This window comes from Plasmodium malariae, assembly GCF_900090045.1.
Source record: "Plasmodium malariae genome assembly, chromosome: 13".
Classification (NCBI taxonomy): Eukaryota; Apicomplexa; class Aconoidasida; order Haemosporida; family Plasmodiidae; genus Plasmodium; species Plasmodium malariae.
This window is the reverse complement of record NC_041787.1, coordinates 1,974,392-2,100,000: the sequence shown is the minus strand read 5'-3', so window position 1 is coordinate 2,100,000 and position 125,609 is coordinate 1,974,392. Positions and strand designations below refer to the sequence as shown.

Here is a 125,609-nt window from a genome sequence, read left to right as displayed (position 1 = left end):
TAGTATTCATTTTTATAAATTATAAAATAGCATCATGAAAAAAAAAATTATTTCCTCTTGACGTTTATTTATTATTATTTTCATCGATGTAGGACATCAAATAAATTTACAACTCATGAAAACATGCTTATGGTTATTCGTATGTTATTTTTTATATGGCACAAGAGGGGCAAAATTGATGTGCTAACTTTTGTTTTAGCATGAGTATATGCATATATATATGAATGTAAATAAATAAATAAATAAATAAATAAATATATATATATATATATATATACATATTTTCATTACCCTCTCGATCGAATTAAATTAAAAAAAAAAAAAAAATTTGTGAAAAAAAGCTAAAAAAAAAAAAAAAAAATACTATATAAAAGCAAAATGTTATAAAAAAAAAGAGGGCAAAAATATTGATGTTAAAAAAGTATTTCCATACATGAGAGCAGTGTATTCTTAAAATTCTCATAAAGGCTGGTTATGTGTGCATGCATTTCTAAGCACATATATTAGTGTATGTTATGTATTACTACGAATATGTGCACATAAATATTTGTATATACGGACCGAAAAAGGGGTACTCGTTTTACTGGGTATACTCGAATTCACTCTACATAAGGAAAAAATTATACACTCATAATATTGAAGTTTTATAGTTTTCCTTTTCCACAGAATTATTATGAACGTAATTCAGACAGCGCGATTTTTTAATAAAAACAATCAAATGCAAGCGAAGTCTCACTAACGCACATATGCTTGCCCCTTGGCACGTTCGCTCTTTGCGTGTATAACATATATATTTACATTTATGTGTAAACTCAGATTTACATAAACTTTTACATTTACATGTTTCGTTAAGTACTCATTAATTTTATATGCACTTTCTCAAAGATGATGAAAGAGAGAAAATTTAACAAAAAATTGGCACAACGCTATATTTTAAAAAATAAAAGGAAAAATCATTTATAATATTAGTACACATTAATAGTATTTTTTATTTAATATTTATTATTATTTAAAATTTGTTTTGTTTTGTTTTTTTTATTAATTCAAAAAAAAAAAAAAAAAAAAAAAAAGTATTATTATATATGACAGCTAGAAACATACTACTATTTAATGTTTTAATGTGAAGATGTTAATGTTCATTTATATTCTGAAAATTAAACGTCTATTCAAAGCAAGTGACGTCTCTTGTGGACGACCATGAAACGGGGGAAACATAAATATGTAAGTATGTACATAAATATATACTTGAATAGGTGTACATATAAATATGAACATATATATATATATATATTTTTATTATGCGCATTTACTTTTATGTCGTTCTGGGTGTTCCCAACTTTTTAAAAAAGTAAACCGATCCAAGTTGATTGTTTTCGTAACAAACAATAAACTGTTTAAAACTTAAAAGTATATAAAATACTTGAGGGTCGCTAATAATTTTGCAATTCTTTTATTCTTATAAATGATAGATCATCAGCTTAAATGGTGACTGTTTGTATGTGTACGTGTACATGCATACATATATATATAAATATGTATATATATATATTTATATATATATATATATATAAAAAAAAAAAAAAAATTCTCTTTTTTCACGTATATATGCATATGTACATATGTATGTATACGTAACTCATATAGACAATAGGAAGTTAATCATTTCACCCTTCGCGTTTTACAAAAAATATAGAGCGCATTCTTGCACAGATGTAAATATATATATATATGTGTGTATACGTATATGCGTATATATGTTTATGCACATGCGCGTACATATATATAAGTTTCTATCCATTAATGGCAAGGTGCATGTACTAAAAATAGCTTTTTTTTTCTTTTTCTTTTTCTTTTTTTCTTTGACATACGTTCAGTTGTCTTAGTAGATATAATTTACGTCTTTTAAATTCTAAAATTACAGAGAGGGTATTTATACATTAAGCATTTAATATAAATATGGATCTTTTGCCTTTTATTAATTGCAATTATACATGAACATTCATTAAAAAAGGAAGTGTTTTCAAAAATAAAGTACATAGCACTTTTACTATTTGCTTTTTTATTACTACAAGAGAAAAAGCTCTTCTCATTGCATTAGGAAAGGTTTCTTTTTTTTTTTCCCGACTTATAAAAGATTATCACGTTTAACATTTCGTTTTCACACAATTTATTCGCTTCACTCTTGCGTTTTTTCGTTATTCGTTTATTTGCTTATTTATTTATATTTTCATATGTTCGTTTGCTTAAATGCTTGTTTATGTGCTGGTTTTTTTTTTTTTTTTTTTTTTTTTTGAGATAAATCACATTTTCTCATTATGTATATGCAAAATAGATTTTCGAAGAAAGATGTCCATTATGCCGTTACAATAATGCTATGTGAAGTTAAGTCAGAATAAAGGAAGACTTGCGTTTTTTTGACGTGATAAAAATTTCGAAATTTTAATAAAGAAAGGTAAGAAAGGATCTCTAATTATTATATATAATTCTTTCTTATTAAATAAGTTATGTAAAATTTGCACAAATCATTATGGTCATTTTATGCTCGTTGACTTCAGACATAATACAGCAATTTAAATGATGTGCGTATAAATACATGCAAAATGGAAGGTCTAGAAAAATAAAATAAAATAAAAACTACTAGAATACATGACAAAGCATCATTTTGATTGTAAGTATTTTGTTTATCATTTTTTTTTTTTTTTTTTTCCCAAAAAATTACTCCTCATTATTAAGGTATTAATATTTTAAACCAAACAAACATGGCAACATTTTTTCCTCTCATAAACTGATTTCACAGGAATGTTAACTGTATGTAGTTCTCTTAAAATATGCTATAATAAATAGTTAAACGAAATTGTAAGCCATTTCGAAAAAGCATAAAAAGATCGTAATAATTTACTCATAAATATATTTGCAGATATAAAGATACATACGCATACACATACAGACTTAAAAATAGGCAAATAAATTATAAATCTGAACAAAAAGGGTCCTTATTTCTCTTTTCTTTTACAGCTTATCATATTTTTATTGCAAAAATGATTAACCTCTTAAATTTTTCAAAAATCAGCTATATGATTGTCATCTCACTATTTCAAAACTATATTTCAAATTAAAAAAAAATAATGTATGTATAAAAATAACAAGTTGTGTGTACGTATTTTTTTATCCTAACATGATTTAATATTTTTTTTTTTTTTTTTTTTCTAGCGATTTTTTTTTTTTAACAACTCAGAAACGTTTTAATTTTATTTACATGAAAAGTCGTTCAATTCTTTTGATATGCATGCAGGGAAGAAAAGAAAAAATAAAACCGACAAATCAGATGGAAAAGACAAACCAAATAAAGCAAAAAAAAAAAAAAAAAAAAATAAAAAACATATTTTAAAAAATAAAGGGAAGCTAAAAATAAGAATCACTAGTACGTCAAAAAGTTCATATAAAAAATGCTAGTATTTGGTCACCACATATGTAATGTTTACTGGTAAATAATTTTTGTTTTTATTTTTTTTTATATATTTTCCACTTCTTTCCTTTTTTAATATAAGTAATGATATTATTTAAAACTTTGGTATATATATTGTACATGTGCTTTACCCTCATAAGACAAGCAGAAAATAACCCAGATGAACGAAGCGTTTAATACTGTTCTACTATGCACATATATATATATGTGGTAGGGTGTATACATGCAAACATAACATATAAGCGTTAAAATAAAGGGGCAGAGTTTGCCGTTATTATTTTGAGTTAATTTATGGAGTGACGGACGTCTCCTTTATACTTGGTCCTTTCGTCTGTTTGACTGTTTGTTCATATGTATATAAATATATATGTGTATTTTTTTTTTTTTTTTTTGGATAAGAATGTTTGATCATCTCTGCCTATTTTTGAATTGAAGAATGACCTTCTACTTAATTAAAAAAGTTTGCTCTTTCGCTTTTTTCTATTTCAATTTCTTCGTCTCCTTCACTTTTTCTGTCTTACTTGAATTGGTAAAAGTTTTTTTTTCGATTGAAGAAATATAAGGAGAGACAGAAAAACAAACAAATTTTTTAAGTAAAAAATCATGTAATTTAGCTTTAAATATATTTTTTTTATACTTTTAATTTTTTATTCTTTTCAATTATGAGTCTGCTGATGTGAACGGGTTATTATATGTATATGTATGTGCAGGTGTATATATATATGTATGTATGTACGTATGTATGAATTTATGTATGTACGTATGTATGAATTTATGTATGTACGTATGTATGAATTTATGTATGTACGTATGTATGCATGTATGTATGTACGTATGTATGTACGTATGTATGAATGTATATATGTATGTACATATGTACGTATGTACGTATATATGTGTGTATGTGTGTATGTGGCTACATATGCATATACGCGTTCGCACTTGCAGAACAACTTTTTTGAGAATATTAAAAAAAAAATATGTTAAATTCCACCATTTTTAATTTTTTTTTTTCTCTGTAACAAAAAAAAAAAAAAAAAAAAAATTAATGGCTTATGCAAAAGGAATAACATTGCATTCATTATCAGAAAATAATTTAAGTTTAGAAAATATTACAGAAAATACTTTACGAGAAAGACAAAAAAAAAAATTTCTACAAAAGTACGAGAGTAACAGAGAAGGTAATGATGGAAAGGGGAAAACATACTTTTTTTTGTATGCCATTTTATTTAATATATATATATATATATATATATATATATATATATAATAATCCATATATTATTATTTGCGTCGTTTTTGTGTACACATGCGTAAGTATACACATGCATATAAGGGCACTTAAATGTAACACTATACTTGTGCAGATGCCCCCACACGCTACACGCAGATGATAATAAATGAAGGGGAAGAAACGATATTGACTATTTTTTTTTTTTTTTTTTTTTTTTTTTTTTTGTTACTTCATACATCACATTTTCTTTCTTTTTTTAGATATTCTGAGAAAAATAAAAAATAGTTTAAGAGAAAAGGAACCAATTATACCAACTAGAGATAAACTTCATCAAGTGTTGGCGCAAGATAAACCTGGAGTCATTTCCGCGCATACAAATGATAATTCATTTTATGAACAAGTTAATGCGTTATTCGAAACATACAGGTAAAATGCGCAAATAAATATGACCAGTTATGTGTTATTATCTACAAGTCGACCATACCCCATAAGTTCAAATGAGTATATTAAGAATTAATTTTTTTTTCCACTTTTTTTTTTAGCCTTCTAAGTTTATTCCTTTTATCCTTTATTACCATCTTTCTGATTTGTCTTTTCATACTGTTAATAAGAGTTATGTATAGAAAATATATAAGAAAGAGAAAAAGACGGATGGTAATCATTTAAAAGACTAGGAAGAAACAGTTCATTTGTGGTTTTATCGAATGCGCACTTTTATAAAAAATTGATCATTTGTCTGCTCATTTGTCTGCTCATTTGTCTGCTCATTTGTCTGCTCATTTGTCTGCTCATTTGTCTGCTCATTTGTCTGCTCATTTGTCTGCTCATTTGTCTGCTCATTTGTCTGCTCATTTGTCTGCTCATTTGTCTGCTCATTTGTCTGCTCATTTGTCTGCTCATTTGTCTGCTCATTTGTCTGCTCATTTGTCTGCTCATTTGTCTGCTCATATGTCTACTCACTTGTCTACCCACTTGTCTCTTCATAATATATCTTCTCATTTGTCTTCTCACTCGTTTGTACATCCGCTCGTTTTGTTCTTTCTCTATGCAGCTGCGGAGTTACAGCGAAGTATCAAACATAAACGAGATAGTGTAATTTTTCACCTTCACCATGAAAGCGTTACCTCCCCTTTAGAAAATAGTACAAGACATATTTCATTTTCGAAAAAAAATAATTTATACAACAATGCACTGTTACGTTTATATAATATTATTAAATTATCTTTTCCAAAAGTGCTGTAGTATTTTATTAATTTTTTATGTATATTTTTTTAATAAATTTCATATATACACTTTTTTAAAAATATATATGTTATTTAAAAGTAGTCGAAAGTGTTGAAAATTATTATTTTTTTTTTATTTTTAATTTTACGTCTTTGAACACAATAACAGCAGTTGATATTTTTCACCTTTGGGTACCTTTAATAACCTGTTTAAATGCTAATTTTAATTTTAGCCTCAACATATTGGTTACATTTTTAGCTGACATTTTTTTTTTCTTTTTTATTTTGCATTAATATATGCTTATGTAATATGGAAATAGTAAAAGAAAAAAAGGGGAAAAATCTTACAATTTAAAATGTTGCGCTTGGGTAGATGAAAAAAAAAAAAAATTCCTGAAAATTGTGTTATAGGATATGCCATATTAATATATATATATTTGTTTTGGACACATACAAAAAAAAAAAATAATAAAATTAATAATACGATAAAATGATAAAAAAAATTGCTACTAAATTGATAATAAAATGTAAATTGGAAGCTAAAACGGTTAAAAAAAAAAAATTACACTTAAAACGCTTTATATTTTATTTGGTAAATTAAAAGATATGCTTGTACATATGGGGCTAATACAGTAACATGCACTTACGTACTTTTCCATAATTCGTAAAAAGGAAAGGTGTTTCAGAAAAAAAGCTTTAATTTTTTTATTTTTTTTTTTTAAAGCAAAAATGAACGTTAGTGGTGCCAATAAAAATTACCACAGTAGCAACAGTTCTCTTAAGCAAATCCTCCATCTACGTGGTATATAGAGGACCTCCAGCATGCATATACATATATACTCATACATGTACATATATGAATGCACATACACAAGGACGACATATATTTTTTCCAATTTTTGCACCTGTCAAGGGGCGGGTTTTGCACCGTGAACATTGCACCTACATATCACAGCTATATTGAAATTATTTTTAAAACCCTTCTTTAGATAATCTCAATTTTTTCTAGCCTGTAATTGTACACATAGTTCTCTAATTCATTAAAATTGTTTGCCCTTTCCTTAAATATCTTTTGAAGAATAAAAAAGCATTTTTCTTTTTCTTTTGCTGGGAAAAAGTTGTTAATCAGTCTAATTAGCATTTGCCATATATCTTTCAACTGTTGATCATTCATAATATCATTAAAAACTACGCGTGTCTTTTGTTTTTCATCCTTCCCTTGGAATGCGGCCCCATCTACAAGTACATCTACATCTTCATCCCCTGGCTGTTTTACTTTTTCCCCTTTTTTTACTTCAACAAAATTCTGAACGACCAACCCAAGTATGTTATTTATTAATATCTCATATTTATTTTCGTTACTTTTTTTCTTTGTATCTTTGATAAGCTCGAAAAATTTGTCGTATATCTCTTTCGATAAAATTTCCCTAAAGGATGAAATGAGCGACTTGGCGCTGTCTAACTTGGAGGTGTTTTCTTGTTCATGTGCTTTGAAAATATTTTGCTCCTTATCAATATGATTATCATTATGATTGTCATTATGATTGGCACCATGATTATTATTATCGTTGTCTATGTAAATACTTTTTTCCTGGTTTTTCCCCTTCGTTATATTTTGTATCATGCTAAGAATTTTAGGTTGATTTTTCATTTTTTTGGAAGGGTTAAAAACAAATTTACTTTGAGAAAAGTCATGTTTATTTTTATTCGTTTTTTCATTTTTAATATAACAATCTTGAAAATTTTTTCCTATTTTTCCCAGAGCACTATTTTTATCGTACTCTTCCCCCTTCTCCTTATTACTATTACTGTTACCAATATTATTATTGGCACAGTTCGTGTTGTTACTATTATTACCATTGTTACTACTATGCATGTCCTTATTATCCGTCGAGCTGTCGTTATTCTCCATCATTCGGTTGTTCATCCCTTTGAATAATTCAAAAAATTTATCAATATCACTTTGTATTTGTTCAATATCTCTATAAACACGAAAATGAGTCCTAACCCATTTTGAAATTTCTTTAATTCTTTGACTATTTGAAAATCTGGAATCCAAGAAAAATATTGAACCATAATCATTTTTATGCCTTATAACTCTGCCTATGGATTGGTTAATAGATCTCATAGCTTCTTCATTATACCACTTATTTCCTTTAGACGACACAGTATTGTATGAACTAATCGAATCAGTGGTAGAAGGAGTAGTAAGATCTTTATTTGTGGTCGAATCGTAATTAAAATTATCCAAAAATTCTTTTTTAAATATTATTTTACTATCATATATATTGCCATATGGGAGGCCACATATTATAACCCCCCTACAACAGTCATCTTTAAAATCAATGCCTTCTGATATTTTACCTCTACATACACCCATAAGAATAGCTCCCTTTTTTTTTTTTTTTATGATATGTTCATACTCAGTCAAAATATCTTTCAAATCGTTTGCTTTATTTGGTTCCACAAATATCTTTTTGTATGAATTTATTTTATCAAAAATTTTCATCCTCTTCCATACATTCACTGTTTCAGTCATTGAGCTGTAGGAAGAAAAAAATATTAACACCCCAAACGGTATGCATATAATAATATCAAATATACAATTACCTAATGCTCTTATATAATTTTCATTAGTCCTATTTTCATATGTTGACAGTAAAATTTGATTGTTATAATGAGTCATACATCCAACAAACAGCTGATGTGATTTAATAACATGATCATTTTCTAAAATATGTTTAAAAGAAAAGTAATTACCACTTAGCTGTTTGGAAAATGGTTCAATAGGTGATAAAGTACCTGAGGTTACAATAATAGAATTAACTTTTTCTTTAATTATTCCACATAAACTAGCTGTAGCAGAAAAACATAATAATGATATATTTTTACACATGGTAAAATTCTGTTGATCGTACATAATTTTTGTTTTATTTTTAGAGAATTTCTTCATATTGTCAAATACTTTATTTACATCACTACATTCGGTGTAAGGCACTTTTTCCTCATTAATATATAGTTGAAAATATTCTATACAATTACTTACAATATCACTAAACAGTATACCCAACGATTTTCTTATACTATCTATTGAGGATATATATCTATTAACATTTTTAATATCCATTTGGGATAATTTGAAATCGTTCATATATTTATTTAACAGTTCAACCATAGAAGTTAATAAAGTATTAAAATTTTCGAAATTTTCCTTGGTTATATTTATACTATTATTTTGAAATATTTCAAATATATGTTTTCCTTCATATGTTTTATGTTTTTCTTTAATTTTTTTTCTTTCATTTTTTTCTAATTTTTCATTGTTTAACCACGTAATTAAACCTATTATACTTCTATTCAATATGAACAATTCATCTACATTTATTTTCTCTTTCGCTTCTTTATCGACATCATTCACCTTGTCCAGTATTGTCAATGTAGCTTTTATTGCTTCTAAAAATATGTTCAAATCTGAATCTCTAATTTTAAACGACACAGCATCTTCTGCAACGTTTTCAATGTTGTGTCCTTCATCTATTATTATGATACAATTCTCCAAGTCCAATTTTAATATCTTCCTAGTACTTTCTTCAAAGAGATAATTATAAGGTAATAAAATTACATGACATTCATTTTGAATTTCTCGAGTTGCATAGAATGGACAAAAATGAATATTCTGTCCAACAGAATTTCCTTTTCCTATTTCATTTAAGGCCTCTACATCCATTGGAGTAGTAAATAAATGTTTTATTTTATATAAATGCTTCAATCCATTGTGATATGTACATTCCCCACTTTTCCTTGTTCTCTTACACATATTATTTAACAATGTTCCTTTATATGTATAATTAATATTATGAACACATAACTGATCTCTTGAACCTAATATAGTTGTTAATAATTTATACTTTTCATTATTTTTTATAAAATACACATTTTTTAATTCTTTTATTACTTGCTTTAACTGACTATGGGTTCTAGATGCATATATAATTTTTGGAAAATCAGTCTTTACTATTTTATTTGGACTTTCTTCATTATTATTATTTTCCTTAAATTCAAATGATACATTTTTATTATTTTCACTGATATTTATATTTTCCGAAAAATACCCTTTTTTTTCTAAAACATCAACTAAGTAACTTATACTTGCACAAAGCAAACATAACGTCTTTCCTGTCCCTGTAGGTGATTCTAAAATTGCATTTTCTTTTTTTTTTAAGGCATTTAATACACTTAGCATATAATTATATTGACAATCATACAATTCGTACGGAAAATACACTTCTATATCGTTAATGGTATATCGGTTATTCACTTCTTCCTTCTTTACTATTTTGTATCTCTTATGAATTTTTTGCTCTACCTTATTCATATTTACTCACACTGATATACATTTACAAATATTTTCCCAGTGTCATCCTTTATTCTGTAGAAGCAACCTATAACGCGTAAAATTATCTCTTCTTACTGTCCAAAAGTTGGAAGGCATATCCCCGTAGAGTTAAGTCAAGAGAGATGTGCACACACATATGCATATACATATACATATACATATATATATATATATATATATTTATGTGTTTGTCCTTATTTACATATCTATTTAGGTACGTATGACTGGAATTAGAAGTTTTTACTTAGGCGGCTTTTATAACTCTTGGACATGTACACGCATTGACGTTAACACTTACAGGCGTATACATACATACATACATACATACATACATATATGTATGCATATATGTAATACGCAGTATGTACATTATTATTCTCTCTGCGTCAGAGAGGGGAGGAAACTAATTTAAGATAATTTTAAAGCTGATTAATAATATATTAAAAATTAATTAAAATGTAGCCATAAAAATGTCGATAAATTTGCATATTGTCTTTTAAAAAAAAAAAAAAAAAGGATGGAAAGACGCATAGTTCATACGAAATGAAGAAAGAAAGACTTGAATCCGCGTCTCGCGCTTAAAAAATTATGCACGTCTTTTTCTCTGTTCGCATGTCTCTTTCCTCTTTTCCCTTTTCGCTTATTTTATATTTTTTTTTTTTTTTTTTTTTCTGCACAACGTGCATAACAAATTTTCATTCACTTATTTCCTTCAAAAAATTTAAGGATATTAAAATTAAATAAAAGGATGAAAACGTTAAATAGCAATATTTTTTAATACTATACATATAATCATGTTTTGAGTGATATTTTAAAACAAATAAGTGCATTATTTTGGTATTATTTTAAACGAATTTCATAGATAATTATGAATTAAAAAAAAAAAAAAAAAAAATCGGGCCTTCAAAAATTTTCAAAATATTCAAGCTTCCCTCTGTTATATAGCTGCCCTTTCCTTAAAAGAATAAAAAAATAAATAAAAAAAAATTTATAAACAAATATACTTCTTTGTATTTGTAGCAAAAACATGGTTGTTTTTTCATCAAATTGGAATACTCTATATAATAAGCAATAAGATGAACAGAAGTATTTTCCATTCTCCCATTGTGAATATAAACATACAATCATAAATATGATTAATTCACGTTGTTGCTAAAATGTAAAGCAATCTATCAGGTTAATACGCAGCTAACTAAATATTCACGTACGAAGGTCCTCACACCGTCATATCGTTGGCTCAAATAGAACTCGGAAAAACAAATCATAAAATATCATAACATATAATAGCATATCATAAAATGTCGTAACATATAATAGCATATTATAGCATATCATTACATATAATAGCAAATCATATAATAACATAACAAAACAAAACAAATTTGCGTAAAACAAAGCTGTCCTTCAAAAAAATTCATATTATCATAAGAGCGTAAATAAAGGACGATTCATTAAAACGAACAAAACTGTATTAACGGTAGCTACTTTATTATTCAGCTTATTATTTAGTACATAAATTATTATGCGAAAAATGGGAAAACAAATAAAATCCTTTTTTTTTTTTTTCTAATAAAAATTGTTGGCTTGAGCATGTATGCGCTGAATATAAAAAAAAAAATAATGAGAGGGGTAGCTTTATTTAAAAGCATTTGATATTACGTAAAAGATACAAATATATATATATGTATTGTGTTTGTACATATATATATATATATATATATATATATAATGAATTTATTTTTTGATTGTTAAGTACGTTCTTCCAACTTTTTAAGATATAACATATTTACGTAGGTCATATCACTTCTTTTTTCGTAATTTATTTTTGACCTGTTTATTCGAAAATATTACATTCATTTATTTTGTTTTATTTTAATTTATTATATCTTTTTACACCTGAGTTGTAATTTTATTTGTCATTTTATATGATCTTGAAACATTTAACAAAATAAAGAAAAGAAAATCGAATATGTACAAAATAACTTCACAAATTCAAAAGCGCTTGTTCAGGCAGAATTTTAATATAACCTCGAAAGGGATAACACAAATGGGCGGTAGTGAAAATATTGACAACAATAATAAAAATATTAACAGTGGTAGCAATAGCAGCAGTGGTAACAATGGCAACAGTAGGGATGGTAATGAGGAAAATGAAGCAGGAACAACAATTAAAGGGGCTAATAATGACGAAAAGGATAATATTTGTCATAATATAGATTTAAAATCAGATAATATAACTAGTGGGTTAAGCAATATTATTCTTCATTGTGATGATGAATTGGAGTTCGAAATAAATAAAATGATTGAAAGAAATGTTGTATATTTAAATTTAAAAAATCATGATGAAAAAGTTCGTAAAAATAATACTAATAATAGTAACAATAAAACAATAAAACGAATAAAAAAAGATAAAAATAAGAGTAAAAAAAATTTTAAAAACAGTGAATTAAAACAATTAACACAAGCAGGAAAAGACTTGGAAAAAAAAATGCTAGATGAAATTAGTGAAAGAAGAAAAAAAAATAAAATAAAAAAAGAACAGAAAAAGGCTAAAAAACTAGAAGGAGAATTAAAAGTGGGAAATATGACTGTCATTAAAGATATTACAAAAATTCGAAAAAAGGATAAAAAAGCCAAAAATAAAATTTATAAATTGTCATCTGACGTGATACATAAAATTTTAAAAAGGAAATAAGAGATTTTTCAGGAATTAAAATATTTTTTAACTGAATTTTTTTTTTTTTTTAATTTATATATTTTCCCCTTTAGACGCAAATTGTGCTCCATGTGTACACTATTTATGTAAATACATGTATACATTACACCATTTCCAAAATGCACAATGTATTTGTATATTTTATCAATATAAAGAATGATAGTGTCCACTTTGTTTTTTTTTTCCTATACAAACTTATAAGACCCTTAACATATTTTTATATATTTTTTTTTAATATACTTTAATTTGTTATTAAACATATCCTTATTCGTACCATCAGTTATATATACATATATATATATACATACCCACATACGTACATATAGTATTATCAGTATATATTATGTATGATCAAAAAAAATGAATTGCCAAAAAATTCGATAAAAAGCATATTTAATGGAACATTAGATACACCCATTTCCTTATTACATTTTTATGCTCATGTTGATGAAACTGCTGAATTAAAAGAAAAAAACCCCTCAGCACTTAGGCATATTATTCTCAATTTAAACATGCAAAATAAACATGTTAAAAAATATTATTATTCAAAATTGCTACATTTTGCAGCTACTTTTTGACATCAGAATATATATATGTATGTATATATGTATGTATGTATATATATGCAATACAATTTCTTTTAACTTTTCCAATGTTTTTTTATACCCCACAAATCTGCTATTTCTATAATATATATATATATTATATACTTTGTTGTATATCTAATGAACGATTTACAACAAAGTACAATGAAAATTAGTAAAAAATGTAATAAGGAAAAATCTCTGTGTGGATCTTATTACGTAAAAAATTTAACAAGTTCACTCCTACTTTATTTTTTGTAGCCCATTTTAAATGAGCCTGTTAAAAATTTTAAGTATTCTGCAATAACACTTATTATTTTTAAAAAAAAATATGAATTGGTAGGTATATATGATATAAGTATATTATATATTCCCATAATATATATATTTGTATGAACATAATATTCGTAATTGCTCCTTATAGGCTGTCATCAGTCTTTAACCCCCTCAGGTTACTACTGCTCTTATTATCACTTTTAGTAACGCACTGCTTGAAGAACTTGCAAAAATGCAAGCATAGTAGTCATAATATATTATATCAATTATTATAAGCAAAACGAAATAAGAACAACTTTGCCAAAAGAGTATAATAAATGTGAGTAAAATACTTAAATTAAAAAAGTGCATTACCCTCTTGTAATTTTATATAATAGCTCTATATTTAAAACATACGTATTATGTGTATACATATACATAATTTACGTTTGTAATTATTTCTTGAGTGTACAAAATTATATATTTTATACACCTTTTTTGTTTTTTGTTTTTTTTTTTTTACTTAAAAATAAATTTTATCACATATATGTATATATATATATATATATACATACATAAGTAGGATACAATAATTGTATAAACATAAATTATATTACATATGATTTTACATCATTTGAAAAAAAAAAAAAAGTATAATTTATTTGTTTTTTCTAAAATATTTAAAAAATTCAGTTCTTTTTTAAAATTATGAAATTATTTTATTTCACATTTTGAACGAATTTTAAAAAAGATTATTAATTTAAAATACAAAAATTTTAGTTACACCTTTTAACTTTTTATAAGGTAATAAGAAAAATATATGATTATAAAATATACGTAAAATTTATATATATAAAATGAGAGTATAATATAATAGAGAGTTAAATTTCAGTAAAATTTATTTATTGTTGTATATATGTATATATTCGAATAGTATATTCACATATATATATATATATATATATATATATATATATATATATATGCATACTCTCGTATATATATTCATACGTATGTATGCACATATGTATGAAGCATTATACGTGTTATTTAACATTTATTCAAGTTATTTCTTATATAATGTTTTGTTCTTTTCTACTTATCTGCAAATAGTTCTGTGACTGTTCGTTTATCTGTTGTTTACATACAATATATGATTGCAAAATTAATGCTTATTTTTTTTAACCGCCCTTATAATTCAAAAATAAAGCGTAAATTTTTGCATATACTTGTAAAAAACATACTTTGAATATAAATGTACCATAACATATATGCATTTGTACATGAACGAAAATGTGCCTAGTTATTTTATATATGTTTATACATACGTACGTACATATGAACAGAAATAGTAAATAAATAAATATATATATATATATATATATACTTTTAAGTGTAACAGAAAAACGGAAAAATCATGTTCGCTTGTCATTTTAAGAGAATTATGTGCATATGAATTTATATGACTTGTTCGCAATAAATGAAATATATATATTACATGTTAATGTAAAGTATATTAGCATTATGCATATATATATATATATATATATATATATATATATATATATATATATATATGTACACGTATCCACCCACATGCATACATATATGTATTTTTTTCCCCCTTCAGATGGGTATTAGCAGAGATGGTCGACATAAACTTCGCTTAACTGGTGGGAAAAAAAAAATTCACAAAAAAAAGAGAAAATATGAATTAGGTAGACCACCATCAAATACCAAGTTAGGCAGTAGACAAGTTCATGTTGTTAGAGGAAGAGGAAGGAATTACAAATTTCGTGCAATTAAGTTGGATTCTGGTAGTTTTTCTTGGTCTAGCTTCGGAATATCCAAAATAACTAGAATTATTGATGTTGTTTATAATGCATCAAATAATGAACTTGTCAGAACAAAAACATTAGTAAAAAATTGTATTGTTTTGATAGATTCTCATCCTTTTACGACTTGGTAATGAAAACATTTGCATAATTTAGGAAAAAAAAAGAAAAGAGGGAGAAATGTAAAGAGAGAGAGATATAGAAGAAATTAAAATATGGAATAGAATAACTGCACATTTGCGTTATAATCTTATGCATATTCATTTTTTTTTTTCTTCATAAATGATGATAAAAATATACACTGTTGAAATATCTTAAAAAAATGTTGACCAAATAAAATGTTTATTTGGTTGTTATTACCTCCACAATAAATAATAATAGAATAATGAAATGTGAAAGCATGCGATTTCAATATATTTCACTTATCTGAAAAAATGGGAACGATTGTATTAAATAATTTAAAATATTAACTTGATAACTGTTAATGAAAAAAGGTGTACGTAAAATATTGTTGTGCATGGAAGCGTATTTATATATATATATATGTATGTATGTATGTATGTACGTATGTATGTACGTATGTATGTACGTATGTATGCATTATATTTATGAACACTTATATTTGATGTAGGTACGAAAATACATTTGGTGTTACACTTGGAAAGAAGAAGAAGGTAAGATCTGACGAAGATATTAAAGAGGAGAATAAAGCTGATACTGAAGAGAATGAAGAAAATAATAACGAAAAAAAAGACGAAAAAACAAAATCATATTCAGTAATTAAAAAAATAGGAAAATCAAAGCAAATAGATCCAGCATTACTTGAACAATTTAAGCAAGGAAGAGTTTTAGCATGTATTAGTAGCAGACCAGGTCAGTGTGGTAAAGCTGATGGATATATAATTGAAGGAGATGAATTGTTATTTTATAAGCGTAAAATGGACAAGAAAAAAAGAAACTAACAAAAAATTATATATCTTAATAATAAATATTATTCCCCATCAGACACAGGCATATAGTGCGTGTATTTACATATATATATATATATATATATATTTTTTTTTTTTTCCTTTCTCCTTTTTAATAAATAACAAATGATATTATGCATTTACTTGCATAGTTGTTAACCCTTTTAATGGATACACAATTAAAACTTCTACAGTTCAAGAGAACATCCACGTCCAACTAGTTTTCAAAGTGAAAATTTTTTATACTGTATACGTGTATGTATTTATATATATATATATATATATATATATATATATATATATACAGGTATATGTTTATATATTTCTCAAAAAATGGTAAAGAAAAAGAGGGAGAAAAAAAAATGCACTATATGATACGTTTAATTTTTCTTCTTCCCCCTTTCTTACTAGCTAATGTAAATATAGAAGAGGAATGATTTTGAAAAATTTTAAAACGTCGTAGTTTATTTAAAAATATTATATAAACAAAAAAATATATGTAAATGTGATAACATAAATAACGAAAAAGTTATTACTGAACTGTATTAATCATAAATAACAGTTGCACACATCCTTCTTTTATGCTTAGACGAAACAAAAAAAAAAAAAAAAATTATGCATATGGAATGACAAAAAGGAGGTATAATAATATGTAAATATATAATGCATACACATATTTAAGTATGTACATATATATATATATATATATATATATATATATATATATATATATATATATTTTCCGTGAACAATGCATATTATTAATGATTTTATAATGAAGCAGAATTGAACAAAAAGAATTAATGCTCATCTGAATAACGAAGTTAGTGGTAGGTAAAATTTTAAAAGCTTCGAGGTATTACTTCCCACTCAGAAGATGGCTCATCCTCTTCACTAAAATCTTGTTTCTCGTCTCCCCATAAATTAAAGATATCTTCATTCACTGATTTTATTTTTTTCATTTTGACAACAATGTCTAAAGAGAAATTCCTAAATAGAAATTCTTCATAATTTTTGTTGTCCAATCCGTCTAAAAATGAGGTGTAGAAAAAAAAAAAAAAAAATGAGGACAACATGGAGAAACATTTTTGCAAAGAGATACAAAGCATACTTGTACGAAAAAAAATAAAATATAAGTAACAACAGCCACAACTGCTACTGCCACTAATACTACCGCAATAACAATAACAAAACAATAACGACTATCACAGAGATGGGTACAAGCTTCTTATTCTTAACATTTTTCAATCTTTCTTATTACTGAAAAAGTGAATGTTCAACGAACTGAACACCCCGGAGTTGTCAATCGAAAAACTATTGTCAGAATAGAAGGTAGCATATTTCTTGTTTTGAACATTTTTAACTAGAGATTTTGGAACTGCTCTAATTTTGTTTAAAGGGGGTTGTTGAGGCCCGACGGTTGTAATAAACCCTAGGAATACTGTACTTGAAAAATGAGCAGACGAGAGAACTGGTTTCCATATATGAAGGCACTCCTCTACATTTTTTATAGAATAATCTTCATGCCATAATAGTAGATATTTTTTTGGATGAGGGAAGAATAAATTTAAAACTTCTTTAGCAGATGCACTTGTATACATACTGTTTATAGATACATCTGTCATTTCAAGTATTGGAAAAGTATTATCCATTGCCTTATTTGATGCATAATGACCAAAAAGTATTTTGTGTTTATTTTTACTCATCATTCCTCTGTCCTTTGGATCCGTGTTTTCTGCCTCGTATATATAAAACTGTTCAGAATTATTTACAATATATTTCATGTTTCCATCTAACTCTTGCTGCTCATATTTACTATTACCTATATGGATACTGCTTCCATTGACATTGCTACCATTGATACTGCAACTATTGACGCTGTTAACATAAGCATTATTATTAATGCTGATAATATTGTTGTTATTATTGTGAATTTTGCTAAATCCAAATATATCGCTCAGCAAATCGTTCGTTGATGAGTTTTTATAAAAATCCTTTTCATGGGTACTGATACCATTATCATCGTATTTCTCTGTATAAGGAACCTTTTCATTACTCATTAAAATCGTCTCCTTTTTATTATCTAGAGCAATATCTTGTACAATTCTCTGATTGGAAATTTTACCTGACCATATCAGCTTAAAATAAGTATGATCTGTTAAGGAGAATTTAAAATTTTTTAAACACATATCCACTTCTTTTATGAAATCCTCATCATATCTTGCTTTTTCATCTACATATAGATCTTTCTGGAAATCCGATTTTTTCATATTTTCTGTTGGATTAAGTGAAAAACATAAATCTTGAAGAGATACATTTGATCCTAATATATCAAAGAGAACATTAACTGAATTATTATCATGTATATTTAAAAAGTCAAATAAAATTTTTATATCTTCCCTACTACATGTGTAATCTATATCTTTATCGAAAATTTCTTGCAACGTTAACTGTTTCTTTTTTAAGCTTTGTCTCACTTTTTGTTGCATAATTTTAAACGCATATATATCCCCATTTCCTTCGAATAATTTTTTTTCGGCAATTTCTAGTTCTACATTTTTAGGAATAAGCACATGTTTTTCTAAACTCTTGTAACTATAGCTTTTATTTAAATTTTCTTTCATCATTCTTCTTAATAAATATAACTCATTAAAATAATTAAATCGATGTTTTGGAGAATTAAAATTTAAATACTGTAATAGTAAGTTAACATGAGCATCTATAAATTTTCTATCCGAGTTAAAAAACTTACACACACTATAAACTATTTGTACCTGTCTTGATAAATATTTTCTCAAATTATTTTTGTCTGTAATTTCAATAGGCGTAAACCAAAAATGGTAATTGTATATATTTATATGTACATCTGAAAATAAATTTTTCTCTTCTGTTTTTCGCGTCCTCATTTTTTCCTTTTCATATATATCCAACAGTTCCAAATTGTGTGTTCTACCAATAACCTGTTTACTACTGCTATTCATTGCTACTATGTTAGAAGAGTTCTTCTTTTTATTTTGAATTTCCATATCTTCGAAGATTAAATTATCATTCGTACTGTTAGCATAATTAGCACTACTGATACTATTGCCTCCATTGTTACCACTAACACCATCCACATTATCCTTATCCTCCAACGATATGCTCGAAAGATTGTTGTTTAATCCCCATCCATCTGTTATAGATACATCATGTGATATGTAGTCCTTCATATTATTACAACTCTCTTCAATTTTCTCGCTGTTTAGGTTACCATCTGCCCCTATGTTGCTATCCCCCTTTTTGTCAAAAATGTCAAATAAGTTCATATCCACATTTGTTAAACCGATATTTGATGTATTATCATTAAAGGAGTTTAACACATTTGAACCCATGTTATTCTTTTCTCCTGTACAATTCTCATTTGTACGAGTTTGCTTCCATTCGTTATTCATTTGTATTCCACCATTTGTGTTACTTCCAGCTTCGTTAGTTGTGTAGCATTTATTTGAAGATAAACTTCTTTTGTGCTGGTTCATACATATAGCCCCTATATCATCGGCTAGGGCTTTATTTACCTTTTCCATGCTATACCTCTTATGAATGTAGTATCTCAATGTTTCTGCTTCTTGCAAACTTACAATTATATACTTTTTATTTTTACTACTAAAATACAATTCAAGTTGATTTAATATGAATGTAAAATTTACAAAACTTGCATTTTTATTTTTATTTTTTTCTAGATAATCAAGTATCAATTTTGTCAAATCGTAAGAATACTTAAAAGGGTTGATATCTAAAATGTTGAGAATTTCTTCCATATTATTTTCTTGTAATATATCCCATATACTTTTTAAAATTTCTTTTTCTGAGTATATATCATAATTATTATTTTCCGTAAAACGAATATTTTCAACTTCCTTGTGCGCACATTCGATTACAAGTAAAATGTTTTTTACCTTCTTCACCTTCTTTGTATTAATAGCATCCGAGTTTATAAAATTTTTAGATACATATACATACGACGGAAAATTTAAGAATATGTCGTTTACACACATTTTATTCAGTGGAATAAATAAAGGACTATCCCGAATTCTCATAAACGTTTCTGTAACTTTGTTATTTATTAAAGAAATAGTATTGTACGTTTCTTCCTTTTTATCATAATTTACTTGCTTCTTCCCCTTTTTTGCACCAAACAAATCAGTATTAATATCATCAATTGTCCATCTGTATAATTTATATTCATCTTTTTTATACTTGACATTTTTCTTTTTTTGATCTTCAGGTATTTTTTCCTCTTCTTTTTCCTTCTCCTTCTCTTTTTCCTTCTCTTTTTCCTTCTCCTTTTCCTTTTCCTTCTCTTTTTCTTTTTCTTTCTCCTGTTCATTTTCTAAACTGAACAGATGGTTATCTATAGAATTGTCATCCTCCCCATTGTAATCATTACAATTACTTCTGTAGCACTTTTTGAAAGACAAAACAGAGTTGTCCTTTTTTATCTTTTTTAGCTTTTCAAATAAATCTAGTATAATTTGGGGGAAATTACTTTTCATAAAATCCTTACGCGGAAAAAATGCATCAAAATACATAAAAATTGTTTTATTTGAAAAATCATAGTGTAAACAGAAATAGCGATATAATATATCTTGTAAAAATAGTTCATCTTCTTTACTAAAAATATTTTGAAATTTTTCTATTAACTGAACAATACATAATAAAGAACTACTTTTTGATGGCACCTGATTCTGAATATCAAAATCTATGCTCGTGTTAAATATATCTAAATAGTCCCTATAATTCAAAACACCAATATTTATATAATTGTCTATTAACATTTTTATGCTCTTCTTCTTTATAATATTCACTACTCCATGTACACATAAGAGTTCACTCTGTTTTATATTGTTATTTATATTATTTAAAATTAAGTAATGGGTCAACTCTTTTAAAACATCCCCTTTTGTATTTTCGTCCAAATAAATGCTATTATAACAATCAATCATCAACATGCACTCGTCATTCTCATTAATGAAATTGTAACTTCTTCTATCTCCATCCTCTCTTCTTCCTTTTCTTCTCATATTCATGCTAAAACTGTTTTTATCGTAACTATCTCTTTTCTCGTAACAACCATTGCTATAACCATCCTTGCTATCATCACCACTGCTCTCATAATCACTGCTTCCACTGCCCCCGCTGCTTCTATTGCTACTGCTAACTAAAATGGTATCGCTCATGTTGTGCTCCGATTCGGTCTGACTGTCCTCACTGTAATTTTTATTGCATGCTTGGAGCATTTTCTTCTTTTCTCTTTTAAATTTTTTAAAAACATTCTTGCTATAAATATCGTTAAGTGGCACTTCACTACTACGCGCATCGTCTGCATTACACTTCTTAGAGGAAAAAATCATATCCTTAAACAGATTAGTATTTATGTTCATCAGTTTAACTAAGCATAAGGGGATTAAGAAAAAAATTTTCTGATTGATACCTATAGACCTCAATCGAAAAACACCTTGACTAAATGACGAAATGTCATTTCCGATATTTACTGTAACTAGACTGTTTGCATTTACATACTGTTTTATATCTTGTCCAAAGGTATTTATATGATCAAAATAAATAAACCTCTTTTTAATCGGTACATAACAGTCCTGTAGAGGTATAATTTCCACGTTCATGTTGAAACTATTCTCCATGCCAGCACTTCCTCCGCTATTGTTATTACTGCCTCTGTTTTCCGTAATGTTATAATAGTTTCTGTTATTGTTGTTGCTACGTTTGTTGTACTTTTTCTTCATCCACATGTTTCTTTTTTTCTTTGCTTTTTGTTCCCTTATACATGCCCCTATTCTATTGTTTACACTTCTATCCGCCTTACTATTTTCTTCACCATTTTCAATAGATGTCTTGATAATTTCTCCTTGTGTAACCTCTTCCATTGCTGTAATCCCTTCCAAATGCTCCCGTTTTGGGTTTTCCTTGTGTAAGATGTGTTTGCTTCCATTTTTTTCCTCTCTTCTTCTACGCCTAGTTTTTCTTTTTTTCTTTTCCAATGGCAGCATGCACATATGCTTCCCATTGTCAATATAAATGCAACAATCGATGTAATCCAAAAATTGCAAAATATAGTATGCTACTTTTTTGGGGGAAATATTATTAATTAAATATCCTGTATCGATAAGGCTATTAAATTTAATTTTAGAATAACTCAAACTTTTTAATATTTGAATAGGGGAAATTTTGGATGGCAAAAAAATAAAATTCACAATATTTGTGTCATTCAAAATGTTGATAATCGATCCAATTGTTCTCTTTTCATATTTACATTTATGTATTTCTTCTGGTAGTATATCATTACTTGTTCCACTATATCCTATTACATATTTAAATAAGACATTATTTGTTAAATCCTGAGAATTTGAGGACAACTGCTTTTCTGTATGCTTTATATATTTTTCTAATATTATACCTAATAAAAAATAGCTAATTAACAAGGGGTTTTTACGTGTTAAATTGTATAAATCATACAGTGTTTCATTATCATTCAGATCTATTTTATCAATTGTGTCTACATAATTTCCTGACTTTCTTTTTATATTTTCTGTTCTCCTTTTTATGTTATTATCATAAAAAAAGAAATTATTATTATTTATATCCTTTTTCGTTTTTCTAATTTTAGCTCCACTCGTTTCTATTATTTCTTTGTATAGATAATACATGTTTTTTATATCCTTTTTTTCCCTTCTTTTGGTGTCTTTTCCTCTGACCTTCCTTCTACCATTTGCACTAATATCATTTCTGTCATTCTTCTTCCCCTCCTTAATGCTCTTATTTTTAGTACTATTAAAGTGGCCACCTTGTTTATTCTTTTTAGCACCATTTCTTTTACCTCTATCCTTATGTGATGCAGCATGTCCGCTTGCTTCTCTGTTAGAACAATTTCGTTTTTCATTTTCTCCATTGTTAGCCTTTCCCTCTTTGTGTATCAACCTGCTGCATTTAACCGATGTATTGGATGATTTATCGCTCTTAATTAGAATACTAGAATACGAGCTGTTTTCCTTAACATAACTTGTATTAGTATAACTACTGTCATCATCCATACTATTTTGACTATTTGTTTGTGCATTATTAGTATGTTTCTTATTTTTCTTTTTATGTATATCTTTGTTTTCCTTTTTCTTATGGTGACAGTAACTTCCTGCTACACTTTCCTCATCACTCAAATATTCAGAACAAATAGATGAATCATCTGATTCACTTTGAATATGTTCATAATCTTTTTCCAAAGAGTAATTATATAAAATGTTTTTGAGGGAGAGTATAAAATCAAAATATCTCATACCTTGATACCTATATGATAATATAGTAAAAGAAACAACAATATCTACATTTGTGTACTCAGACATATCGGAAGGGGTATCTTTACCTATATATGGCACAGCTAGAAAATACCTGCTTTTACTCATAATTATTTGGCACTTATTAATTTGTTCAGCGGATAAGATACCATAATGCACAGTATTAATTTTTGAAAACACGAAAGGTAATATGCCATTTATATATAAGCGACAGAGATTTAACATTTTACAGAATACATATTCTATGGCATTAATTTTTTCAAAAATTTTTAAGTGATAATCACTAGAGAGTATATGCATTTCACCCATGTTCATATTATCTAAATCAACTGCATAATTGTCGTTATTAGTGCTATACTTTGCATTTATCTTCTTAATATTCAACAGTCGTCTAATGGTGGAGTTACTTAAAACCGTTTGATTATTCGACTTATTGTTCACACATATATCATTATACCCAATACATAAAGGAATACATAAATAAGATTCAACCATTTTTTGGGATACTCCCGTAATTTTATAAGACAAAAGAAAATAATACACATAACGAGCAACTAACCAAATTATGTTATTATACCAATTAAAGTTAATAATATGAAAATGAGGTATTATAGAAATGTCATGATTATCTATACCTTTTTGTACTTCTTTATCAAAAATAAGTAGTAATTCTTCAATATAATCTGTATTAGTATTAAAACAAACATTCATAGGTATAGTTAATTTCTTACACACAGGATAAAAAAAAAAGTCAATTAATACCCAACTTAGTTTGTACCTGAACAGACTTAAGTCGATATGCGAGTAGCTATGATTCGTTTCTGCGCTGTTCACCATTTTCATAGATCCGTACTTACCCACAGTTTTTAAAGCACTATTGTTAACTACACTCAAATCATTGCTGTCTTCTTTCCTGTACGCATGTGTACCATATGAGATGTTCATACTTTCCATTACATTTTTACTCTTACCTTTTTCCCTAGAAAACGCGTTACCATCATACGCGTTGTAACTGCTGCTATTGTAATTGCTGATGTTGTAACTGCTGATGTTGTAACTGCTGCTATTGTAATTGCTGCTATTGTAATTGCTGCTATTGTAATTGATGTTGTTGAAATTACCACAGTTATTGTAGCTGTTCCCATCGTTTCCGCTATTATCGTGCGTGCAATTTACCCGGTTTGAAATATTTCTTTTTGTCTCCACCTCCTTTAACTGCTTAATATGGGCAGCCAAATTGCTCCTAACTTGATTTCGGTTTACAACTGATATTTTGATATTCTTTATATCGACGTCATCATTTTTCTTGTCATATAAAAATTTTAAATATGGGTTATTCATAAATACATCGGTAAAATTCCTAACAACGTTAACTAAATCTATATCTCTATTTATACCATATGGCCAATGTAGCTCGCTTTTTAAAGGATGTAACACATTGTCAATTTCGTCTATTAATAATATACTTTTATTTAATATATCGAATATTCTTACTGACAAATCAAGTTGTTTTTTCAACATATTATAATCCATTGATGATGAACCATATCCACTGCTCGCTCCTTGAGTAGATATATTTCTGTTTGTGTTTCTAAAGGACACTACATTAGCTACACTAGTCATATTAGTCATACTACCTACATTTCCTAAATTCGCCACATTTGTCAAATTTGCTACATTCGATACACTAATAGAATGATCTTCATTTTGGAAACCCAAAAATTTTGTCAATGCGTCCGTGATATGCGTTTTTGCTTTTTGCTTTATGATATCAAATGTTTTAATATTATTCAACTCCTGAATAGTATTAACCAATTTTAAAAATAAGGATTTTATGCATGTTGGACTAGTCACTAATATGTACTTATTTTCTAATGCACTACATAAACTTATGTACAAATCTGTTGTAATATTATTATAACGACTAAAATTAAAATAAAATATATTCTTTCTTATGATTGATGAAAATCTTGAGCGAAATGTATTTATTGTAAAGTGTATTAACGGCTGTGGACACATATTAAATATTAAAAAGTAGTTAGAAAAAATTAAAAAATATAGAGGAGATAATACAGTCGTCTTACCTCCTCCCATTATTATTTGATAACAGTATTGCTTTTTCTTTTTTAAAAAATCTCTTTTTAACTTTTTTATCATCTTTACTTGTTTTTTTCTAATAATTAAATTGTTCGTATATTCAAATATTAGTAATCTGGGGTCATAAGTATAGTAACAATTATCATCTCCTTCTTTTATCTCAATCAAGCATTCTCCTTTTTTACTCTTCTGCTCTTCTTCACCCATTCCAAGATTAGCCAATTTGCATTGTGAAGAAGTCATATTTTTTTGATCCTCTTCATTCGTCCAGCTAATACCCCAATTTTCTCCCAAATTACTTGCCCAATTACCCAATTCGTCAATTGTATTTCCATCCGCTTTATTTCTCTCCTTTCCTTCAAACTGTGCCACCTGATCCACTCGCTTGGACCGTTCCACTCCCTCTTCATACTGATCGCTGGAAAAATAGCACGTAGATACATCGGACGAATCCGAGTCGTGCATCAAATTTTTATAAACTATTTTTCGATTTTTGCATTTGCTTCTCATTGTGAAATAATGCCTCTCTGTTAAGGTCAATTGCGTCAAATTCTTTGTTCCCAACTGAATTGTATTAATAGCTTTATTTATTATTTTCTCTTGTTTATTCATCAATCTGTTCAACAGGACATCTGAATTAACATCACTACTTGTAGTTGATTTTATATATTTCTCTTTTTGCTTTAAAATTTTTAATTTCAAATTGTATACCTTAAATATATTTAGAATGTTTATTACACTACTAATACATTCATGTAGAAACATTTTCCTGTTCATTATTAACATATACAGCAAAACGATGTTAATAAATTTTTCCGAGTTTTCTTTTTTTAAATTTGGATTTATCATAATTAAATATTCGTACGCATATTTTGACATAAAACAACTTATTAATATTTTCAAGTTTATCTCCTTTTCCGCTTTTCCTAATACTCCGAATTTGTATAAAAAGTAATTGGTATATGCCTGCGCATCGTCCCTTAGATGACCCCCGTCTAGCGTATTAAAAATGTTATCATAGTTATTTTTACTAGGATCGATAATATCACTGCTACTTACATTGTTATTACTACTCCTACCAGTATGCACACTTCCCCCTCTCGTATCATATACACCAACAGTGTTACTTGTAGACAAATCTGTAACATTACCGGCATAACTTTTTCCACTCCTTGGGTTCATATGATTGCTCCTCATTTGTTCACTTTCTTGACTATTGTTTACATAAAACATATCAACGTTTTCAGCTCTTCCCAAATTTTGATGGTGAATTTTGCTGTTCTCCATGTTCAATATGTTTCTATTTGCGTTTTCCGCTTCCTCCATAAATTCATTTATACACTCAAGTAATTTATTATCGCCTACGAATATTTCTAATAATATATCCTTTATACTTACAAACATATTTACATACTCCTTCAACTTTTTAATATTGCTAAAAGTCATTTTTATTTCATTAGCACTGAAACCAATGAATTCATAGTCTACTTTTTTTTTTTCATATTCTAGGTGCCTGTTATAGTCAACTTTCATATTCTTTATGAAATTTTTCGAATACGTATTTTGACAAGATAAATTATTCTCTTCAAAATCAAAATTTAGAATATTCCTTCTGTTAATACTATTCTTATCACAATTTTCTACTTCATTTTCGAGCTTTATATTATCGAACTCGTCCCCCCATCCGTCATCTCTATTATGTAAAGCGCTCTCACCCTTGCCCTTAGTGTTGTGCTTTCCACCATGGCTCCTTCTTCCACTTCCACCTCCACGACTTCTACTACTAGTACTACTACTACTACTACCACCAATCCTACCAACACAATTTCGTTTAACCTTCCTCAAATACTTGTACAACTTCTTAAAAGGACAAAAACATAACTCATTGAGTAGTTCACTACCCACATGAACGTTATTCTTAATATGGAAGGGATAAATAATTCTCTTTTCACACAAATAATCATCTACATTTATATTAATTATCAGACGGTACATAGTTACATCGGAGGTTGAAATGGTAATGTTATTGTCTACTACTAACGGAATGATATTTTTATTTATTTTTTTTTTTTTTTCTTTTTGAAGGTTTTGGACAAATTTAAAAATATCATTGAAAAAGGTAAAAAGAGAATCATTGGTTTTAAAAAAATTCAAATAATTCTTTTTTAATTTTTGATCATCAATTTTTGGTAACATACTTATGACTTCCTGATGGTTAATAATAAAAATAAATATGTAAATTATTTTACTATACTGACTAATATTATAATTATAAAAATACAAATATCTTGCCAACAAATTGCCATATAAAAAGGTGTTTTCTCCCTTAACCATTCTTATATTCAAATTATTCATAAAATAGTTATAGATAATAAAAAAATTTTGTATCCCTAAGGAGTTTATTAACGAGTTTAAGTAGGTTAACGCTTCCACATTATTTTTATCTTCTACTTTTTTATAACACATATTGTTAATTATATTACCTATATTGTCGTACAGGTTTATGTTCATAAAAATGTTTTCATCTATGTTGTTAATATATTTTACTGTTTCAATTTTCGGAATATTAATAGATACAACCAAGTGATCTTCCTTTATATGCTTTTCTTCTTTACCATTAAATGAGTTCTTCAAGTGGGTTATGTTATTTTGTATACTCTCTAGATTTAGCACATTGTTGTAAAGCTTGTTTTTCCACGTGTCATCATTCTTTTTAATACCATATTCATCATTATAACCACCTCTCTTACTATTAGTAACTATTCCTGTATTACTGTAACTAGTATCATCTAGATGCATATGTATCTTTTGATTCGCATAGCTGCTTTCAATTCTACTCCTTTTCCTATATTCAATTTGATACTTTTTCATCTTGTTCTGATTTTCTATTTGCTTCTTTTTTAATATATTGTAAAAGAACAATGGATTGCAATTATCACTGGTGAACTTGGACTCTATTATACTATTTAATATTATATATCTATTGTATATTAATTTATATTTATGTATATTAATACTACAATTTTGATATAAAAATATTTCTTCATCAATGGTTAATTTGCACTTTGCTTTAATGTATATTAAATTGTTTATATAAAATAAAATGTCTTTAACTATATCCCAATATATATACACATTTTTACTATTATCTGAGTTTTCATAATAAGCTGTATCCCTTTCATTATACGATTTTTTTTTCCCACTTTGTTGATGATGATCTTTTTTCTTACCGCTTTCTGCATTTCTTTTCTTCTTATTCATTTTGTTTGTATTACTTTTATGACAACTAGTGTAACTACTTTGATTTCTACTATCATAATTATTATTACAATATTTATTTATTTTATTTATTTTTTTTCTATTTCTTCTGCTCATGTTTTCCTTACCCCCGTCCTCATCCCCTACAATAATTTTTTCCTGCGCATTAAGTTCCTTTTTTTTATTCTCCTTTTCTGATGACACATAATTGCTATCATAGGATGAGAAGCTATTTGACGACGAGTAGTAACCACCACCCTCACTACTCCAGCTGCTTCTGCTGGTATCACTATTATCATGTGCATCGCTAACATTTCTTCTTTTCGTACTTTTGGATGTTTTACCATGTGAGAGTAGTAAACCCTTCATATTAGTAGTATCATTATCATCCTCACTTATATTCATATCATTACCACTAGAGTCTTCATTTTCTCCTGTTTTTTCAAAATACCACAACGATTTTACATAATTAAAAATATTATAATAATCATCCATATTCCACGCATTTCTTTTTACACTAACTCTATGTCTTTTTTTTCGGAGAGTTACTTTCGTTTGTTTTGATAGGGTCAAAAAGATTTTCAATCTGCATGCACAAGAATCTACATCTGAATAAATAGTATTATCACAATAATTTAATATATTTAATAAATATTTTATTTCTTTAATATCTTCTTTACATATACTTAAATTGTTACAATATTCCATTACTTCCTCATGATCTTTGTTCAGGTATTTATTGACAATAAAAAAAAAGCAACTATATAAATTTCGAAAATTTAAAAACAGCTTAGAACTATGAACAGACAGAATAATATATTGCATTGAACAGTTATTCTTTTCTGTATTTTCATTAAATACATCCACATTTTTTTTAACAGTTGTGTTGATGTTAAAATTATGGTAATAAATAGTAACGTACATATAATTCTTCAACAGAACATTAATATGTTTTTCTAATAATGTGCACAGGTGAATATTTTTCTTGTTGAACTCTTTATACAAATTTGAAATATTCAAAAAAAAAGGTTTATTTAATAAGGATACCAAAAAAAAGAGATCATTTTTGCTATTTTGTAATAGTACTGTGTTGTTCATCTTTTTTATTACGTTATAAATATACGTGTACTTTTGCATGCTCCCGTTGTACAAAAACATGTTCAGTTCCTCGAAGTAGTATTTGCAGCCGTCCTTCTTCTTGCCACTAGGGTTGGCACTTCCCCCAATGTTACCATCAGTGGTTCCATCGATTGTTCCACCACTATTTCCATTTTTACTGATTTCCTTGATGCCGTCAGTACTTCGGTTCTTGTTACCCTCTCTTTCTTTATTGCTGCTGATCTTTATGTCTACGTTATTCCTCCGCAGTGTTAAATTTAACCTAGGAATTTCGATTAAATCGACCGTAATAGGAACATTTTTAACAATACCACTGCAATGTGGTCTCCTCTTATCAAAGCTAACATCCGAGGGGGAAGGACCCTTTCGATTATCAAATAAAGGTGGAACGTTTAACGTATATATTAATATGTACGTTATATGATCAAATTTCATAAGAATGTTATAAAAATCATCATAAACTTGATTGTTTTCATAACTTAAAATATTAATAAAAGTTAAGGCTTTATAATCTTCATTTATCCTTAGAGATGTTATTTTTTTCGAACTTTTTGGTCTATTGAATATTCGTAATTTTTGAATAATACCATAAGGAAAATTATATTTCGGCTTCTTATCATGTTTGAACAACCCATTTTTAAAAATATTTAAGCATTTAGTTCCTTTGGTGTTTTGTTCATTTGATACGTTATTATTATGTTCCTCTTCCCATGCATCATTACTAAGGTTATTAAAGAGCTTTATGTAGATAATACAATTTTTATTCTTTTTATTTTTCTTTGCATTTTTTATTTCTCCTATTAAACTATCATCATTATTATACCAAAAGTTGTAGTACTGAAGGAGAATATTAGGAACAAACGTAGACAGATAACATGGATTCAAATAAGTCTGTACTTGAATATTGTTATAAATATTTCTAGATATAGAAATAGTATATTTTTCATAACTCTCTTTACTGTTATAGTAGCAAAGACGTACATTATTATTTTCAAAATGGTAAAATAAATTCTTGCATCTGTTTATACTTGTTGAGAAATATATCTTTTTTACATCACTACAGTAGTACAACTTTTTTATAAATCCATTCATATTAAAATATATACTATAAATAAATATACAATCCATATCTTTTCGATAAATTATTTCTTTCAATCCGCATTCCTCCAAATCGACACTATTTTTTTTTCTATTTTTATTTTTTTTCTCTAATTCGTTTTTATCAATATTATTAATAGCACCTTTTACCTTACTATTCTGTATATTTTTATTATTATTTTTATAATATATTGCATCTGTTATTTTTACTCCCTTGACTGAACCACTTACCATATCATTCTTCTTTTTGTAATTAATATCATTCAAATCTTCATCTAAATGTGCAGAAATATCACTACATAAACTAGTCTCATAAGTAGCAGATGAGCTAGGACTGCTTCTAACCGATTTGGTTACTACCATTTTCTCATCTTTCTTATTATACTCAATGTTTTCATTTGATAGTACCCTAGTTTCGTCACTAAAGGAAGATTCCTCAGTAGTATTAATTAAACTGCTATCATACTGATTCTCTTCATATTTAAAATTAAATAAACCCTCAATATTCTGTGTTTCGTAATTTATATTGAATGATTTCAAATCGTAGTAATCTTTTTTGCAACTATTATCTTCATTTTTGTCCAACGCATTTTCCCTTGCTTTATATTCCTCTGCATTCATTTTAGCACCTTTCGTATCATGCCCATTAATTTTATTTAATTCATTCGTATTATATTTCCATATGATTCTTATATATATATCATTATTCTCCTGTTCGTATAGTACCCCGTTCTTTACCTCACCCGACAGGAAATTATAGAAGCTTGTCATATTCATACTTCTGTTGTTAAACTCATCTCCACCTTCCTCATCATTCCTATTCCTATTACTAACACTATTACCATTGTCATTACCGTTACTGTTACCAATATTGTTACTGATATTATTGCTGTTATTGTAACTGCTCATATTACTGTTATTGTAACTGTTAATATTACTGTTACCGATAATATTGCTATTTCCCAAACATTTCATGTTATTTAGAAGACTAGTACTTTTGATGTAAAATATTTTGGACTTGTCATATTCATAACTCATCAAATTTTTCATTGTCACTTTTTTCGAATTTCTCCATACTTCTAAGTTATGCTTTTTCCCTATAATATTAAATGTGCAGAAATTTTGGTAAGACTGAGTAATAAGCACTTTAATATTTTTTTTCATTTTATGTACTTTTTTTCTCCTGTCCGTGTTCATATAATTCTTGCTGTACATAAAAACATCTCTATAGCTTTTAAACTTCTTAATGTTTTCATTTAACGTGATAATATTATTATCTTTGTACGAAAAGGTAAATAGCTGTAAATTAATTAAAATATTCTTCTCCTTTAAAATTTTTTTAATATACGAAATGTACTTGTTATTACTTAAAATGCTATCCTTCTTCCTCCTTTCCTTTTTTTTTTTCCTCTTTTCATTGACCACAGAATTCTCATTATTTTTAAAAAACGAAGGAAAATTTAGTATATTGTTCTGCGTGTTGTTGTGCATAGATTCCGTATCGTGCAGCGGGTTCACCCCTGCATTCTTCCCATCACTCCCATTGTTGTTATCGCTACGTTTAGCGCTGCAGTTGTTACTATGATATATGTAACCATTGTTATTACTGATGCTATTGCCCTGATCTGCCCAGTCCATTAAATATTCGCTGTATCTTTTTTTTTTTCTACTCCCTTTAAATCTGATAGCCATCTCTTCCACCCCATTGTCCTTTTTGTTTTTCTCTTTCTTCATCTTATCATTTTCCTGCTTTTTAGAACATACTTCCTTACCTTTTTCCCCCACAACATGTTCATTATTACCCTCGAAAATAGTAATCATTTCACTATCTTTCATCTGTGTGCTTATAATGACATTATCATCATCCTTATTTGTTCCATCTCCCATCTTGTCAAGGGTGCCAGATAACCCTTCTCTTTTTTCAGCTTCATATTCTGGTCTAAGATCATTCCTAACTCTAGCATTATCGACAGAGAATGAAAATTTTTCATTCCCCTCTTCACCTACTACTTCCCTCTCCCCCTTCTCCACCCCTTTGGACATATAATCAGCATCATCATCATTGTTTCTATGAAACGATCTAAGGGACGAAGATGTATTGAACGTATCGACTGAATTCAACGAATCGAAGGAAGCAGACGAAACGGATGAGATGGTCGAGGATGGCGAAGTGGAGGACGTGAAATAGTAATTCGTGTTAGTCCCTCTGTTTTTATCCACCTCAATTTTATCTCTCTGTTTTTCCTTCACACGTGTAGCATTCATCTCATTATGAGCATTTTCTATGGTATAAATTCCAATGTGCTTAAATTTATGCGCAGGTAACCATTTTCTTATAACATTTTCATTTGAGTGAAAATTTAGGAAGATATTAGAATTGTATTTACTAATTGTACGATTATACACATTTTTATTATTTTCATGAACACATGCGCATATGTGAATAGTATGTTCAAATATAACATTTCGATCCATTTCATTTTTTTCCAAATATTTTAACAACATATTTCTTTGTTTATGTATTGAAATAAAGATATCACATTCACATAAGGAAAAGGTTTTAATCAAAAGAGAAAAAGTATTCTCCTCATTCTGTTTATTCGTATCATTAAGCATATCCTTAGGTGTCCTTTCATACTTCTTAACTATTTTTACAGTGTTCTCAACATGATCATTTGTATTAACAAAAAGGGAACCTAATCCATATATATTTTTTAAATCAGCAGAATTCGTTTCAGCAGTAAAATTATAGTATGTTAAGATAAAAAATATGGAGGATAATAAATTCTTTGCATTACTTTTATTTAGCTCTCTAAACTTTATGTCCTTATATATTAACAAAATACATCCATGATAAATACAACATGTGGTTATATCATTCTTCTGTACACATATTCTAATATATTTTAATAAAATTTCTATTATTTCATTTTCTAATTTTGTTTTTATTTTTTTATAATACGTATCTAGATGTAATAAAACCTCATCCGAACAGTATAATTCATTTTTTATGAGTTTTTTTCTAAGCTTATTCAGTGTACGAATTTTTCTTTTCATTTGTTTTTTCCTTTTTCTTCCCCCTCTTCCTGCTCTTTCGTTCTTACTTCTATTTCTACTTTTAGTTCTACTTCCACTTGGTTCCTTGTCTTTACCACAACGAGATAAAATCTTCTCTCTGTTGGCCAACCCAATCTTCACAAGTATATTTTTAATGTTTTCCAAATTAAATCTGATTTCCTTATTCGTTTCAACGATTAATTTTATGTACGAGTTGACATATGTACATATCATGATGATAAAAACAATATTAACTCTTCCGCTATTACTATTTTCCTTATCAAAACTGAAGAGTAATTCCAGATATGTGTAAATACTACATAAAATATTCTTTGGGCTTAGAATTAGTTCATTAATTAATAGACCGTATTTGGTTGCAAATATATTTCTATCCTTTGAAGGAATAAAATTATCCTCTTGAATAGTTTTATATTTATTTTTAAATATGTACGGTTCAAACAAAATACACAATAATAATTGTTGAATGTCAAAAGACTGAAAACTTTTTATTCTCTTTTTATCACAAAAAAATTCTAAAATTAATGGTATCCTAATATAAGGTACAGTCAAATATTGAAGCAAAATTTCTACATCCCTTAAATCTAAAGATGGATGAAAAAAAGGTAAATCGTTTACATACAAAACATCTAGTTCATTTTCAATATAAGTATTTGTGTACATATTCGGATTGGAATATGTTAATATGCAATTATTTTTTTTATTTTCATATGATTGCATAAATTGATAAATGAAGGAAAAGAAATTTAACTTGGTATCTTTATTCTGACACATATATCCACATATATCAATTTTCCTATTAAATACACTAATATATAATTTATTTTTATAAGTAAATTTCAAGTTAATATCATCATATTTATATACCCTTACAGGAGGTAATTTGTCAATATATGGACACATATAGGACTTAAATAAGAATAGCATATCTCTTAAATGATAAAACTCAGGTACTAATTGTTTAAATAATTGATTTTCTCCACAATAATATTCTATTATATTATTTTTTTTTCTATCTAATCCTAGATCTAAACTTATATTCTCTAATATTTCTATTTCACTAGTATTTATGTCCCCACTTTTTTCAAACAAAAACAACTGACTGTTCTTGTTAATTTTCTTTTCATTAATTTTGTAAAAATATTCAATAACATCTGATCTTATTATATTCAATTTAGGGTTTATTATTAAAATATAGTTACTAAAGCATTCTAATACCGATATGTCAATACAATAGCCTGACAGTTTCAGGGAGTCCTCAGTTTTATGCATGCATTCATCTAACGATGAGTAGCTATCATTATTGTTTGCATTACTTTGTGAATATTTGCCTGCTACGTTCAAACTTTTTACACGAGTTTGCACACCATGACCACTCTTAGAACTGCTACAAGGTATACTGATGTTTAACTTATTCAAATTGAAACCATTAACATTACCATTACTAGTACCATTGCTATTGCTAATGCTACAACTTGGACTCAATATACCAACATTGCAGTCGTTAGCGGATCTTCTTTCCTTTTCTCCATGGATAAAATGTTTTTTATCCCCCATTCCCTTTTCCCGATGATTCTGCTGCCTATCCTTTGATCTACAATGGCATATAGGTCTACTAGGTTTAGACGAAAATCCGTTATAATGAATTGAAAAAATTGAACAAATATCAACACAAGGAATCCTTAACAAAAAATCGTATAAAAATAGTAACATGGAACAGTTAATAATTTTATACATTACTATTTGCTTATTTTCATTTATGGAGCATGTTATAAAATATATGTTATTGTGCATGTGATATATTTCATTAAAAATGCTTGCCTGTAAAGCTTTATTCATTGTGTGAAATTTTGATAAAAAAATAAAATGTTTAGGAGATGGTAAAACATTATTTATTATGTGACTAATAAAAGAAAAGGCTAACAAGTAACAATGTCTTATATATCTTTTTTGATTTATTAAAATATTTGTAATTAAATTAGTTTGATATAATATAATATATAAATCATTAAATGTATTAACAGTCCTTTTGGAAATATAAAAAGATATAGGAATATTAATATCTTTTTTAATTTCAATTTTACGATAATTTTTATGTAATTCTTCTTCAAATTTTACATACATAGGAAACTTTATAGAATTGTTGTAGTTTCTATTTATTATAATATCAACATTTAATGTTAAGTCTGAATATAATTTTACTTCCATCTTGTTATACATATATTTCACAAATAACACCTTTTTCAATATATCATTCAAAATATCACTATTAATTATTTTCTTAATATCATATATACCTACTTTCATTTTGTAAAAATATATATGGAAAAGCACACACAACTTTCTTACACTCATATCCAGGAAAACAAAAAAGACACGATCTATCTTGCTGTTGCTACTCTTCCTTTCGTTGTTCCTACTGAAAAGGTTTTCTGCTGCGTGGGAATTGTACTCATTGGTATTATTATTATTTCCACCATTTCCATTGGGAAATCCTCCTCTGTTATTAACAGAATTGTAGCTCTGGTTGTTGCTGTAGTTATGGCTGTAGTTATGGCTGTAGTTCTGACTCTGATTGTAATTGTAAGTGTCGTTGTAGAAGTAATCGTTACTGTAATTACCTTTACCATTGAAACTGCCATAACTAATACTATCGTACACCTGATTGCTATCGTTATTGTTATTGCTGTTGTTATTAGTGTTAGTGCTGCTATATTTCCCATCACTACCCCTGCCTCTATTTTCCGCTTTTGCTTCTTTCCGTTCGGTTTGATCAAGCCTGAACAGGTCATCACATAACTTCAAAACAATACTATAATATATAAAAATTTTACATACCTCAATATCTTCCTCCTGAATGTTCAGAACTTTCAACATATATATTATAGAATAATATAAACTCATTGAAAAGGAAGTAAATTTATTTTTATATATATTAACATATATACCTCCATATTTATCATTTTCTTTTGTTGTCTTTCCTTTTTTCATTCTCTCATTTCTCGATCCGTAATAATTCATATGTTTATCCTCCCGCATGTTTCCATGTATGTTATCGTTAAAAATGTTATTAGTGAACATGTTTTTACCTTCCTCATTACTGTAAAATGTAGCATGCCCCAAATCAATTCCATTAAAATGGTTAGCAGTAGGATGCGTCTTACTATCACCGTTATGGTACACATTGCCAAAATTGTCCAAACCACTCATCTGATTAAAACCGTCCATTTTGTCAAACTTGTTCGTACTGTTTGCACTATTTATTGTTCTAAGCGCTACTAAATTATCTGTACTCTTCAGGCCACTAGATTTGTCATGTAGACCATTCAAATCGCTTAAGTTATATTGATTGCCATACAAAATGTTAGAATAATTAGCCTGGTTAGAAGTATTCCCTCCTCCTGGATTTACCGATTCATTGTAAATTTTAAAATTTGAAACTTTATTTGCCTCTATACTTGTGGTACTATCACTGGGGTAAATATCTTTGCTTAAGTCAGAAGATCCATCTTTACTACCTGTGTGATCAACTACTCGAACAGTTTTGTTGTTACTTAAATTCCAGTTATTTGTTAAAAACGAATTATTTAAATAGGGCAATAATATCTGATATAATATATCAACATTTTCTGTATTTGGAAATATATACAAACGATATAAACATAACCAAAATAATGAATTTGTTAAGTAATTTTTGTTAATATTTTTTATACATAATATGACATCTCTTAGTAGAACACCCAAGTTATCTATATCATCCACTTTGAACGAATGGTATTGAATACCATATATAGAATTGTTTAAAACAGCAAAACTATATAGATTATTTTTTTTATGTATAATATATAAAATTTTTACTAACAACTTTTCTTTTTGTAAATAAAATCCCCCTGGTAATATTAAGAAATTATTCTCATTTAAATTTTCAATTTTATTTATTATATCTAAAATGAATGAATACAAATTGTTCACATCTAGATAGCCATTTTTTCGATGATTGTAGGTATAATAAATAGAATATATTCTTAAAAACAAACTGTAATCACAATTATATAGCTGATTCTTAATAAAATTAAACACATCAAATAATTTCTTATAATTTAACGTATCGTTGATTGGACTATTGTTATAACTTATCTTACCTAACAGATTGTCTAATAACTGAACAAACATACATATGTGATTACTAATATTTATATTCAAATTCTCCACCTCGTTTCCGTCTTTCTTCCTTTTCACTATTTCATACACATTGTCCTTTGTACTTATATTTAAATCGTAGAAGTCTTCACTTAAAAACTCTAACGAATACGTGTTATTCCATATGTAGTTGCTCATATTTATTTGCAAAGTTGTTTTTTCAAAATAAAATTACGACATGTAAGCACACACACATACATGTACGTACATACAAATGCACGCTTACATGCTTACACTTAAGTACATATGCGCGCTTACATGCTTACACTTAAGTACATATGCGCGCTTACATGCTTACGCTTAAGTACAAATGCGCGCATACATACTTATACATACGTACAAATGCATACATACATACATACATACATACACTTACGTACATATGCACACATACATACTTATACATACGTACAAATATATACATACATACACTTACGTACATATGCATACATACATACATACATACATACACTTACGTACATACGAATAAGTACATACAAAAACATTCAAACAAATACACATATATATTAAATAAAGGAATAAACAGATGAAAGCGCTATGCTCAAAATACATGCACGAACTCCTCTCGCGCTTTTTACTATTAGCATTTTAATGCGCAAAATAGGGAAATTATTAAGGCATTCCGATACCTCATGTGCTTTCACGCATGAGCACATACTTATGCATATAGTCAAATAGGCATATACGAACATACGCATATACTCACGTAGGCATATACCCACATTGGAATATACTCACATAGGCATGTACTCACATACGGGCACCCCCACATATATATGTAATCATTTTTTAAAAAGCCAAATTGAAACAAACTACATAAGCAGAACATGCATATGTACATATTCAATTATCACATGTTATACATTCCTGTAACAATTTGTTCATGTATGTATACATAATAACGTAAACATATGTGTATTGCTGAATAAACTGTGATACAGTTTCGATAAAAAAAAAAAAAAAAAAAAGGCTTTCCTTAATAGGAAGGTTTCACTGAAAAAAAACATAAAAAAATAAAGCAATAAAAGAAATTAAATAATAATGAAAATTATGATTCATAAATTTCCACATGAAAATCATAATAAAAAAAATAAATTACAACAAATAAAAAAAAAAAAAAAATTATGAAATAATCTTTATTTCTAAGACGATGAGTTCAATAAAACAGTATAAATTAAACTTCATTTAGCTTTATTTTATTATTTATTTATTTTTTTTGTAACTCTATGTGCTTACTAGTATATTCTTATAATTACATTGATTTAAACGTGCATACCATATATACATACGTACATACATACATACAAGTGAAAACATGCATAATCACGGCACGTAAAGATTTACTTAAAATGCACATAAAATTTTATTTCCTAATAATAAAGGAATAACAAATTCTTACGAAAATTATAAAAAAAAAAAAATTGAATACTAATATATGTACACAATTACACTAAAACAAACTACAAATACGTGTATTAATGCTTTTACCAATGCGTGTAAAATTTTGTGTATACATGTGTATGTACCACCTTTTTATTCATTTTTGTTTTTATCCTATTTATTCGGTTCTCATTTTATGCGGTTATTATTTCTTTTTTTTTTTTGTACCATTTAATTAATTTATTAGTTTTAGTATGCTATTAAAGAAAGATGTTGCATATGATTTGATAAATCTCGTTATGATGGTTTTTCATAAAATATTTTCTCTTTATTTAGGTATTTATTTATTATTTTATTTTTTATTTTATTATTTTTTTAATTCTAGTGCAACTTAACAATGTACTACTATTAAAATATACATAATAAGAATTTCCGAAACCCGCGTATATTTTTATACCCCATCTTTTCTTTAAGAAGTTTTTACTTCTTTTCTTTTCTTAACTTTATAATTGTACACACGTATGTGCTTCTTAGAAAAACGCAATTTATAAAGAAGAGATAACATTTAGAAAAAGCGCGTTTCCTTTTTCATTTTTTTTTTTTTTTTTGTCATTACATTTGTATATTGTTACAATTATTTCTGTTAATGCTATATTAATTTAATTCTGCTTTTGTAATACAATTGAACATAATGCATTTTATTATTATTCCGTCTTCTTGCATATTCTACCTTTTGATATAAAAATGTAAGGCATATAACTACATTTAAACTTGACGAGAAAAAATGATACACTTCATTTATGTAAAATAGAAAATTCTGCTTACACTTTTTTTTTTTCGTAATTAGTTTTTTGTTTTAATAATAGAAAGCCTAATATTTTTTGAGCTCCTTCCTTAACTTGAACAGCAAAATAAAGAATAACAGAAAGGAATAAAATACAAAAATAAAGTAGTAGCAATAGTACCAGTAGGAGCAACAGGAGCAATGAAAGCAACAAAGAAAGTATAAGCAAACGAAAAGGAATTACGAATTTAAGACTGCAAGAAATTTAATTTATACTTGTTGGGTTGAAATGTCTTATTTGAAAAATGTACGTCTCTTCGCCTATATTTATAAATGAAAAAAGGAAATAACTTCCTTTTCTTTTTCTTTTTATTTCTCACGAGAAATTTTAAATAGAAGTAAAAATTAGCAATCCAATTTTATTATGCATAAACTAATTAAATTTCATTTCAAAGTATACATAAACAAGTTTAAGTTTTTTATGCATAAAAAGATAATTTTTAATTTATTAATAACAAAAATTGAAATTGTAAAAAAGTTCGGCCATAATTTGTTTTATATAACAAAATTTTAAGATAGTTTTCCTTTTTGCTTTTTAAATGTTCGCATTTGAGTTTTACGAAATTACAGATAAACATAAAGTAATATACGCACATATATATATATATATATATATATATATATATATATATATATATATGTAGAAGAGATGTACTATTATACGTTGATTAATTAAGAAAATTTCATCACAATGTATTTCTCTTTTAAAATTACATGTATCAACTTTACACACTTTCATCAAGCGCTTTCTTTTTTTTATTATTTTATTTTCTTATAATCCTATTTTCATATTATTTTATTTTCTTATTATTTTATTTTCTTATTATTTTATTTTTTATTAGTTTATTTCTTACTATTTTATATACCTAACATTTTATTCCTTACTATTTTTTTTTATTATTAATATTTTTTTTAACATATTCTGTGTCTAATATGCGATTTCACAAAGAAAGTATGAACCTTTTAATTTTACATAAACCTACATTTTTATTATCATTATAATTATTATTACCACCCATTATTATTATTTTTTCAGTATGTTCATAAAATTAAAATTATGCGCTTGAGAACCATAAAAAGTAATGTAGTGTTTTATGTACAAGTATTATATGTGCACATATATATATATACACATATACATACATAAATGAATAAATAAATTGACACTTATAGGCATATTGCTAACATTTTCAATAATATAAAATTTTTCAAATTTATTATTCTCCATATTTGCCTTCTTTACCTTTGTTTTGTATAAAATATATGCGAAGAAAGACTTTTGAGGTACTATCCGAAATAACTTCCATTAAAAAATTTGCTTCCTTTAAAATTATATCATTATTGTTATATTGATATCATGGGCAATTATAACTACGGATAGAAACACAAATTCAGTTCTTTCTCCTTTTTATATTATTTAGCACTTGTTTATTATTACAATTAACACAAATCAGTTTTTTTTTTTTTTTTTTCTTTTTTTTTTTTTATTAAATATGTAACACGAACATAATTATAAAAAAACACGTACAAAATGAATAAATACATGAGCTCAAGTAGTACCATTTTAAATAACAAAAAAAATGTAGAACAAGCTATTAAAAACAAGTTAGATACAGAGAAGAATGTTGAGGGAGGTAAAAACGAAAAAAATGGCGAAATGTATTGTGAGATAAAAAAGAATTTATTAAAACTAGAAAAAGTGTTTTTAGATAATGTGCTATTACAAGTTAAAAAGAAGACAGTTTCTAGTGCCAAAAATTCTGTCGAAAAGTCAGCTATAAATGAGTTAAATAAATATAAAAAAAATATTGAATTGTTGAAAAGTAAAGTAAACATAGAAGACAATACAGATAAAATAGTGAAGTTAGAAAACAAATTAAAAGAAAATGAAGAAATATTACTAAAATTAAATAATGACAAAGAAGGTTTAGAAAATATTTCAAAGCAACAATTGAAAGCAATAGATGAAATTTGTCTAAATGAAACTCAATTATCAATACAAGCAAAATATGAAGAAATTAGACAGTTAAAAGAAGACTTGATGAAATTAAAAAATACATATATGCAAAATGAAGACATTCTAAAGAAAAAACAAGAACAGTTAATTAATATAGATAACCAATTAAAGAAAAAAATATACTCAATTAAAAGCGTGAAAGGCACTAATAATAACAGTAACAACAGCAACAGCAGCAGCAACAACATCAATAATAACAATAGTAATAACAATAATAGTAATAGCAATAATAATAGCAATCTTTCAACGATGAATAATAACAAGATATTGTCAAATTATCAAATACAAAATCTTAAAGCCCAAATAGATATGATAAATGAGAATATAAATAGCGACACCCAACATTATGAAGAAAAAATAGCCGAGCTACAAAAAAGTATCACCTCCTCTGAAAATGACATAGAGTTTTTAAATTCACAAATAGAAGAAATAAAGAAGGTATCTAACAAAAAAAAAAAAAAAAAAAAAAAAGGTGTGCAATATTGCTTCAAAGAAAATGCCGTGCGAGTATTTCAAGCTGCGAAATTTTTTATACACATATGTACATACACATACAAATACACATAAACATACAAATACACATACACATAAACATACAAATACACATACACATACACATACACATAAACATAAACATACAAATACACATAAACATACAAATACACATACACATAAACATAAACATACAAATACAAATACACATACACATAAACATACAAATACACATACACATAAACATAAACATACAAATACACATAAACATACAAATACACATACACATAAACATACAAATACACATACACATATATATATGTATATGTTTTAATATAATGTTTCGTTTTTAGAATATTGAAAATATCTCTTTAGACATAAAAAAAATGAGAAGGCAGAAAAAGGAAAAGTAGTTTTTACCAGAAAACGGCATCCTCTTTTTTTTCCATTACCCAATAACAGTAATATATTTCACGAATACGTTTTAGATTCATTACGGAGAACAACAAGAAAGAAAAAAACAAAAAAAAAAAATATAAAATACAAATATAAAATATAAAATACAAATTATAAAATATAAAATATTGAATATTGAATATTCAATATTGAATGCAAAAAATGAAAAAGTACGAATTTTTATGACAGCGAAATAAATATCATATGATTTTACATGTACCGTTCAGAATTTTTTTTTTAATTTTCAATATTAACCATATAAGTAGCTGTAAAAGTTCTGAAATATGACAAATAAAAAAAAAAAAAAAGCAAATGACGGACTAGCCAAATGTTTATCCTTTTTTAAAAACAAAAAAATTGTTCATATGAACGAGTTAAATAAAGCTGACATTGAAAATATCTTATATTAAAAAATAGGAACAAAGTTAACAAAAAAAAAATATAGTCAAACTGAAATAAATTACGCAAAGCATGGACAAATAAAGAGCTAAAATGGAAATACATCAATTAAAGCACCAACAAGTAATTCGAAAACATATACATAGGTAAGACAAGGTTGTTTCAAATAAATAAAGTTTAATTAAAACGTCGTAATATATATATATATATATATATGTACATTTGCGTACAACTACGTACAGCTACGTACAGATGTGAACATAGCCACACAAACAAGCGCTACTCCCCATTGACGCTCTTCCTATATCTCCTGTACCAGCTGTGCGATGATTCGATTAAAGCACCTTCTTTCTTTTTTTCATTTAAAACTGCTTGAAAGTTTAAGTAATCATTTAAGTAGTGACAATTATTTAGTAAGTCTCGTAGATCGGTGTGTACTTGAAAATATTTATAAAGCATTTTGAATAGATGACCTTTTAAATATTTTGTATTTGATTCATATTTTAAAAATAAATCATAATATTCATTAACTATATCTACTGTGTCAACATTTAGATTTGAAAAAAAATATGGCTTTTCAAGTAAAATTTCAGCACACATAACTGCATCTGCTTTTGTATAATTTAAGCATTTCTCAATATCTTCAAAATGTTCAATAGATCCATTTGCTACTACAGGAATACTTAATCGTTCTTTAATTATTTTTATAATTTCATAATCGCAATGTTTTATATTTATTCCTTTCTCTTCTTTTGTTCTTCCATGAATTGTAATCATTTTAACATTACGACTTTGAAGATCATAACATAAATTTAAAGTCTTCTGATAGTCTTTATCAATTTTTCTAATCTTACAAGTAATAGGTATATCACAATTGTTAATTATATCTGAAACTAAATGGACAACTTCATCGTGTTTCTGTAATAAAAAGGCACCATAATTTCCTTTTTTTGCAATTTGTTGAGGGCACCCTAAATTTAAATCCACAGCATTTACATCATTTTTAATAAACTCAATTGCATTTAAAATAATATTCGAATTATTTCCACAAAATTGAGCTATTACAGGTTTATCTTTAACACAGCTTTGAAAGTAGCTTTTTCTATATTTTTCCTGGTCAACAAAATTTTTGGAGTGTAACATAGGGGTAAAAGTTAAATGACAATTGTAATTTCTGCAAAGTAATCGAAAAGCTAATTCACTTAAATCAACCATTGGGGCTAAAATATGTTTGGGCTTCCCAATTTGTTCCCAGAATGTTTTTTCATATTCTTTTTTTGTACTATATTCATTTGAGTTGTTAATCATTATTTTAAAGAAAATTATACCTCAAATAACAAGCGCATATGTGTTATTCTTTCGTATATAAGTTCTACATAAATATTAATACAATTCTTCACATTTGAAAGGAAAACATAAAACTGTTTAACTATTTTTTTTTTTTTTTTTTTTTGATTCTTGCCACTCCCGATGCCCATATACCATTTAATTGTGCTTTCGACTTTTTAATTTTCTCCTATAAACAATGGGTGTTATTCGAATATCTCAAAATAATTTTTTATGTCACAATTTCCTCTATCCCTCAATGTTCATTTTTAACTATGCCGTAAATACGTTGTTTAATTATGGAGGTTAGTCTAAGTTACAACATATAATGACAATATTATTAAGAATTAAATGTTGTATTTTTATACTAGAACTTCTCTTGGTTTTTAAAAGTGTGAGGAGATATAACAATAGGAATATATTTTGTACACAAATAATAATACGAACATATACATATACATTTATATTAATGTACATATGCATATATATTAGTTTTCTTGTGTATTTTTTCGTGCTTTAAAATTGACTAATCCGAAAAAAATGAAACGGATATGCAATTATTTTCTTAAAATTTCAAAGATGAACAGTAAAAGTAATATGAAAAAGATAAACATTTAATCCTTTATAAATGATTAGTTCACGTTTCTCTTAAACGTTTACCTAAATTACATTATTTTATTTTATTTTATTCTATTTTATTTATTTTTTTTTTTTTGACAATATATAATCCATATGAGGGGGGTGTTTATACATAAACACAAGTACAGACCGAAATAAATACGTGTACAATGAGAAACAATTTTTGTAAAATATTAAAAAAAAAAAGGAATACATAAAAATGGGAGGAACCTATTTTTATATATGATTTGTATAAAATATAAAATTTATGCAAATTACAAAATTTTAATGCATTCTTTAAAAAGAATCCAAATGGATTAATTATTAACAAAATAGAACATAAAGATGAAGTATACACTCCAAAAGTAACAGTAGATAAATCTAGCATTATAGTGGAAGTATTACGTTTAAGTGAAAAAATACCTAATTATATTAAGCGGCTTTATAGGAGAAGTAGGAGAGGGCACAATCCTCATGCTATGGTAAATTTATGTAATACTTAAGTACTTGCATACATAAATACATACATACATACATACATATGTACCTATGTGCATGCATATATATATAAATTTAATACGAATCACCCTCTATAGTTGTGTGTTTCCAGTAATTTATTAATCCTATATCTATAAAGAAAAAAAAAAAAAAAAAAAAAAGAATGCACAATGAATCAGGTTAATGAATATTCGATCAGATAATTGCACATTAGAACAGACTAAGTCATATTTATTAAGCAAGTTAGACTAATCACTAGCAATACAACATGCAGCACACGTAGTTCAACGCACAAGTAAATTGCATATGTAGAGATATAACTGCCTTTTCTGTTTTACCCATTTTTTCCTTGCCATCAAAAAAGGAGTGGTCATACGTAATCAACTCACCACCGAGCTGACCGTGTTCATTTAATTTTATTTGGTGTAAAGTGCCCTTATTTCTATCAGTAAAAAATACGACATATGTATTGTAAACATTTAAAAAGAGGAAGGATAATACATCATATTTTAAGGGGTAAAACGAGATATTCTCCTTGTTAAATTTTATATTACTATTTGTTTTACTGTCCATAATTAATGGTATTATTAGTATTCCTTTCAAATTTTCTATAGTAGCAAAGATGGATGAGGCTGTGTGATGATAATTTAAAATGCTTACGATAAATTTATATTTGTTCATGTGATTGGAATTGTTAAATATTAATTTTAATTCTATAAATTTTGATAAAAAATGAAAATCAAGATATAATGAATCGACAATTTCTTTTGTTTTAATATCCCACAAATGTAAGTAGCAATCCGCTGCAGCTGAACAAAATGTATGTTCATTAATTAAAAGAAGTGAAGTAATAAAAAGCTTGTGATTTAAATAAAAGTTATATATCTTATTAATACTTTTATTTTTTATTATTCTTATTTTTTCATCCCTATCACCTATTATTAAAAAATTCTTATCATAATACAAAGAAATTACAGCAGAATTGCATGTCATAATAGGGTAAAGCAAACATTTATTTTGTAAACATTTTAAATAGTGCCTTTCTAGTTTCTTCTTTACATTATTCATTTTATTTTTATCCTTTAAATTTAATAACTCATGGTTCGCATAGTCGTCTACCATTTCTCCTTCGGTATTATCCTCTTGCTTATTATTGCTTTTATCACTAAGTAACGAATTTTCTGAACATTCAGAATTATTTTGTAACATATGTTCAAAATCTTTCATAAAAAATAAATCGTCATCATTTTCCTGAATCTCATTTAACGCATCGTTTAAATAGCGCAGTTTGACAGTGCCTTTATCGTCTTCCTCCGTTTTCTCCTCTTTTTGATCATCCTCCTTCGACTTCTCTATCCGCAGGTGCCCATTTTTTGCACTCCTTTTTTCGTTACCTTCAACTGTAGCGCTATCCGTTGGCTCATCCTCCTTCCGAATGAGCGTATTTATATCATATATGTACATATCCCCATATTTGTCTACAAATAGTATTTCAAATTTTTTTTCTTCCCGTTGTACATATTTCAAGAAATATGCCTTAACTATTTTTTTTTTGTGAATTATTCTGTGGCATACTGTCCAATTTTCATCATATATTATAATTAATTTATCATCCCCCGTTGTTAAAAAGTATTTATTATTTTCATTTACATCCAATGATCTTATAGCATTCCTATGGTCTTGGATCTTCTTTATATATTTATTCTCCTTCAAACAAAATACTATTAAGCTATTTCCATATCCATATATTATTTTATCATTACATAAAAGTATTGGTGAGTTTGCTATACTTGGATAAATATACTTTTTATTCTCTTCCCCTATACTCAAATTTTCTAAAGCACGCGAAGAATTGTCTGAGTTTCCAATTCGTCTCTTCTTCATTTCCCTTCAGATATTCTACCGAATTTATGGAGCACGCTTGCCAATATAGACATAGATATAGATATGTATACGTACATATACATAATAATATATATGGGTATGCATAAATGCATATACTTGTGCCTATATACATATGTGTGATTTTACGTACATGTACTTCTGTTTATGTAATATTCCAATAATAAGTTCTAAGTTTATTTTTTATTTTTACTATTCGTTCTCGTAATGTTCTGCTAACCATCTTTTTATATGCTACTCATGCTAAGGCAAAAATACAAATAAGGAAAAAAAATGAGCAACAAATACTATGTCGTCTATAATTTTCGACTTACTTCACAGCTATTTTTATTTTTCCCAAATTATGTAAAAATTCCCATAGATCTGAGGTCTTTTTATTTGAAGAATAGCTCTAAATGGGTAAAAAATTGCCTATATATATATTGTACGTACTTATGTATGTGTGTACTTATGTCTATGCTTTTACGTTTATGGGCGCTTACCTATGTAGGTATATATATTCATCCAATTTTTTATATTAATTTCGTTTGAACATTTTTTCATCATATGTAGGTCAAATATTTTCCTTTTTTGCCAATTTAAAGCTAAAAATGATGGGAAGGGTTCACCTTTTTCCTCCTCCCATATCTAAGTTTAACAGGTATTTTTTTTCTCTTTTTTTTATTTCTTTCGCTTAAACTTCTTATATACTTCTTTCTTTCTTTCTTTCTTTGTTTTTTTCTTTTTACCCTCTCATAGTTTTCGCTTAATTATTTTTTTTTTTTTCAACATTATTCCTGTTTGTTCAGTATTTTATTCATAAGCAAATTCGGCAAACTCGAATTTAGGGGGGGTGGAAAAAAAAAAGAAATAAATTATATAAAAAAAATAAAATATACAAATAATAAAATAAAATAAAATAATATGAAATACAATAAAATAAAACAATATGAAATACTATAAAATAAAACAATATGAAATACAATAAAATAAAACGACCATATTAAGTCGAACTCGTGCGAATCTTGTAGTCCCAATAATCCACATATAATGAACGGAGGGGGAAATTAAAAAATATTTCCCGTGTTCATTAATATGCCAAAAAAGGACAAGTATTTTTATTAAGTGAATTCTTCATTTTGACCCATGTAATGCATTATATTTTTCAAGATGAAGTTATGGAAGAAACGAAATAGAGGATTGTAAAGAGGCATACCAACATATGCACCCAAGTGTTATTTGCAAGCAAGTAGGTACATGCGTATACGTATGAGTATGTTTGCATGTTTGTATGTATGTATGTTTGCACGTATATATGTGCATATTTGTACACATGTGCATACTCGCGAAGCGCATGAAAGCAAAAGGCCAGTACGGCAATTAATCTATTTCGGCTGAGCAGTTATGAAAGGGCAAACGAGTATACTCCTTGTTGTTATTCACACATTTCTCCTTTTCAAGGAATATTTTTGCCTATTAAAAAAAAGAAACTATTACACCTCAACATTCACTTCAACCTTCAACTTAACAAATAAAAGTGTAACAAAATTAAAGAGTGTCAGAAAGAAGTATTCATTGAGGAACACTACATTTATAAAAACTTTTAAAAGTCGTCTTACTAAAAATTATTCTACTTTTTGCTTTATTTGGAGTAATATTCTTTATGTAACACAAAAGAGGAGAGTGCCTAGTACGTTAGAAAAGAACAATAAATTATCAATTTTAGGTACTCCAACGGGTGGTATGACTAGCTTGGTCATATCAACAAAGGCGTACGCGAAAAGGAACTCTGAAGAGAAGAAGGAAAATAAACAAAAAGAAAAAGCGAGTAAAGAAGGGGAATTGCAAAAAGAAAAGGAGAACAAATCACAGAAGAGAAGAGGAAGAAGAGGTAGAAGTAGCACCATAAGAGATTCCCCAGACGGTGCTACAGTTTCTGCTTTACGCGCTGAAAATAATATAAAGAAGAGGGGGAGGAAAAAGAAAAAAACAGCTCAGAAGGAAGAAGCAGTACAGGCAGAAAATGAGGAAAATATGTTAGATGAAGAGCAAAAGGGGGAAGAATTTTATTATGACAGAGCAGAGGACAATGTTGAAAAAGAAGAGGGGATAGAAACCAAAGGGATATCGAAAGAGGAAGAAGAGCGACAAAAAGAACGGGAAAGAGAAAGGCAAAAGGAAAAGGAAGAGAGAGATAAAAAGATCGAGTTCATCAAAAAAGTAGAATTTTTACTAGAAGAAGATGAAAAAAATCATCAGTTGTATGAAGAAAGACCAGATATAAGTAAACTTAGATTCGGGGAAAAGCCCCCACCAGAGAGCCAAGATCTAATGAATGCAATCTTATCGAGTGTTCATAAAAATGAAAAGTTGGAAGAACGAGAAACAATTGACAATACGGACAAATCAGAACAACGGAGCAGCTTGAAATATAAGCACCTATTTTATGAGCTGCTACGAATTAGCAACTCGAATAGCTTTAAGACTCACAAAATATATACACATAAGGATTTAATATACGGAATGAAGTACCGCAAATTAGGTGAGAGCAACCTATGTGTAAGTGAAATTTGTATTGGGACTAGTATGTATGAAAATGAGAATTTCATAAGTAAAGACGATGTAAATGTTTTACTAAATATGGCTTTTTATGAATATGGAATAAATTTTTTTGATATTTGTGAATATGATCCATTTCCACATGACCCAGACAGCTACAAAAAAAGTAAAAACGTAAATATGAATTTATTTCTTAAGGATAAAAAAAGAGAAAATATAGTCATAAATTTAAGAATGTGTTCATCAAGGAATGTAGAAAAAAGTGCACATGGTGATTATTATTTAAGTTGGATAATGGAAGGTTTCAAAGATGATACTCCCAGTTTTTATAATATAGAACAAAGGCTAGATAAAATTTTAAAAAATTTAAATACAAATTATGTGGATATTTTAACTATTGATTTACCTGAACGATACATACCTAATAGTGTGAACGGAGAAGATACTTATGTATGGGGATATGAAAATTTAAACCTAGAAAATAAAAAGGTAATATCCATAGAGGAACAATTTGAAATATTAGAAAAGTTAGTTCTTAAAGGAAAAGTTAGACATATTGCTGTATCGAATGAAAGTGTATGGGGTATATATGAATGGTGTAATATATCAAAAAAAAAAAAAAAAAAAAATATGAAAATTTTGTGTGTACAGAATTTATATAATTTATTACATAGAAATGAAGTAGAATCATCAGGAATGGTCGAAATGATATTAAAGGAAAATTATAATGTGCCATTAGTACCTTATGGATTATTGGCTGGAGGAATATTAACAGGAAAATATTTAGACCCAGAGAGATATCATACTATTGGTCCAGAAACATTACTAGGGGATGATCAACTTGACCATGATTTAGACGATTCAAGGGGAAATAAGGCGGAAGATTATGGGTATTTATCATATGGACCAAGAAATGGTAGATGTAATAAATATCCACATCTATATAAATCACATAGATGTGTATGGGCTCAAGATGCTACTGCAGAATATATGAAAATAGCTCGATCACATGCGATGACCCTGAGTCAATTAAGTTTAAGTTTTGTTTATAGTAGACCCTTTGTAGCTTCATCTATTATAGGACCAAGAACATTAGGACAACTAAAAGACTCCGTTTTAGCATTAAATTATCCAATGTATCAACACACTGAATATGATATACATGAAATTTTTCTAAGATATAGGGGTTGTACTATGGATGGAAATACTATTTTAAATAGTCTTAAGGACCCAAATAAGACTAGTCAAAATGCTTTTTACAAAACAGCAAATATACCTATATTCAGTGGAGGATCATACTGGAATAATTATCCCTTACCATTTTTACCTAAACGATATGCATACACAGATTTAAAAGAAGAACATGATAGAATAAGATCAACATTTGGTTTAAATGATGAACCAAATGATTCAAATTTTATTAGTTCACGTATATGGATTGAAAGAGAAAAAAGAAAAGGAGAATATTTTGCACTAAAGGAAAGTATTTTATTTGAATGGGATAAATATAAAGTACGTAAAGGTATAATTACCGAACTCAGTAATACAGAAAAGACTCTTTATGATACTAGAGATTTTCATTTTTACTTTAAAAACAATACCATATCAGTTACTCCAACAGATGACGAAATAAGAGAATTTTATGAAAATAAAGAAAAAGTGAAAAAAGTTATCAGCCAAGCAATAAATGATCATCAGGAATTATATCAATATCAAGATCAGATAGGACAAGATATGCCTGACATTTTTAATAATCTGGATATTGATCTAATATATAAGCAGTTATTAAATAGGCACAATATAAATCCACTCGATAAAATGGAACTAGATTATATTTACCAGTACATCAAATTAACCCCATCAGAAATTAAAACAGAAAGCTTTTGGTATATCTACAAATACAACCCCTTTGGCACATCATTTGGATTTAGAACTGGTACCGAACCATGATTAATAAAAACTATGTCAAGTGGCAAAAATAATATTAAAAGATAAATATATCATTTATAGATACAATCCTGTAAAATACGATACTAAACATTCCCTTCAAAAAAAAATATGCCTAAGAAGAAAAACAGAATTAGACGGAGCATAAACAACATTAGTTACATTAAAACATGCACATGTTAAGGTTCACCCTTTTTCATCATGAAGAGAAAAATACATCCATAAGGAGTTTTTTTTTTTTTTTTTTTAATTTTTGAGATAAGAGATAAGAGAAAATTTTAATTCTTTTTCTTGACAAGCGACTTGAATATTCAATCTTTTGTATTATTTTGTACCATCTCCAATCAACTCGTACTATTACTTTTTCTTTTTTTTTTTGTGCATAAAAATTGCTAAGGCGAAATGCCTACCTTTACGAATTACACATGTAATTCTTTTTAATAACAAAAGAAGATGGTTTCCCGTCTTTTGAGCAAACAACAATAACATAAAAAAAAAAAAAAAAGATATATAGAGATAGATAAAGCAAAAAGGAGAAAAACAAATTAACAAGTGCTCAAAGGTACGCATTAATTGTAAATTAATAGGCCCATTCTGAGTACTATTTCTTTATCTTCTTGTTATAAGCAATATTATTAGAGTAATTATCGTACGGGAAATCGGGTATTCCTGAGTTTACTTGTTCTATTTCTTCCTCGCTCAAATGGGGACTAAGCATATCACTGGATAAATGTGGCAAGTCTTCGTATCTAAGAATAACATAAATTGCCAGAATGTTCCATCGGGTATATCTCCGCACATAAGTATGAATATGTATGTACATTACATGTACGTATTTATGTACACATTTGCAACTTTTTTCGCATTGTTATAGGTCACTATAACGTTATCTTTCTCATCTTTTTTTTTTTTTTTTTTTTTTTTTTTCATTCGCCATCATACATTAGGATCACATCCGAGTCGTATTTGCTCTTTTTTGTTATCTCCGTGGGAGAATTTATAACTTGTTCATTAAAATTTTGTTTGTCGGAAATATGTTTATTAATCTGATCGCTATTTTCTGAGTTATTACAAGGCCTTTTTGTTTTTGAATATTTTTCCTCCTGTTCTTCTTCTGCATCATTTTCACTTTCGTTATCATTTAAAAATAGTTTGTCATTGTCATCATCACTATGCTCCTCACTTGTGTTACACTCATCTGATTTGTTCTTTGCATAAATTGAAAATTGATTCTTGTGAACTATAAAATTCTTCCCATATGCACATACATATTTTTTATACGCTGTGTTATATCCCTTCAAATGACACAATAATATATGCGTACTTTTCACAGCATTTTTTATATTTGCTCGTCTGTCTATATTTAAAAAAAAAAAAAAAAAAAAAAAAAAAAAAAAAGTAACAGACATAAAAATATTATAATGATTACTATTAAAATAAAGCAAATAAAAAACATAAAAGAGGGCATGAATTTAACAAATTTATATAGCGAATATATGAAACATACACAAAAGAAAGAGACAATCAATGCAAAAATAATTATAAAAAAAAAAAAAAAATCACACTAAATGAATAATAATATCAGCGTTGAAACTTTTAAGTGTAACATAAAGTTAGTAAATGCTGCAAAGAATATACGAAGCTCCTGTTGCTGATCGTCATCTGTTAAAATAAAAAGATAATAGTTATACAAAAATAGGGAATTACAAAAGGGAAGCACAAAAAAGGGATGAAAAAAAATTATATATTCTCTGAACTAAATCTTCTTTTCCTCAATTTTGTTATAGTTTTTTTGTACTTTCTTTTTAAGGATTATTTAAAAAATTTTGAAAAACATACTTTTTGAGAAGAAATTTTCCTTAAAGAATAAAAATTATCATTAAATTACGATTTATACTTAATTAAAAATATATTTTTATACACCTTTTTAGCAGATAAATATTTTTAAAAAAAAAAGTAAGTTCATGTGCTTTTTCCACTTTTTAGTTGTATTTTACCTTGTAACGTAAAAAAAAAAAAAAAAAAAAAAATGTCAAATATTTCAAATGCGCATACATACACATATATGTATTTTATAATTTTAATTAAACAGTATAATTGTATTTGAAATCATTTGACTTCCTCGGCATTTATTTTTCCGTCCTAAATTTTTTTCCAATCTTCTCATAAATCCTTACGTGAATGTGCGTGATGTGCTGCTATAATATTTTAAAACGCCATTTTATGAAACTTCACACAAATATACATATGTGCAAATATATAAATATATATATATGTAAATATATACATATATATATATGTATATATTTATGTATAAGTAAACATATATTTAAGTATATGTAATCTTTTATTTATATATATTCATACATCGTGATAATTTTTTTTATACTTCTTATTTATTACATTTTGCCTGCCAGCTTTAAGTTATGTTCACAACAGTTATAAGGAGGTTCATTGTAAGAAGCGTGTTATACGAATCCGGATTGTAAGAAGCAGAATATAACTAATATTATGCAGATCAAACAAAATACTTTAAAAGATAAGCAACAGAAAAAATGTGCCGCGAAATAAATTACCGTCAAATGAAAATACAATTATGTACAAATATTATAAAATATCTTATAATTTTTTTGCTTTTTGTTTATTCGATTATATTATATTCTCAAAATTAAAAAGAGACATAACAACATCATAACGATTAGGTGTGTACAAAAATAAAGTTTGCTAACTTATACTATAGCCCAAATACCCAAAATTAATTTAAAAAACCTTAATCCCCTTTTCATCAAAAAAAAAAAAAAAAAAAAATACTAGTAACGGATATACAATAGCATATGGAAAAAGCGTAAAAAGTGACATATGTTTTTTATCAAGTAAAATTGTGCATAAAATATTTTAAAATCTTTTCCTTACATTTATTCCGAAGCAAAAACAAAAAATAAATACCACAGATGCATGTATATGTATGTGTGTGTGCACGCATATTACTGCTTATCGTATACCATACATGAATTTGCGTAAAATTTAATGGGAAAATTTAATACACTGAACTCGCAATTTGTGTAACTCTTTGTAAAGATATAAACTAATTGACTACGGAACAATATATAAGTGAAATGTACGGTCTTATATTCCGAAAATGCAATCAGTAAAGGGTGTTACGTGAGCGTACAACATTTTTCACGCCAAATGGCCATGTTCAAAGTTGTATATATACACATATATACATACATACATAAATACATACATACATAAATACATACATGTATATATACATAAATACATACATACATACATACATAAATACATACATGCATACATACATACATACATACATATATACATAAATACATACATGCATACATACATAAATACATACATGCATACACACAGACATATAATGCTATATTTGTTTTAAAATTTAAATTAATAATATTTTATCACTAAAATTTGAAACTGTTTTAAAAGGGTAAAATAAAACTCCCAGAGCACAAGTTTCAGTGTTTTGTTTTTTTTTTTTCCTTTCCTCCTAAATAATTATGTAGCAAAAACGTACTGTCAAATTTTGTATTTATATCGTTTAGCACAATGTTATATTCATTTTACTCCTCTTCAATTTTTACCAAATGTTTTGTTCAATAATAAATTTTCTTTTAAAAAAGGAAAAAGCTTAAAAAAAAAAAAAAATTACAACTAAAGAGTATAAAAAACTTATTATAAAATAAGATTGTTTCACCGTTTTCTTTTTTTCTTTTTTTCCTACCACTAATTGTTTCGTATCAACAGTAAAAATATGTGTACATATTCATTAATAAATATATGAATATACATTTATGTGCATATATATATACTTGTACAATGTGAGAAAACGCATTAAGTACACGTACATGATACTTTTTCATTTTGAACTCTCTCCACTGAATATATCTTTGTGCCTCTTTTTTTTTTTTTTCTTTTTTGTATAATTTTTTTTTTTTTTTTATTAAATTTTTTATGTATAATAAAATTTTATTTTATTGTATTATTTTATTATTTTATTATTTTATTATATTATTTTATTATTTTATTTTGTTATTCTATTTTGTTATTCTATTTTGTTATTTTATTTTGTTATTCCATTTTGTTAATTTATTTTATTTTTTTATTTCATTTTAACCTTTTATATTATTATATTTTTTCTGATCATTTGGAAGATTCCCTTTAAAATCCTTTGTTGCATAGTTAGGAATATGAAGAAGCTGATTAAATACCGAATTGAATATTAACTACAACATTTTTTGCATGATTCTCTTATCTGATGAGTGCATATAAACCTGCGAATAGCATACACCTATATAATTTTATACACACAAACGTATATACCCACGTGCATCTCGTACCTACATAGATCGTGCAAATATTTACAATGGTGTTCATAACTATATCTGATGATAGCAAGATAATAACGAGCCTAGACGTACATGAAGATACTGAAATGTTCACAATTATGAACATAATTGAGAATGATTTTTCTCTTAATATGAATCAAAATGAATTGACATATAATGGAAATTCTTTAAATAAGTTTGACACAATAAAAAAATTGAACATAAATGAAGGCGATTTGTTATTTGTTCGAAAGAAGTTGAGTCTTGATTTGATAAGCAATGGGCCAAATACCATTGAAGGGATAGGTGCAAACAATAATAATAGTAGTAATACTCCAAATAGTTCCGTCAATCCAAACCAATCTAACAACACCAATATTATGAATAACCCAACATTTAACGCCTTACTAGAACAGTTTCGAATTTTTCAAGAAAACGAATACATAAAAAAGGAAACGGGATTGTTGTTGGACTTAAAAAAAGATAAGAATAAAATGAGTATTCTACAATTACAAGATAAGACTTTATATGATGCTATAAATAGTGAAAATGTAGAAGAGATTAAAAAAATAGTGAAAGAAAAATATGAACAAGAAAAAAAAGAAAAAGAAAGAGAACAACAAATGTATGAAAAAGCATTAAAAAATCCTTTATCAGAAGATTCTCAAAAATATATATATGAAAATATTTATAAAAATCAGATTAATTCAAATTTAGCATTAGCTCAAGAACATTTTCCTGAAGCTTTTGGAGTAGTCTATATGCTATATATACCAGTTGAAATAAATAAAAATGTTGTTCATGCTTTTGTGGATTCTGGTGCTCAATCAAGTATAATGTCCAAAAAATGTGCAGAAAAATGTAATATTTTGAGATTAATGGATAAAAGATTTACAGGTATAGCTAAAGGGGTTGGCACAAAATCTATCCTAGGTAAAATACACATGGTTGATATTAAAATTGGAAATTATTTTTATGCTGTTTCTTTAACTATTATTGATGAATATGATATTGATTTTATATTTGGATTAGATTTATTAAAAAGACATCAGTGCCAAATAGATTTGAAGAAAAATGCCTTAATTATTGATAACAATGAAATCCCCTTCTTATCTGAAAAAGATATTATTGCAAGGTCATCTTAAAGCATCCACTTTTAGTTTATAAAGGACTCTGCAAGTAATTTGTAAATTATCTGTTCGTCAATTGTAAAGAATTTTTGTATGACGTGTACGAAAATTTATGTGAAGAGCTCATAATTTTTGCATGATTTTTTTCGCTATTTATTCTTGATTTGTAATTTTTTATTTCCTCCCATCCTTTGCAAAACATTCCATTTCATAAATTCGTTTTACCCATATATGTTCTCAAGTTTTTCAAGCTAATGATCCACGACATTTCACGTCTTTACCAATTGGCACGCATACTTATGAAATAATTATAAGTATTTATAGAAACACAGGTACGCGTGAGTGTACAACTGCACATACGTTTATGTATGAATACGTGGGTGGAAGAATACGTATATGTAAGAATAATTATATATATACATACATTTATTCCTCAATACATATATCCATAAATACTCATATCTATACATATACAAATAAGCGATGATGTATCCACATTCATATGCCGTTTGTTCAAACAGCTCGGTAACCCTCCTTTTACTTATTAAAGGGACAATGCATACTTTGAAGTAATTTAATTTTTATATTTTAAACTAAAATATTTGGCAAAAGAAAAAAAGAAAAAAAAATATATGGTCCGGAAAAAGAACAATTCATTAGTACTATACAGTTGCAGAGTTTACAATAAAAATGTTAAAAGAAAAAAATTAATATATTTGTATAAAATGTGCATTACATTGGTGCTATTTTTTGTTATATTTATATCCGCTATAAGTGTATTCCCCATTCTTGAACATGTTTATCGAATTTTAAATAGAATATAGAAATGCACAGTAAGATAAATGATGGCTATAAAAGATATTGCATGCTATTATCATCAGAGAAAATGCAGAAGCTTTACGTTCAGTAGGTGTGCAAATGGGCAAATGGGCAAATGTACACATATGTACATATATATATATTTATGTTTATGAATAAATGGGCATTTTCCCTTTTCCTCTCCTCGTGGGGAAAAATATTAGGAATTAAAACTATCCATAATTTTATTTGTTGTTAAAATTTTTTTATCAAAATATAAAACCTCGTAAAAATAATTTAATTGAAGGTTTAAAAAGAAAAACATATAATTTTGACAACTTTTCTTCTTTTGTGTTTTATGTTAAAAGGTGAATAAAAAAAAAAAAAAAAAAAAAAAATTGAAATTTATAAAAAAATTATTTCACAATGATAAACAAAAACTTAACAGCATACAAAAAAATATTAATTCTTATAAAGTCTTTTTTCATATGTACGTGATGGTGTATATATGCACATATACAGCGATATGTGCCAACATATATAAACATATATATGTATATACATACATACATGCACCAAGACGTGTACAGAGGCAAACACATATATGTTGATACATGTACATTATTTATAAATAGGTCACAGGTCCGTTTATCCACTCCAAAAATTCTCTTTCATTTATGGAACATTTCTGGTGTTCATCCAAAGCATTAAAAATAATAAACAAATCTAAAAAGTCAAAATATATATAACCATTCGTATGATCTGAACACATTCTATTAAACTCTTCAAATTGCATTCCATGGTCAGGATCAGCTACACTATATTTTCTGTAACAATCAATATAAGCCCCCTTTGAAACTAACTTGATAGTTTTTTTTAATTTTTCTAATCTTAAAGACTTTCTTAAAGCTATTAAAAACCCAACAACTGCTACTGCTAATATGAAACTGCTAAATAAAACAACCCAAAAGGATCTAAAGAAAGTCACTTTTTTAGAATGTGGCCATAAATTCAGGCAGGACATTGAGCCTATTAAGAAAAAAAAAAAAAATAAGTACATTTTACGCAAAGAGAACACATGCATGCATATATATAAAGCGGGACTGGTACACGTGTTATAAAACAGTAACTACATAATTGTGTGTATGTATGTAATATGTAAGTATGCACATATTTATGGATCTACATGCGTGTGTATGAACCCCCTTAAAGAGATATCATTCTGCATACCCAAAAAGAAAAACCACACAGCTTTTCCTGTCAACCTTGTTAAAAATTTTATGTATTTTCTAATCATAATTCTGTGTTTAGCAGCCCATCTGGGGGTTCCTGGGATGTCTAAGATCATCATTATTAATCCCATAGTTCTGCAGAAAGGGAGATTAAAAAAAAAAAAAAAAAAAAAAATACAATAAAAAACAGAATTGAATGAAGTGTAAGTAGTTTATATATTGTAAATGTAAGCTGTTCCGCGTTCGCTATTATTCCCACATCTTTAAATGAACATATGGTGCGTGCACTAACTTCTTTACATGACTCGATTGATTGGCCAATGTATTGCATGCATACATCTACACAAGCATAAATACCCACGTATATAAATACATGTGTACATCTATCCATCCATACATACATACATACGCGTAGTTTCATATACAACGGACTGCACACTTTTGAACGATGTAAACTTACATTAAGAACGTAGAGACTACAAAATTAGTAAAATAAAAATATCTCAGAGATTCTAGTAATGATATGGTACCGCAAAAAACAGTCATAACCCCAGATGAAAAAAATAAGGTTTGATATCTTACATTTAATTTCATTAAAGTATTTTCAATCGTTTCTCCTCCTTTTTCAACCTTCTCGGCTATATGAGCCCCGTTACTTTCATCTTCTCGTTCTTTGCTGTTTAGTAAGCCTTGATATTCTTTAAAGGGAAAGAAAAAAGTACGAAATAGTATGATGCGTCAAATTATGTGAAAGAATGAATAAATTGATAAAAAATGGCAAATATGTGCATACGCAAATGAGCATAAAATATTAAGAACACAGAAAAGCTTAAAACAGAAAAGCTTAACACAGAAAAGATTAACACAGAAAAGCTTAACACAGAAAAGCTTAAAACAGAAAAGCTTAATACAGAAAAGCTTAATACAGAAAAGCTTAATACACGAAAAGCTTAATACGAAAAGCTTAATACCGAAAAGCTTAATACAGAAAAGCTTAATACCGAAAAGCTTAATACAGAAAAGCTTAATACCGAAAAGCTTAATACCGAAAAGCTTAATACAGAAAAGCTTAATACCGAAAAGCTTAATACAGAAAAGCTTAATACAGAAAAACGCTTTTTTTAAAATTCTACTTATTATTTTTTCCTTCCATTTTTCTTTTCTTTACACATTATATATACCCACACATTAATGTGCCTTCCTTATTCTTCATTGGTGTGTGTACGTATATAAGTATGTTTGTACGCATTTATATATATACATATATATATATATATATATATATATATATATATATATATATATATATATATGTGTGTGCTCATTTCTTCTTACCTGAATCCATTTTATCGTATATTCTTGATATTTCCTCGTTCCTTTTTTTGTTTCCTATTTTACTTTTTTTATGTAGTAAACTTTTTTTCCTTTCTTAAATTATTCTTAGTAGAGAAAAATAATAGAATTCCAATGTATGAAATACAATTGTGTAAATTTTCCAAAATAAATATAAAAAAAAAAAAAAAATAAATAAATAAAAAATAAATAAATAAAATAAATAAAATAAATAAATAAAATAAATAAAATAAATAGATAAAATAAATAAAATAAAATATATATAATAAATAAAATAAAGCAAAATAAAACAAAAAAAATAAAAATAACGTAAAAATGGAGTATAAAATAATTTTTTTTTTTTAAATAATAGCAGTAGGAGAAGTGATAATTAAAAAAAAAAAAAAAAAATAAGTTTTATGTTGTGTAAACATAATTCTTACGTTTTTTTTTTTTTTTTTTTTTTTTTTCTTTAAATTATATTATCTTTCCTATAAAATTACTATGAATAAATAAATAGAGAAATAAAAAAAAGATAAAAAAAAGGTTATAATAATGTTTTTAAAAGTTTTCTAAATATTTCTAAATTTTTAAAAAACTTGAGGTTTTCAAAAAATTTCACATAACTTTTCGTGTTTTTTAAATAATTTTACTCAGTGTTATATATAAAACAAAAGACAGTTTACTTTGCATGTTTTTATTGCAATACAAAGGAAGAAATGAAAAGGGTAATATAATGGTAAAACAAAAATAAGTGTATATAGTAAACTTTTATTTATTTCTTTGCTAATTTTTTAAATTAGAAAGAAATAATACATGAATTTTCTATTTAGAAGAAAAGTTCCATTTATTCGTAAATATCACGTGTTTATAAAATTACGCACACAGTGAAGATAAACGGTTAAAAAGTTTAGCGGTTAAAACGTTGACAAGTTATAAAGTTAAAATGTCCTGAATAATATATTTTTTTTTTTAACTAGAAATTTGTTTTTGTTCTACGTTATTGTTAAATGTACGTATGTTTTAGAAACATTGATTTTTAATTTTTGTTTTGAAAACGTCGTTTTCAAAAGAAGTCAAAATTTCCTATACACATTTTATGCGTATATAACGTTTAATTTCCTCACACTTTTCAATGGGGAAAGGAAAAATAAGAAAAAAATTGAAGCAAAAACGTAAAGCAAAAAAGTAAAGCAAAAATGTAATACAAAAAAATAATGCAAAACAGAATAAAACAAAATCAAAACGGAAAAAGGACATCAAAGAAAAATAAACAAAATTGATGAAAGGCGCAGAAAAACGATGAAAAACGATGAAAAACAAAGCAAATGTGCATGCCGTAAGAATTGCGAATTAAAATAGTGCATTAAATTTGAAGACAGAAATTTACAAAATTGTAAACTTCCTAACAACATTTGTCTAAATATTCACTTAAAAAATTCCTGAACATTATACTAGGAAAAAATAAAAAAATCGTCATGTTAATTCGTTGTCCAATCGTAGAAATTGCTTTAAAATTTAAATGTAAAATATACCATCATCAGGTGAATTTTCAACAGTACATATTTAAAAAGGTAAAGAAATAAAAAAAAAAATAAAAATAAATAAAACATGATAAAATAAAACTACTATTATAGAACAGTGAAAAACAAATAAATTAAACGCGCACATTGGATGAAATAAAATGGTTGAAGCAATTCTCCGTTTTTTCATTTTTTCCTTATTCTTTTTTTTTCTTATTCTATAAACACGCATATTCGTTCCCCTGCAAATGCAGTTTATATAAAACGAGAAAAAAAAAAAAAAAGAAAGAAAACAGTTTAGTAGCACCACCTATTAAATGTTAGTTCATTTTTAATTTTCTTCTACTTGCCCAAAAATAAACACATATAAATATATATACAGAAAAATAGTACGCTCCTAAGATGGAGCACATATTGCGGTAAAATTAGACAGAACGTTTTTACCCCTTCCAATTACCGAAATACATGCATCCCATTCCTCTGAAGCATGTTCTTTTCTGTTTTTGTAAAAAATTATATACACACCATTTAAAGTAGCTTAAAAAAACAGCTCACCTCTATTGTTCGAAGTGAAATAAGTAGTAAAAAATAAATAAAAATATAATCTATAGACATTTAGACAAAAATATACCTCTCAAAGAATTAGTACTATTCATTACATAATAAATGCAGGAGAAAAAAGCAGAAACGAGTATTTATACATATATATATATATATATATGCTTATCTGTGAAACCACTGAACTCTTTGTTCGTATGCCTTCATTAATATAACACATTTTTATGGAAGCTAGTAACCATTACAGTAACTACTATATAATATACTTCTAAAGAGTAAGTTTTGAAATATGGTCCAAAATATAAGCTGTAGCTGTTACGTACTACAAAAGGAAGGTTTTTACTTAACACATTTATATATGTGAATAAAATAAAAAAAAAAAAATACAAAAGGCTTTAATTCTTTGTTAATTCAATGTTTTGTTTTGTTATGTTTTGATTTGCATATCTTACTTTTTTCAAGCTAGAACATATGTCAAATGATCATAAACAAAATTCTCATAGCCAAAATAAAAATAAAAAAGGAAATACCTCCAAACATTGTACATTTCGTTATATGAAAAACACACTCAAAGGTTACATAAAAATTTTTGCATTCTTCATATATGCTCCTCTGTAAGAAATGTACAACAAAACTGTATGCACGTAATTTCGTAAACGTGTTTAAAAATTTTTGAACAGCATGTATAACTTTTACATATCCAAAATCTAAAAAAAAAAAAAAAGTACATAATGTAAGACGTTAAAGGAACAAACGAATAAGCAAGAAATTGAATATATATTTTTCTTCTGCCATCAAATCATATCGTCTTCTATCACTGCCTTTTTTTTCTTCCGTTAAAATTGGTAATTTACATTTTTGCAAAGCGCGGATGGAAAAATGTTCAACAATTGGTAGTAACACCGCTTAAGTATTCGTCAGTATATGAATATAAACATACGAACGTATGTAAACATACAAATATATATATACATATGTATATGTAAAAATTACCGATCATTTTGTATTTACCGCCTTTCTGTACAATTTACTGCATCATTAAGAAATACGAAAAAAAATCATTTCTAATTTCATTTCCAACTCCAATTACAACTCCAACAATTTGAAAAAAATATAAAATTTTCTTTTTTTTTCATATATTTGTTCTTGCCAGCGTATATTTAAAATATTACGAGAAACGGTACAAGAAACAGCAATGTTTTAAAATATACGTAAATACATTAAGTATTCCTTCCATTATTATAAAATAAAATATTATTAGGACGTTTATTATAAATGGAGTAAATTTTTTAAATTGCTCTTGAAAAGGAATTTTTGAAGATTTTCTTTTTTCTTTTATTTGTAAGTACAAATTCGAATGAAAGGGAAAAAAAAAAAAAGGGAAATAAAAGAAAGAAAATAAAAGAAAGAAAATAAAAGAAAGAAAATAAAAGAAAGAAAATAAAAGAAAAAAAAAGAAAAAATTTTGACGTATATTTCGAGGAAACGCGAGTTAACGGATTTCCCATTTGTGCTATGCATGTAATGGTTTGAAGTAAAAACTGCACGAGGCAAAAAAAAAAAAAAAAAAAAAAAAGAAAAAATAGTATAGGAAAAACGTACAATTTGGAATTTAAGTATATACACAAACGTACGTGTATATATATATATATATATATATATGTTCTTATGTACATAATTGCAAAGAAAAAACATGAAAAACTCCAGCACGCGCATATATATGTATGTATAATGTAAATATATATATATACATAAAATATATAAATGTTCGTAACGGGAAAAATACTCAGCAACAGCCGGGGATTTTACCAACATGAATATTTTCCATTTACATTCTTTTTTTCCATTTTACAAATGTGAAAGTTAAAAATCCCCTGCTACAATTTTTTGACCAAATGAATAAACTCTAGGAACATTTTCGTGCTCGTCGAAAATGCTATCAGAATTTGCGTTTTCGCATAGATGCGAGCACATATACATATGTGTATATATATATATATATGTGTATGTGTTTATGTGTAAACTTACTCTACTTCAGCACGTCCTGTGTTACCACAATTTTCATCTCCACATTTACCCTGCTGCGTTGCCGCGTGCGCAAGTGAATGGAAGGATGATGTATTTACTTATTTTTTATTCTTTATAAATAAAATTCAACTTTTAAAGATATTCTTTGTTTTATTTTTGTACTTATGTTCATAACATAACTAACAATTATTTGTTTATTCGTGTGTTTTTTATTTTTTTATCCTAACGCAGTTTTTTTTATTGTTTTTGTTTTATTTGCTTCTTTTGTATTTTTTGTTTTTTATTTCTCACTTTCACTTTTTTTGAATTTATTGTTTTTTATTTCCCTTTTTTGCCTTTTTCGTAGGTTTTTACACCCCCCACCAGAGTTCAAATTATTTGATACTGAAAAAAAAAAAAAAAAAATGTATGGTAAAATGAGATATACTTTAAAAGATGCACAAGTACATATATACTTGCAAACTTCTGCACATTCTCCACTTTAATTAATGCATTTTGGTTATCATACTTGCAGTAAAACAAGAAAAGATTATGTATATCCCATTTAACAGCAAAGCAGCCGCTCTATAATATATTTTACAACAAGGAATATACGGCAAAAATATATACACATACACAAATACGTACATATACATATATATGTATATACATACCTATATGTACGTATTTCTATATGTGCATACGTATGGATAGGCATCAAAATAATGAAAAATGAGAATGGCGTAGTTTACAAGAATAACACGTGGACCTTACACAATGTACAAATACGTGCAGCATTCGTTGCATTAATTTGAAGCATTTTAGCTGATCGTAGTATATACTAAAATTAATTCTTTTTCGATATAATTATTTTGTTCAATATCATGATGTAATCAGCATAACATTTTTATCTAATTCCGTTTTTCCTTTTTGTAGAACAAGTCGAACGCGACTGCGAATAAGAAGAAAAGGTGTCTTGAGGAAAAAAAAAAAAAAAAAAATGATAATAAAAAAGATAGATACACATGCATCTCGTTAGTACTAAGTGCTAGGTTGTATTATACTTCTGGGCATATCATAATATTGCGCTAAGCGGCGAAATGAGCGCACTGTGATATGTGCGTCATATATGTATATATATATATATATATATATATATATATATACGTATGCATATTTGTATTTTTTCCCCTTTGTTGTAGCCGCGTTGAATACCTAACATTACTAGGAAATGGCAAACTTTTTGAGAATACGAAGGACCAAGATGAAGAGAAGAAAAACCAAGTAACTGATATGTACATTTATACAAGCAAAGGGGTTGAGAAGGTTTCCATAAATACTAGTGTGAAAGATAAAAAAAAAGAAGAGAACAAAAATAAGAGATATCAATACTTAAAAGACAAAATAACGAACGTTTTAAAAATTCAGGAAAAATTAAAGCAGAACAGTACTGAAGGGAATGTACTGGGCCAGAACGTTGTTCAGGAGGGATTTGATCAAGGGGGAGTACTGTTAAGGGAAGATGGGTTATGGAACGATTTGGACATACCCGGTTATACCAATGCAAAGGATGTTATTACTTTCGATAAGAGTAAGAACGAAATTAACATTTTGAGCAGTAAGAAGAGCGGCGAGTTGACGAGTAGAGATTTTTTCCATGATGTTCCAGCAATTATGTTAGGTGCCCCTGTAGTTGATCTTTCTTCAGCTAAGAGTACCACGAAAAAGCAGCTAAATATGAGTCGTAATGATAAAGATGTTAATGAACAGGCAGAGAGTATAACAGAGAAGGACTATATAACGGATTGGAATATACTTAATAAAAGGATTAGTAAGGTAGACAATCCGTTATCAGTTTATGAAGGAGAGAGTGTACTATGTAATGAGGAGAGTAATGATAGGGCAAGGAATGAAGCAATTCGTGACATGAATAAACAAATAAATAAACAAATGAATAACGATATGAATAAACAAATGAATATCGATATGAATAAACAAATGAATATCGATATGAATAAACAAATGAATATCGATCAGAATAACAAATGAATATCGATCAGAATAAACAAATGAATATCGATCAGAATAAACAAATGAATATCGATCAGAATAAACAAATGAATATCGATCAGAATAAACAAATGAATATCGATCAGAATAAACAAATGAATATCGATCAGAATAAACAAATGAATATCGATCAGAATAAACAAATGAATAACGATATGAATAAACAAATGAATAACAATATGAATAAACAAGTGAATGAAGATATGATTAAACTAGCGAGTTGTGAAAAAAATTATGAAAGTACGAAGAACACAACTCAGGGGATAAACGAGAAAGAACAGAGGAATAACATTAATAGCAGTAGCTTTCCTAAAACAGTAACACATGATGAAGCTAATGATATAAGTACCTTTCAAAAAAGAGGGAACACAGAGATACATAATAATATATACAACTCAAAAACTGTACTGAATGGGAATAATTTAAATGTAAATGGAAACCCGTTAAGTCATAACAACATTGATGAAGTAAGTATTCTATATAACGAAATGCAAGTCCTTAGTGGTGAAATAAATAACATAAGAAATAAAATTAATATTATTAATAACAAGAAGTATGGAAAAATAAATATACTAAATAACAAAATAAACATGTTGAACAGCAAAAGGAGTGAAAATCAAACAAATAATATAAATAATTATATAAATAGTAATATAAATAATGATATAAATATTGCCAATAGTCAAATAGACATTTTATATGGTAAGAAAATTAATAAAATGTATGAACAGATAAATTATCATGTTAAATATTTATATGATCAATTAGATAAGAAGTACAAAGATGAGAAACATAATCAGGGGGATGTGTATATACATAATAAGATATATAGGCAAATAAGTAATATTAAAACGCAAATAAATAACCTGTATGATCAGGTAAACAATCATGTGTACATACAAAAAAGCAATAAAACATTTAATCAATTGAACATTCAGATAAATAACCTCCGCAATCAGATAGACAATCTGGTAGGAATGCATCAAGGCAGTCTAGAAGACAGCCTGTTAAATATTAGAACAAGTAGGAACGTAAATTATTACAAAGAAAGAGGTTTAAAAAAAAATGATCAGAATAACAGAGACGTGTTACCTATACCACATGATGATCAACCAAACGATGTAAAAACGTTATTGCAAATAAAAAATGTGAACATTAGAGAAGAAGGAAATTTACTCAACCATGACGTATGTGGAAATATGCACGGTGAACATTTGAAGTCACCTGGAATTAGTCAAAATGAAAACTATCAAGGAGGACAAAAAAATTATGAACATGTCAGCTATATTAGAGATGATGATGAATGTGTTCAGGGAGATTATGTGCACCCATTCATTGAACGAAGGACACATGTTGGGAAAAATTTAGTACAGTCGAAAGAATCAGAGAGGAAATTATTATATAAACGAAATCAAAAAAGGAAAAGAACAGAGAAAGAAAATATGTTTACATATAATTATTATGAGAAAAAAAAAACGTTAAAAAGTCTTTTTGGTATTAATAACAAGCAGGTGAAAAATGAGTGTCAAAATGATATTTACCAAAAAGGTTTAATAATGCCCCTCAACGAAATTACAAATAACAGTAGAACTGATCATAAATATTTTCATAATATTGTTACTTGTAGTTATGTACCTTCAAAGGACAATGCAATAAATAGTCAGCGTAATTGGGTTAATACGAATGGGGAACGTGATCCCCCAGGAGGAGTCGAAGCAGAGCAATGGGATCAGGCGGGTCATCCGTATCATTCGGATTATTCCCTTCTGTCGGATTATTCACATCAGTCATATCAGTCGCACCAGTCAGATCAGTCGCACCAATCAGATCAGTCGCACCAGTCAGATCAGTCGCACCAATCAGATCAGTCGCACCAGTCAGATCAGTCGCACCAGTCAGATCAGTCGAGTCGGTTCAGCTTAGACAAAAGGCAAAGTTATAAAAGAAGCAACGAATCTAGTGAGGGAAAAGGCAGTGATAAAAATTATGATAGTCCTTATAATGACCAGAAATTAATTTATTTAAAAAACAAATTGATGCAGCTAAAAATTTCAAAAATGAGGGACAAACTAAAAAAGGAGAGCATCTTTGGTATTACCCCAAATAATGTGAATGGCGCCGAGAATGGGAATCCAAATGGATATGCGCATAGGGATGTTAGTTCAGATCCATGTGGAGATATGGAAAATTCGATTGGTGGGAAAATCCCTACAATTCAGCAAAAAATGAATGAACCACATGATAATATTAACAGCTTGAATCTTGTGAATGATCAGGTTGAACTAAGTGGTGATAAAGAAATTAGGAACATAACTACATTTAGGAATACGGAAAATGCTAAAAATGTAATTTTAAATGAACATAATGAGCATTGTTCTAATGATGATGCTCAAGTGTGTGTGAAATACAAAACGAGTGATAAAAATAGTAAAGAGAAAATTTTTTTTTTTAAAAAAGATGATAATACAAAAAAAATGAATTCTTTCTTACCTATGCTTCGAAAGCTAACAAATAGAATGAACAAAGTTCAAATGGGAAAGATAAATAATGATAATAATTGTAATAATATTAACAACTGTAATAATAGTAATAGTAATAGTAATAACAAAATATATAGTAATAATAACTGCTATTATAATTACAATTTTTGTGAAAGAGAAATGAGCGACTGCTCCGACATTACTGCTAATATTTCTCATCACTCTCATCATGAAAGTAACAAAAGTACGCAGAAAGAACAAGATCATAAAGAAATAAACAAACCGAGATATATTTTTTTCTTAAAACAAGAAAGCATTTACTCAAATAACGAACAAGCAAAACCGTACTTTGAAAAGAAAAATATGAACGAGGGGAAACGGTCAGTAGAGAATTACTTCTCATGTAATAAAGAATCTAATTTTCTTTTAGATAATAGGGAAAGAACAAACGAAAATATTGAGGATACAAAACGTCTATATTTAACTAAGCCCTTTACAATTGACCAAATTTATAACTATACGGTCAGTTATTATAACAAGTTCAATAAAGAAAATAGACAGAATGAACAGAATGAACAGAATGAACAGGATGAACAGGATGAACAGAATGAACAGGATGAACAGGATGAACATAAAGAACAGGATGAACAGAATGAGCAGAATAAAGATAAACATCAATAAAGTACAGGCTACGATTTGTTGAAAAGAAATCCTCAGCATGGCCATAAGAAGGATTATGAATTTTATTCCAATAAAGAAGCATTTAAAGAAATTATGAAAAAAAAATACAATTTTTTAAACCCTAAAAAATGAGCCCCAAGAAAGGGATAAAGCCAACGCAGTGCAAAGTACATACATATATACTTACGCCTGTACATGCATATATATATATATATATGCTTATGCGGTTATTTACACGAACTTATATTTATTTGTGTAAGTCTTCCTGTGTTCATGTATGCTTGTATGCATGTGCGCATATATGTCTATATGTGTATGTTGATTCACATATTTTTCATTGGTATAGTTCTTTTTTTTTTTTTTTTCGGCGGAAGGATTAACATATATGAATAATGGCACAGTTATAATAAGCCTTATTTTGACGCAAGTGGCACATTAAAAAAAAAAAGAAAAAGAATAAAATAATAAAATAGTAAAATAGTAAAATAATAAAATAAATATATTCAACTCATTCCGCAGAATGTGTTAGCTGAAAAAGAGGACACAAAAACAATAGGGAATAAGGTAAATTGTATCTTTACAAGGGCAAGGGTTACAGCTCAACATATTGCTAATTACTCAAGCACGAAATAATTATTTTCAACAGAAATTTCAGAATGGAAGGCGTAATAAAATAAAACAAAAAAAACAAAAAAAAAGGTTGAAGAATAGACAAGAAAAAGTAAGGAGGGACAAAAACGTAAGGAATAGCGAAAAAGGTAAGAAAAAATAAAACATAAAAAATTTTATAAAAAATGCACAATATAAATAACATGTAAAAGTAAAACAAATGAGAAAAAATTAAAAAAAAAAAAAAAAAAAAAAAAAAAATATAAAAGTAAAATAATAAAATAAAATAATATAATACAATATAAAATATAATAATGCAATATATTGTAATTTAACGTGACGAATATAAAGCTGCGTGTTAGATGAGAAACGTAAAATAAGATTTATCTATAAAATACAAAAAAATTACAACATGTCGGAAATGTTAAAAAAAAAAAAAAAAATGCAATAAAAAATATAATAATGCATTTATGCAAAAAAGTACGAAAATGTCTTTTTCGCATTCTTCTTTTTCTTTTTCTGTTGCATTTGCTTTTTTTTGCTTTTTTTTTTAAATCCTTTGTAACATTGTAATAATCGCAATATTCATCTTTCACTGTTAAAAATTATTGGGATCTTTCAATTTTTTGCTGATACTCTTTGTTCCTGTTCATATGTTATATGAAATTTTTTTTCTTCCTACCCTGTGTTGTTTTATGTTGTTTCGGTGTTTATACTGTTTATACATGTATAACAGTCTTTTACATGTATGTATATATAATTTATTTCATATATTCCTAATACTTTTAATATTTCTAACATTCCAAATGTTCAACCAAAAAAACTGGCAGAATTTTTCTAAGAAAAATTAATAAAAAGATAAAACACGTATTTATTTGATATCCCTTTTAAAATATGCAAATTGTAGTAGTGCGTTATATACTTAGAGAAAGAGAATATACAAAAAGGCTTCTCCACGTTGCCAATTTTTCTAAAAAAGGACTTTTTTTTATTTTTGTGGAAGAATGATGTCAATATTGAGCTACCACTACGTTAAGGTTAAATTCATTTACTTATTTTTCTCGAAAACTTTTTAAAAAATAAAAAATATTTTTCTTTAGAACTAATATATTTGATGTGTTTGTTTATTTGTTTATTTGCTTATTTTTGCTCTGTAATTATCATACGCGCGTGAAAGCACGGTAAATTTTATTTTTCTTCTTTTTTTGTATATATATACGTACATACTTACATGTGCACGTCATACGCCCTTATATCCTTACGTACATTAGTATTCACATATACGCTACATGCATACATATGCACGAAACCTCTTCATGTTCATTTTTACGCTGACATTCATTTTTCCTTTGAAATTGTAGAAATGATTTTAAAAATAAATATATGCAATTATATATGTTGAAGTGTATATATATATATATATATGTACATGTATGTTTACATATATGCACATGTATGTTTACATATATGCACATGTATGTTTACATATATGCACATGCTGCACTTATCAACTACCATTTTTAATTACATAAAATATAGTACGTTTTATAGTCTCCACGCTTAGAGTGATTACCTTAGTTCCCTTTCCGAGTAATTTGTATTTTTTTTTTTTTTAATTTTTTTCCTTTGTTTATTTCCTTCTTTCGTTTCTTTTTTATTTCTTTTTCAATTTTTTTATTTTTTTTTTTTTTTTTGGTATTACATGTACCTTTCTTAAGCATTTCACACATTATAATAAGAATAATGAATTTCTATTATTCTTTTATATATTCATTGTTTTGCTAGTTCAAAAATTAACCTTAAAAATCTAATAAGAAAGAGAGTAAATGCATAATTTTTGTAAGGACACAATTATGTGAAATACGTATTACTACTATTACTGCTATCATTACCGCTACTGCTACTATTATTAGTGTCACGAATTCCTAAGTTATATCACCTCATTGACTGTGTGTTAGCCCGAATGTAATTAATAATAGTAATATATATGTATATATATTTATTTATATATATATATATATATATATATATATATATATATATATATATATATATATATATATATATATTTATATATTATATTTATTTATATATTTATATTTATTTATATATTTATATTTATTTATATATTTATATTTATTTATATATAATATACTTATATAGAGTGACAAAATGCAGGTACACGTATTTTTTCTGGGGTTTTTGTTCATTTTGTTTATCACGAATGTAGTGTATGAGTATATTTACACTTTTAATTCAAGAAAAGAGAAAATAAAAAAAAAAGATATAAGTGATGATAAAAGACTCGTGCAGGTGTTTTTACATGTTCATATACTAAAAGATATTATGGTTGTATCATTAGTCAACTTTTTTACAAAAATTATGATATTCTTTCATTGCTTAAAGAGGTACTTGTTTTTTAATAAATATAATTATATCGGTTATTCGAACATCGAACAGGAGGATAAAAACAATATGAAGAGTACTATCGATGCTTACAACACGAGCAGTGTCAATAGTGGTATCAGTAAAAACAAAAAGGTGGAAAAGAGAAAAGAGAATGTTCAGGTGAAAACCATTTATTTTATAAGGCACAGTGAATCAGTATGGAATAACGTAGTTAACAAAAAATTTTCGATGAAAACTTTTGCAAATCTTATCCTAGTATTAATGTATGAGATATTTTTCTTCTTTAGTAAGAAATCAGTTTTAGTAGATTCCCCCTTAAGTAATAATGGTGTCGTGCAGTCCATTGAACTGTCAAATTTTTTGCAGCAAGAAAAAAATGCTAATAATGAAAATAATTTTTGTGATATACCTATGAACAAATTCAGTAAAGTAGATGATCAGATGAAGAGTGACCCACATCAAGTTATTGAGTTGAATGAAATGTGGAAGTGGGGCGATACCCGCACGAGCAACAGAAGAGCAAAGAATAATGATGAAAGTATTCATTATAATGGTAATCCTCACCATAATGGTAATCCTCACTATAATGGTAATCCTCACTATAATGGTAATCCTCACTATAATGGTAATCCTCACTATAATGATAATACTCGTTATAATGATAATACTAACTATAATGACAATGCCCAATATAATGACAATACACACTATAATGACAATGCCCAATATAATGATAGTGATCTTCATAGCGGATATGATGAACATCTTGGTAATGATATTAACAATATGAATAGTTGTAAACGAAATACAGTTATGCAAAGGAAAAAAAATGGGGAAAGTATTGCCGATAACATAAATAGCAGGAACAGGAATGATAACGTTATGTATAATTATGAAAGTGAAGATGAAAAAGGAAATAAACAAAATCAAGCAAATATTGGTAATATGAGTCTAAAAGAACATGTTGATATTCTTAATAGAAGTCCAAAATACAAAAGCACTATTTTATGTTCTGATTTAAGAAGAGCTATATCTAGCTGTTTTATTTCTTTTTATAATAGAATAAATAAATATAATGAACAAATTCATGTATTAAATTCTTTGCAAGAAATCAGTGGTAATCCAGATTGTGTTTCTTTATTTGATTTTCATAATAATAATTATATAAGTACTGATATTGAAAATTTCTTACACAAAGATGTGGAAGAATTATTTAAAAAAAATATTAAAATTGCAAAACCACCCCCTTATTCCTCATCTTCACATAATAAATTTTTAGATACATTAACGTATATATTTAATAATAATAATAATATTTTCATTATATTTGGACATAGTTTATGGTTTCGTCTTTTTTTTAATTATTTCCTAAAACAAGCACATAAGGTAAAAACGCACAAAATGCAAAACTCAGGTGTTGTTGTTTTTAATATGTTAAAATATAAAGAAGATAATGAAGTGAAGTATGAAATTGAAAAGGACAGCGTTCGGGTGTTATATAAGGGTTTGATTGAGAATGAGCATAACAAGATCGAATAGCCACAGGAGAGAGGGATCAGGTGATGAATTGAAAAATAAAAAACAACTAATATAATAAAAAACAAAAAACAAAACAAAAATACGAAAAAATAAAAAACAAAAAACAAAAAACAAAAAACAAAACTACAAAAATAATACAAAATTTAAAATAAAAAATAAAAAACAAAACTACGAAAAAATAAATGAAAAAAAAAAAAAAAAATACGATTTGCAAAATAGGGGAAAAAAGCTACGAAGAATGAAAAACCCGCAAACGTAAAAAAAAATTTCTTAATACGATTTTTCTATTTTAAAGTTAAAGTAGTATATAAATAATGTAGTGCAATCAGTACATAATGATGAACCGCCAAAATATATGTTCATAAATAACAGCAGTGTTATAACGACAGTGATATAGCAGCTGTAACATAACAGAAGAGGTATAACAGTTGTAACATAACAGAAGAGGTATAACAGATGTAACAAAACAGAAGAGATATAACAGCTGTAATATAACAAAAGAGATATAACAGCTGTAACATAACAGAAGAGATATAACAGCTGTAATATACCTGAAGAGATATAACAATTGTAACAAAACAGAAGAGATATAACAGCTGTAATAAAACAGAAGAGATATAACAGCTGTAATATAACAAAAGAGATATAACAGCTGTAACATAACAGAAGAGATATAACAGATGTAATATAACAGCAGTAATAATGCGATAAAATAAAACCGTAAATTTCTACTTTTAAATTATATGTAAATAAAAACAATAACACAAAACGATTTACTTAGAAAAGGTAAAAACGTAAAAAAATTAAATAAAATGAAAAAAAAAAAAAGTTGTAACTGAAAATAGGAAAGTATATTTTAACAATTTTTCTTGTATCTTTTTTTTTTTTTTTTTTTTTTTTTGATTAGTTCCAATACTTATAGTATATATCATGTACATACTTTCTTATTTTAGCTCGCATGTATTTTATTTTATTTTTTTTTGAATTTTTTTTAGACTATTAAATTATATAAAAAATAATACTATATAATATTATATATACATTACAAACCCTTTTGTTTTATTTTGTACTATATATAATATTCTGATATATATATTCTGCTATATTTTATAATAAATCATTATTTAATATCAGTTTTTATTATTACATTAAATTATATACTGCCTTGTATTTTAATGTATAATATATATTATACCATATGCTGTGATAAATTGTATACATTATGTACCTATCTTTTATATGTACATTTAATATTATTTATTTTATGCGTATATATATATAATATAAGATACAGTAAGTATATATAAAAAAGAACACATATATTTAAATATTTATACATTTATTTTTCCATCGTGTTTTATAGCATATATATATATGTGAACCTATAGAAATTTTTATTTTATTGTGCTTTTTTAAATAAAAAATTTTTTTTTTTAGATTTTTTTCTGTTAACTATTATTTTAATTTTTTTTTTAATATGTTATATATGCATAAAACATAAAAAGGTAGATATATATATATATATAGATAGATAGATATACATATACTTATATGTTATGAATATCCATATGAAAATCTAATCTAACCTCGGTAATTACATGCTCAAGTTCGTTGAAGTAATGCCCTTATATATATATATATATATATATATATATATATATATATATATATATATAACTATACTTATGTATTTATACTTTGTTGTAGTTACTTTTTTTCATTTTTTAAAAGAGACGTTTTATTACAGTATTTTGTAGCTTAAAAAGAAAAGAAGAAATATAAACTTTTTCATCATCCTATTATTATATATATATATATATATATATATATATATATATATATATATATATATATATGTAAGTGTATATTTATAACTGCATCTATATGTACACATATACGTATATAAATTTGTTGCACGTACATGTATATGTATATATATATATGCGGATATAGATATATGTACGTAGATATATATACGTGCTTATGAAGCAGATAAGCGGTATTATTGTAAATAGAGAAAAGCAAACTTTTTTTGTATAACAGAAAGAAAAGATAGTTTCTTATAGATAATCATGTTTTACAAAAGAGGGTCCTAAGAAAGTTGAGCGTTAGTATTGTTCCAGTGTTGTTCTCATCTTTCGTTTTTCTTTTATTTTTTAATGTTATAAATGACTATTTAAGTACGTTTAAGTTAAGATTAGAAAAATATAGGAAGAGAATTAATAACGAAAATAATAGTAGTACCAATATAGCACGAATTAAGGGACAATTATTGCAATTTTCTATATTAACAGATATCATGGTTTCAGCAGTAGATAATTCAGTTATAAAATTAAAATTAGCATTATGTTGTTTAAAACGATATTTGTTATATAATAAAATTAAGCATATTGAAATATCCTCCACAATCCCCAAAAAAAGAAGAAAAAGAAAAAAAAAATTAGCCGACCGAAATAATTATTATGAAAATGATGATAATGTTGATAATGATAATGATGAAAATGAAAATGAAAATAAAAATGATGTAAATAACAGCATAGATAAAAATAATAATAGAAAAAATGTACAAATAAAAACCATATATTTTATAAGACATAGTGAATCAATATGGAATAGTGTTTTTAATAGGAGATTAACAACAAAAAATTTATTAAATATATTATTAGTATTCTTACATGAAATCATATTTCTATTTAGTAAAAGGTCAGGACTAATAGATTCCCCTTTAAGTAAAAGCGGAATAAAACAATCAGTTGAACTATCAAATTTTTTAAGTGGAGATATTAACAGAAATTCAAATGATAATCTGTTGTGCAATTCAAAACAGATAAAACACATGAAAAAAATGAAGAAGTTGAAACTATTGAAACAATTGAAACAATTGAAACAATTGAAACAATTGAAACATTTTAAACAATTGAAACATTTTAAACAACTGAAACAATTGAAACAATTGAAACAATTGAAACAATTGAAACAACTGAAACAATTGAAACAACTGAAACAATTGAAACAAATGAAATATTTGGAAAATGTTGCAAGGAATGTAGATCCTAGTAACCCTTCCACTTATGCTAAAGAGGATAGTAACACATCCACAGATGAAGAAGAGGCGTATCTTGAAGGAGCAGTAAGAACACGTGATAGGGGTGATGGTGCTATAAATAGGGTTAGGAATAATAACACAGAAAAATATAGAGAGGCACAAAAAGAAAGCACAATAAACGGGGAAAAAGTGGATAAAGAAGAAGGTACCAACAGTAAGGTGGATGAAGAAGACACATATAGTGAAATGGATGAAGAGGACTCGGACAGTGATGTGGATGAAGAAGATATAAATAGTGAAATGGATGAAGAAGATATAAATAGTGAAATGGATGAAGAAGAGACAAATAGTGAAATGGATGAAGAAGAGACAAATAGTGAAATGGATGAAGAATACACAAACCATGAAATGGATGAAGAAGGCTTAAATAAAGAAATGAATAAAGAAGATACAAATTGTAGAGTAGATGATACAAGAACAAAATATAGAGAAGGTGGTTCAAGAATGAAATGTAGTAGAGGCCGTGTTGATAGAACTAATTATAGAGGTCTTGTTGGAAAAATACGTTATAATAGAGACCGTGATACATCCTCTGTACCTAATACATATGATGCATTATCAACTGATGGTGATAGTTATATGAATACCGATTGTGATGATGGGGATATGATTATGATAGAATTACCCAATGTAAAATGTAATGCTAGTTATAATAATAAATGTAATAAAAAGTATAATAAAAAAGATGAAAATTCACAGCAAAGAAAACATAGAATAGAGAGAAGAAATACGAATAGGAGTAGTAACACAAGTAATGAAATTCCAACGAAGGGGGATAATAATAACATCTGCACAGAAAATTCAAATGATGTAGAAAATGAAAGTTCCATAAAATGTGCAGTTAACGAAAAAGAACGAACGGAAAAATACAATCATGAAGATATAAAGAAAATGAATGTACAAGATCATATAGATATTTTGAATAACGCAAAATATAAGAGTGTATTGTTATGCTCAGATTTAAGAAGAGCTTTATCAAGTTGCCTAATTTCATTTCATAAAAGAATAAATAAATATGATGAACCTATTAATGTTCTAAATTCTTTGCAAGAAATTAGCAGAAATCCTGATTCAATTCCATTATATAATTTTTATGAAAAATTTGATATTGCTAATGTTAAAAAGTTTTTGCATAAAGATATAGTTGATTTAATTGATGAAAATGTAAAACTAAGAAGAAATTATTCCCAAAATAGATTCTTAGATACCTTGTCATATATATTTAATAATGAGAATGATATTTTCATTATTTTCGGTCATAGTTTATGGTTTCTAAACTTCTTTAAAATATTCTTGAACTATCCACACACGGCAAAAAATCGCAAAATGAAAAATGCTAGTGTAGTAGTTTTCAGTATTTATAAATATGAAGAGGATAATACGCAAAAGTACGAAATCGATAAGGACAGTATTCAGGTTGTGTACAAAGGTTTCGAGCAAAAAGTGTATAACAAGGACTGAAAGGGAAAAAACGGGAGGAAGAGAATGCGAAAGAGAAAGAAGGAAAGAAAGAGGAAGTAAAAGAGGAAAGAAGATGAAAAAAAACAAATTGAAAAACACCAAAGCGAAGAAAAAGAAACGCGAAAATGCAAAGATTACAGACTAAGAATAAAGGAAGTAAATAATAAGTATTGATCAAATGATGTCTTGAATTACTACATAAGTAAAAGGGATTAAACGAACAGAAAAGAAAAAAAAATATATATATCAAAATTAAGAAAAAATGAAATGAACAAGTGCACATCTGATATACCTGTAATAACATTATCTCAAGCATTTTCGCGTGTATACAAAAGCAAAAACCTTTAGCAAGGAAGGAGAACAAGGATAAAAACAATGACATATGTGGAGCACGTGTTATATTTTTATGTTAAATAATATGAGAAATTAAAAATATTATTTTCCCTGCTTCCCCCTAAAAAATTTATAAACTTCCAATCTTGTATTATAAACTTCCAATCTTGTATTATAATCTTTTAATCTTGTAATATTTTTTTTTTTTTTAAAGCAAATTCTTTAATTCAAAAATCATGCTTTTAATGCTTATTAGTGAATGTTTACTTAAATCGTACCTACAAAAATAAAATTTTATTTTTGTTCTGCATATGTATATATGTACATATACATTACATACACATTACATATACACTATATACACAGCTACTTGAACAATTACAAACATATTCATTTTAATTCACATTTACATACACCTACACGTACACACTTTGTTGTACGTCAATATACCCTATTTGTGCCTAGTGATGTTTGTGTGCATACATACATGCGCACGAGTATATTCATTATTTCATGTAGTATTCATATGTGCACATTATTAGTGTGCACAGTGATTTGATTATTTATTATATATGTCTTTTTACATATACATACATAATAATATATATGGTGTAAAGGTAAATCTGTGCACGTTCATGCCACATATATATACATATATATATATATATATATATATTTTTAGTAGTACCTATTCATGTTAACTATATAGCTTGCCTTTTTTAAAAAATAATAATGCGTAATTTTATTTTTATAAAATAATGTGAGAAACTCACAACAAGTGAAAATATTAATGGAAAATATTCCATCACACAACTGTTTTAAAAGTAAATTGAAAAAATTATTCTTTCCCTGAATCATTCCCAAATAATCTAATGTTTTGAAAATGTATAAAATACTATTAGGACTAAATTTCAATTCTCTCTGTATTATTCTATGTTCTGTTATTTTTTTCATTTCATTAAAATAATCTAGTGAATTTTTTTTGTCCATTAATGTGCAAAAATAAAAAAAATTGGCTAGCTGTTTTTCTTTCAAGTAATAATTAAAAAAAAAATTTTTAGAATGCTGGAATATTTTTTCAATTTGTTCTTTTTGTATTCCAAACTTTTCATTTAAATATTTAAATTGTAATTTAAATGTTTGGGGGTTTATTAAATATTTATCTGATAAATAATTTACCTCCTTTTTTTTTTCATCATATATAAAGGTTATATCACTTTTTATCTTATTATCGTCATTACATATGCTGTTATAATATTCTTCTATTAATGAAGAGTTTTCATTAATTCTATAGTCACTATCATATATGTTTATATTTTTATAAACCATCAAATATATTATGCTAACATCTTTTAAGGATTTTATTAATTCATTATTTTTTATACTATTAACTGTTATAATTTTCATAAAATAAGACAATAAATATATAGGTATAGAATAAATCTTTTTGTTTATCTCTTTTACAAAATGAGCTTTTAATTGCTCTACTTTATCATTACATAACTTTGTTTCATATAATCCTTTAAAAATTAAGTATATTTGAAATATGCTAAAATTACTTATATTATATTTTATCTTACCATATAAAAAGTCGTTAAATAGGTTAAAAGAGTGGCTTAATTTTACCTGTACATTTTCCACCCCTTGTGTGCAGTTATTAATTCCTGTTATGTTCTCTTCATTGCTTCCACCAACATTTTCGTTTTTTTTATTTCTTTCCTTTTCTTTTCCTAAACTGTCATTATGACCATTCCGTTTCGTGATGATATTATATGGTTCTCTTAAAGTGCTGTATTTTAAAAAAGTGTATGTTACTAAACCTATGCTGTCCATGGAAGCTACATTTATATCATTTAAAACGTTATTATAAATAATTTTATAAATATGTTTGCTCTTCACTAATTTATCTTTTAATGAATAAAATAAAATACCTAGGTAGTTACTATCTAACAAATGACAATCTTTTTCTATTTTTCGAAATATATAATTCCATCTTAATTGTTGTCTACTACATTTAAAAATCGAATTAGAGAAACATAAAATAGAAATATGTTTTATATTTAATTTTTCTATATGATCATTTAGATAACCTGATAATTTGTTTATAACATCTTTGTTTCTTTCTTGAAAGAATAAATTTGTTCTATCTAATAGGCAAAAGACTAATAAAGACGAACACACAAGGTCAATTTCACTTAGACCTAAATCGTACTTACTAAACGTTTTCGCAATACTATCAAATAATAAATATGTGTTATTTATATTTTTAGAAATATGCGCACAATTAGAACTATCATTGGAATTAGTTCTATAATAACAAAAAAAAGAATTGACTATAGACAGAATATTATTAATATCAATATCATTTCTATTCAAGATTAGCAATGAACTATGCTGAATAATTTTATTATAAATTTCTTCATTGAAAAAATTAGAATTATGATTCATAGCGTACAATATGTTTGAACAACTTTTTATATTAAAAGAATATAAATTCGTTGAGATATTCCCAAGCATTGTAAGAAAAAAATAATGATTATAATAATCAGACTGAGAAGAATATTTAAAAATATAACTTAAAATATTTCCATTTATTTTATGAGCAATATTTGTGCACCTATTTAATAAACTCTTCCAAATATAGCTCTCACTTATATTTTCTTTTATACATTTATTCATAATTACACATAATGTTATGTGATCCATCTGTTCTATATATAAACTACCACCTAATTTGCTATGTAATGATATATTGGGATAACCGAAAAAATTTAAACTAGTTCTCTCGTTTATCATATCTGTATTTCCATTTTCTACTACAAACTGTTTATTTACATGTTTCTGTTTCCAGTACTCTCCCTTAATATTAATTTTGTGCACGTTCACATTTTCTGCTAATGGTCTTCTTGTTTTATATTTATCGTTCTGCTTGCTCCATTTCCTTTTACTGGGGGGGTTATAGTACCTTTTGTTAAAAAAAAGAAAATAAATTTTCCCCTTTACCGTCATTTAAATAGCCATAATCAGCTTGAAGTGGTATACATAAATATATAAGCATATATATATATATTTACGTATGGGCACATATGAACATGTACGCATATACAGATATGCACATATGTTTATTGAACAAATGGCATATTGCTATATAGGTGAAGAACTGCTCATGTATACTATTTAATACAATGCTACAGATTATAATAAAATGTTTTCCCCCCATCCATAATTACACACACCACAAAATGCGAGAAGCAATATGTTCTTACGTGCATGTAAAACAATTCAACGTGTCATAGTATATAAACTGGCATTTTTTTTAAGTCACAGTTTGTCAAGCTATAATATTTTTTGTTATATTCTTCCAATTATAATTTAAGAAACGCTACGATGATCTCCCAATACACGTGTTAACAGTAACGCTATTTTGTAAGTACAAAAAAATTACTTCAAAAGAGCTGTCAAACAAAGTCGGCTTAACCAATTTGTTTTTATCCATCGAATTTTTTATTTTATTCCATTTTATTTTATTTTATTTTGTTTTAATTTAAATTTATTTTAATTTATTTATGTATTTTTTTTTTTTTTTTCCTCTCTCATTTTTTCAATATTGCATGAACACGCAAGAAAAAAAAAGTCTTAATTTAAAAAGCTTGATTGCTGAAAAAAAAAAATAGAAAACCTATATTTTTATTGCACATATAGGTAATTAAACTATATACATTTAATCACATGAATTTTAAACAGGAAAAATAAAAGGAAAAGGAAAGTATCACAAAAATAAAATTCAAGAAACTGAAATTTAAAATAATTTAAAAGAACTACAATTTATTAAAAGAACAAGAAGAAAACAGAAAAAAAAAAATAGAAAGATGGAACACTGACACATCTTATTAACAGTTCATATATATTATTCGTATTTCATTTGGTGTTGAAGTTACTCTTTAATAAAATTATATTTTAATAACACTGTGCGTTGTTCAGCTATATATTATGAACAGTTAAACAGAGGTACTAAGAATAAATAAATTTAACTTTTGCAGAATTTAACAATAATGATTTTTTCAGCATATACCAAATCTTGGAAAAATTCTTAATATTAACTTTAAAAATATTTAATGACATATGTGGTTCAAAAAAAGCTTGGAATGTATAATATTTATACGTAATTATTATATATCGATTTATTAAAAAAAAAGAAATCCCCTGTGTCTTATGAGACCTATTAACACATATAAAAAGAGGCAAAATTTTAATTTCTTTTCCACCTAATTACAAAAAATTAAAGAATAATGTTACGAGCAACTATGCAATACTTTTTCATAAACTTAAATGGGGTAAAAAAGCATAATAAAATGAAGAATAACTGTAATAATAATAAGAACATGAGTAAGCGATGAATATAAAACATTTCTCAAGTGTGTTTTGTCCAACGTACACTTTTGCTTTGAGAATATTATGTCATTTTTTATTTTCCATATCATAATTTAAAATAATTTATATTTAAAATTTTAAACGAAAAACATTCATTTATTAGACAAAATTTTGTCCTGTAATATTGAATACTCATTTTTTGAGAATATTTTATAAGACCATAAATAAAATCTTGCAAAAAATTACATTAAATTATATATGTGTAACTTTCATAAGACAAGGGGATTAGAATAGTTACAAAATTAAAAAAATAAATTAAGATGAAAATTGCTTTTACGTTTAAGAGGAAAAAAATCAAAAGATCGAAAGACGAATCTTTCAATTTGTAATAAAAAGGCACATATAAACATATGTATAAATATATGTACACATACACATGTACATGTTTTATGCTACATAAGATAAAACTTGTCCTCTATAGTAATGCATTTTAAGTTGAAAAAGGTATGAAATAAGGATAAAACAGGGATAAAAAAGGAAAAAAGGGGTATATACTATAAGACGTATTAAAGAAAATAATAATTATTTCCTTTCTTTTAAATATTAAAATAGCAAATTTATGCACTGAAATTTGTAAATTTCCATTTTTCCTCAATATATACATAATGTAAAATTTCGTCAGCGCATATTTAAGCTGCTCATTTATTTTATATTTTTTTCATTTCCAGACTTACAATTTTGCTTTGTAGTTCACTATTTATTTATTAATTATTATTATTATTTTTACTTTATTTTCATTATTAATTATTTTTCTTATTATATATTTCGAATGTATAATCACGCATTAATGTAACCAATTTTTTCCTATATATTTATGTATTATGGTTTTTGAATGTCTAAAAATTATCCATTTGAATGTGTCCTTTCATTGGGATTAGTTTGCTTTTATTAGATATATGCACACAACACAAATTATAAAAAAAAAAAAAAATTAGTAAGGGGTACAAAATGACAAAATAACAACATGCAAAAAATAATACAATAAGGCTACTAAAAAATAAATAAAACAAAGACTAATACATGATTACAAATATAATTAAATTAAAAAAAATTGAACATGTTTTTTCAATTATTACATTTATAAAATAAAATATTTAGTGCGTATGCTTATGTTAAAAATTACTAAATTGATTAACACATTTTCCCAACTAAAAAATAATAGCATTATTATTTTTTTTTTTTTAACATATTTCATATTATATATATCTACTACAGAATATTATTATATAGTTTTTCCTTTTTAAGTATACTATATTTTATAATTCATTGTAACAGTTTTATGTGAATTCTTTTTCTATATATTTTTTTTCTTTATAATATTTTCACTGCTTATCCTTTTTCTTTTTTTTTTTTATTCAGTTCTTTTCATTAATCATTTTATTTTCTATATTTTTCTTTTTTCCTTTTTATCTTTTCCATTTCCCTAGCACTATCTTTTATTTTTCCAAATCAAAATTGAAGATGTAAATATACCCGGGTGTATTTAGTTTCCTTATTATATTATTATATTGTTGTTTTTTTTTTTTTTTTTTATACATCTCTAAATTTTTAATTATTATTTTGTATAACAAAAAAAAGTTTATAATATTAAATTAAAATGTAATATATTCATGTTGCCTTGAATAAATTTCGATGTACTAAAATTCCTGATATATAAAAAGTTCACTGGAAAAAATTGAAAAGCTATATTTTTTTTTTTTTTTTTTTTTTTCTTTTTATTCTATAGTAATTTTTTTTATTATTTTTTAAATAACATATTTAAAAAAGGAAAAAAAATTAATTTTTTAGCCTATTTGATGGAAATTTTGCCTTGAACAATAAACTGAAAGAGTAAATATTGGGCAAAACTGCAATATATATACGAGATATATTAGGTAAACGAACTTAACTATATTTTAAATAAATTTAGAGTTAATTTAAAAAAGTAAAAAAAGTTTGAGTATTCCAAAAACAAAAATATCCAAGATGTGAAAAGAAAATTTTGTAGTAGTACAAAATTCTTGAATATATAATAAATGATATTTTTCATTGTTAAACAAGTTATTAAGTACACTAATTAATACGTTCATTAAAATTCTTACAATATTTATATATAAAAAAATAAAATAGGAACTTTATAAAAATAGTATATCCTATTTCATTTAAGTAAGAAACTTTTCTATCAAAAATTAAATAGATAAATTTTAATATTAAGTAAAAGGGAGCAGTGTTATGGTACCTAGTTCATAGTGTGTTTATAATATACATATTCATGCAAGTACAAAAAAAAGTTTCAATGAAACTAATTGATTTTTGCGTTTTCCCATAACACTGAAATGGTATAACACGAGAAAATAATATATTTCCTGGAATAATATCAAAAAAAAAAAAATAATAATAATAATAATTTATTGTTAAGAACAGTTATAACATTATTGCACATGAATTATGCTCTAAGTTATCTTCCAAAAATTTGATGGAAATCATATTTTGTTATTATATTATAAAAAATTACATTGCACATCAAGAGAAAAGCACCTTTCAATGAAATTTATACGATCCTTTTATAGCAATAAAAAAAAAAAATTGAACAAAATTGACTAAAATTAGAGGAAATAAATAGGTAAAAACAAAGATAAAACATAATGTAATAAAAATTATGCCAGGTGCAATGACCGCATCGAGCAATAGCAGTAATGATACTACTGATATATGCTTTTCTAAAGATAGTGCTAAATTAAGATAATTTTATTTCATACATAGTTATTTAAATAAATATATAAATTTGTGAGTAGTAACATACTAAAGTGCCTGAATATATATATATATATATATATATATTTGAATATGTAAATGTGCTCACATGTACGTATATATATATATGTATATGCACCGTGATAGGTAAAAAAAATTCATTTTTTTTCAGAATTCATATTTAATGTTAAATTATCATTGAAGAAATAAAAGAAAAAAAGGGCTATTTGCTTAAGGGAGCGAATCGACATAGAAATAAATTTGCTTTTTTGCACAAAAGTTTAGGAAAAGCCTTTCTCCTCATTTTTCAATGTAAAAAAGGTAGATGATAACATTGCATATAACATAGAGAGCATGAATTGCATGAAATAGGATAAAGCAATTCCACCTCCCAAACTTTAATATTCACTTGTACTGAAATGTATATAAATACTTAAGTGTACACAATAAGAGTTATATGCAATATGTATATATATGCTACCTACATAAAAGGCAATATGCACATATACACTACGTATACATATATATATAAATATATATATTTGCATTGTACATTCGTCAAAAGTAATAGTATAAAATAAACGAGCAGTTAACATTTCTTACAGATTTCAATAAATACAAAACTAAAAAATGAAAAAATAAAAAATGAAAAGATTATAATAAAAGTAAAAAAACAAACACATAAAAACAAAAAAAGAGGAATTAATCAAAAAAAAAATTTAAAAAAAAAAAAAAAAAACACAGTACAGCACATAAAGAAAAATATAGAAAAAAAAAATTTTATCTTATGAGAAAAAAGTTTTTCCATTTAATAATTTTTCTTCACCAAATTATTTTAATAATATACATAATGTAATAGCAGTATTATATATATATAGATATATATATGCAAAAGAATGTACTTAAAGCGTACCCTTATGAAATGAAAATTTTGTGTAAATAATTTATGCATATTTTAGGATATATATTTTTAAGAGTATTCTTTCTTTTCTTTTCTTTCTTTTTCCTTTTTCCTTTTTCCTTTTTTCTTTTTTCTTTCCTTTTTTCTTTTTTCTTTTTTCTTTCCTTTTTTCTTTTTTCTTTTCTTTCTTTTTTCTTTTTTCTTTTTTCTTTCCTTTTTTCTTTTTTCTTTTTTCTTTCCTTTTTTCTTTTTTCTTTTTTCTTTCCTTTTTTCTTTTTTCTTTTTTCTTTCCTTTTTTCTTTTTTCTTTCCTTTTTTTCCTTTTTCATTCTTTTTTAATTTTATCCTTTTTTCATCTTTTTTTCATTCTTTTTTACCTTTTACATTTTTTCATGTTTACTTTCTTTTTGCAAATTTTATTTAAGTTATATTCATATATACGTATATGTATGCACGTATATGTGTATGCAAGTATATGTATTATGTATAAGTATATGTTTGCGTATATGTATGCGTGTGTGTATATGTATGCGTGTGTGTATATGTATGCGTATGTGTATGCTTGATTATAAATTATGAGCTGCAGCATGAATACTATGAACACATTGAACAGCAACACACAGCAATATTGCACTGAGAAAAATGAATCTTCATATAGTGAGGCAAGAATAAGCGAACAGCAGCATTGTAACTATCAAATGAACAATAACCCATATAACCCAGCACCGTCGATACCTACAAAATTATTCGTTAGCTCAATTCCCAAAAATTTAACGGAAAACGATATAAAAATTATATTTGAAGAATATGGAAATATAAAAGATGTTGTTTCTATAAAAGATAAGAAACCTAATACAAACAGAGCAAATGTATTTGTGTTAATGGAATCTATATACTATGCTCAAAAGGCAATACAAGATTTACATGGGAAAAAAGTTCTATGTGAAACGTTAGGCCCTTTAATAGTTAAGTTTGCAATAGGAGAGTTAGAAAAGTATGGAGTGAATATGAATAATGCAAATGAAAATGATTCGAAGTTATTTGTAGGATCCTTACCAAAAGATATAACAGAAGAACAGATAAGAAATATATTTAATCGATATGGAAATGTTACAGAAGTTTATATAATGAAAAATTCGAATGGTGTTAGTAAAAGGTGTGCATTCGTTAATTATGCTTATAAAGAGCAAGGAATATTTGCCATACAAAATTTAAATGGAAAATTAGCTATTGAAAATTCCGAAAAACCTATTGAGGTCCGATTTGCAGAAATGAAAAATCAGCAACAGGAAAAACAGTTGTTTAATAGAACATTATTAAATCCATTAAATAAGGGAAACCTCAATAACAATAATAATGGCAATAATAATGGCAATAATAACGGCAATAATAACTATAATAATGGAAACAATGGTAACAACAATCCAGGAAATAATAATAATAATAATAATGGTGCATATATACAGACCCAACAATTTAAAAATATGCATGTAAACTCTTTTAATAGATATCCCCTACATATGAACTATAATTTACAAAATAACGGAAACCGACAAAGAAATACAAACAATACAGCGTCCTCACCTTGGAAACAATATTTTTCAAAAGAAGAGGGAAGACCCTACTATCATAATGAAATAACTGGACAAACCCAATGGCATAAACCTAGAAAAATGGATGAAGATTTTATAAATCCATTAAATATGAATGAAGTATCAGGACCTGTAGGAGCAAATATTTTTATTTTTCATATTCCAAATGAATGGACACAAAATGATTTATTAGCTGCATTTTCTCCTTTTGGAAATATTATATCTGCACATATCGCTACAGAAAAGGATACAGGAAGAAATAGAGGCTTTGCTTTTGTTTCTTATGACAATGTGGATAGTGCAATTAATGCAGTGAAATATATGAACGGCTTTTTAGCTCATAAAAAGAAATTAAAAGTTACTATAAAAAAAGGAGAAGAGCAGTATGTGCAGGCTTTGTTAAGTCAAAGGAGCACATTAACAAATCCAGAAAATAGGAGAAACTTTATGAACTCACCAGCCCATACGTAGATCCAGTTTTGGAAGCTGCTGGAATAGTACGCTTTTTGTGGTATGCATGTTTCAGATATGTGTTCCAGATGTATGGATCCACATATATAATCCTATATGTATATATATATATATATATATGTATATGTATATGTGTACATATACCAATTGTGAAAGACACAATTGACAGCAAGAATTTTTAGAAGTAGAACTGCGCAAACATAGACGAACAATATGCACAAATAGAGTTAACAAAGTCAACATAATATGAGATATGGAAAAGAAAATTTGAGCATGTATATAATGGCCACAAACAGGTTAAACGCACAGACTTTATATGCCTTTTTCATGGCTTCTTATTTGATTACATCCATGAATTTTTTGTAGTTCCACTATGTAATGTGTACTGTGTACACGTATACATGTACATACATACATTAACGTATATTTATATGTACACTTATACGTATACGTATAAATGTATATGTTACGTACAACCTTAATATGAATATTCCAATTTTGTACATCCACAATTAGATTTGCACAAATCTGTTTATGGGCACGTATGCGTATATACTAATTACGTATATACACATACATATATTACGTACATATATATACATACATACATACGTACGTGCACACTTAATTATATATTCATTAATGTGCAAACATTATATGTGAAACACTTTTCATGTATAGTTTATGTTATTTCAACAAATATCAAAAGCGTAAATTAATGTGTGTTTTGAAATTTATGAAAAAAAAAAGAAAAAAAAAAATGAAATTGAAAATGGGTTTGTTGGCATGTTTAATATGATATTATAATTTACATGCAGTTTTAACTTTTTTTTTTCTTTTTTTTTTTTTTTTATTATATTTTTATTTTTTTTATTTTAACTTGTGCACGAATTCATAATTTTTTGTAAAAGTTGTTAATGCCATGTTTCATAAAATCATGAATATTAATCCATGTGCAATGTGTATCATTAGCTTTTGTTATCTAGCTATATTATATTTCGTTTATTTTTTAATTACATGTTTAAATGTGTAATAACAATATTGTATATATTTTGCATATGTACATTAGTACGTGTGTATGTTTAAAAGTAGATTTTAATAAAGCATTTTTTCTTTTTTTTATTAAATGATTTTTATAGTATAAAGCATAATATATATATATATATATATATATATATATATAATAGTATTATATACAATATATAGTGCAATATATAATATTACACATAATTTATATACGTTCAAAAATGTGAAGTTAAAGTATTCTTGTTCAGTTACATCCCATGTATATATATGTACCCATGCATATACACAAACCTGCGCATTTACATGTACATGCACACATATGTATTTACATATATATTTATGCATTCAGACATACATGTAGGAATATATGTAATATGCATGTACATGCAGACAGATAAGTATATATAATGCGCAGTTTAAATTCCTATAAACAGAAGGGTGCAATATTTTTACGTACTCAGCTGTTTATTTATTTATTTATTTATCTACCAATATATCATTTTTTATCATTCTTACTGATGAAATATATTTTCTAAAAAGAAAAGTATTATTTTGAAAACTTACCAGAAAATGTACAAAATTAACAAAAAAAAAAAAAAAAAAATACTTAAATATATATTAATCTTATTTAATAGTGGAATGTCATTTTAAGAAAAAATAGTATGTTTAGTGTTTAAACAGGGTTCTGTTAATAATGTAAATTCTTATGAATGGAAATAAACACATTATAAGTTAGCTCTTCCGTAATGCATATATATAGATCCATGTTTACACAGAACATATTTGCAAAATAAAGAGAAGTTTCATGGATACATTTTAGGTGTACATTCGCACATATATACTTAAACGCATATATCTACGTGTATAAATATGTGCACGTAGATAGAACATGTATGCGTATATATATATATGTACATGTATGTTCTCATGTTAGCTCACTTTCACCTTCCATTTATGTTACTCCACATGTCCCATAGCACATCTTTATTAAAACAAAAAGTGGAATTACAAATATTTTAATATAATAATAAAATTTTAAATTTTAGAAAAAAAAGCACAAAAATGTTTTTAAAAAAAGGGGTAGATGTGTACATCCTACATACCGAAACTTGTACTCATTGGTATGCATTAGTTATAGCAACCCTGCTTCTATATATTTACGGTGTAAATTTTTTTTTTTTTATTTTTAGTAACATATACTTTAAAATAAAAATAATTTAAAAATGGATGAATTGTTTTTATTATATTTTTCTTTTCTTTTTCTATTTCTCCTCTTTTTTTGGATTGAAAAAATATTTTTATAACAAAATTTTCCTTTTCAATATACACATGCTCGTAAACTTTTTTTTAAAAAAACATGAACTATATAGTAATCTAACGAATTCGAAAAAAAAAGTACTTTGATACGAAGAATAACATTTTACAAATTTTCCTTTAACGTACACGTATGAGAACTTATTACAGACGACGTGCTTTTCTCAACCTCGTTATGTATATACATTACATAAATTCATTAACTCATTAACTTGTTAATATATTATAGTACAAATGGCACATATAACAAGAAATTTATAAGCTCCAAAAAACTCTGCAAGTTACACATATAAAAAGATATATATTTAAAAAAAAAAAAAAGTAAAAGCTAAAAGTGAATACATTTATTTAACAATACTAGATGCATTTCTTCGTTATAATTTATAAGGTTTCAACAAATATTTAATTTTCTTAATTCAAAATAAAAAAGGTACTTATATATATGTATATATTCGTAAATGTTCATACATACACATTTAAATAATGAACAAAACTAATTCACAATATAATTAAAAGAAAATTAAAAAAATCATTATAATTATTAAACTTCTTAAAGCATGATAAGCACATAAAAAAATCTTCCTAACAATTTTTTACTACTCATGAATTAGCGTCTTTTTCTCTTTACTCATACACACGTTTGTAAATATTTATATCTATATACATATATATATATATATATACATACGTATATACGTACATTTATATGTGTATTTTTTACGTATGTGTTTATATGTATAAACATTCCTTTTTTTTTTCTCTTTCAAGGAATAAGTACATTGCATATATGTTTGCAGTTCAAAAATATTTTCTCATACTTATTTTTTCTGAAAAATTCTTTTATATGATAATATATACCATGTTCCTTCAATGATTGTCAAATCTTCCATCATTTTTTAACATTTTCGTAACTCCTCTTTTTTATTGGCTTATTCTACTTTTATTGTGCTTTTTACTTTTTCTTTTACTTTTTTTACAGCATCTTTTTTTTTTAATTCTTGTGGCATTATTTTATATGAATCTTTTACTGTACTGTTTTTATTAGCTTTTTTATTTTTTGTGTTTGCCCTTATATATGTACATACTGTGATATGTATTTAATATGTATGACATGATATGTATATTGTACGTACTAAATGCTTAGGTAAAATATACATATGAGCGATATGTACGTACGATAATTGTATGTACGATAATTGTATGTACGATAATTGTATGTGCAATAATTATATCTACAATTTAAATATGTGCGTAATATATATGTACTTATGTTTATAAATTTTGTTCTTTTACTGTTAAATGCATTTTACAATACGCTATTAACTTAAGTACGAAAATTAAAATGACATTATTTTACACAAAATATATAAATTCATACGTACATATATATATTTGTATATCCTTTTGTATCTTTAATTTTTTATAAAATTCCAATTTTCACTTTTCATTGTTCTTTTGAGCTTCATAATTACATTAATTTTTTTTTTTTTTATTGTTAAAACTTACAATTTACATATGAACTGTTAATATGTGATTAACAACAAAAGCAAAATTTCGTATTTTACGTAAGTTAATAAAAAAATAATTTTTTTTTTTTGAATTTTATATACCTTCTTTCCAAAACTATAAAAATAATAAAACAAAGCTGCATTCCATAAATTATTAATATATATATGTATTGTATATATATATATATATATATATATATATATATATATATATAGTACATGTTTAATTATCGAAATAACAGTTTTTATCGCACAAATTTAGGCAAACGTTTTTACATATTTACATATATACATATATACAGGTGATGTACCTTTTTGTAATCAATATTTCATTTATTTTATGATCCTCCTTTTTTCTTTTTTTTTTGGTGTGAGGTTTATGTTAAAGAATGATAAATTATTGTGTATAACTAAATAAATAAATGAACGTACATATATATATATGTATATACATATATATTATATGTATTTCTTTTAAAAGATTTCTGTTTATCAGTCCATTTTTTCAATGAGTTTCAATCGAATTACATTTTGAGGTAGATATGAAATTCTCCTTTTATAGTGTACGTTCAATTTTGACAAAAAATCCTTGTGTGTGATTAAACAAATGTTTATATAAGCATATATATAAGCATATATATATATATATGTACGTACGTGTATATATATATATATGTAAAATATATGCGTGAACATAAAAACATATATAAACATGTAAGAAATAGATGGAAACGTATATAAATGCATGTTCCCATAGAAACATATACGCAGAGAATATAAGTGTTTATAGTTATAAAAAAGTACGTGACCACTTGTGCCATTTTTTTAAAAAGCGCTTTGAATGTACCAGCAGTAGTCTCAGTACTTGTGCATATATATAAATGTATATGTATGTATGTGTAACGTTGAGAAGATTTAGACTACTTCTTAAATGAACGTAGTTAATATGTAAGATGGTTTAGTACAGATAATTAAAAGGAAACAATGCAAGATAGAAATGAAAAGAACAGGAAAAATAGTACTTCTACAAAAGGTTCTTTTATAGAAAATATTAATGAGGAAAAAAAAAAAAAAAAAAAGGGAAGAAAAGATAGTCGAGATGATATTACTGAGGAAAAACAAGGTCCCGTTAAAAGAACAATCAAAAATAAATATTGCAAAAAAGATTGTACAGAAGATGACGTAATGATAATGGCTCCTAGTAGTCCTATAACTACGCATAACTATAACAATAACGATGAGAATGGCAATGATAATAACAGTGACAAAAACAATAACAACAACAGTAACAGTAACAGTACCAATAATGCTGGTAAAAAAAAAAGAAGTACTGATGAATTAATCGGGAAGAATGTACTCACAGAAGATTTAAGTGTGAACAAAGGTGATTCGAAAAATGAAATTAAAAAAAAAAAAGTTTATAAAGATATGAAATATTATAAAGATATAAAACAAATGAAAGAATACATTAATATGAAAAATACAAATAGTAGATTTACGAATTTTATGAGATTTTATGGTTATTATAGAGGAGCACATAATTCTAGTAAATATAAAACACTTATTACTAATCAAGATGATACCAATAATAATATTAATAGTTATGCACCAAAAGAAAACTCAAAATCGAAATTAGAAACATTTAAAGTAAGATTCATTTGGTCATGTGTTATATTATTTTTTTGTTTTTTTATATTAGCCTTGGGACATTTTTATTTGTGTATACTAGTTTTATTATCGGTTACTGTAGTATATAATGAAATTGTATCTTTAAAAAGTATAGAAAATAAAGATAAAAAATTACCTCAAATATTTTATATAAGATGGTATTGGTTTATCTTAACCATATTAGCATGGGGAATACCGTGGGCATTACCAAGATTAAATCATCAATTTCGTTTGTTTAAATATTTGTTAAAATATCATTCGATAAATATGTTTATATTAGCATTTTGGGGGTTTGTTTGGTTTATATTATCCTTAAGAAAATTTTCTATGAGATACCAGTTTTCTCAAATAGGAATTATATTATTAACCTCCTTACTTGTTGTAACTCAATCCTTAATGCATATTGCAAATATTTATTCTGGTTTAATTTGGTTTTTTATTCCTGTATCCTCAGTTGTAGTAAATGACACATTTGCATATATATTTGGAATTTTATTTGGAAAAACTCAATTAATTGAATTATCCCCTAAGAAAACAGTTGAAGGTTTTGTAGGTTCGTCTATTATAACAATTTTATGGGGTGTATTTGCAACCCGGTGTTTACAGCATTATAAATATTTTGCATGCCCCCAAAATAATATTTCTTTTATCCCCTTTTACACAATGTTTACAAGTGATTGCGAAGATAATGCTATTTTTCATCAAAAGGTGTATATTTTACCGACCCATTTGTCCAATTACTTACCAGTTGATAAAATTTATTACACCAAAATGACTGTACATGGATTAGTTCTCAGTGCATTTGCCGCTTTCTTAGCTCCCTTTGGTGGATTTTTTGCTTCAGGATTTAAAAGAGCATTGAAAATTAAAGATTTTGGACAAACTATTCCAGGGCATGGGGGATTTACAGACCGATTAGATTGTCAGATTTTTATTGGTATGTTTACATATGTTTATTTGAAATCATTTGCAAAAATTAAAAGTAGAGTTCATTATTCGTATGATGTACTTATAGATTCAATACAAAAACTAGATCATAAGGAAATTATGCGTCTTTTTAATCAATTAAAAAACATGATAGACAAGAAAAGGAGGAAAACAATCAATACGAAAATAAATCAAGAGAAGTTTGCTTCAAAAGATCCAGTACGCAACGATGACGAGATATTGAGTTAAAAAATACATGTGAAGTTGGAAAGTTGTACAGCAATATCATATATAGTATGGTGACCTATATAGTACGCATTATAAGAGTATCATATATATTAAATAACATACGCAGAGCATGCGAAATAAGAAATTAGCGCAAATTTTTTGTTTTTAATACACTCAAATAATTTTGAACCCTTACAATCAGGACCTTGTGTATATATATATAATACATGGATATATGTTTTTTTCTTTTTTGTGCACCTATTTTTATTTAAAAAAAAAAAGAAAAAGTGCAATCTTACAAAATTTAAGAAGAAAAAAATTATGGAAATTTGTATTTACATTTTCATATATAGCATATATTATGTTAATCAGAAGATAGATCAAATAAATGTGAAATAATTATTTGCTGAACTAATCCATGCTTTGAATAATCATTCTCTTTGCAATAAAGCAGACATATGCACAATGCGTGTGCACATGTAAGAATACATATATATATATATATATATATATATATATATATATATATATATATATATATATATATGTATCTAAATATGCACACACATTTTTCTCACCGCTTATATTAAGAATGAATTTAATTAATAGCCTTGCTTAGAAAAAAAAGTGAAAAAAGAAAAAAGTTCCATACGCATAAAACGTAATTGTTAATGTTAAGCTAGCTATTTTTTATTATGTATTATTTTTATTATTATTTTTTTTATTGTTATTATTATTATTATTATCATTATTGTTATTATAATTAATATTTATTATTTATTATAATTATTTTTTTATTTTATTTTTTTTTTTTTTATTTTTTTTTTCATTTCTTCATTTTGTAAAATTATCTTTCTATAATTTTAACTATGCTTTTATTAAATGTAATACAGTAATAAAAAAAAAAAAAAAAAGAGACAGAAAAAGAAAAAGTAAAAACTGTGTATATTATGCGTTTTTTATATAACATATTCCTTTGTTCCTTTATTTCATTAAATTCTTGCATTCACTTCTATATATTTCATTAATAGCATATCACTTTTCTTTTTATTTTTATTTCAACGTTTTTAAAGTATATTTATAATGATTCAATTTTCTTTTTTTTTTTAATGATTTTAAAATTATAAAAACAAATTTCCTATGTTTAATCTGCAAATTTATTCAGTATAACACTATAACAAATAAAAAAAAAAAAAAAAAAAGTACAAGAATTTGAAAAAATATAGTCTTTTAAACGTAATTCTGCCTTTTGCGTTAGTAACCGTTTACACAATTTTTATGTATTCTGGAGTACTATATATGGCTTACGAAAAATAGTTTATGTAGAGGACTTCTCATTTTAATTAGCACGCACTGTTTTGTTTTTTACCAAAGAAAGCATAGCAAATGAGCTTAAATTAACGAGAATTCATAAGGAAAATAGGTATTTCTACTTATACGGAATAACAATATTGGAAATTTAGTACTTAAAAAAAGAGGTACATGAAAAACCAAGAAAAGCAGGTGTAAAATTGAAGTATAATAGGAAAAATAAAAAATGCTTAAATTCATTTACTGTTAATATGTACACTTTTTTGAATACATTATTAAAAGTGTTATAAAATTATAAAGTGTGTGCAAAATGAAAGGAAAATATGGTTACATCAGTTAAAAACGAAAAATAAAAATATGCCACTAACCAGTATAAACAATGAAAGAAATTAAAAAAAATTGTAGTAATAATGACTGCTGCAGAAATGGCAGCAGTAATAGCAGCAGTAATAGCAGCAGAAACAGCAGCAGAAACTAAAGCGGTAATAATAACAGAACTGCAAATATGTGTACGAAGAAATATTACTTGTGGTCATATGCACAGTATAATAAAAAGGTGTTTAATTATGCTTTTCATTTTTCTTCCTTTTTTATTAAATTTTTTCCCCCTCTTGACTGCAACAGATTCACTTAAGCATGTCTCTTAACTCATTCAAATAATCAAGAATAGTATTTTTGTATATAAGGTCTACCTTTATTTCACTATATAAACTATATAACCTATTAATACAGTGTATTGTTAGGATGATGTCGACATTTTCATTTAATAATTTCGGTTTTCTATTTAAATATCTTGTTATATTAAGAATTATAATGCCCCATAATCCTCTTAAATTATTACTTTGTAATTTAATAGCTAAGCAAAAATACTTGCTACTTAATTCTAATTGATTAATTGTATAATGTAATTCTGCACATGTTAATATATAATATAAATTCGTAGGAATGTGTAATAAAATTTCTTCGAAACAAAATATGGCATAACTATATAAACAATTTATTATATATATTTCCCCTAATTCATGCCATGATTCTATATCTACCGGAAACTCTTTTAAGTGGTCATTTAATAGTTGTATAACTTTATTTATATCTTTTTCTACTATTTTTTTTAAATTCATAATTCTTGCTCTTATCAAAATATCACAAGGATCTTTTTTAAGAAAATTCTTATAAATATTTAATGCTTCTTCATTTTTATTTGTACATTCACATATCATTCCTTTTAATATATTTAATTTTTTCCCATCTATTTTACCGAATTTTTCTTTTAACTTGTTAAAACATATATCTATAAATTCATTTAAATTTAATTCAATTGATGCCTTTAAAATATTTTCATATAGACTCCATTTATATAACTGGTTCTTTGCTTTGTTCTTTTTCATTAATTTCATTCCATAAAAAATTATTAATTCTTGTATATCCTTCTCCAAAGAATTCTGATAGTGCTTCTCTATCATGCTCACATTATTTCCTTCATAGAACAAAATGTTCTCTTCATCCATTTTACATTTACACGCATATAAACGTAGATCAGAAAAAAATATATAGTAAAATAAAATAAAATAATAAAAAAAATTAAAATTAAAATTAAAATTACCCTATTTTGCTTTTTTAACACTGTTATTGCGTCCTGCTTACGCCCAACGTAGTTTTATTCTGCAAATTTATTCGTCGATCGCCGCACTTGTCTCTTCGTACGTTTTCATGTATACTTATAACAAATATGTACTTTACATTCCGTTTCTTCCAGCTTTCCCTTTCTTACGTTGTTAATGTTGTTCTATATAAGTAGTTTGTACTTCTCTTATTTGTTATTTGAATTTTAAAGCGAATAATTTTCTGCTTTACTCTGCTTTCTCTGTTCTTCTTTATATCTTGTTACTTCTTTTTTTTTTTTTTCTTTCTAGCTCTATATATATTTTTATTACTCGCTTTTATTTTATTCTTCCATTTATTCTTTATGGGTAACTCATCGTTAATTAGTTATATTTCATTATACATATAAATTAAAAAAAAAAAATTACATGATTAAATTCCTAATTTATTTTAATTTTTTATTTTTCTTTACTGAAAGTGAATTCAGAAGTAACTATTTTTGCATATATTTGTTTTATCCCTTATATGCTACCTTCTCTTATACATTTCATTGTATATTTATTATATCCTCTTTATGTTCTATTTGGCAAATTATTTAATTTAATTGATTATATTTAATACCACACATATATATATTATTTTTGTTTTATTATGAGGAGTTTTCTTATTCCTAGTTCGCCAATACATGGAGTAAGGCAATATATGATATGCACTGTGCGATGAAAGAAATGGTAAAAAAAGGTAAAGTAACGAAGAAAATAAGATTAAAACAAAGGACACAAAAAAAATTGCCCGAAATTATATATTTTTTTTTTATTTATTTTTTTAAACAGTACCTTTTTATATTTAAAAGCTAGATGACAAATAAAAAGGTACCTTTTTTTCAAATTCACTGATTTTATATCACAATATCTTTAAAGTTATAAAAAAGAAAAAAATTAGGTAGTGCATTTTGTGGAATTACGAAAATTGGAAAAAGAGTAATAATGAGCTTTCTAAATATTTCCTTACGAACTTGCAAGATGGTGATAAAATTAAAGTCGTATTTTACGCTTTTTCAAGAAAGTGTAACTTGCACAAAAAATGAACACATAAATAAAAAAGCCCTCAATTTACTTAATATAGTATATATTCAGAATGGAACGACATAACTAAATTATAGTTTTTGTACAATATTCGTATCATTTTGTTGTGTCAAGTATTTTTAAAACCAAATAAAATTAAAATAAATATAATAAAATAAAACATAAAATTTTGTTTTAAATTTATCATGTGTTAACGTGTATTTTCTTTTCCTAATTAATGCATCAAAGAAAGAAAATATTGTAATGTAGACATTTAAAAAAAAAAAAAAAAAAAAAAAAGAATATTTCAGGTTTCTCATTACACATTTTTTTTTTTTTTTTTTTTGTTTCATTTCTTCACAATAATTTAATATCGATTATACTCCATTTTATAACTTGCTTACTTTTAGTATATAGTTAAAAAGGTCAATTCGCTAAGTGCAGATTTTTAAGAAAATAAAGTACAAAATGTTAAACATCAGCTGCTACTGATAACTCGTTGATTGAGGAATAAAAATACTTCCACGTTTTGTAAATTGATATACTCAAATATAAAAGAAATATGCTATATTTATTTGAATGAAATTAGTATGTACAGACATGTGTGATATACATGCATGACACGTTTTTATAGCTATTAAAAAAGAATTTGAGAAAAATGTTTGAAAAAATAAAAAAAAATAAAATAATAAATATAGCTTATCTTAAAACGTGAAGATACGTCACCCATAATTAGATTACATTTGCAATAATATGTAATTTTATACATATATAAGTTTAAATCGTTGAAACAAACTGATACTTGAGTATATGTTTGTATATACATGTGTATATATGTGTGTATGAGTATATAAGCATATATGGGTACATAAGTGCGTACGTGTATATATATATACTCAATTTCTTGCAATTTTTAAATTAATAGAAAATGTGTCACCAAGACCTTATCGCACATGAATATATTACGTGCTGTAAGGGGCACACTTTTATAGTTTATTCAAAGAATTTACGGATAAATGACGATAAAGAAGTAGACTACTCTATACCAACATTAAATCAGAAAAATGATTCACCCAATAATAATGTTAATAAAAAGAATGTAGTTGTGCTTCTTTTACATGGGTTAAATGGTGGCACGTACCAATTCGAAAAATTATTTACGTCGCTCATTCGTTTTAACTATCGGTTTCTGTCCCTAGGTTATGCACATGTGTACGTGTGTATATTGTATATATATTTATATGCATATGTGTATGTATATACACATACTTGTGTACACAAATAATATAACCATTATGCCGTTAAGAAGGCCTTGCAAATGACACGTCATACCTTTCACACTTAACAGACTTTTATGGCCATGGGAATAGTAGCTTGTTTGAGAACCTAAATAAATTTACTGAAAAATTATATACACAGCAAATATATGATGTTTTAGAAAAAAAAAATGTTTTAAATGAAAATTTTATTGTCGTTGCGTTTTCCATGGGATGTATTATTGCCGGTAATTCATTACGTTGTTTTGTTTTGCCTTATTTTGTTTTTCCTTGTCGTGTTTTATTTTATTTTACTTTACTTTTTTTTTTTTTTTTTTTTTACTATTTTGTACTTTGTTTAATTTTTTCTTTTTCTTTTTAAAATAGCTGAAAAATTGATTGGCGTTTTTTCATTTGTTTTTTCTGTTAGCTCACCTTTCTGTAGATAGTAAAATAAAAGTAAAAAAGTTTTGCTTAATTAGTGCTGCTGGAATGGCCAAACCTAGACATCGATTCTTAATGTAATTTTTTTTTTTTTTTTTTTCATTTCCTCATGAAATGTATCTATGAATATATGCTTATAAAATATAACATGAACAGTTGTAACAGTAACATGTGTGTATGTCCCTATATAGTAACACCAGTTCTTAACATCGTAGTATATATTATATGCATAAACATACAAAGTCAAGAATCAATATACATGCTTTTTATTTTTTTCGTAGTTTCCTCTTAAAGCATAACAGATGCCTTTTTCTCAGACTAGCAAAGCGATATAGCCGTTCGGTTATTTCGGAGGATACAGTTAAAGTTATAAAAAAATATTTAAAATTGCTATATATACTTTTGTAAAAATATATATATTATTTTTTCTTTTATACTATTTTTTTTTTTTTTTTTTTTTTTAAATAAATTAGAATGATTATTACAACTTTGAGAACAATTTAGAAGACGCAACAAAGCGATATTCTATTCTTAAGGAAAATGTAAAATTAGAACATTTTGATAGCACCTCATTTTGTCCTTTCTTGTATATATTAATGTTGTATTGTTTGTAAATCCATATATATAAATATATATGTACTATATGTATTATGTGTATTATGTATGCAACCACAAGTCTACACATGTTTATTTGTGATATTGGGAAAAATATAAGAGTACATGTACATATATACATATATTTAAATGTATATGTGTGCTTGCATATTTCAATATTTGTTTGCTTCAAAAAAAAAAGAAAAATTTTTGATTGAAAATCATGCTTTTGGAATAGTCATCTGACTACTATAATAATACACAATAACCTCCATTCATTTGTAATTATTATTTTTTTCTTTTTATTACATAGCAAGAAAAATTTATTGAGACATTTCTGAAGGTACTAATTGGATTAAATATACAAGACTCTAAGAAGCAGTATTCTGCATTGTTAAAATCAAACGTTGACGTTCTTTTCATCTACGGGTAAGCGTACATCCGTGCGGGTATACTTATGTAAGTACGCATGCAAGTATGTATATATATAAGCATGTATGTATACATATATATATATATATATATATTACACCGCACTCGCATGTCTCATATAAGACTGTACTGTGCGCTTTTATTAACATAAAAATAATATTTTTTACCCAACCCACGCAATTACATTGAAGCATAATAAAGTTAACCTTTTTTCATTTCGTTTTATGCGTTTTGCTCAAAAAATATTTTTCTATAAATTTATAATGAATACAAAAATTATTCTTCTACTTTACAGTAGGGAGGATAAAATAACTCCGTACGCGCACACCATAAAGTTTTTAGAAAAAAAAAAGGAATTCGTTAAAAATGTGAAAATGATAATTTTGCCTGAATGCTGTCATCTTGTCATTCACGAAAAGTTTAACGAACTAGTCTATCATTTGATGCATTTCTTGGAGTAAGTTGTGGTACGCATACAGAGTAGTTATGCATAGGTTTTAATTTTAAGAATTAGGAAAAATTAGATTAAAAAAAAAAAAAAAAAAAAAGCCGTTAAACACAACACTTGAATTGAATAAAGCTAAACTTTTTTCTCACTGCTTTTTCTGTTTGCACTTTTTTAGATATATTTTTTTTTTTTTTTTTTTTTTAAATATTATCTCAAATAATAATTGCGTGCGGTAAACTGTAAATATCCTTAAATTTGAGCTTAATGTTTTAAAACATCTTGTGCCCTTGTACATATCCCCACTAAGTAACCACTTTAATAAACGTACATACATACATTGTGGTAATACATGCATTTTTCATATTAACATCTTAATTGTATACAACGATTTATTAATTATTACGTAGGTCTAATTTCCATCTCTGCTAAATTTAACTCGAATTATATTGATACATAAAAGCATTAAAAAATGAACATTTTATATATAAATAACACGTATTTTGAGATCATATTCAAGCATATGTACTCCTTTATCAACAGTTGTTAATTTTATTTTATATATTTCATTTTATTTTATTTTACTTTATTTTTCTTCACACAATATCTTTATTTGTAGAAAATGTAAGATAATACTCTCGTCTTTTTTTTTTTTTTAATTTAGATATTCTCATAAGAACAATACAAGAGATACTCCTTCGCTTTAATTTGTTTTGATTTATTTTATTTTTTTTTCTCTTCAAACTTCTATCAATGCCTTTTTTTCTATATATGCGTTTTATAAAAATATTGATATACACAATTTCTTTTTGCGATTTATACAAAAGGCTAATATAAAAATTAAGAAAGAAGGATAAAAAACTGTTTATTTTGTTTTTTTATTTTTTCACTAAAACAGTGACATATATGTATATTTATATATATTGAATACTAATTGAAAAAATAAAAAAAATTAACGTAAAAGAGCGAAATTTAAATCTTTTCGCTTTGTATTTTATATCTCCAAGAAGAGGTTTACTTTTTTCTATAATGAATATATGCACATAAAAAAAAAAGTGCAAAATTAAAAAATTTTTATGAAAGTATTTTTAAAATAATCGAAATGGGCGCAGTTGTTCTTTTTTTCTGCTTAACAATTTTAAAAAAAAAAAATAATAGTCAAAATTTTAATAATACCTACAAAGACGTATACTAATTAGTAAAAGAGCAATAATGAGAGGGAAGTATATATATATGTATATATATATATTACATTATACATACATACATACATACATCGTACACATATATTCTCTTATCCCTCATCCACAGCTAGTTAAAAATTGAATTGTGCTAAAAACGCTTGTACGTGATGATAGAATTATATTATTTTCATGTTATATTTAAATTTTTTGTTCTTTTTGTTCTTTTAATTATTTTTCCCTTTCTTCCATTTTACCCCTTATCGTTTTTTAGTACATATCTTTTTTCACTTTTATAGTTTCACACCTATGACCATTCGGTTAACTTTGTCAATTTTTATTTTATATTAATTTATGTATGTATAATTAATACATTTTAAGTATGGTACAATTACGGCTCGAATTATCAGGAATTACAAAATGACATCCTATATATACATAAACATATATATGTATATATTGTATATGTATGTATATATATAAGATGCATATGAGCTATTTATACATAATATTAACATTAGTAAACTAAACTTTTATGTGCATATATTGGGTTTATAATATAATACATGTGCTACAGTATACGTTTACCCCCAGTTTTTATTTTTTTTTTCCTTCTTAAAAATATATATATATATATACATACATACATATACATAAAGTATATGCCTTTTCTCCTAATTAAACATGTTTCAAAATTTCAAATTTTAATTTCTTACAAATTATCAGCTTTAAAATTAAACGATAAAATGGAAAGAATCTAACGAGAATTCTTAATTGCCTTCGTTTATCTTAAGAAATCTGCATTTTCAAAAATAAATTGAGAATATTCATGTATGTATATAAACATAAGTATATATGAACATAAGTATATATGAACATAAGTATATATGAACATAAGTATATATGAACATATGAATATATGAACATTCAAATATATATATATATATATATATATGAATATATACATGTATATATGTACATTTGTACGTGTATGTACATATGCATGTATGTTTTCTTGTCAGCACTAATTAAAAAAGAACTACTTTTTATTTATATAGTATCCGTTCAAGAGAATTAATTATATATGTGAACAACCGGTATTATATTTCATTACAGCCAAAAATTTTTAGTTTAAATTTTATTCGTGTGAATTAACCTAATGTTATGGAAAAATAAACAATTACAGTTATTTAGGAAATATTCTTGTAAGCAGGAATAAATACCTAAATACCACCCCTTACAAGGCATTCTATACGCGTCGTCGCGACTATTTTTAATACTATTGCCGTTATTGAAACCATTACCACAATTACCTCTACTGCCACTATTATCGTTATCGTCTCTATTATCGCTATTGCCGGAAATATCTCTACGGCCGCTAATATCATATATCAAACGAGAGAACGTACAGCCTACTTCTAGCACCCCCTGCTTGCATATGTATTCGAAATGGCATCACTAGAAGATGAAAATATAATAACAAAGTACATCATTGTGACAGGGGGGAATATGAGCGGGTTGGGTAAAGGAACAGCCATGAGTAGTATGGGAGTATTATTATTAACAAAAAATATTTTATTGACTACAATAAAAATTGATCCTTATTTGAACATAGATGCAGGAACCATGTCACCATATGAACATGGAGAAGTATATGTATTAGAAGATGGAGGAGAAGTTGATCTTGATTTAGGAAATTATGAAAGATTTTTAAATATTAAATTATCATATAAGAATAATATAACTTCAGGTAAAATATTTGAACAAGTTATTAAAAAGGAAAGAAAAGGAGAATACTTAGGTAAGACAGTTCAAGTAGTACCACATGTAACAGATGTTATACAGAAATGGATAAAAGGTGTTATTGATGAAAATATAAAAAAAATGAAAAAGGAGTATGATATAAATTCAAATAATAATAAAATTCCATGTATTTGTTTAATAGAAGTAGGAGGAACAGTAGGTGACATAGAATCAGCTGTATATTTGGAGGCTTTACAACAATTAATCAATAACTTAAATTCAGATGATGTATGCTTATGTCATTTGTCCTATGTACCAATTATTGGAAACTTGAGAGAACAAAAAACGAAGCCAACTCAACATAGTGTTAAAATATTAAGAGAAGCTGGACTTAAACCAGATTTTATTTTTTGTAGATGTGAAGAACCATTAACAGAAGAAGCTATTCGAAAAATTTCTCTTTTTTCACAAGTCAAAAATGAACATGTCATATCATTACATGATACATCAAATGTATATAAAGTACCCTTAATCCTAGAACAACAAAATTTTAGTGAGCATGTTTTAAAAAAATTAAACTTGCAAAATATTGTTTTAGAAAATAAATTAAGTATATCTCCTTATTCCTTTAGTACATGGAAACAGTTATCAGACCGATATGAATCTTCAAGTGAACATGTTGTTATCGGTATTGTGGGAAAATATACTGCTTCTAATGATACATATTTGTCTATTATATCATCCCTCGTTCATGCTTGTATAGAATGCGGGTTTAAGCTAATTATTAAGTATATCAATAGTAGTCATTTATCATTAAAGAAAAAGAGCAAAAAGAGAAATATAGATTTAAAAAGAAAAGCAAGGAAATACTCTTATGATACGTTTCAACAAGTTAACACTATGCAGAACCATCTTTTTGTTGATGACACTACCTCTGATGAAGATTATGATAAAAAAAGAAGAATCAAATATGAACGAGCATGGGAAACATTGAAATCAGTGGATGGTGTATTAGTTCCGGGAGGATTTGGAACAAGGGGTATTGAAGGAAAATATTTATCTTCAAAATATTGTAGATTACGTAATATACCATATTTAGGAATCTGTTTAGGTATGCAAACAGCTGTTATTGATGTAGCTAGGCAATATTTAAATAAATATGCCAATTCAGAAGAATTTGAGGATATTCTAGAAATACAAAGTAGTAATTCTGATGAAGATAAATTTCATAAAAAGAGAAGAAAATTTACCAAAGGTACTAATGAGGAAGGGACAATGGAAAAATTGTCCAACCATAATGGGAAAAAACATAATTCCGTAGTAGAAATGAACAAAGATTTTCTTATAGTTAATGAGAGAATTACATCCCCAGAAGGCATTATTCTAAAGGAGGAGTTACACAAACATGAACCGCATCCTATTCAACAGGATGACAATTATGATAATAGTGGTGATGATAACACTCTACTGAATACAAATCAAAACAAGTTGACACTAGAAGAACATAACATTTCTTTATGTAATGTGAAAGCGGAGCATGAAAAAAATGAGCCTTCTACCATGAATAATAACGTAAACGCAAAGACAATGCATTACATTTATGGTAAGAATCATTCCAAGGAGGAAAACATGGCACTGTTCGATGACGTTTCATCTATTTTTGACGATGAGTATGGGGGAGGAAAAAATACAAAAAAAGCAGGTAACTTCGTGCGAACAAACAAATGTATAGAAGAAATCCCTAACAAGTTACTCAACCCAGTATTACAGGAAAAGATAAAATTAATGGGTATAAAAGACTATTATAAAAGTATTGACGAAATAGATAATAACAATGTTATAATTTATATGAGCGAGTTTAAAGGGGATGATAATAAAGGAGGTACTATGCGCTTAGGTGTTAAGCAATCCAAAATAATTGATAAAGATTCATTAACATATAAATCATATGATGAAGCAACCTATATATTTGAAAGACATAGACATAGATTTGAAATTAATCCTAAGTATGTGCCATTACTAGAATCGGTTGGTTTAAGTTTTGTAGCAAAAGATATTCACAGTGTTCGAATGGAAATTTGTGAAATCAAAAACTTAAATTTTTATGTTGGTGTTCAGTTTCACCCTGAATTTACATCAAGACCTTTTAAAGCTAATCCAATATTTTTGGCCTTTATTTTAGCTTCAAAGGGGAAATTAAAGGAACGACTAGACAAGTTTGGAAATAAGTTGTGCTCAGGAAGTCTCTATGCTTAGTTGTAGAGGTAATATTAAAAAAAAAAAAAAAAAAATGAAGCAAAAAAAAAGGGGTGTGTATTAATTTGCTTAATATAGATAACAGAAAAGATACATTAATAAAAATATGTGAAGTATCGAAACAATGCAGAGTTATGGGAACACATATAATACATACGCAGTATAGTGCGCTAAATTGTACATAATATCATGTATATACCATTTGTACCCCTCACACGTGTGAGTAATATGTGTCCTTAAAACACATTTAAAAAACAAAATATCATTTTAAGGACTTTAAAGTAAAAACTACCGGCGCATATTTGCCATTTAAACAAATAACGTAAACGCAAATATGCGCAGGGTGTTTACTGTTTGAGGGGGGGATTTTACCATAATACAGAAGTGTATATATATACATTTTTAAATGAGAGTATTACATTTTAATGTTTTAAAATGCCTAATACTGCAAAACTGTTTACACTTCTTCCCTTTTTAAGGTAATAATGAATTTTTTATTTTAGTTCTTTACCATTTTTCTTTTTTGTTCATTCATCTTATGTATACATGTATAATTGCACATGATCCATTTGGCTCATTTCCCGTTTTTTTAAAATGTAAATTAGTAGCAATTTGTGTGTTTGCCTTTTTTCAGTCCTTTTAAAATAAATTAGCTTTGTTTTTGCTCCACTTTTAATCTTTTCATAATAATAATATTACATTAATTTTTACTTTTTTTCATACCATTTTTGAGTTATTTATCATATATAGTAAATAATTAACCCCTTTTTTATTTTACACCTGTAAGTTTAAATATCAATTAAAACAATAACACAGATATGCTTAGCGGTAATGAAAACCGCCACTCTTTGTAATCCTTTGTGTTAAAAATTTTAAATAAAAATATGAAGGTATACATTAATATATATATATATATATATATATACATTATGCATATAACACTTTTATGCACAATAATAAGATATTTAGGAAAATGCAATTTTTTAGGTTTATATAAAGCGTTTAAAAAAAAAAAAAAAAAAAAAAAAAAAAAAAAAAAAGTTCATTAATCAAATGTGCTTAAGAAATATTACTATCAAATGTGTATAATAAGTATGCATAAAATAATTACAAAAAAGATGGTGCAAATTATTCACTACTTTTTAGGACAAAAAATTCCACTAAGTGTTTCATTGCAAATTGACCATTTCGGCAATTTCCTGTCAACTCGATTTAAATTGGTGGAAAAATTAACTGAACAAAAGCTTTAACAGACACGTAAGCAACTTTGTTAAGCACTTAATTTTATGCATCTTTAACGCATTTTTTTGTATGGATATGAAGAAAAAAAATAAAAATAAAAGGAATAAAATAAAATGAATTAAAAAAACATGTACAAATAAAGAGCGTGTTCTGTCTATTTCCAAAAGCAGAACTTCCTGCACATTTTATTTGCGCACATATTTTACCTTTTAACAGACGATATAACATTTTATAATTAAAAAATAATAAAAGCACAAACAAAGAAGTAAATGTTAAAAACCTCTCAATATATGAACGAAAATCTTAATCTACATTTTCGCATAAAAAAAATTATGTATGAAGTATTCAGACAAAATAAAGAAAAGATTAATTAGCAGGAACTTTAATTTAATTCATTTTATAACGTAAAAAAAAGGGGAAAAAATAAAGAATACGTACTTTAATAATAATGAAAATTCAATTTATAACAAAATGTAATGTTGCTGAGTAGAACTGCAAAAACAGTTATTTCAAAATTATTATTTTTTCCTCGTACGTATATTATATCCAACCCGGCAATGAAAAAATTGCTTTCATCATCAGTATCTTTAGGCTTACCAACAGGCAACCTTTTGAGGTTATAATTTACATTATTTACTACATGTTTTTTTATACTGCATGAAATGTCTTTGTTGAAGCCCTACAAAAAAGAAAAACAAAAATTACAATGAAGTAGAATATGTTAACATCCATACAATTGTAAATGAACAAAAATGATCCTCACAACATCATATATTTTATGAGAACATTTTATTTTGTTTAAAAAATAAATAACTGTACGTTTCCCCCCTCTGTTCATGTGTACATTTATTTATATACAGGTGGTCTTGTATATACAAGTACATTCAAGGTATATACAAGCATTTAAAGATGTGTAGCTACTGGGGGCAGGGATCTACTCGTAAAGTGGATCTATACAAATATATTCGGCAATCCCGTATATATATGTAATCATAAGCATGTGCAACCATTTTCACGTCAGCGAACAGTCGTACATATATATACATATATATAAATATGTACGCATGTACGTATACACGTGTATGTGCATGCTCGCGTGGACTGAAACGCTCCCTTTTTCACGTTAGTTATCTTAAGTTTTTGTTAATTCCTTACCGGTATGAGTTCTTTTCCTATGCGTTCGGTGAACAAGGGTAGAGAGAAGTAAGGTATGAGAAAGTACGAATTTGTGTAAACACACTTGTTTACAACATAAATGAATATGGTATTACTATACTGATTTGCCAGCAGTACACAAGATTTTTCATAAATAATTTTTAAGAAACTAACTCGTGATGATTTAAAAGCTGATGGCAATTTATGTTCTTTGGGCAAAGATTGAATAGATATGGGAATAAATTTAGTTGTAAAGAAGTTTTTCGTTATTTTTGTAAACTTAACTTTCAGTAAATACAATTTACGTTTATCTGCTGATAATATTAAGTATTCATTCAGTTGTTTCTTTTCTGCTTTATTAACTACTGGGTAAAAAACATCTTTATTTTTATTTACGCAACAACATAACTTTTTCCCTTTTCTTTTTTTGCCTTTCCTTTCTTCCCCATTACACATATGCGAATACAGATATCTTAAAGTAGATATATTTACCATTAGTACATTTTGTTCATATTTGGGTAGTAATAAGAAAAATAATTTAAATGTTGAACTCTCATATGTAATATTCGAGATGTTCAAATGTTCACCATTGTAATTAGGTAAAGTAAATTCTTCCAGTATACTAGGTGTTATTTCTATCCTTTTTGGGTTAAGAATATAATTTCTTATTTTAATTATATCTTCATATATTTCCTTTCGGGTTAGTACAAACTTTTGATTATTTTTTTTTTTAAATAAATTGTGCGTTAAATGCATATAGAAAGAATATTCTTCCTTTGACATATAAGAATTTAATAATTTTTTTTTCTGTTCATCAATTTTCGTTTCATAGGTACTACTACTGTCATCCTTATGTAGTAATTCACAATTTTTTAACGTAACTAAATAAAATATTTTTGCAACCTTTCTATTAATATAAAAGTTGTTATTAATATATTTTTCTTCAAAAATTAATTTTCTAACTAAATAATTCCTTAATTCTTCTACATTTACTCGTACGATAAAAATAATTGTTCTTGGGTTTTTAAAGTTTAAGCCTTTTTTGCCGTTGCTATTGGTGCGACTTATTCTCTTCTTATCCTTGCAAATGTGTATATCGGTTTGGAATACAATACTATGCCGCTGTCCATTCTGATGTCCATTCCGTTGACTACTCAACTGACTACACATATTACCATTATGGTGCACTTTCTTTTCCCCTGTGGACTGATCATTCTTGTAATCCCCATTCTTCGCACATGTGCCTCCTCCATTTTTCAATTTGTTCTTCATTACATATTTTACGTTAACTATGATTAATCCTTTTCCACAAAATTTGTACATATTTTGCAAAATATTTATATTTTGAAAATAGTTAATTTTATAATTTTCTTTTTCAGAATTCAAAAAGCATATATTATAATATTTATTTTCCCGAAGCAAAATTTCTTTTAAGTCTCTCTTCTTTAATGAGGGCTTTTTATCGTGATCATATTTGCTATATTTCTTACGTTTTAACTGTTTCAATTTTTTCATCTCTTTTGTCTTTCTTCCTTTCTTTTTTCCTTTCCTTTTCCACTTTTTCTGCTGAGCTTCATTTACATCCGAGTTGAAGGAGTCCGATGAATAAAATTCTGTCTTTTCCTCCTCTTCAAAATCGTTAAAAAAATTTTCAAGAATGTCATTTTTCGTGTACTTCGTTCTTTTATCTTTAACGCCCACATTTTTTTTGTTCGTGCTCATATTGCAGCTATAATTACGGTTACTATCTATATGATTTCTGCTACTACTTATATGATTTCTGCTACTACTTATATGATTTCTGCTACTACTTATATGATTGCTGCTACTACTTATATGATTTCTGCTACTACTTATATGATTGCTGCTACTACTTATATGATTTCTGCTACTACTTATATGATTGCTGCTACTACTTATATGATTTCTGCTACTACTTATATGATTTCTGCTACTACTTATATGATTGCTGCTACTACCTTTGTAATTTCCAGTCACCCTGGTGCCATTATTGAACATGTTGTTCTCCTTAAAATACTTGTAATGATTAATAATTCTGTTCATGTGAGACAAACTGATAATATTATTTATAACATTGTGAAAATTTGCTACGCTACTTTTCATAATAATAGTGTACCCTTTACTATTTGAGAAGCTCTTATTCTTGCTATTGTAATCATATGCACTGTTCATACGCTTATTATATTTGTTTTCTTCCTTCTGATTAGTTGTAGGAAACATCGATTTTTTCCCTTTCCAACAACTGCTTCTCAAATTGCTTAACAATCTTTTCTTTTTTATCAGCTTTAAGTAGGATTTGAAATGTTTACTAACCCTATGCATGTTACCATGAACCATAATACAATTGCTAATACCACCATTACTCCGATCACAAGCAGCCACACCACTGATTGTTCTGTCTTTCCCACTAAAATAAACGGAATAATTTAATAAAATTTCATTTAATATTTTGGACTCTTGATAATTCCTAGTTATGTGAAAATTGAAATAAAGATCTGGCTTCGTGGCCTCATATTTATTTATATGGTTAATTAATATCTTCCTCTTTATATGATTATATATATCTTTGCAATATTTCATATCTGCATACTGATTTATAAGTTTTTGAAAAATTGGAATCCATTTTCTCACCTCATCATAATTTTTTCCTATTCTTGATGAAAAATTTGAACTAAAGTCATTTCTTATCTTTCGGGCATATTTATAAAATAGTGAATTTTCATATTTATTTCTTTTTATATAATCATCATCTGATTCATCCGAGTCTAATTTGTTGTACAATCGATTTGTCTTTCTTTTTGCTTCATTATGCATGGGGTATGCTTGATTATATGATATATTACTGTTTTCAAAATTTTTGTAAGAAGAAAAAGTAAAACGCGGTTTTTCTACTTGCCCTGTTTTGTAACTTATCATATGAGATAATGAATTTTTTTTGTACGATTTTTCTTCATCATTAAAATTTTTCAAAGCCTGTTCATCGTTACTGGAAAAATCAAATTCATAGTCAGTTAAGATACAAGAATATGTAGTAAAATTTTCTTCCTTCAATTTTATCTTTTCCATTTCATAACAATTACCATCATGCAAAGGATAAATTAAAAGATAAGGTTTTAGCAAATTTCTGGAAACATATTTCATAGCTGAGTATATTCTTTTTATCTTTTCTTTCGAATAGCATGTATCGGAGCAATTATTCCCTGTTAATATATCTAATACGCTTTTTATAGTACTCTCTTCTACACATTCTGCTTTTTTCAAGTTCATTTTATACAAGTATGATGTAAGATTATTCAAATTAACTGCCTTATTTTTATTAATACTATTAAGAAAGGTACACCTAAATAATTGAAACAACGAATACTTTTCAAAAAGGGGTAAAAAATTGTTAAAATCGATATTACTAAATGAAAAGTAACTTGAATAATTAAATTTTGCACCCAAATAAAATGTCTGATTCTCAAAAAGTTCAACCAATATATCAAAATCGCTAATATATTTTTTTACAATAAAATCACCACTCCAACCCATTGATTTTAATTTCTGTTTACATACAATATTGTTCTTTTTTTCCTTTTTCATTAGCTCCTTTTCAATATTTTCTTTGTACATTTTCGTCTCATGGAAAGGTTTTTCAAAAATGGTTTTCCTTCTCAAGCAGTACGTTTTGATTCTTCCCCTCGGTAAGCAACCCCTCAGGTGGCAGCTGCTCGTTGAGAAGTAATTATTCTCATTTCTAATGTTATTCCTACTCCTAACGTTGCTGCTTCCTCTGGAGATGCACCGGGGATTATCTTTCCTTCTCACATTTGGGGGGAAGATGTAATCGTATATGTTGAAGCTTCTGTCTAGATCATAATTTTTGACATTGAATGGATTCCATAGGACTAGACTTTTATCAACTGAACATGATAACAGAAAATTATCATCTGGAGAAAATTTGACACAAGGTATATTATGTTCATGATGTTTTATAACTATTTCGTAAAATCGTGAAGATGATTCAAAAAATAGTTTGTACAGTATATCATACCAATCGGCTGTATAAAAAGTAACATTAGAAAATGTCCAGAAAATTTCATTTAATAACTGTTTTAATGAATACGCTGGACTACTTCTTAATTTATTCAGAAAACTTTTTTTCAAAAGATTACGTTTATTCATATTATTAATATTATTACTATCATCATATGGAAAGTACTTAACATATTTCTCATCGTAAAAATAATTTCTTACTTCTTTTGCCTTATAATGTATAAATGAGCTAATATTTTGGTTGTAATATTTTTTTATTTTCCTTTCACTAAAATTTGAAGTTTTTTCGAACTCTGTATCTTCTTTTAAAGCGGTATAATTGTTCCTTGTTAAGTCATTATCGCGAGGGAGTTGGTTAGATGTATTATTATCATTATTCAACATACCTTTTTCATCTACTTCTAACGAATTCACGCGTTTCATAGGCCGATCAGCATGTTTGGAATTGTAGTCATTTATCTCCAGTTGTCCTTTGTCTTCTTCTTTCTGCTGTGTCTTCACCTTCTCCTTTACGCTCTCTTTCACGTTCTCCTTTAACTTCTCTCTTTCCTTCCCCATTACCTCATCTTCCCCCTCGTTATATTCGTACCAATTTTCCTGTAATAGCACTTTTTGTAACCACTTCGACTTTATAACAGTATTGTCATTTTCGTTGTTGTTCTTTCTCCCTCTTCTATTTAATCCTTTATTTGTTCCATTTGGAGATAAAAATATGCCCTCCTCCTTATCATTAGAATATTCATTCGCACTATGATAAATGGGATCAGGCTGAAAATCATTTATACGTAATGTTACAATATTCGTGTTACCATTAAATTTTTTTTTCCTTTCCTTCAAAAATTCTCTTTTCAAACAATATTTTGTTATCGGTCCCTCTTTATTCTTTTCTATGCAAACATTACAATTGTTGGCATATAAAATTGAATGTTCCTTTTTCAAAAATTGATACGCTGAAGTAAAATTTATTATATTACTTTCTTCTAAGCAAAGATTTGAATATTCACATTCAGAACATTCATCAGCAGATTTTATTATTTCATTAAAATCAGAGTTTGTATTACTTGAACAGGAATAGTAAGATTCATCAGACAATTCTAACACGTCTACACTTAAGTTTGAGAAAGTATTTTTTAAATTTATTGTGTTCTCACCATTATCTAAAAACGGATTAATTGTGTCTACTTTTTTCTTTATCAGATAACAATTTTGCATGTATTTGTAACTCGCACTATTATAACTCAATTCAGTCCCTTCATACACATTGCTGAGATCACTATTACTTATGTAGTTATTTTCATAATTCGGAAAAGATGGTTTTTCAAACGGAGTGATAGCAGATCTTATGGATTCCGAACTACGAGAAAGAGGCCCTTTAAACTCACTTCCTCCCATAAATGAATTTTCATTTTTTATTTTATTTTCCTCGTGTTGTGCAATTTTCCGCGTTTCCTGTGCATATTCCACTTCTTCCGCTTCCTCTACTTCCTCCTCTTCTCTACACTTTTCATACATTATCCCATTTTTTTCAAATTCTTCCTCTTGTGCCTTATCAACGAGGTATTCTTCATTTTCCGTATATAAACCCTCGCATATGATAACAAAATCGTAAAGCACTTCTGAATTATTGATACAACTTAATAATATATCATCTGCGCTCTTTGACAAGGTGTATATATACCTTACTGTTGCATCATATTTCTTGTTTTCACAAGCAAGTTTCAAACTAAATGGAATTTCATAAAAAAGTTTATTCTGATTTCTCCTTTTGACTTCTTCCCTTTCTTTGCATTTTAAACTCTCTAATTTGTTCTCATTTTTTATGTTGTCTATATACAATACAGGTCCGTTTCTAAATGTTCCATTAAACAGATTGTTATTCAAATTTCTGTTTATATTAAATTCTTGAAGCAAACCAGCTACATACAATTCTCTACTATTCATAACATTTCCATCAGCTGGCATATTGTGTGTGTCTACAGATGTAGAGGACGTATTCCTATTTGTAACTCCTGTATTTAATGTATTGTTATATATAATGTTCAAAAACATAAAATCGTTATCGCTGCGAAATTCGAATGCATTTTGCACGTTACTGCTACTGTTGCTGTTATGGCTACTATCGTTATTGCTACTGTCATTATAACTAATATCATTATTACTAATATCATTATTACTAATATCATTATTACTAATATCATTATTACTGATATCATTATTACTGATATCATTATTACTAATATCATTATTACTAATATCATTATTACTAATATCATTATTACTAATATCATTATTACTGATATCATTATTACTGATATCATTATTACTAATATCATTATTACTAATATCATTATTACTAATATCATTATTACTAATATCATTATTACTAATATCATTATTACTGATATCATTATTACTAATATCATTATTACTAATATCATTATTACTAATATCATTATTACTAATTTCATTATTGTTAATTTCATTATTATTACCCCCATTATTATTACTACTATTGCTGTTATTATTTACAACATTTGCAACTACATTTGTGCTCGTGTTTATATTATCAAGATTATTCGCATTTATCGCAATCCCCAATATATCTGCATTTGATTCTCTTCCATTTAAGCTAAGTCTTAAAATGTTATTTAATATTCTATTAGAATATAAATTATTATGAATAGATGGAGTTCTTAAATTTATACTTCGAACATTTGAATTTCTCAAATTTATACTTCGAACATTTGAGTTCCTCAAATTTATGTTATGAACATTTGAATTTCTAAAATTTGAATTTACATTATTAGGAGTTCTTAAACTAAAACGATTTGAGTTGAGTGATCTCGCATTTAAACTACCCATATTGAACCCTCTCAAATTTAATATTTCCGAGTTAGGAGATCTCAAATTTGAACTTCTTGAAATGGGAGTTCTTAAATTTGCATAATAATTGCTATGAGAAGGATTCATGTAATCTAAATAGACATCCATCTCTATATTAGTATCATTTCTTCCAGAACCATTACGATCATTTCTCGAAGCGGCATTGAGTATATTATCTAAATTAACACTTGGAAGATTACTTAAACGAGAACTAAGAATATTGCTTAATCTAATATTCGGAAGATTCGTTAAACTAACACTAGTCATGTTAGAGGCATTATAGGCATTTGACGCATCAGGAATGTTAGAAGCATCTAGCGCGTTTGACGTATCAGGAATGTTAGAAACTTCCGCAGCACTGGAAACATTATCACGATCATTAACACTATTTGGAGCCCTTATATTGTAAGTGCTCAGAGAGCTGTTAATGTTTAAAAGATTTTGGGTAGCGTCCACCATCGTACTTATAAACCGATGGGTGCTCTCATTTATAATATCATCCGTAACATTATCACGAGCGCGATTAGGTCTAACATTATTTCGTATATTATTTAAGAAATTATTTCTCAACATTCTAAAATTATTTAATGCTCGAACAAGAAGACGACCACTATTTGAAACATCAGAATTATACCCATTTCTTATAACTCGGTTACGCGTATGCAATAAATTTTCGTTAATAATTCTATTTAAATGACTTGTATTTTGGATACTTGTATTATTTATGGAAGACGAATGAAAGGCTCTGTAATCCACGCTGTTATTAAGTTGTTCTTTTTCTTCAGATCGTTCAGATGAATCACTATTATCTGATTCTTCCTTCGAATTTAATGAAGAATTATAATTCAATATTATACTCTTTATTTTTTGTTTCCTTTTCCTTTCTTGACTAATGAAGTTTGAATAGTTTTCATTTAATTTATTTACCTCCATCTCAATAGTATGTTTTATTATTCCACTCATATGCGTTTTATTTGCAATGATACTTTCTAAAGTTTTTTTTCTTTTCTTTTTCTTTTTTCGTTTTTGTTTATCTGAACTGTTCATATTATTACTCATTAAACCTTTCTTTCTTTTTTTCCTTTTCTCGTTATTTATTTCAGCCTTATCATATAGAAAAGAATAATAAACACAGTTCTCTTCTCCTAATTGGCCTGATGGGCTATCAGATAAGGTATCTGAGCATTCCTCTGCTGTTGCATTTGTTAAATGTATGGTATCTAACATGTTATTATTATGATCTCGCAATTCACATATGATTAGTATTTTTTTTTTTTTTTTTTCTTCCTCTGTTTGTTCTCTTTTATTATAACCATTCTGATTTTTTAAATATAATAAGCCTGGTGTTGTGTGGCTTTGTATATATTTTATTACATTTTTTAATTCATTAATATATTTGGAAGAAGTGTTCTCATAATGATACTTTTTGTTTTCTTTACTTCTCTTTTTGTCTAGAATTATATAAATAGATTGTTCATTTGAGAACAGTTGGGGTGTATTGAAAAAAGTAAAATTATGTCTGTCTTTAATAAACTTTCGAAATTTTTTACTTATACTTTTTAGTATCATATTAGCTCTTTTGTAACTGTACATGTACGTAAGACATATTATTTTTTTTTTGCACTCTGAGAAATTATTGTACAGAGGCACATTATTATATATATTATGGTGCACTTTATAGGACGGAAGTAATATATAATATCTTTTTTCTATTTCCAACAAATTATACCTTTTTTTTGAGCAATATATTCTACTTTTATCCTCATTATTAAATGATTCTTCACCACTACTCTTGTTATGCAGGTATAAATTCGAATTAATTAATTTAATCTTTTCATTATACACCATTTCGTTTTTCTTATAAACATCTCTTCCTTTTTTTTTTTTAAGGTATTTACTAGCTTTATCCTCTTTATTTATTCCGTCTTCATTTGAGATTAGCATATACTTCATTTCCTCCATCGACAAATTTCCCCGTTTTATCATTTTTTCTTCTCTTCCAGTTCTACTTTGCAATGAACCTTCATTATCATTTAAATAAAAAAAATTTTTACATAAATATTTCAAATACCAATTTTTTAAAAAATTCTTATTATTAACTACTAGTGCATCACGACTGAACAACTTTATATTAAAATATTCATTTGAACCATATCTTTTTAAATATACCCTTTTCATTTTATTTATAATCAATGAAATATTATCAGGCGCATTCAATTTCTTCGTATAAATATTTTTTGCCATACATGCTTCTTTTAAGAATATATGAATTGAGTCACTTGGAAAATTATAAGATATGGTTAGTAGAATATTTTTCAAATTTTCTTTTCTACTAGTAAAAAAGAGGGTTAAATCGATCGGAATTTTGCTCTTCTTTTTAAGAATGTTCCTTATCATTTTATTTACGTGCGATTCGTCATATTTTTTGTAAGACATATTTGACATTGTAAAATATGAACTTTTCTTTTCCGAATTATCACCAACTCTGCTGTCATGCAATGTGCCGGTATTCTTTCCAGTATTGTTTTTTCCGTATTTTTGGTCATTTTCTAATTCCAGCTCGTCATTAAAATATTTAATCTTTAACTTTCTGCAAATATGTATATAGTCTTCATGTAATGAGCAATTCAGGTCCTTGTCATTTGTTACCGCGTTAACCGCTTTCACTGCTTTAACTTCATTAGCACAAGGAAAATCATAACAATCAAATGAGAAAGGTGATACTGCACGCTGGTCTCCTTTTACTTCTGCACTTTCTTTTCTTTCGTAATTTTCGTATATATCATCATTCTGTAAATGATAATTGAAACCCTTTTCTTCTTTTCTTTCGAAGGGAAAGTTATTGTCCAAAAGGTCGTAATTATTTCCATTATTATTATTATTATTATTATTATTAATATTATTTTTCCTATTTGTATCTTTTCTTTTCTTTTTTCCCCCCCCTCGCTCATCCATAAGATCCGATAAATAATTACACACGCATGCATTAATATCACTGTCCCATAAATTTTCACTCGATCTACTTAATCCTCCTTTTTTTCTTTTTTTCTTCTTATACTTCTTATCATTTTGTAAAATATTATACGATAACTGATTTTGCGTATTTGAGTCACGAATATTTTCTACATCATTTGAATTATTTTCAAATTTTTTTCCTTCATAAAGATTTAAATATATGACCTGTTCAGAATATTTCATATCATTGTTGAACTGGCGCAAAAAATGTTCTTTGTTTTCATTGTTATGTTTGTATTTTTTGTTTTTTGTTTCTATTTTATTATTTTTTTTTTTTCTCTTTTCTCTTTTTTTAATCAAAAAGCTTTCTTTTTCATCATCACTACTATTAAAATAAAATCGATCTTTATCATCACGCGGAAACAAATTACTTACTTTAAATTTATTATACACAAACATATTTTTAAAAAAATTATATGCTTCATCATAGTCATACCTTTTCCTAAAATAATAAAAATTGTTCAAATTATATATATTTATGTTATGTGTATTCGATCCAATAGCTAGTAAATTTCTTGTAAAATTAAAAGAAATGGCCCACGTAGAAGTATCTGATTTAGCATACATTTTGTTGTTAAATACAATGTCTGATTGTAGGTATATATGATTATATTTTAATATTTTATCGTTATGATCAACATTAAATAAATTGAAAGTAAATATATTAAATTGTTTCCATATACGGTTATATTTTATTTTAGTGGACGGATCTAAAAAAGCTTCCAGCTTTTTACTGTATTCTTCATAATACTTATGTTTTATATATAACTTGCAAAAATTAACAAATTTTTTTCTTTCTTCTTTTAAAGTATTTAATCGATCTATATATAACATATATTTCTTAATATTTTCATTTAAATATTCTAATTTAATATTCCTATCATCACCTTTATATTTTTTTATATTTATTTTGTACTTCTCTGAGGGGATATTAAAATTTTTATTCCTACCGGAAGTAATGTTATATGTAAGGGGGCTACTGCTATCGTCACGCATGGTTCTATTTACTTTTGTATTTCGTTTTTCTCTCTTCCTGGGTTTGTTCCGCTGCACCTTCTTTTTCTCCTTCTTCTTCTCTGTCTGCTCCCCCTCCGCCTGCTGCTCTTCTTCTTTTTCCTCTTGCTTGTGCTTCTTACATTTCCTCCTTTTTTTCATTACCAAAAATGTATGTGCCTCTTTATGCTCACCAAGTTTTATCCCCTTTCTTTCATTTTTATGTTTACGTAATTTCGACTTACAATTTGTAAGACTATCATTTTCATCATCACTTGATGACTTAATATAACTGTTAACAAATTGATTATCCTGTCTAAAAGAATTTATATAATCATTCTGTTCATTTAACTCTACGTTATTTCTTAAATTATACCCTATGTAAACATTATTAAACATTTTTTTATAAAAATTAATTTCTTCAATTTCCCCTCTTGTATCATCATCTAAGAAGTAGTTATAATAATGTTTTTTAAAATTTTTCCTATTTGTTCTTTCTCTCAAATGACTGTTCTCTTTTTGGCGTTGTCCTTTTTCCTCTCCTGCTCCTTCATTTCCTTCTTCCTCTTCCTCTTGTGTGCTTTCAAAACTGCTATACATATCTGCAATCTTAAATTTACCTCTTTTGGTCTTATTGCGTATATTTTTATCTATTTTGCTATTAAATACATTATAGCTTCTATCCTTTGGACATTTCAACATACATTTGCATTTAATTCTGTATAGACCTTTTTTATGAACATCATTCGTTAATACTCCTTTTTCACGCCTCCATTTTTTATTGACAATTTTTTTAGATACATTTTTGTTTTTCATTTGTACAAAGGGATATTTCACGTCATTCCTTGAATTTGCATGTACATTTCGATTACTAGCTATTAATATTTTATTTTTTATTTTTTTTGATTTTTTTGTTTTTTCCATTTCTAATTTGTGCAAGAGAATTCTTCTCTTTTCTTTGACCTTATTTTTCATGTAGTCAAAATTAGTAACACTTTTCGATAACTCAAACATATCAAGGAATTCATTCGAGTAGTTTTCCGTATATTCATTATTATATATTAAATTTAAAATAAAATTGTTTTCATCTATTTTCAACTTTTTTAAAAAACAGTATGGGTCATTAAGAAAACTATGAAAATTAGGGTTATAAGGAAAATATGGATAATACAGCTCACGAGTCATAATTTCTTCATATCTTTTACAATCATAAAGCTTTTTTTCTAATATATGCTTTAGCTTTTTTTTAATATTTATACATTCAACAAATTTTTCAACATAATATATATTCGTATCTTCTGACCATCCAGCAGATATTAATATACTTTTATCGAAATTTTCTTTTTCTTCACATTTTATATTAACATATCCTTTAGAGTACATATGGGGTGAAAGAATTAAACAAGGAATTGGAACATTCAACTTTTTTAATTGTAAGTCTTTTTTAATTTCTTCGTAAACGTATCTTATTTTATTCATATTTGTAAAACCGCAGTTACTTTTTCCTATTTCCTTTTTATTAAAATTTCTAAAAACATAACATTTTTCTGTGTCATATTTTTCATTTATATAAATATTATTATCCGTAAAATCTTTTAACTCAAATATATATATATATTGACCGTAAGATATAAATATCAATTCATATTTCTTACTTACGCATAGTAAGTTCAGTGCAAATGAAACAAATTTGTGTTCAACACTTTTACTTAGGTCGAATGAGGACCGCAAATGTACGTTGCACCTTTTCAACGTCTTGACATTTTTCCAAGGGTTGGCTCTTCTTTGTATTCCTGTCATTTTGTGTGCACCCTTTTATAGCTTTATTTCACCGTTTTGTTATATCATTATTTCTCTACTCACCTGATTTTCCCGCTCTTAAAACAGTCATGTTAATTAAAGAAACTGGAGAAAACAGACACATCTATAGACTTTAATACATATACATGTAGCACATATGTACATATGTATATATGTAAGTATATATATATATATATATAAGTATACGTAAATATACATGTACACTTAAGTTTCTTTTCGAAAATATGCAGAAATTTTACTTGTAATTAATTTATAATTAACAAAATCAAGCATAATAAAGATAAAACTGGCAATATGAGATAAAATTCCATTCACATTTTTTTATAAATATGAAAAATGTTCCTAAGAATTTTATGTGTACTTTTTATTTTTTTAGAG

General features: G+C 26.4%; 22 protein-coding genes across 22 annotated transcripts; 13 read left to right on the top strand and 9 right to left on the bottom strand.

The window, feature by feature from the left end:
* Positions 1–4,514: 4,514 nt before the first annotated feature.
* PmUG01_13050200 (Plasmodium exported portein, unknown function) lies at positions 4,515–5,130 on the top strand (the record flags this gene model as incomplete). The annotated part of the gene is made up of 2 exons (XM_029007505.1): positions 4,515–4,647; positions 4,961–5,130. The coding sequence occupies 2 exons, from the start codon at positions 4,515–4,517 to the stop codon at positions 5,128–5,130; spliced, it is 303 nt and encodes a 100-aa protein (XP_028863887.1).
* Positions 5,131–6,908: 1,778 nt separating this feature from the next.
* Positions 6,909–10,298, bottom strand: PmUG01_13050100 (DNA repair helicase, putative; the record flags this gene model as incomplete). The annotated part of the gene is made up of 1 exon (XM_029007504.1): positions 6,909–10,298. The coding sequence occupies one exon, from the start codon at positions 10,296–10,298 to the stop codon at positions 6,909–6,911; it is 3,390 nt and encodes a 1,129-aa protein (XP_028863886.1).
* Positions 10,299–12,288: 1,990 nt separating this feature from the next.
* Positions 12,289–13,014, top strand: PmUG01_13050000 (conserved Plasmodium protein, unknown function; the record flags this gene model as incomplete). The annotated part of the gene is made up of 1 exon (XM_029007503.1): positions 12,289–13,014. One exon carries the CDS (start codon positions 12,289–12,291, stop codon positions 13,012–13,014), a length of 726 nt encoding a protein of 241 aa, XP_028863885.1.
* A 2,490-nt stretch (positions 13,015–15,504) lies between these two features.
* On the top strand, positions 15,505–16,671 carry PmUG01_13049900 (40S ribosomal protein S8e, putative; the record flags this gene model as incomplete). Its single annotated transcript, XM_029007502.1, has 2 exons — positions 15,505–15,839; positions 16,341–16,671. The coding sequence occupies 2 exons, from the start codon at positions 15,505–15,507 to the stop codon at positions 16,669–16,671; spliced, it is 666 nt and encodes a 221-aa protein (XP_028863884.1).
* Positions 16,672–17,519: 848 nt separating this feature from the next.
* Positions 17,520–39,005, bottom strand: PmUG01_13049800 (conserved Plasmodium protein, unknown function; the record flags this gene model as incomplete). Its single annotated transcript, XM_029007501.1, has 2 exons — positions 17,520–17,707; positions 17,939–39,005. The coding sequence occupies 2 exons, from the start codon at positions 39,003–39,005 to the stop codon at positions 17,520–17,522; spliced, it is 21,255 nt and encodes a 7,084-aa protein (XP_028863883.1).
* A 3,638-nt stretch (positions 39,006–42,643) lies between these two features.
* PmUG01_13049700 (conserved Plasmodium protein, unknown function) lies at positions 42,644–44,034 on the top strand (the record flags this gene model as incomplete). Its single annotated transcript, XM_029007499.1, has 2 exons — positions 42,644–43,567; positions 43,975–44,034. The coding sequence occupies 2 exons, from the start codon at positions 42,644–42,646 to the stop codon at positions 44,032–44,034; spliced, it is 984 nt and encodes a 327-aa protein (XP_028863882.1).
* A 721-nt stretch (positions 44,035–44,755) lies between these two features.
* Positions 44,756–45,784, bottom strand: PmUG01_13049600 (tRNA-dihydrouridine synthase, putative; the record flags this gene model as incomplete). The annotated part of the gene is made up of 1 exon (XM_029007498.1): positions 44,756–45,784. One exon carries the CDS (start codon positions 45,782–45,784, stop codon positions 44,756–44,758), a length of 1,029 nt encoding a protein of 342 aa, XP_028863881.1.
* A 1,209-nt stretch (positions 45,785–46,993) lies between these two features.
* Positions 46,994–48,802, bottom strand: PmUG01_13049500 (WD repeat-containing protein, putative; the record flags this gene model as incomplete). Its single annotated transcript, XM_029007497.1, has 2 exons — positions 46,994–47,049; positions 47,257–48,802. 2 exons carry the CDS (start codon positions 48,800–48,802, stop codon positions 46,994–46,996), a joined length of 1,602 nt encoding a protein of 533 aa, XP_028863880.1.
* A 1,401-nt stretch (positions 48,803–50,203) lies between these two features.
* Positions 50,204–53,308, top strand: PmUG01_13049400 (aldo-keto reductase, putative; the record flags this gene model as incomplete). Its single annotated transcript, XM_029007496.1, has 1 exon — positions 50,204–53,308. One exon carries the CDS (start codon positions 50,204–50,206, stop codon positions 53,306–53,308), a length of 3,105 nt encoding a protein of 1,034 aa, XP_028863879.1.
* A 598-nt stretch (positions 53,309–53,906) lies between these two features.
* Positions 53,907–54,967, bottom strand: PmUG01_13049300 (conserved Plasmodium protein, unknown function; the record flags this gene model as incomplete). Its single annotated transcript, XM_029007495.1, has 3 exons — positions 53,907–54,054; positions 54,248–54,662; positions 54,913–54,967. 3 exons carry the CDS (start codon positions 54,965–54,967, stop codon positions 53,907–53,909), a joined length of 618 nt encoding a protein of 205 aa, XP_028863878.1.
* A 2,743-nt stretch (positions 54,968–57,710) lies between these two features.
* DDI1 (DNA damage-inducible protein 1, putative) lies at positions 57,711–58,817 on the top strand (the record flags this gene model as incomplete). The annotated part of the gene is made up of 1 exon (XM_029007494.1): positions 57,711–58,817. One exon carries the CDS (start codon positions 57,711–57,713, stop codon positions 58,815–58,817), a length of 1,107 nt encoding a protein of 368 aa, XP_028863877.1.
* Positions 58,818–60,225: 1,408 nt separating this feature from the next.
* Positions 60,226–62,177, bottom strand: PmUG01_13049100 (conserved Plasmodium protein, unknown function; the record flags this gene model as incomplete). The annotated part of the gene is made up of 4 exons (XM_029007493.1): positions 60,226–60,629; positions 60,831–60,967; positions 61,293–61,530; positions 62,168–62,177. The coding sequence occupies 4 exons, from the start codon at positions 62,175–62,177 to the stop codon at positions 60,226–60,228; spliced, it is 789 nt and encodes a 262-aa protein (XP_028863876.1).
* Positions 62,178–66,977: 4,800 nt separating this feature from the next.
* Positions 66,978–71,483, top strand: PmUG01_13049000 (conserved Plasmodium protein, unknown function; the record flags this gene model as incomplete). Its single annotated transcript, XM_029007492.1, is given in 4 exon segments — positions 66,978–67,031; positions 67,189–67,223; positions 67,455–68,292; positions 68,307–71,483. 4 exon segments carry the CDS (start codon positions 66,978–66,980, stop codon positions 71,481–71,483), a joined length of 4,104 nt encoding a protein of 1,367 aa, XP_028863875.1.
* A 2,781-nt stretch (positions 71,484–74,264) lies between these two features.
* Positions 74,265–76,040, top strand: PmUG01_13048900 (conserved Plasmodium protein, unknown function; the record flags this gene model as incomplete). Its single annotated transcript, XM_029007491.1, has 1 exon — positions 74,265–76,040. One exon carries the CDS (start codon positions 74,265–74,267, stop codon positions 76,038–76,040), a length of 1,776 nt encoding a protein of 591 aa, XP_028863874.1.
* A 2,299-nt stretch (positions 76,041–78,339) lies between these two features.
* Positions 78,340–80,607, top strand: PmUG01_13048800 (conserved Plasmodium protein, unknown function; the record flags this gene model as incomplete). The annotated part of the gene is made up of 1 exon (XM_029007490.1): positions 78,340–80,607. One exon carries the CDS (start codon positions 78,340–78,342, stop codon positions 80,605–80,607), a length of 2,268 nt encoding a protein of 755 aa, XP_028863873.1.
* Positions 80,608–81,618: 1,011 nt separating this feature from the next.
* On the bottom strand, positions 81,619–83,949 carry PmUG01_13048700 (conserved Plasmodium protein, unknown function; the record flags this gene model as incomplete). Its single annotated transcript, XM_029007488.1, has 1 exon — positions 81,619–83,949. One exon carries the CDS (start codon positions 83,947–83,949, stop codon positions 81,619–81,621), a length of 2,331 nt encoding a protein of 776 aa, XP_028863872.1.
* A 5,642-nt stretch (positions 83,950–89,591) lies between these two features.
* Positions 89,592–91,067, top strand: CELF2 (CUGBP Elav-like family member 2, putative; the record flags this gene model as incomplete). The annotated part of the gene is made up of 1 exon (XM_029007487.1): positions 89,592–91,067. The coding sequence occupies one exon, from the start codon at positions 89,592–89,594 to the stop codon at positions 91,065–91,067; it is 1,476 nt and encodes a 491-aa protein (XP_028863871.1).
* Positions 91,068–95,899: 4,832 nt separating this feature from the next.
* Positions 95,900–97,759, top strand: CDS (cytidine diphosphate-diacylglycerol synthase, putative; the record flags this gene model as incomplete). Its single annotated transcript, XM_029007486.1, has 1 exon — positions 95,900–97,759. The coding sequence occupies one exon, from the start codon at positions 95,900–95,902 to the stop codon at positions 97,757–97,759; it is 1,860 nt and encodes a 619-aa protein (XP_028863870.1).
* A 1,916-nt stretch (positions 97,760–99,675) lies between these two features.
* Positions 99,676–100,557, bottom strand: EMC2 (ER membrane protein complex subunit 2, putative; the record flags this gene model as incomplete). Its single annotated transcript, XM_029007485.1, has 1 exon — positions 99,676–100,557. The coding sequence occupies one exon, from the start codon at positions 100,555–100,557 to the stop codon at positions 99,676–99,678; it is 882 nt and encodes a 293-aa protein (XP_028863869.1).
* Positions 100,558–102,643: 2,086 nt separating this feature from the next.
* On the top strand, positions 102,644–104,902 carry PmUG01_13048300 (alpha/beta hydrolase, putative; the record flags this gene model as incomplete). Its single annotated transcript, XM_029007484.1, has 7 exons — positions 102,644–102,935; positions 103,064–103,219; positions 103,402–103,492; positions 103,697–103,781; positions 103,889–103,957; positions 104,323–104,438; positions 104,737–104,902. 7 exons carry the CDS (start codon positions 102,644–102,646, stop codon positions 104,900–104,902), a joined length of 975 nt encoding a protein of 324 aa, XP_028863868.1.
* A 2,614-nt stretch (positions 104,903–107,516) lies between these two features.
* PmUG01_13048200 (cytidine triphosphate synthetase, putative) lies at positions 107,517–110,066 on the top strand (the record flags this gene model as incomplete). The annotated part of the gene is made up of 1 exon (XM_029007483.1): positions 107,517–110,066. The coding sequence occupies one exon, from the start codon at positions 107,517–107,519 to the stop codon at positions 110,064–110,066; it is 2,550 nt and encodes an 849-aa protein (XP_028863867.1).
* Positions 110,067–111,747: 1,681 nt separating this feature from the next.
* Positions 111,748–125,210, bottom strand: PmUG01_13048100 (WD repeat-containing protein, putative; the record flags this gene model as incomplete). Its single annotated transcript, XM_029007482.1, has 2 exons — positions 111,748–111,987; positions 112,464–125,210. 2 exons carry the CDS (start codon positions 125,208–125,210, stop codon positions 111,748–111,750), a joined length of 12,987 nt encoding a protein of 4,328 aa, XP_028863866.1.
* Between the last annotated feature and the right edge of the window lie 399 nt (positions 125,211–125,609).